This window comes from Phyllostomus hastatus, unplaced genomic scaffold (assembly GCF_019186645.2).
Source record: "Phyllostomus hastatus isolate PE091 unplaced genomic scaffold, TTU_PhHast_1.1 phas_contig_159, whole genome shotgun sequence".
NCBI classification, from domain to species: domain Eukaryota; kingdom Metazoa; phylum Chordata; class Mammalia; order Chiroptera; family Phyllostomidae; genus Phyllostomus; species Phyllostomus hastatus.
Window position 1 is genome coordinate 39,938,553 of NW_025333640.1, and position 116,935 is coordinate 40,055,487.

Below are 116,935 nucleotides of genomic sequence, written 5' to 3' on the forward strand. Positions count from 1 at the left end.
TGATGGTTAAGCATCTGAATTCCCGATAAAAATTATTCACACGTCATTTTGAACAGGATGAAACTGAAATCCTTCATCTTTCAGATAAAAAGGATAAAGTGTTCTCCAGAAGCCTCAGGCCCAGCTAGCATGCGGGCTGGCCCGCGACAGGTAATAAACGTGGTGCGGTGGGCGGTCCAGCCTGAACTGTCTCCGGTTCATTGCAGTTTGGGGTGACTCCCTCAATGCTCTCGTCGTGGCGCCGTTAGGAAGTGAAAAAGGGACTGCAATCCAATATTCTGTTTTTGTTCTCATTTGTACCTGTGTGTGTGTGTAGCTCAGCAAACAAACCCCTTTGAATTCTGACTTTAATGATACCTACGGGGTCTTCTCTGACTAAGGCCTGTACCTAACTGCCCTCCTTCTGGTTGTCACGAAGGGTTTTCTGCCCCGTGGCAGTCTGTGGGTCTGATGAGGCTGAGGGAAGTAACTCTCCATCGGGGGATGGTGGTCGGTGCAGGAGAAATAACACGGCGACACCGCGGCTGGAAGGCGAGTTTTCCGAATGCCTGTCTCTACCGACTCCGTGTCGACCCGTCTGACCCGCAGATCCCAGCTCTGGAACGAGCGGTAAGAAAAGCAGCCACAGGGCGTGGAACACGGACGGGATGCGCTGAGGCCGCGAGGGACATTTCAGGAACAGAGGACAGCGATCTCCAAGGGCCTAAACAACATCTGTCCTCCACTACGGCTTGTCAGCCGCGCGCGCCTTGAATTAAACACTGGAGACGGCATTTGATTCAGAGACGAGCGTGCAGGTTAAAGAGCAGAGTCAAAGTTCCCCACAACTCATACCCATGTAGAAACTTCACTTTCTCTCCTCCCCTCCGGACCTCCAACCCCACGGGAGAGGGTTGACTTCCACTGCTTATCGGTGCAGACAGAGAAGGCACACGTCGCTGTGGAGGTTGACCTTCCGGGGCAAGGAGCCGTCCGGGCAACCCCACGGCGCTCACGAGCCCTTGGTCGCCGCCCCGACAGTGTCCCACCGGTCTGCTTCTCGCAGCTCCTGGGTCTCCGAGTCGTGCCCACCGGTGCGAACAGAGGGGCTTTCTCCCCGCTCCCAGGGCCGCCGGCCAGGTAGCCACTGCAGACACAAGAGGCTGGGGGCTCGGTGATGTGGTTCAATTACAGTCTGATCGTCGGAGCCGGGCTTGCGCGAGAGTTCAGGGAGCTGCGCTTCTCTTCCCCGCCCGGAACGGTATGCTTCTGCAGCTGAGATGCTGCATGTTGAGTTTCACGGGGACTTAACGTTGACCGTATGTTTACGTGTGTGCAGCTGGATGTTTCCCAACATCCTGAGAGGCTGCTGAAACACACACACACACTCACACACACACACACTCACACTCACACACACACACATTCCAGAAAGGCCAATTCAGTCGCATAGCAAAGCTTAGTTTAAGCTTCAAACTAGGGAGAGGGCGTCACCAGCCATTAAAAATACCTTGAGAGAGAGCCGGCCTGAGAGCTCACCCCAACCCGGGTTTGCACCCGGGCCGCCTGGGGGGTCAGCAGGGGGAGAGTCCCTCAGACACTCCGGCTGCTTAGCTCCGAGTTTCAACAGGGACAGCGATGGGAAGAGTTAGCTGCCCCCCCGCCCCGTGCCTCACCCTCACCTGCCACCGCACACACGCCCACACACACACACACGCACGCACACACACGCATGCATGCACTCGTGAAGAGGAGCTGGGAGCTCTTTCTCCCCACCCCAGCCCTGCACACCCCCGTGCCGAGGTCGGCGGGCCTGCACTCACTGGCCCTCCCCCGCCCGGTCCTCCGACCAGAGTGTCCGGCCTGGAGCGCAGGAACGCACACACACACATAGGCAATCCCCTAAACATTCGTTTGGCCAGCAGTCCGGCAAATTCCAGCCCTCTAAGGATTAAACCAGTCCCTCTGTTTCTCTTGGAAGGCTCTGCCCGAGCCGAAGCCCGACGTTCTGTTTATCTTCCACTGTTTACCCTCCGAGGGACACGCCGCAGGGCGCCCGCCCAGACGGAGTACCTGCCGTGGCAGTGCTCACTCGCAGGGAGACAGGGAGACAGGCAGGCTCTCTCGGGGCCGGAGCGACTGACGTGCAACTTAAATAACTCTCGGTCCTTGGTGGCTGTGGACACCGCGTAAGATTCAAAAGGTTTCAAACAACTGTATGGAGAGTTTCCGGCCCCTCTCCGTGTAGAAAGCGAAGCAGATCAACTTTGTTACGTGGACTTTTGAAACCTATTGCTACAAGCAGATTTAATTTGCTAATTGTTTTGCCCTCCCCGCCCCCACCCCAACAGCAGTTTCCGGAGGACGGCTGAGAAGAGTGGAGGGGAGGGTTGCGTGTCAGAGTCCTTTCTTTCCGGCCCAGAATGCAAAGATCCTCTGGCGGCAAGCCAAAAGGAGGGTAAAGAAAGCGAAGTCGGAGATTACAAACAGCTCCGCCAGCTATCCCACGAACCCTTGAATGGCCGAGGATTAATTATCAGCGAGCTCATTTTTTTGTCCCTTTGTTCCAGTCGTTGACCCGAGGGGGCGGGTTGGCAGAGAACCGGGAAGCGTGGTTGAATAGAGACAGGCTCCCTCAAAAGGCTCAGGTCCCCACTTGCCCCCTGAATGACGGCGAAACTAGAGCTGCTTGAAGTAATGTTCTGTTAAGAAAAGGAATGAAGATTTTAGTGTCTTTTCTAAGTATATTTTTTATGAAAATAAACTGGAACCAAGGGAAGCCAGGGACTTTACTGTTTGTCTCAATGGCTGGAATTTTAGCATCTTTCTGCAAACAAGTAACTCAAATACGACGCGAGTGCTACATTTAAAACACAGACGTTACATCCAATGCAATGAAGATATATATTCTCAACCTTTTTTTGACCCAGATCTTATTCAATTAGCATGTGACATCCAACAAATATTTATTGGGCACAGACACGCCAGATATTTCCATCCTAACAATGCCAACTATTACTTCAAATCCTCTTTTAAAACAAAGATTATGAAACACGTGAGGATGAATGGAGAGGGCCCGGGATCGGCCTTGGGAAGGGACCTGACGGGGAGACAGAATCCTGGGGCCCGGCCAGCCCCAGGGGCGTGCTGGTAAATGTTTAACAGCTGGCTCTCCGGGGTTGGAGGGAAAAGAAAAAAAAACAAGCAGGCCTGATTTCCAGCACATGCTAAATTACTGCGGCGTAAACACGCCTCGGCGTTGAACTCCATCACGGAGGGGGGAGGGGGGAGGGGCGCACACCCGTTCTCCTGACCCGTGCGGGCCCACCCGAGCGCGTCGCGGGCGGGGACAGCGGCTCTCTGGCACCCAGGGGCCTGTCCCTGACACACAGCAGGCAGGGCCAGAGGCGGGGAGCTCTGCAGGGTGACTCACAAACGCCCACGGACACATGTCTGTGCGGCCGCTGTCTTTCTCTCTCTCTCCTGCTCTGGATCTGGGAGCGCCCTCTCCCCTGCGCCCTCCCTCCCTCTGCAGCCCTCTGCCGCCCTCGGGGCGGGTGAGCTCTGCCGCTGCAAAGCCAAGTGCGGCTCCTGCTACGGGTCGCCGGCAATGACCTCGAGCCCCCTGGGCTGCAGGCCGCGCCAGTCGGTCCCAGGGTCTTACAACGACGTGCACTACAGGAGGTGCTGTCACAGCGTTAGTCCACGGCTCCACTTCGGCAAGGAAAGTCTCAGGTAGAGGTTTTCGGAGACTATGTTGAGATGACACACCTAACGACTATAAACCTCAGAGCTGCATTTCCAGAAGCTCACCCAGCTCTCTAAACCAGGTAAAGGGCAAACGACATTTCCGTGTTACTGTGAAAAGAGTGTTACCTGGCAAGTCCCATGGAAGCACCTCTGGGCCTTGCGGGGTGCGAGGACAACGCCTTGGGAACCGCCGCCCCAGCCTACGGTCACGGGTGTCTCTGGGTTTGCCTGGCGCGACAGGCCCCGTCCAGCCACGGGCAGCCACTCTGGACCTGTGATGAGGCCACTGCGACCACGGCACTCCCCGCTCGCGTTGGGACTTCCCGTGACTCTCAAGATGAAATCAGCGTGGCTGGCAGGGCCCTCTGCGGTCCAAAACCTGCCCCCCTCTGTCCCCGCCCGCCCACTGGGGACGGCCACACCGGCTTCCTCCTGTGCTTTGGACACGGCAGGTCCACTCTTGCCCCGGGGCCTTGGCCCACACTGTTCTTCGTGCCCGTCCTGCCCTCCCATGCCCCGTTCGCCTGGCGAACTTGACCCACCAGGCAGGCGGCTGTCTACTCAACCCTCCCTCTAAGAGGTTTTCCTTCCCTGCGCCCCCCCCCTTGGATTAGGTCCCCATCGTGAGTTTGAACCGTCTCTTAGTGACATCATTCGTGTCCTCACCGTTGCCAGGGGAGAGACTGCCGATCTGGTCTGCTGCGTTGACCGTGAGCGGCGCTGACCCCGCGGGCCCAGTGAAGGGACGACGCAGCACCCTCGCCCACCAACGACATCACAAAGACGCTCCGCACGCAAAGAGAAAGCGCGATCAGGTGTGCAGAGAACACGTCTCTTGTTCCCACGAAAACGAGCTGGAGCCAGACCGGCGGGGCCGCGCACGAAAGCGGAAGTCAGCTCCAGGAATGTGGGTTCCATTACGGGGGGGACTCTGTCCCACCTGGACCCCTCTTTCCTCTGCAACAGCGTCTTTCCCGGGAGGCTCCGAACTCAGCCCCCACGGCCGGCTCCCACTACACTCTGTCCACGGCCGAGTTGTCTCACCCACCCCTGCCTTTCAGGAAAAACACTGGAGTGCATAGTAGCTCCGAGTCCGGTCTGTAACCTCTTAACTTTCTGGGACAATTACCACATTCCCAAGCTCAGCGTCACAGTAAATCTTACCTCTAGAAAATACTGTGGCTCTTCTTCTATTAAAAAAAAAGTGTGCGGCCCTGACTGGTGTGGCTCAGTGGATTGAGCACGGACCTGTGAACCAAAGGGTAGCCAGTTCGATTCCCAGTCAGGACACGTGCCTGGGTTGTGAGCCAGGTCCCCAGTAGGGGGTGCTCAAGAGGCAACCACACTTTGATGTTTCTCTCTCTCTCTTCCTCCCTTCCCCCTAAAAATAAATAAAATCTTTAAGAATAATGTGTAGGAAGTTAGGTAACTCCTGGAGGCTCAAATCCCTTTGGAGTTTGCCCGATATGACTTATCTGTGTCTTATGCCAGGGGGAAAACCAGCAGGATACTGGACCCAGAGCCTAAGAAGAAACCATTAGAAATTATAATTTCAAATATTTATTGTTTTGCTCAGTGCAGAGAAAGTCACCAAAATGTTTTAAGATTTCCTGAAATGCTCCAGTAACATTTGCCATTAATTCCACTCCAGATGAGACTCGGGCACCTTGCACAGTGCGGTGTATGAAGGATTTACAGTAAGCCACACCGCTCGAGGCTGGTTGGGGACGGAAAGTGCAAGTGTGCAGTCAAACGGTTAAAGCTTTGGTTTAACAGATCTCAGCTGCATCTGGAAGTGTCTGAGAGGTTGTCTCCTTTCTCCAGTTCCTGCTGTACCCCTCTCAAAGCTAGAGTTTGTTTTAAAAAGACACAGATTAAGCACTGCAGTGAATTATGTCTGCGTTCATGCGCAAACACCTTTTTATTTTTGCTTGTCTTCGTGGATTTTGGGAAATGTAATGTTTATTTCATTGTGTTTGAAAAAAGGACTGGTTCGAATGCAGCTCGAAAAAGAGAAGAGGGGAACCATGAGAGACCTAATTACAGTGACCTGTGGTAACTGGGTCAGCAAGTAGGGGGAGGGTTGTGTCTGTATTGGGAATAGGAACTTTCTGGAACATTCAAATAGCTGACCCTGTGCCATCACCTTGGAAACCCACTTGGACATAACCAGTCACTTTGGATCAGATCTGAGACAGGAGTTCCAGGTGGAAGGGTTTGAAGTAGGCAGTCAGCGTCTGGAGAGGAGCTGGTGCCTCTGTTTGGGACCCTGGACGTGGGGAGACCCCCGGCAGGGCTGACGGGCCAGAGACAAAGCTGCCGGGGTCCTGGTCCTGTGAGCGTGGGCGCAGCGAGGACAAACGCCGTTCTCCGCAGTGGGCAGGGGACACTGTTATTGAATGGTTGGACGTTGACTGAGGTCCCTTCACATTGGCCATTTCTCATTTCTTTTTCTAGTTACACTATTTCATTTCAGGCTAACCCCCAGCTGGTGAACCCCGTGGCGCTCCGTGGTTCTACGATGCCTCCTCTAAGGGAGCGCTCCTTCCCCGAAGCTGGAAGGCTGACCCACTGGTCTGCGGTGTCCCGCGGTCACCTTCCCTGCCGTGCTGAGCTGTGGCTCCACTCACGCATCCCGCCGCCCCTTGCCACTCCCTCCACCCACGCTCCTCCTGCAGGGGTGCCTTCTTGGAGCTCGGGGCGGGGGAAGGCCAGGCCTCCGACTCGGGCCAGACGTGTTCGTAGAGCAACGTTCATGGTCTCAAAGTTGGAGAACTTGGAGAACGTTACGGAAAACAAGAAACCACCAGCAAACGTGAGGTCTGTAAACCACCCGGGAACACAGTTGATTCACGTCACAAATTCCCTCTTTCTGTAGAGCAGCAGCGTCGGGCCGAGCTCCCTGTGACGGGGGAACGGTTCCGGTCTGGGCCGCATGGCGGCCACCCGTGCGGCCGAGCGGCAGAAGTGTCCTGAGTCTCACTGTGACCCTTGTACGATCATCTCAACAGACACAGACAAAACATAAGCATTCCACAAAAAATCACTCAACAAATGAGGAACTGAAGGGAAGGTTCCCCGCCTAATAAAGGACATCTTACAAAGCGCTGCTCTCACGACCCCTGCACCACGTTGAAGGGGAGGTGCTGGCCGGGGCAGCGAGACAAGGGGAAGAAACATGAGCGTCCCCATCGGAAGGGAAGAAACAAAACCATCTGCTTGCAGGTGGCATAATTTTCATGTCAAACACACACACTCCCACACACAGTCAGGCTCATGAATGAGTTCGGCACGGCTGCAGGACGGGAAATCAACAGAGCAAAGTCCGCTGCATTGCTCTACACTAGCAGTGCACACACTGGACGTGAACTTCAGGAAACAAGCCCGTCAATAACAGCAGCGGAAAGAGTGAAATGCTCAGGAGTGTGTCTCGCAAAGGTGGCCGGTGTCAGCGCACTGACAGCGGCCAAGCGTCACTGAGGGACGTGGACGAAGCTGTCAATGAGGAATGGGAAACGCACGCTCTCAGACGGGAGACTCGGTGTCGTCGAGGTGGCGACACTCCCCAGGCCGATCAGAGACTTGGCACAGCTTTCATTAAGAGTTGACATCTTTCTCAGGAATTGACAAGCTGACCCTAGAATTTGTACAAAGATTCAAGGGACCCAAAATAGTGCGGACAGTCTGGAAAAAGAGCAAATCTAGAAAACGCACGCTTCCCAGTCTCCACACCTCAGAGCCGCAGCAGCCACCATGGTGTGGGGCTGGCAGGACAGACGTAGGTTAAAGGAAACGGGATGAGACTTTTCACAGCGAATTAACGGTGGGGCTGCGATTCCAGCCCAGATCAGACATGAAGCCCCGCGACTTCCCACTCCCACACGGGGGTTTTGGGGTGGTGGTTGTTCTCCGTATTCTTCTGCACTGTAAGCACCCTGGGAACGTGCGCCTCAGAAACAGCCAGCAAGCAACCAGTGGGTGAGTGAGCAACGCCTCTGGTGGTGACAGCTGTGCAATAAGCCAGTGCGTGGTGTGTGAAGTGGGTCATTCTATTTCTAGGTACAACACACCAAAGAAAGAAGTTAAAAGCTACTTATCTATGTGCTGAATAAAACACAGATGGAGTTTCTACCCTCTGACATCCTCGACCCTTAAGGATGGATTGGCAATAATATGAACATTAAAAACTATGGGTCTAAAATATAAGACACTCCCACACTTCAGACCAAAACAGAAATTAGAGTAGCCAGGAGGCGTCCACCCGGGTTCTCACTTTCCCCCACCGCTGTCACCACTCTGAGCGAGACAAAGGTGGGTGAGCGACACCGAGGGGGCTTCTCCACGGACCGTCAGCCATTCACAGGAATCCTCCCAGGGAGTCCCGGGAGGCACTAGTCTCAGAATGGATTCACGGAACAAAGCAGCCCTAAGGAGTTCAAGGTCATCAGCGACGCATGGGCACCGTCTCAGAGCGCCTCCTTCCACACCGAGGGTCGAGCTCCCAGGTGATGGCGCTGGAGAACTGGGCGGCTTTCTGACGACCTGAGATGTGACCGTTGCTTTGCCTCTCGTGTCTCTGTGGACCGGTGCACCAGGACGCTGCGTGTTCTCAGCCCCCGAGGGAGCACGCCCTGGCCACTCCGCCCGCAGGCGGCCAGCAGGACGGAGGCCCCCGGAGCGTCCGTGCGTGTGCTGGTGACGGGGTCTGACCACACGGGTAGGGAAGGACCTGGGGAGGAGATGGGGGGCGAGGGCTGGGCCGGCCTTCGCCAGGGCTCTGCAGTCTCCTCCTACACCCGGGGAGCCGACCAGGAGCAGCGGCGTGCGGGACGCAAGTGGGTGGCGCAGCTGGAAGGAAGGGCCACATCGGGCCCACAGTCGGGCCCGTTCCTTCGGACAGCTGAAGGTTAGCAATTGTCTTCGTGGGGTAATAACTAGTGTCTATCAGGTACTTTAAAGGATTTATATTTCATCTAATAACATCATGTAAAGTAAGGCTTTTCTAGGTGAAACAGACAGCACATTGGTATTGCATTGTGTCTGACCTGTAAAATCATCGAGAATAATTGGCTTCGCTTTTAGAGCCTAAATCCTCCTGCTTATGAAAATAGCAACAATGACAGTTGTCCCTCTGTTGCTGCTGTCACCGGGAGAGCTGCTGTGCGGGCAGTGGAAGGACCCCTGTGGGGTGAGTTGACTTGGAAGGGGTGCAGGGGCCCACGCTGAGAGAGTTGGGGGCCTTAGAGGGGTGTCCTCTCAGGAGCCTGGGCCACACGGCTCCTTCCTCTTCCCACCTGAGTTTATTCTGCCCCCTGGTTCTATTGTTTAAAGAACTTGTAAGAACTATCCATCTATCTACATACCTATCTATCAACGTATCTTACCAGATGTGCGGTAAGGTAGCTGCCCAAACCCTTTTGGAGTAAAGTGAGGGTGTAGATAACTACATGCCAGTGAAACAGTACGATCATTAGTTGGCTTTCTTGAGCCCCACCGGGGGACCATGGGGAACAGCAGGACACCTCGTGCAGTGTTCAGGGACGCCAATAAACGCTGAAAGGTGCACATCACTTACGAATTCGTAAGGCCCTTCTCAACATTCGGGAGAAATTTTATAGTGGCAAAAACGCTAGAATATTAAACGATAGTGAACATTAAATATCTACTTCCAGCATTTCGGCCATTTATACTGCGTACTCCGGGCTGGGCACCGGTGTGGCCGCCCTGCCCGTGGGACGTCTGTCCCACTGTTACCACGGCCCCTTTTCCCGGCGAGGAGGCTGAGGACCGGAGCGGCCGCGCGCCCTGCCCTGCCCTGCCTGCACTCACAACGGCCCACAGTGGCTCTCCACGACCTGGGGCCCGGCGGGCCGGCCGCGGGTGGGGTCTGCGGGGCCGTCGGTGGTGGCGGGGCTCCGCCCGGCACAGCCGGGGTGCACGGAGCTTCGTGATCCTCACCCCGAAGGCGAGGCAGCAGCATCTGGGGGTCAGGAGAGGTGGGATTAAAAACACACAGGCTGGTTGGAGTCTCACCCAGAAACCGTCATGCACACTTACTTCCTCAGAGCCCCTGGGTTCAGAAGTGTGGAAACAGGCGAACCAGTGATGTCAGCTCACGCATCAAAGAGCAGCAGGGACTTTGAAGGGATGGACCCTCTGCACCCTGAGCCGGCCCCTCAGACTCTTTGGAGCGGAGGAGCCACGGACATGAGTGCGGCGTCGCAGCTGCACAACAGGGAGGGGCAGGACCGGGCCCAAGGAGCCCAGCCACAGACAGGCCCAGGGCGGCCCTCTCCTGCCGACAGAAGGCCCCACAGCCGGGGCAGCCCGCGGTGATGCTCAAGTTCAAGAGGACAGACGCATGAGCCCCGAGGTGGCGGAGGTGGGCGGGGCTGCACCCCCTCCCCAGCACGTGTGGGGTCCCCTCCCCATCGGTAGAAATGGACGGAAGTCCCACTGCGGGGCGGCCACCCGCTCAGCCCCCGGAGCAGCTGCAGACTCCGTCCTCGCCGCCCGACAAAGAGTGTCCCTCCCACCCCTGCTTCCCGGTCGGAACGCCGCAGAACATCTTCAACCGCGGGAACCTGCGATGGAAGCTCACACGGCCGGGAGGTCCGTTCCCTGAGCTGATGTACCTGCACTCCAGAACACGGCTATTTGACGGACGGGGAGGGCCGGAGGAAGGAGGGCCAGTGGGAAAGGCTGAGCCAGGCCCCACCAGGGGCTGCATCGGCTGGAGCGCGTGTCTCCCCGCGAGCCGCTGCGTCCCTGCGGAGACGGGAGGTGGGGTCGTCTCCTGTGAGCCCCCAACCCTCTCCGCCACTCTAGCTCCTGGAGCTTTCCGGGTGCCCAGAGGGCTTAGCAGGTCACGGCGACCCCACCCGTGACTTGTTCACGGAGCCCCTTGTGTGCACGCCACCCGCGTGTCCCCGGCTGCGTGTCGTTGTGCTGGGGGCCGGATTCCTGGGAGAAACCCCCCCACCACATTGTTCTGTTCTCAGTCGTGGCTTGGATGCCGCGGACCTTTGGCAGGATGACGGGGCTGTAAAGAAGTAAACCATTGCATGTCCCCGAAGGCTGCGCCTGGTTATGCCGATGCCGGCATCAGGCCGGTGTGCTCATGAGGTGGCGCGGGGAAGTGGCAGCCACAGCTCCCTGCGTGTACCTCACTCCGAGGCTCCAGCTTTGGGGGGTAAACTGCTGTCTGTGACCAGAAATGGACACAGGCACCTCATTTTATCTTGGTGGCCACGTGCCCGTGAAACAAGTGAACGGCCCGGAGCCCGGAGCCCACCATCTCCAGAGCCCGGCGGCCGTGAATCAGAAACTCAGCTGGGGTTGCCAACTACGGCCAAGATGTGTTTTTGCCTCAGAAGGAAATGGGTAGCAAACAGGGCTTTATCTTCGGAATGTGTCGATGTGCTAAATATTACAGCAGAGACATCCTTGTCACCGACACCCTCGCAGCGGTTTTATGACGGCCACGCTCTTCTCCCCGTGTTTATGGAGAAGCCGCTGGAAGTTCAGGGGATTGAACGTGACAGGCTCAGTAGCGCACCGCTGGCGAGATCTGGGTGGCGACCCCGAGCCCAGGCCTTCCTGTCCCCAGCAGTCCCGGCCCTGCTGCCGTGGCCTCGCGGGGCAGGGGCGGGGAAGGTGCGAAGCACTGGTGACAGGTGGCTTTGCACCCCCGACGGGATAACCCCCCGCGCACTCCCGTCATCGGCACCCTGGTCAGCCGCAGCCTGGCACCCACGGGAGTCGGGGCCCCATCGCGCTCACAGGGCTGCCGTGTCCCTTGAACGTTCCGTGTGGCGAGGTCGCGCATCGGGCCCTCGGAGGCTGGTCTGCGTTTCCTGCATGACAACGCGTTCGCCTTCGGGTCCGGCGGGATTGTTACCAGACGCGAAAGGCAAGCAGAAAAGTGACGAATCGCAGAATTGGGTCAGAATTCAGAAAAAAAAAAAAAGAAAAGTAAAAGAAAACCCAGAATGGATTTGATGTAGGACAAAAAAGCAGTAATAAAAATGTATTTCACAAGTGCCATAAAAAAATTTGTCTAAAAATGGACTTCGTGAAAATTCTTACTCCTTTGCTGCAGAGAAAAACGAGTAACAGTTAAACACAGAGGGAGTTTAAGTAATCTTGCTCCGTCACATATTTTATATTTTCTCAAAAACGTCACATCCGCACGGGAAAGCATACGCACCGGCCCACAGATACGGAAGCATGCGGGTGAGTTCTCATGAAGTGGACGCCCCGAGGTAACTCCCCCGTCCAAGTACGTCTCCTCACCAGCAATTTGTTGTCGTTTGCGTGTCCGACAAAACCACACTCCGTTTCCCCCCGGGGGAGCTCTGAGGACGGGCCACAGAAGGCCATAGCCTCTCCCTGCGCCCCCAAAAACATCGCGCCTCTCGAACAGAGCCCTTGGGCAGATGACTCCCCTCAGACGCGGGGAGAGAACTGGACCACGGCAATGACAGAGGTGGAGCGTGGCTCACACCCCAGCCGCACCCGGTCTGTACCCCGAGGGGCCAGTCCCAGCTGGGAGCGGCACCTGCGCCCGTGAGGTCTGGGACTCACACGTGCGTCTGTCAGCGGGAGGCTGCACGCAGAGCCCCCAGGGGCACGGCACCATGTGTGCCCTTGGCGGTGTGACCCATGTCACACGGCCCACGAGAGTGCACGGCACCAGGCGCGGAGGCCAGGGCCTCCTGGCCCCGGACACCCTCCACTCTCCCCGGCTTGCCCTGTGCCGCCTGGTCCTCCGACCCCCACACGTCCAGGGAGCTTTCTCTTTCGGTGCCGGCTGCATTCTCTCTCTCTGGGGACGAGGAGGCATCCTGATGCCCAAGGAATAAAGTCAGTGAGTCCCCGGGGAGACTGTCCTGTCTCTGTGTCCTACTACTACTGCTCTCAGCAGCAGTGGAAGTCGAGGACTTGCCTCTGAGCGCGTGCAAGAATAAAATGCTGGGAACGTCTGAACACAGGAGGTGGCTGGGTTTTACATACCAAACAGCACGGAAGCGGTCACGCGGGAAGCGATGTACAGCGACGTTGAACACAACTGGACCATCTCTGGGTCGCTCGGCTGGCCCACACTAAACAGGAAGCCATCAGGAGCAACATTTACTTTAGGAATACACAACCAAGTCAAACAAGCTCGGAGCGGTGCATTTCCTTGCAAAATAAACAGAAAATAAATGGCCTAATAGCTGCCTTTCCAGCAATAGTGTATTTTCATAAAACCCTCTTCAATGACTATAATTTATTTTACACAGAGGCATTCAAAAATCTTTTTGTCACTGAGGGTGTGACTGGCTGAGTAAACCTGGGGGACCCCAACGGCCTCTCTGGCCCCTGTGAGTAGCCGGATTATCCTTCCACAGACACATCACTGCCCCTCCAGAGCACTGCTTATGTGGGTCCTGAGGCAAAAAAAATCTGTATAAGTATATTTTATATATTCATAAAAATATATATTATATAATCATTAGAATATGAATAATATATTCCATATAATTCATAATATTCATAATATATACTTATGGATTATTGTGTGTAATACATATTTCATAATATAATATTCATAATATATAAAACAGACATTATATAATTGTTAGGATATATATTCTATAATATTCATAATATTAGAATACATACTCTAAAGCAACTAGCTTTCGTAGAGAAGGAATATGAGAGATGCATTTACCTGGGAAGAAGTCTTGAGCAGGCCAGGTGACAGGGATTTCAGAGGGCACTGGAAGATACTCGTGTATTTTCTAAACTCAATGCTCGGTGGAAGGTGGACATGACCACCCACACTGTCCAAGTTTCTGCCCACTTGTCCCGCAACGAGAGTTTCCTTGCAGCTACTGGTTGGGTTTGCTTGACTGTAAATCAGGCACTTGGGACACCGTCACCACCTTAGGAGGTGATGATGTGGCTGAAACAACCTGAATTTGTGTGTCCCACAGGGAAAATAATAACATTTAAATATGGCACTTTGCAAATAGTGATATTCAATAAATAGCCGTTAATTGGGTCTAAAGATTACAGCTACTTCACATGAAATAATCACTGTTTAACATCATACACTATCGGTCCAAGAACAAGTTGGAAAAGTTACTCTAAGATCAGTTGGGAACAGCATTGTGGTTCTGTATGAGCAGATTCTGACTATAAGAATAGATATACAGTACTTATTCAATTCTTAAAAAACAATAGAATTGCCCTGGCTGGTGTAGCTCAGTGGATTGAGCACGGGCTGCAAACCAAAGCGTCGCAGGTTCGATTCCCAGTCAGGGCACATGCCTGGGTTGCAGGCCATGACCCCCAGCAACTGCACATTGATGTTTCTCTCTCTCCCTCTCTCTCTTTCTCCCTCCCTTTCCTCTCTAAAAATAAATAAAATAAAATCTTTAAAAAAACAATAGAATTTTTCTTTTTTGCACGCCACAAAGAAGAAACTTCTCCGAAACTCCCACAGGCAATTCTGCAGCCCACGTAGGAGCGAGCAGCATTGGCCTGTACCCCTCTCCTCCAAATAAATGGGCCAGAAATGCTTGTTTTTGAGAAGGAAAAAGAAGAAAACTTGAGAAATAATGTTTCTTTATATAAAAAGCAGATGCTTTTTTAAGAAAGCAGTTCATAATGTGATTATAGACCATATGTAGTCACTTAACAAATACAACGATTTAAATTTTTCACATAAATGTTGGTCCTATTTTATACTTGAGAGCATAATTTATTTAAGTCACGAACATACTTTTGGAATTTGAATGTTAAGACAGTGATTCATGAATTGCTAATTTTTCTCCCCTGCTAAATCTTGAAGCAAAATGGGCATATTATTTTACATTAATTGCCTGAGATAGTCTCAATTTGAACCCCCCTGTGGGTAGTTCTGTATCATTTCAATCCAGAACGCTTTCTGAAAGTCATGTACACTCTTTGTTCTTGGGAGGGGGAACGGAAGAAGCCTCGGGTCAGGGGGGGTGGGCCGTAGGGGGCCTGGAAACGTGAGTTTCCCGACGCACCTGGGCCCTGAGTTAAACCCAGAGGCAATGGCCGGACTTCACTGGAAGCTGGAGGAGGAGAGCGAACCTCAGCCCACACCAAGTGCTGGACGGGCACGGTCCGTCCACGGGTGGGCGGCGTCCACGGCCCTGCAGCGCACCGGGTTCTGGCCCGCAGCGCCTGCCGAGATGACCCTCTGCCCAGGGGACAGCAGGGAGCCAGCTGAGGGCTCCCGGAGGGAAGTGGCCGCACCAGGCTTCTGAGAGGTCACTGCCGGCGACATGGACAGCGCCTGGGTCCGTGGGTGAGCAAGGGAGGGGGGTGGACCGAGGAGTCGGGGTGTGGGTCGAGCTGCAGGACTTCCTGACCCGTGGGAAGGAGAGAGAGAGTTCCACTGTGAAGTGAGTGAGTTACACCAAGAGGAAGAGCTGGCTTCAGAGAACGGCCGTGGCCTTGGCCTTGAGTGGGTGCTGGGTCTGAACGGATGGGGAAAGGAGTTCGGCAGGAAGGAGGGGCTGGGGGTCCCTCACACAGCTGCTCTCTGGGCAAGGGCGAGAGTCCCCCGCTCCCGCTGGGGGCTGGCACCCGGTCTCCACTGCACAGCCGCCCCATCGCCGGGGCAGCCTCACCAAGCCGGGGGGCCGGCGCACCCCGGTGCAGGGAAGGAAGCTGAGCCCTCGGAAGCCGAGTGCGTGCCCACGGGCACACAGCCGGCGAGTGGAAAGGGTGACACACACCTCCAGTCCGGGGAACGAAGACCTGTCCCGTTGCTTTGTAACCATTGCTCCTTTTACAACAAACAGACAAGCGAGGCCAAAGTGCTGGCACTGCCGGAGACAGGCAGACCGACACGGAAGACACCCAAGAGGATTTCCCCAAGAGTTTCCGCAATGGCCACGTGGATCACGAAAATACATGGCCCTCCCAGGTGCCCAGGGCCGTGAGAAAATCGCTGGCATCAACGAACTCGGTGTTCTCCAGACGCTGTTGAGACGTTTTCGGATCCCCAGCTCTGAGACACACGCCCGACTTGCAGGCCTTCCTCGCGGGCGGGCGCCGCGGTTCCCGGGAGAAGAAGGAAGACCCGGGAGCCGCAGGGCTGGGGGCCGGGGGCACGGATGCCCCTCCCTCTGCCCGCTGATGTGCCCACTCCTCTTCTGGGAGGAGCGGCCGTCAAAGACGACCTTCCTGTGAGCCTGGCGGACGTGCTGGCCTGGGACCGCCCCGTCGGGCGGCCACAATGCCCCCTGCAGGGGGCGGTCCGTCTCCCTGTCGGAAGGCAGCGGACACGCGGAGTCACCGCGACTGTGCCTGTGAAGAATGAGCTTGGCCCGCGTGTCCCTACAGCCCTCGCTGACGTAAAAGGGCAGCATTTCCCAAGCGTGTGTCACAGTCGAGTGACAATGTTTGCACACCTTACAGTGTCTCTACTTCGGGGGTGTTGCTTGAGTTTTCATTGTTCTGATTAAATCGTAAAGTGTTAGTTTTTGTGTTAAAAGAATAGGCTGTTCCAAGGCCATTCCAGGTCTTGAAGAAGTCTGTTCCAAGGCTACTTTCGAGAGATGAGTGTTGTCCCCAGTCATGCGGCTCTGTCTTCCTCTGCGGCGTGACAAGTAAACCCCGCGTCCCCGCCCGTGTTTGCGGGGAGGCGGGCTTCCCGGGGCTGCGCGCCGCCACCTGAGACTTTAAAAACCAGTCTCTACACGTCAGCTAGAAAAAATGTATTCCTAACGTCTCAAGGAAAGGCGAGTGACTCTCTAGAGGACAAAGGAAGATTAATCAGCCTCCGTTTCTCTCGGATTTCTTTTAAAAATTCGCATTTCTGTTCCTTCGGTCTTTAGAGAGTCTATTTTAAATGACCTACTTTTAAGCCGGCTTTCCGTTCGGCGTGTCGCGCTGGGATCCAGCCGACTTAGAAGGGTCCCATGGCCCAGGACGTCCTCCTGAATGCACCCCTTCATTCCCGGTGGCTCCGACTGGCGCAGGCTGCGGTCTCCAGAGACCGGACTCTCTGCGCTGGGAGGACTGTGGTGGAGAAGAGCACACGCGTGTTCCAGGCCTGAGCGTTCTCTGTTTCTGCGGTGGCTACTGCTGGGTGTCACAGTCCCTGCGTGTAGGAGAGGGGCCACAGCCCCCGAGCTGACCGGCTCCTGGGACGGGTCTCCAAAGCAGTAGCCGCAGGCGGTCGTCCGCCGGCTGCGGAGTGCTCTGGGCAGAACCCTCCCCCACCCGGCCCCCCGTCTGTCACCGTGGGTCCGGGCGCACTGCTCCCTCTCTCAGGAAGCTGCGTGCGTGGATCTGGGCGCGGCTGCCCCCCTCCCCAGGGAACTGCCCCCTCACACGGACCAGCCTTCCTCTGTCAGACCGAATTCTGGGGTGCAGGAGCCCTTGTCCCATCTGGGGGCGGAGAGGCTCCTTGGGGTCACGGTGGCTGACTCAGTCCTGTCACCCAGAAGCCGGCCCCGACTTTGACATCGAGAGTTGGGGTGAGATTCCAGCCCGCCTGTTTAGAAGACCGCGCCGGCCCCGATGGCGCGGACGCTGAAGGGGCACTCGGACTCAGTGCTCAGACAAGGGTGCTCCCCAGGGGCCTCGGAGGCAGAGGCGGGCTTCCTGGGGCCATGGCCGCTGAAGGCCGTGACAGCTGCAAGACATCGCTGGGAGGAATTTTAAAAGACTGAAGCAGACGGACAGGCCCGGGAGGTGGATAACAGGCGGATCGCAGGACTCCGTGTTGTTCGGATGTCCGTTATGAAGCTGACAGGTGCCATTCCCGCTTAGCCTCTCACAGGGTGCCGTGGACTCCCTGGCTGGGGTCGGGTCCCGTCTGAGGCTTGGCTGCGGGCACGCCTACCTCCGAACTCTCCCAGGGTGTCGGCAGTGCTCGGCTCCTTGAGGTTACAAGACTGGGGGATTCGTTTTCTTGCCGGTTCGAGCTCCTCGGGGGCTGTCTGCTGGGGGCTGGCCGCAGCTCTTAGGAACTGCCTGCATTTTCTTGTCATCTGGGGTTCTTCCATCTCTCTCTCTCTCTCTCTCTCACACACACACACACACACACACACACACACTGAGTTTTTAACCTCCACTTCCATTTCAGCTCCACGGTGTACCTTCCAGTCTTCCCTCTTCCACACTGAGAAACACGGGTCCCCTTTTCTGTGCAAACGCACACGCCGTCCGCTCCGTGTCCCCAGGCCCAGCACATACAGGCTCGCTACGGGGAACGGGAGACACCGTGCGGTGTTTGGAAAACGAAACGGCCAGGCAGGAAAGACGCCGCGCCTCCATGACTCACGATTCGCATTGCCCTTTCTGGAAAAGCGGGGGTGGTGACCCTCCGTGGTTCCGCTCATGTCTCTCTCCACCTGTGCAACTGAAACCTTCGGCAGCGGAGGCGGAGAGCGGCGGAAGGCCCCGCAGAGTCCGAAAGCCGGGCTGGAGGGCGGGGCTCTCGCTCTCGCTCCCCAGGGTCACGCTGGGGGCCGGCCGCACGTCTCGGCTCGCCGGCGTGTTGTGGACAGCACTAACAGCATTTTCCACGTCATCTCCGGGCAACATTTATTATTTTCTCACGCGTGCAATCGTTCTACAAGAAGAGTTGGGGTGACCGCGGCAGCCCACGGCAGTCGGCTGTGACGGGAGGCAGTGAGCAGGTGGAGCTAAGGGACGAAGCGGAGTTGGGAGGCGCGAGGGGCCGGTCTGCAGGAGGCTTACCTGCCGGCGCTCTGGAGTCACGGGGGGTGCCGTTACCCCTGGGGGCTGAGGTTCGAGAGACGGCAGCGTGAAGCTCCTCAGCCCTCGGCCCTTGGTGGTGTGCTCCTCGGGGTCCCAGGCCTCACCGCTGGCGCCCAAGTCACCACGCGCAGGCTCAGCTCTGAGACGCCCTGCGGACGGAGCCCGGGGCCTCTTTCCTTTGCGGTCACTGTTCGGAACCCTTCCTGGCCTCTGGTCGCTAAAAATCTGGTACCGCTGACCACGCAGTGCTTCCCACCCTGCTCCCTCGCCTGCTGGCTTCGGGCTGTGGCGACGACGCGTCTGCCACCAGACAGTTTCAGAGAGACCGAAGTCACGGGAGGACAGTTGTTTAATGCAGGAAGCATCACCCATGGTGTTGAGGAACTGGAAGACACTTTAAAAGTTCTCATGTTATCTAGCCCTGGCTGGCGTAGCTCAGTGGATGGAGCGCAGGCTGCGAACCAAAGCATCACAGGTTCGATTCCCAGTCAGGGCACATTCCTGGGTTGCAGGCCACGGCCCCCAGCAACCGAACATTGATGTTTCTCTCTATCTCTTTCTCCCTCCCTTCCCTCTCTAAAATAAATAAATACATCTTTTTAAAAAGTTCTCATGTTATCAACTTAATTATGTGTTTCCTGCGTAGTGGTAATTTCTTACAGTGTTGCCAAGACCATCATGAAAGGAGTTCGTTAAAGTGGGCAGCAAAATGCTGTCGGTGCGCACCACTGCTAATAGTGCCCTCCACGGGCTGTGGGGCCTGCGAGGCCGGGTTTAATTCTGCCACAAAAAGAAAATAGTTCACTGAGAAAACACCTGACTGAAAGAGCAGGTGTGGTGCAGGGGTAAGAGGACAAAGCAAAGGGAGACACCAGCTCCTTTTTGTGTCCTTTCGAAGGGATACATTTGAAGGGGGGGGGTGAATTGCAGTGAAGGACAATGGACGAAATACTTTAAAATCGGTGGGGCTGCCTGCTCTGCCCTGGCCGGTGGGCGTGACCCCCAGGTCAGCGGGCTGTACAAAGAGGGGTCTTCCTTCCCGCCGTGGTTACCCCACTTCGCTCCTTTCTTTCCCAGAAAATCTTTCTCCAGCTCACGAAAAGGGGGTGTTTGATGCAAAGGCACTTAGTTTATATTTACTATTATTGTCGTTATTATTAACATGGGACACAGGGAAGGCCATGTTGGAAGTCACCCGCGAGCCCGTCCTGGTGCCCCCACTCCGCCCCCGGGCGTGCCGGGTGGCTGGGGCGCCGTGAACCGCCGCGCCCGCGGGGCTCCGGGGTGGTGTCCCCGCTGCTCCCAGACCCCAGTGCCGGCTGCAGCACCTGGGCGCACGGCCCTTCTTCGCCCAGGCCCCCGGAAAAGCGCCCGGGGTGGCAGCCCCTCCCCGTCTCGGGGGAACGTCCCCCGGCCACCGCTCTCGTGGATGAGTCTCCGCGTCGCGACCGCCCCTTTCCTAGAGGGGGACACTCGCGCACACACCCGTCACCTCCGCGCGACCCGCAGTCCCTCCGCTCGGCGCGCAGCGCACCCCAGCGGTCGCGAGCCGCCGCCCGGCCCCGGCCCCGGCCACCGGGCTTCCGGAGAGCTCGCCAGTCGCCGCCGCGGCCGCCTCGGAACCGGCACTTGTGAGGCCGCGGGAGCCGGGCCGGGCGGGACCCCTGGAGGCGCGGCTGCGGCTCCGGCCTCGCTCCCCGCACCTGGAGCCGGACCCGGAGAGGCGGGGCGGGGCTGCAGCCCGGCCGAGCGCCGGTGCAGCTCGCCGAAGCCGGCCGGACCCGAGCGAGGCGCGGGGGAGGGTCTCGAGGCCGAGTCCGCGGCTCCGGGGTGGGGGGTACCCCAGCAGGGGTGGACCCGGCCCCCCCGCGAGGCGCTGAGGCGCGCGGCGCGGGCATGGAGCGGGCCGGCCCGGGCTCCGCGCGGCCGCGGGACCACAACTCGGTGGAAGCGTGGCTGGACGATCACTGGGACTTCACCTTCTCTTACTTTGTTAGGAAAGCCACCAGGTAAGAGGAGGACACGCGGCCGCGCGGGCCGTGCGTGGAGCCCGACCTGGGCCGGTCCTTCCTGGCATTGTCCCCTGCCTTCACCATTAGCGGCCTCGGATCCCGGGCCTCCGTTTTAAAGTAGGTCCCCGGTCCGGTGACGGCGCGGAGATCGCGGCTCGAGGGCGCGCGCAGCGTTAAAACCCAGGCGTGGGCTTGGATCCAACTTGCTCTCAAAGTTCAAATACAGAAATAACCCAGCGCCCGGCCCCCGCTGCTCGCCTCCCGCGGGAGCCGTCCCCGCGCGCCCGTGTGCGCGGCCTCCTGCAGCCGCGTCCACCTCCCGGAGCCCCAAACCTCCGCGGCGAAACCAAAACAGCCCGAGCCCCTTCCCCGCAGCTCCGGAAGCACCGTTCCCGGCCCGGTCCCGGCGGCTGCGCTCCTCCCCCGTCCCCCTCGCCGGGGCCTGGCGGGGCGGGGACCCGGGGTGGGGGCGAGACGGCGGGGCAGCCCCGGGCAGCAGCGTGCGAGAGCCTTCCCGGAGTGAGTGCTGGTGCCCCGCACCCGCCCAGTCCCCCGCGTCCCGCCCGCCTCTTTTGACTCGCTCCTGCGCCTGAGGCGGCGCCGCGGACCGGGATCCGGGAGGGGTGGCGGCGTGGCGTGCAGCGGACCCCGGGGCTGGCGGGTCCCGAGCGGCCGAAGCGACCCCAGGGCCAGCTCTGCCTGGTCCGGAGCCAAGGCCGGCGGCCGCGGTGGAGGGCGGGGGCGAACTCTCCTCTGGGAGGCGGCCGCGGGCCTTGGGGCGCGCGTGGGAAACACTAGCGGAGGCTGGGGAGGAACAGAGGCTGGAGCCCAGGGACCCGGAGGGGAGCGGCGAGTGCGTGGCGCGCGGGTCCCCGAAGCCTGCGCGCTCAGTGCCGAGCCGGACGCCAACAGGGCTCCCGCGCGCGCTCGGGCCGACTTCCAGACGCCCCTTCGGGAAGGGTCGGAGCCAGCCCTGGACGCCGGGCCGGGGGCGATGGTGGGGGAGCTGGCCGGGGCTCCGTGCCGGGCTCCCACCCGCCGGCGCGCAGCCGCCGCTGTGCCGGGCGCTCCCCGCCAGGGGGCGGCGCGGCGCGGGGCGAGCGGGCGGCGGGGTCGCTAGGGGAGCCGGCTCCAGGCACCCGCCGCACCTGGGCGCGGCGTCGCCCCCCGCGCCTGCTGGAGTTCGGGGTCCACCGGGGCCGCACGGCCCGCACCTCGCCTCCCCACGTCTGCTATGCTGCCCTTTGGAGACAGAACGAGGTACCACCCGGCACCCCCTTCCCACTGCTCGGGGCGCGGCAGGCCGGGGCTGGGCGGCGAGGGTTGGGGGGGCGATGCTTCACTGGCAGTGGACCCTGGGACCCTCGGACCTCCTTGCCTCTTGCGGACTGTCACTTCGCAGCCTTGGATGGGGCCCTCTGCACCCCGTTACCCCTAAGGAGCGTCCAGTGCTGGGGTCCACCGAACCACTTTCGGGGTTTCTGGCAGAGGCCAGGGCTTGGGACAGATCTCCTGTCTCCGGATTCATTACTGTCCCCTCTGAAAGTCAGTCTCCGTCCCTGCTTTCGCCTGCGCCCCTGGAGACCCGCCCCACATCCGGGGCGCCTGAGGGGTGAGCCCGGCACGGAATGCGGGTTCGGGGTGAGCTCGGAGCCCCGAGGGGCCTGGAACCGCCCACTGCTGCGGGCGGCAGCACTCAGAGGCCCCCTGCTGCTCCCCGGCCACCTCCTGTCCCCTTTCCTGGCACTTGTGCGCCCGTCCCCCGGGGCCTGCCTCCGTGGAGTCCTGCGCGGGGCAGGGGACGGGGAGCGGGCAGGGGACCCGGCTGATGGTTTAAGTGTGTATGTGTGGGGGGGGGATGTGTCTTTCAGTCAGATGATCAACAGTTGAAAGAAAGGAGTCCTCTGTCTCAGGGAGCGGCCGAGATGCCCTTTTCTCTCCCTCCTGCCCATGTGAAGGCAGGAGCCGGGCACCCGTTTGGTGGTGGGTTTTACCTCATCGCGCCCAACCCCGCTGAGCTTCCTCCTGGAGCCTGCCGGAACCTGCCGGAACTTGGGAAGTAGTATCTTAGTGCAAAACAAACGGAAAATGTTGCCGCCTTTCTCTTCACGTTATGTATTCTCCCAAGCAGCACAGGATGAAAATCCTGATTCCCAAATTGGCGTTTGTCAGAGCAAAATGTAGGTCGTCCGAGACGCTCGGTGCGTTTCTCGGGCCAGGCTGTCCCAGCACGGCTGGTGTGGCCGGCCGGCCGCGCCCTTCTGAGGCCTGTGCGTCTGTCTCTGTGTGCACGCTCTCGGGAGAGGCGTCTGTGCTGAGGTCCAGGCGGAAAACGAAAGTATGAAGCAGCCCCGAGCACCGCGGGCCCTCGGTCTGGGGGGTTACAACGTGCTGCCGGGGTCGGCGTGCAGCCGGGGCGCTTCAGGACGCGGCGGGGGGGGGGGGGGTCCGGTTCGGGGTTGCACTGGGTGGTGCTCACTTACATGAGATGCCTGCAGGAAAAGAGAAAACGGAGAGGTGGGGAGTAGGTGCTTATGCAACTGCCGGGCTGCTGGGCCCGGGGACTCGCTCGGCTGCGGTCAGGGCTTAGCTGCAGGCGCCTTCGCTTCCCCGGCAAGATCTTGTTTTCCAACCAGGAGCCCACGCTCCTGGGCCTGGTCCCCTCTGTCCCCAGGCTGTGAGTGTCAGTGCACACCACAGGTGACTCGGGAAACCCACGAAACGACAGACTCCCAGCTCCCGAGGGTGCCCTCAGCTCAGCCCTCTGGGCCTGTGACCGGGCGCGATGGCCGGGGTGTCGCCACAGCCCTGGACGTGATCATGGTCCTTTCCCTGGTGGCGAGATCGGTGCCCGGGAGCAGACACCCAGCGGAACACAAGTTCCAACCTCCCCCCCGCCCATCCTCCTTGGGACGCCCGGGAATGTGGGCTGCCCTTGAGAGCCCTTGTTTGTGCTTTACACTGTGACTGCTCTCAATGACAGAGTTGAGCACCTCACTGAAAGCTGTGCAGTTTGCAGCACAGAAATAGATGCGGTTTGGCCCTGGCAGGGTAGCTCAGTGGCTTAGAGCGTCGCCGGGATATGCCAGGGTTGTGGGTTCGATCCCCAGTCGGGGCACGTACAAGAAGCAACCAACGAATGCTGGGATAAGTGGAACAAGTTGATGTTTCTCCCTCTCCCTCTCCCTCTCTGTCTCCTTCTCTCTCTAAAATAAAAGGCATAGGTGCTGTCTAGCAACTACAATCTATCTGTATATGTGAAGTTGAGGGTTAGTTCGACAATTGATAACATCGTCTATTGGCATAATAGATAATCCGAGACTTGCCACCAGAGCTTGTGGGAAGGCCCCGCCCTCCCTGTGGGAGACAGTGTTGCAGCCGCCCCACCGGCCGGCCCGGCGGGGGAGACTGGTAATGAGGGGCCCTGAGGCCCACCCAGCCTTCTCAAATGACACCTTCCCGGCTGCAGCCGCCACCCTCACGGCCGCTGCCCCCCTGGACAGCCGGTGACAGCGCGGCTGCCTGTCGTGAGCTGCAACCAACCCTGGGACCCCGCCGGCGCGGGGTTCGGTCAGGGGAGCAGCACTTTTTATTGCTTTATTTTGTGCGAGGGAGACACTTGAGAGTATTTGGCCTCTCCTGGAGAGAGGAGATACCACGTGAGGACGAGGTTTTTATGGCCGCGGGGTCCAAGTCCAGAAACAGAACTCCCGCGCCCCGAGGCCGACTTCCCGTCTGAGCGGCCGCGCTGGCCCGCTTGCTCACGCTCCTCCGGCCCTGCGCTCGGGGTCGGCTCTCCTCGTCCCCTTTCCCTCGTTCTTCTGTCATTGTCTCACCTCTGGAAGCTGTAGCATCTCCACGTTTAAGGCATTGATGTTAACACAGACGACGGACAGAATGTAAACGTTGCTCCCCACTCTTAAACCTGACGGTTGCTGTAAGGACGCAGGGATGGAAGCGGCATGATTTTCAGGCATTGCTGTGCTGGCACATTGCGTTAAACTGGTCCCCGGCAGGAAGAAGGATCGAACTCCGTGGGCGCGCACTCCGCCGGCCTGGATGCGATTTAGAACGCAGGGCGGGCAGGAGCAGGCGTGCGGTGGTGCGTGTGGGGAATCGTGCACTAACTAGTAGTACAAGAACACACTCAGGTGCTCACGGCTGGAAGCCTGCTCCTGCCCCACCCTGTGCTTTTATGGTGGTAATTCTGGGGCAGCAACGGCCTTTTTGCTGTATGGTTTACAGCCAGGGCGCAGCCAGCCAGCTACAAGCTGCCTGCCGGCAACCTCAGCGCGCCTGCACAGATCGCCTGGGAGACCACCAGAGCCCCCGCCCCGCCCCCGCCATGTGACGCAGTCTCTTCGCCCTTCCACCTCGGGGGGGTCCCCGTTTCAGATCCTCAGAGAGCCCGAGAAACTGGGCCGAGGCCCCTAAAAACGTGGTCGAATGTGCAGTGGCCGTGGGCCAGAGAGGGATCTGTGGAAATCAGACTCTCTGCTCAGCATTGCCCACGGGTAAATAGGTGTGCGGTACCTACCGTTCAGGAGTTCCCCCCGCCCCGCCCCACCCTGCCCCGCCCCAGTGAGTGACCTGAGGATGTGTAGAAATCGCCGATGTTTGCACAAGATCGTGTTTTCAGCACATCAAGGTGAGCAGTTGTTTGCATTTTAATTATATTGTGCAACAAAATTTCCTTTTTAAATAATTCTACCTAACTATATGATCTGGCTCTGGTCTCTTACGTTATTTCTTTTGAAGTCCTTGAAACTACGTCCCCGCCGTGAGGGTGGAAGTTGTGCCTTCTCCCCTCTCCGATGACAGAGAGCACGTCTCACCACCACATTCCCCTCGCCCCGGCTCTGAAAACACAGGTCATCTGGGAACTGTGGCTGACCTTTCTGGTGTGTTTTAAAATAGCTGGGAAAGAGTCCTCTCGTAACTGAAAAGGCTAAAAAGCACTGCTTGGTATTTTCTCGTTTACCCCCCAGCATGTTCCAGCCTAGTGATTTGCGAACCCCCGAGACCGCTGGGACGAGTTAGACGTGCTGTCTGTTCTCGGCGCCGACCGTGGGAGGCAAGCCCCTTCCCGGGACTCGGGCCTTGCGTCGGGGCTGCTGGACAATTGAATGAACGCCGCGCTGATGGATAATGGAGGCTTGGAACGTGGCTAATTTCTGACTTTAGGACGCAGACCAGCTGCTGACGAGGCAGGGCGTCCTAGGGAATCAGTTTGCGGGACAGACGTGGGCCCCACCGGCCCCGCGGCGGCCGACCCATGGGCCTGGTTACAGTGCGGCAGCGTGAGGTTACAGTGAGGTCACATTCCTGCTCCAGCGTGAGTGAGGCTCTCGGCGCGCAGAGCCTGCGGGCTGGGAAGGGAAGGGAAGGCGGCCTTTGACGGTTAGCTCTGCGATCCTGGGAACCAGCGGGCATGCTCACTTTGCTGCATATCCATCTGTAGTTTATGATGGACGTGTTTTGTTCATTCTCTCTGAACGGTGGGAAGTTACGCTTGTTGCCAAACAAATGCTGAGAGCAGGCCCGGCAGTCCGAGTGTTCAGTGCGTAAGACCCCTCCTGTGAGGCAGCCGGACAGGCTGGTAAACACAAGTATTCCTCGGGGTTTCAGCTCGAAGGGAACGTGCTTTCTAAAGACTTCCCTGCCGTCGCACTGCCCGAGCCTTCCCCTGGGAATCCGGACCGTGAAGGAGGGTGAGCTTTTTGCAAACCGTTTTCTCTGCGTAATTCCATCACGCCCGCACTTGAGAGGCCGCAGCACCCCTTCTGATGTCCTACCCTTCGTGATCATGACGAACAGTCAAGAATGATCGTTTCCGCTCTCTGTGGAGCAGCTGAGGTCACGGGAACAGGAAAGACCCCGATCTGCTGAGCCGATGACATCACCGGAGGGCGCACGCGCAGGCCGGACCAGTGCCTCTTCGCCGTGGAGGGGACCGCGTGACCCAGGACTTCTCAAACTTCAGTGGCGCGCCCCTGCGACAGGAAGACATTCTTCCCCGTCTCCGTGACAGCGGCTAGGAAGCGCTCGGTCCCACGTGACGGAAGCACAGCTGGGGCTCGTGCGGAGTGATTCACATGACGGGCGTCCCTGGGGGCCGGCGTGGCTCGGAAATGCAGCTGCTCAGAGGGTCTCGTCAAGACCCTGCCTGTCCCTCTGCAGATCTGTCTGACGCATCTGCTCCTCCTTCGGTCCATCCGTCCCTCGGCCGTGCGTCCATCCGTCCTCAGGCCCTGCGCTGTGCGGGCTCTATCATTCCGTGTGTTTTCTTCACGTGCTGGAAACATCTTTTCTTGGCGAGATTCTGCGGTCTTGAACTTCTGATGTTAGAGAAGTGCCTTGAATCACTCAGAATTACTGAGAATTACCCAGAATTACTGAGGCCTCCTTGCGCCGCCCGTCCGCGCTGGGCCCGTGGCCGTGCCCAGGACCGGTGTGGTCGGACCACTCCCCTGAGGCAGCCGGCCCACTGGGCGACATGTCCTCGGGGGCGGGGATGGGTCCAAAAGGAAGTGACGAGGGCACACCCAGAATCTCCCGGTTAACACCGTTCCTAGTGTCGCCTTCCTTTTACTTGAACACCATTTAAACGTGGGTTTTCAAGAGCAGGTGTAATTTAATCATGGTTACAGCCTGCATGCAACTGTAAAACCAGAGTAAGTATGTAAGTTAATTATGAACAAAATGAAAAAACTCCAACCAAATGCCCGTGGACAGCGTTCGTTCAATCCACCCGAGGAGTGACCGCGGCCAGGCCTGCCGGACGGACGGTCTGGGGCCAGCTGGCCCCTGCCGCAGCCGCCCTGTGCGGGCTCCCCCCACCTCCCCCCACCCCGGGCCGTTCCGTAGCCACGAAGGGCGCAGCCACGAAGCTTTCATTCCCAGAACACAGCAGCCAGCCCCCCAGTCGTACTCGGTTTGAAAGCGTCTCTGCACATCATGTCTTCCTCTCCCGCGTCCTCTCTGCCCCGCTGGGCCGCCGTGCGGCCGGCTGCCCTGCGGACAGACGCCGGGGCTTTACAGCTGCAGGGTGGGACCTGGGGACAGGGTGGCCGTCCCGGGCTCGAGCTGCGAGCTCCTTCCGCCTCATTTCGGCTTTGTCGCCCAGGACAGGAGTGAAATGTTTTCATGGAAACCGAACAGGGCTGCGTGGCGTCCCCGGCTTGCTCTCTCGGGCCGCCCAGGGCGGTCTCGCCGCGTCTGAGCGGCAGAGCCCGTCTCGGGGCAGAGTCACGGCCTGGATCCCAGTGGCTGTGTCCCTGCCGACGCCACCAGGTTGCCCTTTGAGGGGCGCCTTTCCCGCGTGTGACCGTGAGTGCCTGGAGGGCCACAGAGCGTGTCTCCCCCGGGTCTCGGTCTCCCTCGGATGTGGAACCCTACCTACGACGTGGTTCTGCGTTTCATGTCCTCTGGTTCCCGCGAGCGTCTCCGGTGTTTTCGTGGCCGGAGGAACCCGGGAGCCACGGAACCACCGCGGGCAGAGCACCCCTGGGCTTCCCGCGGCGGACCCCAGCGGACGCCTCGCTCCCACCCCAGCTAGGTGTCGGTGGGGGTGTCCCGAGCCGCCCCTGCTCCTCCCAGCACCACACACCTGCACATCCGTGTCTCCTCCCCCCGAACCAGCGCGTCCCGGAAGGCAAGGCCCCCCCACCCCGTCTGCGGCAGGCCCCGTGTTTGCCGTGGGGGACTGCTGAGCATGTGGCGGAGGTTCGCCGGCCCCTGGCCCAGGCACCGAATGCCAGGACCGCCCCCCCACACTTTGTGATCCACATTTCCAAATGCCCCCCGGGGGCTGACGCCAGTACCGGGCTGCGAGCTACTGTCCCAAACCTTTAGCGTCTCTTTCCGTCTGTGGTGGTTCAGGGCCCTGGGCAGATTCCAGCTGGGACCCCCTCCCCCACCTCCTCCCGAGGGTGTGACCTTGGGGGCCTCTTTGGCTCTCTCCGTGAAATGGAAACAGTAGCAGGTGCTCCCTGGGGCTCTTAAGAACCCTGGAGAAAGTGCCGTGCGCTTCCTTGTCGTTCTGAGTGGCAGTTTTCAGGCATCCGCTGGTTTGCCCTGAGAACCACTGGCGCCTGAACTAGAACCTCAGACTCGGAGAGTGGTTCCCTCAGTGCAGAAGGCGGGGTTAGAGCAACAGGCCGGCGATTTTATAGGCTTCATGTGCCTTTCTCGTTTTTCAGAGGACTTTTTCCTGACAGTGTGAGCAGAACCTCTGTGGGTCCTGTGAGGGGCCGGGCAGGGGCTCAGCGCCGCCGGCCGAGCCGGAGCGGGTGCCCAGCGCTGCCGTGGGCTGGCTCTGCGGCCGGCCCCGGGGAAGACCCCGGGCGCTACAGCGGAGGAGGGCGGAGGGGAGTGGGGACGCGGGGCAGAGAGGTTCGTAAACGGGCCGAAAATGCCCTCAGCTCCCAGAACTTCTGAGCCTCTCTCTCCTCCTTTGAGTGTTCCCCAAACGTGAGCAGGGCACCCGAGTCGAATTACGCACATCATGCAACCACAATGGTCTAAAACTAGAGTCCGAGAGCAGGACGACTATCTGAGAAACGCTCTATCTTATGTGAGTTGCTGCTGTGTGTTTCCTACCGATAACTTTAGCAGAGGTCCGTGTCAGCTCCCAACCGTCCCCTCTCCGGCAGGATATCTGCAGCCTTTGTCACTCTGGTCTGCGGTGGCGGGTTCACGGGAGTGACGACGGAGAAACCCGCAGAGAGAAGGGGAGGGGGAGGGGATGGGGCGTCGACAGCAGGCAGACAGGTGAGCGCGCACCGTGTGTTTGGGTCCTTCGGGGCCTGCAGCTTCCACTCTGCTCTGAGGTGTCCCCCAAGTCTCCCCACCTGCTCCCGCTCCAGGGGGTCTCTCCATGGGCTCCTCCAGGCCCAGACGTCTGCCCGCGTGTAAGAGGCCCCCAGCTGACCCCCTCCCCGTGGGCAGGAGCAGCCAGGCCACCGGTCGCCCCCGGGCAGACCTCCCGTGGCAGAGCGAGCGTCAAAGCCGTCGAGTGGCGTGACCGCCCTCCAGGCTGGAGCCGGGGTTGTTGTGAGACAGCATTAGGGTTTAACTGCAGGTGACTAGTTGTCCATTTTCTCACAGTTGCCGTCAGTTTGGCTGTATCTTTCACAGTTTGAGAAAAGAAATTGTCCTCCGAGTCTCTAAATTACTTCGGAGAAACATTGAATTTGAAGTAGTGATGGGAAAAAAAGCGAGTTACATTCTTGCACTTCCTGTTCCCCGCCAACCGTGAGGGTCTGAGTCCCCGCGTGTCACTCCGGAAGTGATGTTACACGGGACTGTCGCCGTCGGTCTGGGGAGTCTGCGTGTTTCCCCTCTGTTGTGAGAAAATACACTAAAACAATGTGTTTTTTAAAGATGAGTGTTTCTGTAGAGACATTTGTGCATTTAAATTGGGAGCTTAAGAAGAAACACAATGGCTAGCATCTAGTCTTTCTCTAGAAGCCTATTTATTGAATAAGTTCACTTTATACTTTAAAAAATAAAAAACCCTTTTTAGACGCATCACCGCTGAACGCTCAGCTCACTTGAAAACAGTGCGGCTTGTGCACTCAGCGCTGGGGACCTGACGCCACAGCCCCTTTCTCTGTGGGCACCGTCGTCTCCGGCTGCCAGGGGGCCTGTGGGGGCTGCACCGCCGTCCCTGTGGGGGGGGGAGAACAGATCGAGCCCCTCAGGCCTCCCCTTCCAGAGAGGGGGCTCTGGGCCGAAGCCCCGCCTCCCCACCCGGGGCCCTGACGGCCGGGATCTGCGAGAGCCCAGCTGCCGGTCAGTGGGAGCAAAGCCCGGGCTCACGGGCCGACCTCCCCCCGAACCGAGCTCAGGCCAAAGTCTGTCCCGGGCTCCGACGCGCAAGCCCCCCCCCCCCCCCGGGAGCGCCGGAGACTGTGCCCACGTGGGGTTATTTCCATATATAGTTTTAGATTCTGAAAAGTGGGAACTCTCCAATGACATTTTAAAATAGAGTGGCTGAACGTTTAGGTACTAGGCCATTACGGCGATATTTTTAGTATTAGAACATAAATACCCTAAGTACAGTATATTTTCAAAGAATTTCCATTCCTTTGCTACATGATTTTAGGCAAGAGGGCAAAACACGTCAAACTCGTTTTACAAGTAGGTTTCGTCTCACACTTCCAACTTAGAAGAGATATGTTTACATCACACTTCTACGTCGCCTTGTAAATGTTTTCTCCCCATTCTGCTAGATGCCAAGAAATATTATATAAAACCTAGGCAAAGTCTTTGCATTGGTTTCTTTTTCCAGACGGCCGGAATGTCGAGTATGCGTTTTGAGGCACTTCTGTCTTTTTCAAGGTTCCTTCTGTAAGGTGCATGAGCTGTTCTGCTTCGGTGGCAAGAGCACGTGCGGCCGTGTGCAGTCCTCCGCACAGGCGTGTGCGTGTACCTGGGCGTCGTGTGCACGCGTGTGTTTGGCTGATCCGGGCTGACACTCCCGTGCCCCGTGCCCCGTCGGCACGCGCCGCCCCTCCCGTGTGTCCCCGCTGGAGAGCAGGCCCGTGGGGAGGCTGTGACTCGTCCACATCCGCGGGGAATTTTTGGAACACAAACCGCATTGTGCTTTTCCTCCCTGCGGTCAGTCTCTGCTAATCTTCAGTGAAAACGAGAAGTTGGGGGAGGGAGGAAGTGTTGGTTCTTCGCAGCATGGCGCCTTAGACTGGCTCTTTCACTTTTCCAGTGAATAGTACCAATTTACCAAGTTTCTAGAAAGTGGGCAATGGAGTGTACCCAATGCACAATACAAAACTTTCACCTGTTTAAATATCCATAAAAAGGAGTTACTATTTTGGCACCATTAAATGTAATCATTAACTTAATGGAGCCTCCCATTTTAAGAATGATATACTTTTTAAAAAAATATTTTATTTGTTTATTTTTAGACAGAGGGGAAGGGAGAAAGAGGGAGAGAAACATCGATGTGTGGTTGCCCCTCATGCGCCCCCTACTGGGAACCTGGCCCACAACCCAGGCATGTGCCCTGACTGGGAATCGAACCTGGGACCCCTTGGTTCAGCGACTGGCACTCAATCCACTGAGCCACAGGGCAAGAATGATACACTTTGTATCTACTTAAAACAATAAGCACGCAGGGTGTGTGGAATGAAACGCAGAGCACTTTGTCTCCTCCATGTGCGTAGTTTCGATGAACTGAACTTTCTGTTACAACGGTCGTTCGACAGTGGCAGCCCACTGTCTGACCCTGCTAGCCCCCAGAATTCCTTTGATCTTTTCCACTCGCAAATGCAGTGACCCTCCCCTCCGGGCATCGCTGAGGATGCCGAACGTTGGACACCGGAAAGGTCAGGTCTGGCCTTCTCCCTGCAGCAGCTGCCGCGACCTGGCGGCCCAGCCGCCTGCGCGGTGAGCTCGTTTAGTGTCATAGGGCGTTCTGCGGCCTGGCGACAGCAGCGTGGGCCGAGTGGGGCTGCCGGTTCCCTAGGAGGCCCCGTGGACTGAAAACGTGGCTTTCATGTCACCGACCTCCGTGCCCAGTTGTCACTGGGGGACCAGACTGAGCTGCGAGGGTCTCCCCTGAAGCAGTCCCTGTGACCCCTAACGATTCCGACATTCCCCAGAGCAGGACAGCAGGACGGTGCACTCCTCATCTGAGTCATCCTTCAAGCAGATTTGAGGTTTAAAATTCAAGTCACATTTACGGAAACTTATGGCAAGTTTTTGGCACTTGCCAGTGGGTGCGTTTCCTGCCGTGTAATTAATTCCCGTCCTCGATTCCGCTCTTGCTCGGGGTAGGAGGGGATGCTCAGGGAGGGGGCGCCGAGGGAGGGGGCACAGGCGGGCGGGGAGCCAAGAGGAGGCTCACCTGAGAGGGACGCTCCCAGCGTCGACTACAGCACCTTCCGGGCTTTCTCCGGCTGCTGTAAGACGTGCTGTCAGAGTCTGAAACCAAAACTGGATCCACTTACCCAACTGCAAAAGCTGTGACACCAGTCAGTCCTGTGTGAGGCAGGACATGTTTTGTGGAGTAAGGTCAGGAGGGCGAGGAGTGGCTGGAGGACAGCAGAGAAAGTCAAGTGCACCCGAGACCAGGCGAGGGAACCTGCTCTCGCAGGGTCCAGGCTCCAGGGAGCTCCTCGAGGAAGCATCGGGGTGGGGGGCAGGACTGTCTCTGAGTGGCTAGTGCTGTGGCCCGGACTGCGACACCTCCCTGGACTGTGCGTCCCTTGCTTTTCTTGCTCCGATGCTACACTGTAACTTGCATAGAGTCACGATGTGACTCTCACGTATCGGCTGGGCCACAGGCTCCGAGAGGCCACTCGGCCTGTGGTCCTGTACCCTCCGGGGGAGGCCTCTCCCCTCACCCTCTCCCTGGTCCTCCAGGCAAAGCTCCGTGGGAAAGAGCAGCCACTCTGGCTCCCGGGGCTGCACCCCGATGGGCCGGGCCCAGGGCCCAGGGAGAGCAGCCCCTCGCTCTTGGGAGGGACCCCCCCGCCCCCGCCCCCGCCCCCGCCCTGCACTGCGTTCTCGAATCGCACTCCGCCCCCCCCCCAGGCCAGGAGCCTGCAGTGAGGAGCGCTTTCTCCGACTTCAACACGAGGGGGGGCCGGGGGCGGAAGGAGCCTGAGGGTGCCCACGGCCCTTCCTGCCGGTGTGGCTGGCGTCAGCCGCCGTGGGGGCTTCTCCGTCCCCTTGGCCGGCGGCCACAGCTGCCCATTTTCACGACGGGAGCCCCAGCTTTGAACCCCCGAGAGGCCGCGGCCGGTCCACCCTCCCAGCGGTCTTGGTCTTGCAGCCGGTCCCGCGTCGGGCCGGACCTGCTAGAGGTCTTCCCCGTGCAGCCTGAGTCACTCGGGGAGAAAAGGACACTCGGAACTGAATCCAGTTAAAGTGGGAAGGCATTCGGGGAAAGGTTTCGATCAGAAGTCTTTCTTGAAAGATGGAACCGCAGCGTACGAAAGTACGCCCGTTGTAGACTTGGTAAAGTCTGGGTTGTCGTGAGCGCTCAGCGCTCATTTTGGGGCGGACGCTCAGCCGACAAACCCGTGCCGTCCTCAGTGTCCTCCCCGCACGTCTGGCTCTTGCCGCGGGCCCAGAGCGTGTCCCCCGCCCCCCACCCCCCAGACAGTGTTTCCGAGTCAATGCTCAGAGACTCGGTCCGTTTCTCCCAGGGCTTCTCCGGACCCGGAGGGTGAGTGTTGGAACAGAATTCTCCTGTCAGGTCTCTGCTGTCTCCCGACCCTTCCCTTGGGGGTGGTCTGGAACGGGGCCGCGCCCGCCCCTCACGGCCGTGGCTGGGTGGAACGCCGGAACGGTGCTCCGATGCTGCCCCTTCTGCCGACTTCCAGCAACCCCGCGTCCGGAGTGACAGTCCCCGCGCCCGCATGTCCGCAGGCGATCTGCCCTCGTGTGCAGACTGCTCGGGAGCGGGGACGTGGGTCTGAAGAGACGCCGCCCTCCACGCAGATGCGCGGTGGTGGGCCGCCTGCCGAGTCTCCAGGCGGCCCGGGCAACAGAGGCTCGTGCGGCGACTTCCCTGCGTTCGTGGCCGATTCCTGAGTGATTGTTCTGATGTTATCCTCGCGCGTGTGAGCACAGGGACTCGGGGGATCGGTAACGCGGTCGTGAGAAACCCGGAGCCCCCCCTCGGTGCGGTAGGCGCGCCCCTGCGGTCTGTGCCCAGCCACGGGTATTGGAGAGACCTTAAAAGGCTTCTTTCATAACTGTATCCATCCGTTACAACCCTGAGGCGTCTTGCGGTACCTGTCACCTTCTTTGCCATTCCATCCCAGACTGGGAGCACTTGAGACTAATATATATTCACTCACCAAATACTTCACTTTGCTCAGAATAAAAATAAGCAATGGGACGTCCCAGCAACGGAAGACTCAGCAGAGACTCGGGGGTCAGGAAGCCGCGTGCCCCCTTTATCCGTGCCCTCCTCTTCCCGCCCACTGATGGGGGGGTGGGGGCCGTTGGCATCGGCCCACCCGGCCGTCCTTCAGGGCCGGCCTCGCATCCCCCGGGTAGAGGCGCCGTGTCCCGTGGGTAGACGCGCCCTGGTGTGGGTTACATGGCCGGCCCCCCGCGGGTGGGGCGAGGCTGCCGGCTGACTTCGCTCCGGCGGGCCGTGCCACCCACAGCAACCCCCCCGGGTCCCCCTTTGCCTCGTGTGAGAGGCCCCTGGGACGGAGGGCGGACGCATCCTACAGTCTGTTAGGTGTCGCCCGTCTGCCCACCGGAGGGGGTGACGCCAGCGTTCCCTGCAGCCGAGCAGATCGGGGAGGGGCTGCGTCTCCGCGCTCCCCAAACAGAGCACGGCCGAACGTTTTCTGTCCTGCTGTTTAGACACGTGCCCACGGCGTGGAGACGGCGTCGCTCTCACTGAAGGGAAGTTCTTGTATAAGTGTCCGCAGTGGGAGCAAGTGTTTTTCTTCTGGAGGCGAACTTCGGTTTGGGAAAGAGTCAGGCCTCAGGCATGATGGCGTAGACTTTAGGTTAGCTGCTAATGCTAGTTTCTTCTTGAAGTTTGCTTTATTTGTTCGTTTTGAGAGGAAGGCTTAGGGAAAAACAAGTCTAACTTTTAGATAAAACTAATATTCTTTTTTAAAAAATATTTATTTATTTATTTTTAGAGAGGGAAGGGAGGGAGAAAGAGAGAGAGAAACATCAATGTGCGGTTGCTGGGGGCCATGGCCTGCAACCCTGGCATGTACCCTGGCTGGGAATTGAACCTGCGACACTTTGGTTTGCAGCCTGTGCTCAATCCACTGAGCTATGCCAGCCGGGGCAGATAAAACTAATATTCGTAAGGGACTTTTAAATTTTCTTAGAAGTTAGTCTCAGAAGAAGGGTTTTAAACATGTCTGAGGTCATGGCGCTGGCCAGTCCGGTAAGATTGCAGCCTTCCGGGCCACCGTGCGACCTGACCGGTGCTCGGCCGTATGAGATCTGGCATGCTTGTTCATAAACAGCAAGGTCACTGCAAAGCCTCCAGCTCCTGCAGGGTTCTCCCACAGGGCAGGGCACTCAAAACAGACCATTTGAATTGGGGGGACGGAACCTTTAAAATGCCGTATTGCCTACTGTAAGATTTCCGTCCCTCACACCAGACGAGCTCATTTTTACCGCTACCAGCCAGGGATCACCAGAGCCTTCCGTTCACAGAGGTCTCCAGCCTTTCCACACGCCAGATTGCACCGTCCATCTTCTCTGCGTCCTCTCCGGGTCTGCGTGGGGCGACAGAGGGGCAGCTATGTGAAATCAAGGGTGTGAGCGAGCCAGATCTAGTTACACACGTGTTTTCTTCGGCGTCCGTGCATTTATTTAGCTTCCGAACAAGCTTCGTTGCAGACGACAGCCTCGTCTCCCTGCCTGTGTTTTCCTGAGACTCGTCCCGGGCCGTGCCCTGCGCCGTAGTGCAAACAGACTCGGGGAGGAGCAGGCGTGGCGCTGCCCATGGTGTGGGGGTCAGACATCCCCCAGCCTGCTCCCTGAGAACCCCCGCCGCCGGACCAGTCGTCCGCCGTCGCCACTGTCCAGGTCCCCAACGTCCTAAATGAGCCGCCTTGTCTCTGTTCCCGGTGGCCCATCGGGTGACGACCCCGTGCGGCCAAGAGCTGTCCGGGGGCTGGCCGGGGGCTGGCCACGAGGAGCCCCCGGCCCCGGCCCCAGGTAACCCGCCGCCCCCTGTGTTCCACAGAGAGATGGTCAACGCCTGGTTCGCGGAGCGCGTGCACACCATCCCTGCCTGCAAGGAGGACGCCCGAGGCCGCTCTGAGTCCTGCCCGTGCCCCACGCAGCCCTCGGGCGCCCGCCCGGACGGCAGCGCCCCGGCCGCACCGGCCAGGAAAATCTCCGCCTCCGAGTTCGACCGGCCCCTGCGGCCCATCGTGGTCAAGGACTCCGAGGGGACTGTGCGCTTCCTCCCGGACTCGGACCAGAAGGAGCAGATGCCGCTGACCGCCCCGCGGCTCGACAAGGACGACGACGGGGACCAGTGCTCGAGGCTCCTGGAGCTGGTGAAGGACATCTCCAGCCACCTGGATGTCACCGCCCTGTGCCACAAGATCTTCCTGCACATCCACCAGCTCATCTCCGCCGACCGCTACTCCCTGTTCCTGGTCTGCGAGGACAGCTCCAACGACAAGTTCCTGGTCAGCCGCCTCTTCGACGTGGCCGAAGGCTCCACCCTGGAGCAGGCGTCCAGCAGCTGCATCCGCCTGCAGTGGAACACGGGCATCGTGGGCCACGTGGCGGCGCGCGGGGAGCCCCTGAACATCAAGGACGCCTATGAGGTGAGGGCGCACGGGGCACGCAGGGCGCGCAGGGTGGGGGCCTGGGAAACCCAGGTGGCACTGTCTGCAGCCGTATTCAGAGGTAGAGTCCACAGTAGTAACTCTTCCATCTCTTAGACGCCAGTCTCCTGACTGGTGGCTGTGGCCAGGACATGGCCCTGGGCGGGGCCTCAGCCCACCCCACCCCACCCCCCGCCGTGAGATTGCGTCATCGTCCCTCTCTCAGCCCAGTGCCCATCTTCCCACTGGGTCTTCCTGCACGCCCCTGTCTCTGTGATCTCTGCTCGAACTTCTGAAGTTTCCACGGAGATTCCAGAACAGGTGCCAAACCATCCAAAAACAAAAAACCCTGTTAACTTATTTATTCATCTACCCACCCACCCATCCACCCACCCATCCATCCACCATCCACCCACCACCCATCCACCCATCCACCCACCACCCATCCACCCACCACCCATCCACCCATCCACCCACCACCCATCCACCCATCCATCCATCCATCCACCCACCCATCCACCATCCACCATGCACCCATCCATCCACCATCCATCCATCCAAAATCATACTCGCTCACTCCAAGTCTCCCTGACACCAAGAACGGATTCTCTTCCTTTCTATTCTTTCTTTCACTTTTATTAAGCAAATAAAGTCATGGGGGTCTTTAAAAACTGGAAATCTTTAAACTATTTTAATGGAAAGATTTCCCATTTCTCCCACTTCTGCTCCAGTTGTATACGGATCTTTAATTACAGACTTATAGTTTACACTATATGAGGTTTCAAATTTCATGCTTAAAGTGATCCTTCTCATTAACAAAACCGCGGGGCTCGCACCAAGCCCCTGAGTTGAGTGACGCGTCATCTGTGGGTGACGCGAAGGCCAGCTGTTGCCGCTCCCACCCTCCAGCGCGGAGGGCTGCTCTGAGAAGCGCCCACGGGCCCCCCCCACCTGCAGCTCCTGGGTGGGATCCCGGGTGGCAGGTCTCATTCAGCCCGGGACCCCCAGTGCCTGATACGGCGCCTGGTGCCCAGTCATCTCTGTAGACGCCGACTCAGCAAAGCCACAGCAGGTCAGGGGGACAAGCAGATGGGAAAGCAGCCCCTGACGGGAGTTCAGCGGACGTGGGACGGAGGGCGGAGATCGGGGGAGCGATGCGGGGGGTGGGCCCCGGAGGGCAGACAGGGCGTGAGTGGGTGGGGGGAGTCGTGAGCGTGGTGGGACCCGCACAGGCAGAGGCAGTTAGAGCAGGGCGGGGACCGGGGTCCGGGGTGCACGTCTGGAAACGGGGGGGGGGTCATAGTCCAGACACCGAGGATCTGGAGGGGCAGGGCCTGGACACGGGGGGAGGGGACTCGAGTGCCTGGCTGAGGCGCGTGGCCGGGCCCAGGCCCCGGGGAGCGTTACGGCAGGTTCAAAGGGGGCCGGCAGGGAGGCCGCGCTTGAGAAGGACGGGTTTTATGGCGGCTGTAAAGTGAGGCTGAGGGGAAAGTACTGGGGCGTGGGAGAGGGGAGGATTTTAGCAGTCCGAGGAAGCGAGGCCTCCGAGGCGGGGCACCGAGGGGGCTGCCTTTCCGGCGCGGAGAGGGGTCTGCTGGCCTCGGCGGCAGGGAGGGGCTGGGCCCGGGAGAGAGGAGTCCCGGGGACTCGGGTGTCGGAGGCGGGCGAACACTAGCCAGCGGGAAATACCGAGGGCAGGAGTCCGGGGAGAGGTGTGGCAGGTCAGGCCGGCTACACCCTGGAGTGTTTTTCCGAATCCATCCTGTGCACGGGATCCAGCCCCCTTCGACCTGTTGTAACACCCCACCGCGGCTGACCCCAGCAGGGCGCTCCAGGCACAGCTGGAGGACTCCCTTCTGTGACAGGTGACAGGTGACAGGTGTCAGGTGACAGCTGGGTTTCCCCTCTTCAGTGGCAGCGGGGGCCCGGGCGTCTCCTGCCTGGAGGGTCTCCTCACTGACCTGCGTTTCGCTGAGTCTGCTCACCCTCCTCGAACGCGGACGACGCAGTTTTTGTTTCCGGTTGGCGATGATCTGATGCCCGCACGGCCGTCTGGAAGGGCCCGCGCCCCCCACCCGTCCTCGGTCAGGGAGACGGCTCTCCGCCCTGGGTTCCTGCATTACCACCCGACCCTCGGGGTCCTGGCCTGGGTGTGGGGTGGCCCCGCAGAAGGGACTGTGTCCCCGGAACTCCGCTGCAGGTGGTGGGGCTGACCGTTGACGTGTAGTTGAGGTTGTTGGTGCAACCCTGGGAGTCAGCCCCACCGATGCAGTGACTCACCCAGGGGCTGCCCGGAGCCCTCTGGGACAGGAGTCAGCGCGTGAGAACGCATTCGAGTGTTCCCCGGGCCCCGAAACCCGCCCCTGTGCCAGCAGCACTGTGCCGCCGCGGGGTCTCTCGGGCGCGTGCGACTGCGGGACACTGTGAAGGAGGTGGCGTCACCCTGGGAAACCTGGAGGCGGCCGTGACGTGTGAGCATGCTCAGGGGGAAGCTCAGAATAAAAAAAAAAAATGGTCTCACGGATCAAGGAGTGGTGAGAAAAATCTACATTTCACGCACTATTTGAAACGTTGTAACAGAACAACGTCAATTGGAGGATTCCGCTACTTAATTGCTAACGAAAGGAGCGCACTCACACACTCAGGACGTGAGACGGGACCCACAGCTGGGACCAGCAGGCCCCGGTCGGACCTCAGGGGCCCGTGAGAGGCCGGGGGCTGGCGCTGCCCCCCTGTCAACGGCCGGACACTCGTCGCCTTCTGCGTCACCCCGCCAGCGTTCGCGCAGCTTTCTGGACCGCAGCCCCGGAGCTGTTGGCGATAAGACGTTAACACGGAGTAATCAAAGCTGCAGTGGGGATCTGTCGGGCGCTTCTCTCGCCTGTGAAAACTAGACGTCCCCCAGTGTCTGGGTTGGACCGGGAGCTAGTGGGGGCTCTTCAGAGAAACGGAGCCCACGGCGGAGGGGGCCCATGCGCCACCCCCCCCCCCCGCCTGTCTGCCGGAGCAGGCCCCAGCAGGCTGGACGGCCCACCGCGGCGCGACGATCTGCACCCCGCCCGCTGAGGCCAACGCTGGCCCTTCTGGGGACCCCCGGAAATGACGTTGTGCCGGCTGCCCGGGCGTCCCTGAGCCCAGCCAGGTGGGCAGGGGGAGTCGGCCGGCTCAGACGGCCCGAGCCCCAGCCCCGCACCCCGTGGCCGCCCAGGCCGCCCTAGGACCCGCCCCCGTGTCCGCGGATTCACGGTGTGGAGCGCCCCTCCTCTCCAAGGTCCACTGTGACGCCGGCCCCAGCCTCTTCTCCCGCCTCCACAGGGCGGCCACGCCCCGTGCGCCCCGACTTCAGGGCACGCCTGGGGGTCTGAGGGAGGGGTCCTCACCGTGCAGCTGCCCTTCCCCCCACCCCACTCCCTTTCCCCCTTTTCCCGCTTCCTCCGGAAGGCTGGTGGCTGTCTCCCCCGCAGGTCTCACTTTCTGCGTTATTGGGACTCACGGGTTCTCTCAAACGAGTTTCTGCTGCTCACAGTTACTTCCAAAACGGGTTCTGGAAGGACGAAATAACCCCGCCACCGTTTTGTTGTTGAGGAACCCAGCCGTCTGCCACCGCCCAGCACGGCCCAGGGAGCACGGCTGGGGAAGCGCGGGGTCGGCCTCGTGGCGGGGGTGGGGGGGCTCATCACCGTTGCCTTACTGGCCTCTTTGCGGAAGAAAACCTTTGACGCGTCTGTCGTGCTATTTATTTCCTTTCGGGTTTTCCGTTCTTTTCAGTCTCACTCCAGCTCGCAGAGAAGTCGCGAGGCCCGTGGGAGAAGCTTCCACGTGCCCACTCCCCGGTTACGTGGCGCCGTGTTTCCTCCACCCTTGTTCTTCCTCCCCCTGTCTGTAATGCACGCAAGTCACGGGTGCGGGCCACTCCTTCTGAACCACTTAGTAAGTCGGACACATGGCCACTGAACATTCCAGTGCGTTTCGGTAGATCTTTCAGCAAGAACATTCCCTTCCACCACTGCGATGCATCAGAATCAGGACGTTTCACGGTGCAGCGCCGTCACCTAAGAGGTTACAGTCGTGTCGCTGAGCTGTCCCGCTGGAGCCACGCTTCCCCTCTGACCACGGGCCTCGTCCGGGACCGCAGCTGCACGCCCGTGTCCGGCCGCCTTGGTCTCCCCCACGCCCGGCGCCATCTCTCCCTGTGTCTCCGTCCTCCTTGACACGCATTCGAGAAGAGCACCGGGCAGCCCTTCTGCGGAACGTCCCTCCAGAACAGACGCGGCCCGGGGCGCGGGCCTCGCTGCTGGGGACCCAGCTTCCCCCCGCAGGGCGTGTGAGGTGCGCACCGCCCCCGCCGGGCTGCGCAGAGTGACGCCCAGGCTGCGGCCGGCTCCAATTCCCCGCCCGCCCCGGCCGGACCCGAGAGAGGGCTGCTCGTCTCCGAACGCCCGCCTGCCCGCCCCTGTTGGGCTTTAGCTGGGCACCGGGGCCCAGTCCTCTTCTCCGTGAACCGGCCTTGGGATCAGAGTATTCCTTAGCCGCGTAGCCGCTGACGACGCGGTCCTCTCCGTGTCTGGACGTCAGGCTGTGGAGTGATTCTCCGTGACGCGATCGCTTCCTTCTTCATACGCCTCCGCGTGGCCGTGTCGGGTGTCACCTGAGGACTGTTTCCTGGAAATACCCAGCCACACGTCCCCCCCCCCCCGTGTCCCCGCAGGACTGGGCGCACACCGGCGGGCGAAGCGACGACGCAGCGGCGTCCACGTGGACCACGACACGCTCGTGCCGGTCCCCCCCGCGGTCATGGCCACTTTCCTTTCGAAGTCGCCTTTAGTGCCCTGTCTGGCCCCCGAGGGGAGGACTGGCCTCGTTTCTGACCCCGATCGAGTGCCTCTGAGTAACCGTTTCCTCCGTGCGCAGCTTGGGCTTTGCGTGACTTCCGGCTAATTAAAGAAAAAAAATAGACGTGACCTTCAGAGACGAGGATTTTCCGGCGTGGCTGTTCCACGCTCTCTGAAGGGAGTTCCGAGAGCAGGCTCCTGAGGGCAGAGGGCTATTATTAGGCTGAGCCCGTGGCTTCCCAGGGCTGCTGCGGCCCCCAACGCCCATCCCAGCGTCTCTGTGCTGGCGCGTGGTTTCCATGGTAGTCGTGCCCCCCCCCGGGGGTGCCAAGCCGCCTGCAACTTCCTCCCGCAGGCCCCCCGCCCGCCGACCAGATCGGCTTTGAACGATAATAGGCCGAAGATGACCACACTTGATAATGTCGACGCCTGTTACTCATGCACCCCTTCCTTAATGTCGCAAACGCTTGGGATTCCTGTGCGCCTCCCAGGAGTACACCGCCGGGCCACAAGCAGCCCGGCCTGGAGCCCACGGCCCACCTCCTCCCCGCCCCCGGGTCCGCAGGGCGAGGGGGCGGCCCTCTCTCCGTGCCCACCTCCCGGGCCGTGCGCCCTCCAGCCCTTCCTGGCCACTGGGTGTGCATGGCGTGCCCCCTTAGAGGGGCCGGGCCTCCGGGGGGGCGAAGGGACTGTTTGTGGTCTGAGTGCGGCCACAGAGGGTCTTTCCAGGCGTTACAACAGGGGGCGATGGCAAGGTTTAAATTCCTGTGACCCCTGGGACAGAGGAAACGGGGACCAGTGCTCCCAAGGGGGGGGGGCAGGCACTGGAGAGGAGGCAGCGGCGGGTTTGGTGGGGAGTGTCAGAGCAGGGACAGCGCCGGGGGGGGGGCAAGCGGGGGGCGCAGGAGGGTGGGCCGAGAGCTGAAACTGGACTGCACGGGGGGCGGGGGTGGGGGGGCTCATGGCCTCGAGTCCCTGATTTTTTTTAAATGCCTGCCAGAATTTTATTTCTTTAACACGGCTTTTTTTCCCACAGTTTAATTTTTTTATTTTTATTTATTTTTAAATCTATTTTATTGATTATGCTATTACAGTTGTCCCATTTTCCCACTTCACTCCCCTCCACCCTGCCCACCCCCTCCCACCCACATCCCCCCCTTTAGTGCATGTCCCTGTGTCATAAGTCCTTTAGCTTCTACATTTCCCGTACTAGTCCTGCCCTCCCCCGTCTATTTTCTCCCTACCGTCCATGCTACTTATTCTCTGTACCTTTCCCCCCTCTCTCCTCCTCCCCCTCCCCTGTGGCTATCCCTCCATGTGTCCCTGATTTTAAGTGAGGCTGTCAAAATCGACTCCTGTTTTGAGTTCCCTTAATTTCTGAACATTTTGGTTGAGTCTTTATTTCTCGACTTCTCGTAAACATCAGCTTCTCAGAAAAACTTAAATTTGTCTTGGTGAAAAATGTTCTGGACTTACGTGGTCTGCTGCCTTTTACAGCAATAGCATTGCCGTTCAGGGCAAAAAGGTAAGTCGAAGGGTAGGTTTCTCTAATCTTATAAGTCGGAAAAATCAAATCAGTCTTTGAACAGGTCAGCCACTAAATTGAATTTCTCTTTCCTTGCGAGGACCCTCGATTCAATGCAGAAGTGGACCGCATTACCGGCTACAGGACACAGAGTGTCCTCTGCATGCCAATTAAGAACCACAGGGAAGAGGTAAGCCAATTTTCCGTTTCGTGAAAGGTCATTTGAAAGCATTTTTCTTTTTGAAAAAAAAAAAAAAACTTGCATACTTACGAATAAGTCCAGAGTGACGAGTTAACTCTACAGTGCTTACATGTCCTGCTTGTTGTTTCCGACGTAGACTTCAGTGTTAGGGTTGAATCCTCATGGAGACTGTGCTGGGACTTAGAAACAGACTTCAGACCTTTCGTGTCTTTACCAACCGCCCACCCACCGGGTCCCCCCGCCCCCCGCTGCCTCCCTCAGGACTGAATTCTGCCCGAGGTACACTGTCCAGGGGGTGGTCGTAATCCATCCATCTCACACATGTTGAGTGATTGAGTAACGCTCTTCCCCAAACGGTTGCCCAGTTACAATGATCATCAGAAAATGTGAAGGTTCATCTGCAAGTTTTTTCTAATTGTGGCCCATCTTCTCCTTGTGTGTACTGAAACTACTCTGCGTGTGAGAGGACCTGGGTGGTTCAGCCCGTGTTGCTCCAGAAGGGGGCCGCTGGTCGCCCGGTGGGCGTGCGTGTGACTGTGCGAGAGACCCCCAAGCTCTCCCCGGAAGCCGCTGAGCCACGTGCGTTCCTACTCGCCGTGTCTGCTTGCCCCACGTCCGTGGCCGTCCGGGGCATTGTCAGTGTGTGTGACATTTTAGCCGCTCTCTCGCGGGGACGACTTAAATTCGGTTGTGTGGACACACGACCCCACCCTCAGCCGCCGCGGGCCATCTGGGCCCTGCAGATCGGGCGAGAGTGGGTGCAGCCCGGGGCCCGAGGCTCCGGTTTCCCTGGGGTTCCAGCTGGACCCCGAGTGTCCTCCCCACCCCTACCCACCCCACGCTCAGTGTCCTGTCTGCGTCTCCATCTCACCTGTGACGGCCTCCCCGGCGGTCACGGTTCCCTGGCACCAAGCACTGCACGAGATGAGCCACGCCAGGGCCTTCCCTGGAGGAGGCTGGAGAACTGGACTGAAGGGAGGGATTCCACACCGGGTTTTAACCCTCTCGCCGCCCCCTTTCCAGACCCGCTGCCGCTGCCCCCCCCCCGGGCCCGGCCCACAGCACGCCCTGTGAGAACCGTCCTCACGGGAGAGGGCGGTGGGAAACAGGAGGCCAGCACACTCTCAGCCAGGCCGCGGTCGTCCGAAGAGCGGACTTGGCTGCGGGGGGAGCGAGGCGGCCAAGCGGATGCGGCGGATGGCTTCCAGATTTGTCTTCCCGAGTAAACAAACTGGGGGCAGGGTCAGCCTCCGTCCACTCACGGAAGCCCTCCTTCTCCCACGCAGCTTTGGAAACCAGAAGGGAGGGTCCCAGCGAGGGTCTGGGGAGCGGCGTTAAGACGGCTGCTCTGGGGCAGAAGCCCGCCCTCGCCACTCACCTGCCGAGACACCGGGCGGAGCAGGGCCCACCCGGGAGTGTCCTGCAAACCGGGGCTCCCAAGAGGCCTGCCCCCCGGGGTCGCGTGCGAGGGGCACCGCACGGTCCCTGGCCCACGGAGGCATCGGCGCAGGCTGGCCGTTCGTTCTGGAAACAGACAGAGCTGGCGGGGCTTTTGGGACAGACAGGGAGCGACAGACAAAGCTGTCCGAACAGGTCGCCGGCCACAGACCGACCGGCCGGCCGGGGTCGCGTGATAGTGGGTACAGTCCCCCGAGGAACCAGCGCCAGGCCTCCGAGGAGAAGGCTTTCGCCGGGTGTCCTCACACATGAGCCCAGCGGGTCTGGAGTCTCCTCCGTGCCCAATGCCAGTGCCAGTGCTGGCGGCCCGGGACCTGCGGGGAGAAGGGAGCATCGACTGTGGATTCGTTGTCTGCAGACTGCCCCGGTGGCTGTCAGAGACCCCGACCCTCGGGGCGTAGGTGTCAGTGCGGCGAGCCGCCCGGACGGGCCGGTGAGATGCCGACCACGAGACCTGTGGGCGCGCAGCCCTGTGACGGCGGAGGCCGAGCTGCGACAGCGCAGAGAGCCCAGGAAGACGCCCAGGTCTCGGGAAAACGCACGGTCGCATCGTCTCTCCTTCCGCGCTCCGGGAGCTCTTCCCCTTCCTGCCCCAGTCGTGAGGGCGGTGGGCGCAGGACCCCTTTGTGGACGTCTGGGTCACAGGCTTCTGAAACATTCCCGAACGTCTGTGGCAAGTGTTTTTTTAAACACAGAGCAGAGCTTTTTACAGCCTCCCCCCTCAGCTCCCTTCTCGGAGGAGAGGGTTAAACTGGGGTGAGGGGGCGGACTGGAGAAGCTTGAGAAAGCTCAAACAATTTGCTTGGAAAGGTCAAAGAGCAGCCGGCTGGAGAAAACGGAGACGGAGAGGCTCAGGGCCCAGGGAGAGGGGAGCCGGCCGGGCTGGGCTGCGGGGTGAGGGCCGGGGGCTGGGGCTCTGGCGGCAACTGCCCACCCCGCGGACACTCGCTTGACCTTCGTCCCAGCCGCAGGAGGCAGTCGTCACCGCTCCCATATAACAGACGAGGGGACACGCAGCACGCCGGGGAGCTCACCCAGAGCCACGCCACTCGGCTGCGGCGGCGCTGGGGTCCAGACCGGGCGGTCTGTCTCCGGGGCCGCGACGTGGGGAGGAGGCTGGGCCCCACGGGGCTCCATGCCGCTCGGGCCCTGAAGGTGGGGTGGGGAGGCCCGTGGCGCCCCGAGGGCTCTGCGAGGGACGGGCTCGAGCCGCTGCGCACAGGGCTCTTCTTCAGGCGGAGGGAGAGGGAAGAGGGCTCAGGGTCACCTCCTCGGCGGTGTCCCGGGAGGACACCCCCCCGGGGAGAAGGGCGTTCCGGGAGTGCGCGTCCTGTCCATCTGGGCCAGGTGCTCCGAGAGCAGCTTCGACGGACCCACGGGGGCAGAGAAATCCATTCGCTGGGTGCGCGTGTGTGTGGATCTGGGGGCAGCTGTCCCGTGGCCTCCGTACGTGATGCTGGATTTGGGGGACCTGGTCACTCCCGTTAGTCACTTCTACACCAGACGGTCTCTTTCCTGTTCAGGAAAGGAGGGCAGGGAAAGGCGGCTCTTCCTCTGTGGCTCGGGCGACCCACTTCTGCACAGCGGCCCTCCCGCGGCGCCGCCGCTGGGACGCGGCGCGGACGTGCGTGCTTTATTTTTAGGGCTGCGCCGACCAGGGGGAGGGAACGGTCCTCGCCGCCCTGAGCTGGTCGTGCTGCCCGGCGGGGGGGGGGGGGGGAGGTGGTTTCCAGGCTGAGACCCCACTTCCTCTGGGCTGAATGTCCACTCTGGTCACCGAGGAGAAATCTAACTGGGAACCAGACCTCTTCTGGTCCTTCCCTGTTTGCATCTGCGCCGCGACTGTGTGTCGTCACACACGATGCCGCACTCATCAGTCCCCGATGCGAATATGACAGGAGTGCGACAAACAACTTGAACAACTCGATAAAGGGAGCATTTTAGTTAAATATCTAATTACTTGTATCTCCCTCTGAAAAAAAGCCTACACGTTTAAAAAGTATATACATCAGCTAGTTTTTGTGAGCGTTTTATACGATGGATACGCTGGTGAACCAAGAGATTTCATGCCGGCCAAAAATCCCAGAGTGAGGCCTTGATGGAATTAGATGTGTAATCCCAGCCGTGACACACAGAAGGCAATGTCTGCAGTGCACGGAAGTAGCTCTGAGCCACGCTGACTTGGCTGGCTTTGAAAATCCTCATTCTGCCCCCGCACGGTCCTGTCCGGGCAGGTAGTGAGTGAGCGGCTGTGACGTGCAGGTGCTTGGTCTCGGCCGCGAGGGTTTGAAACGCACATAGCGAGGAAGACTCTTGCTGTAAAACCGTTTTCAGTGGTGGGTGGAGAACTTGGACACCAGGAGTTAGAGGTCAGCTCGAGGTCACAGAACACGGTGCATGGGTTCACTGTTCAACACACAAGTTCAAGGGTCAGGCTGTGGGACCGGGGGTGGGGAGGCTCGGGCGGTGGACGCCGGCCTGCGATGTCCGGCTCCCAGAGCCACTGGGGCCTCCTTCCGCTTGACACGTCAGCTTGGAGCGGGTTGCGTCGTGGCTGTACGCATGGTCCTCCCGTCTGCGGTCAGACTGCATGCAAATGTGGCGACAGAAGGAGGCAGGGCTGCGTTACAGGGTGCTGGTCGACCTGGACCTGTTTCAGTCCTAAAGAACCAGCTGGTCCTGTGTGTCTTCAAGACTTATAAATCGTTCACTGCACTCATTCCCCCGAGATAGTCTTTCTTGTGGCTGTGTTTCAGACACAAAGCCAGAGTGCTCGCAGAGTGTCTGTTTGTTCTGGGCGGAATGTCACGACGATGCCCATGAGCTTGGCCGCCTCCTTTCCCGCTGGACCCTCTGACCACACACAGGTGTGTTTCCCGAAGAAGAAGAAGACGGCGGCCCCGGCCCTGAGGCTCAGCAGAGCCGGCAGGTTCCACCCCCAGGCTTCCCGTGCGGCCCGGGGCAGGAGAGCGGTGAGGGCAAGGGGAGCATGGGTGAGGGTAGGCTGTGCTTGCTGAGTCTCACCGAGACGCCCGGCAGGGGCTCCGGCTGCAGCCTGAGTGCCGTGTCACGCAGGACACGGTGCGTGTCTCGCTCGGCCCTGCAGGGCCACCCCTGCAGACCTGCTGGCTGCATGACATCTGTTGTAGTGTGACAGGTCATTTACACGCTGAACTTGGAGGACTCGTAGGCGGGCCCTGCATAGCGACGGCAGTGCTCTGCGACCAGCTGCAGGTCAGTGTAGACCGTTTCCGGGGGTAACGTCTGACCCGGAGTCGCATAACTAGACCGTGGTGGGGTGGAGTGTGCGTGGTGGGTAATTTTCACTTTGTCTCAGAGAGTGAGGGGGTTGCCGGGGGAACGGCTGCTCTCTGCGGACATGCGTGCGAACGTCCACACTCATCTGCTGAGAGCTGAGATTACACAGGTGCAGGGCCATGTGAGCTGCTGAGCACTCTGTTTCTTCTCATTAACCCTCATCTAAACATCCTGCTTGCTTCTCCTCCCACAGAGTGGAAGGGAACATTCCAGGGTTCAATCAGGCGAAAGAGCAAGAGGGGATGATCTGATACAATTACTGAGTCACATTGGTTTTTCATCACCCCCCGAGCAGTGACATAAGGTGACAGTGACTGGACTTAGCGTCCAGGTCTGTTTGATGATGGCAGATGACTGGACAATCGTGAGGACTGTGCTAGTGATCTCTTGCAACAGGACAAAGTGCCCGCAGCCCGGGGGTGGTGAACGGACCCCGGGGGGCAGGGCAGGCCCGTGGCTCAGCCCGGGCCCCCTTCTCTCAGGCCAGCAGCGGTGTTTGAGGGTGAGGCCCTCGCCCCCAAGGGCTCCCTCCAAGGCCACTGGGCAGGAGGCCTCAGTTCCTCGCCACCTGGGCCTCTCCCCTCAGGGTCCTCACCCGACAGCAGAGGCAAGCAGGGTGGAGGGGGGGTGCAGACTGGTCTCCAGAGCTGTGTGCCGCCCCCTCTGGGTGCCCTGTTCCTTAGGGGCCAGGCGGCAGGTGCAGCCCCAGGTCAGGGGAGGGGTGTCAGGCTCCGCCCCTGAAGGGTGGAGGCTTGGAGAGTTTGTGGTGACGTCTGGAAACTGCTAAGGACTAAATGTATTTTGTGGCTTCATTCCCTTTCCTTAAAACCGGCCCAGGGATACAGGAGGACGCTGCTGGCTGATTAAAATAATTCTCAAAGCGTCTTTCTCCATCTCTCGTGTGCTTCCCTACCCCCGGACCACCCGAGGCAGCATGGCCTGGGCCGACGGAAGGTGCCGGGCTGGCCTGTGTCCCGGGGACAGCAGAGGGGGCACTCCGGAGGAGCAGTGAGGACGACAGGAAGGGGCCTGCCTCCCGGGCTGTGGCAAAGGGTGGAGGCATTATCATCCTTCCAGAATGTTCTGTCCCAAAGGCCGCTCTGCAGGCGGTTGCAGCTGGCATGGGGCTGATGTCCTTTGCTCCTTAACCTCCACGGGAAGTGCTCACCGCGGTGACCCCATAGTCTGCTGCCCTGGTGTTCCCTGCGCCCACCCTGGATCCAGGGCGCAGGGGGCGCCCGGCGTTTGCTGGAGTTTACGCTGAAGGAGGGAAGGGTCCGGGGACACAACCGTTCCTGCTGGGCACGGGACGGGCCGGGCTTTATTTCAAGCCAGGGGACGGTTGGTGCCACTTACAGATCGCTGTTAAGGGCCGACAGCTTTCTTTGCTTCGGAGCGAACCCAGAGCCCCACAGGCCAACACCTGAGGGGTCTGGGCAGTCGGCACTCGGCACGTGTGCCCGTACGTGGAGGATGGCCCAGGTCCCAGTGCAGGGACACTGGTGAGGAGGCTTTTGCCGGGATCCGGAGCAGGCAGAGAGCCAGCTGCCGCCGGGGGCCAGCAGGGCGGGCTTGCCCCTCCGGTGGGAGGCTGGGGACTGGCCTGGTACAGGAACACGGAAGGAGGAATCTGGAGTGCGTCCCAGGGTGCTTAGATAGACGTATGGGGGAGAGAGTGCAGCCATCCCTAAAACAAAGCATGCCGTGGAGAGAATCCGTTCGTGGGGATCAAGACCATTAGCTCCTTTTTTGGACATGTTGCTTTACTGCCTAATACTCTCCCCTCCCTCCTCCAATGTCAAGGCGGCCTCCCCGCCCCCACGCCCAGCGGACGGCCTGGCCTGTTAGCTCCGTGGAGACAAAGCCGCTAGAAGAACGCTCCCGCCCCCACTCCCACCTCCTTCCCCCGCTCATCAGCGTTTCCCTCCGCACGCGGCGGGCTCAGCCCACAGGCGTGCCTCAGCTGTCCCTCCAAAACCTGGGACCGCACCGGCCCTGCGGGGGCCACCGCGTCTCCGCTGGCCTCTCCGCTGGCCTCTCTGCTGGCCACTCTCGTCCCTGGTGCATGGCCATTGCCTCCCACCCTCCCCAGACAGACCCCCCACCCAGCCCCCACCCTCGCCACTCTGTGGAAACCACCCTGGGTGAGAACCCGCGACTCCCGCGGGCAAGAGCTGTGACCCTTTCTCTGGCCGCACCTCGTCCGGCCGGCCAGCAGCACGTGGCAGCGGTCACTCATTCCTCCGGGACAGACTTGTCCGAGTGCTCTCCGGGACCTCCGCCTGCCCGGCTGTCCTGCCTCCCCCACGGCCTTTCTGAGTCCGCCCGTCACACCTCAGTGGCTCTTATTTGACCATACAAAGTCAAATTCAAGCCCTGGCTGGCGTAGCTCAGCGGATTGAGCGCGGGCTGCGAACCAAAGTGTCACAGGTTTGATTCCCAGTTAGGGCACATGCCTGGGTTGCAGGCCATGGCCCCCGGCAACCGCACATTGATGTTTCTCTCTCTCTCTCTCTCTTTCTCCCTCCCTTCCCTCTCTAAAAATAAATAAATAAAACCTTTAAAAAGAAGACTTGTTTCCAAAAGTCAAATTCACGTGAAACGTGACTGCCTGTGATGGCTCTCACCGTGCCAGGCGAGCTCGCAGGACCCAGTACGGTCCGGGACCCAGGAAGTCAAACACTCGCGAGCCCCTCCAGGAGCCGGGCTGCAGAGCGAGCTGCAGGGCCCGCTCCTTCCGTCCCCGGCGGGCGTGTGCCGGGGCCGTGGCCCGCTGCTGCCTCCACGCCGCGAGGAGCCGCTTCTGTAAACACGGTCTGGTGAATTCACGCCAGTGACCTTTGCTCAGCGGAGTGACCGCCCTTCTCCCCTCAACCAGGTTGTCGGCGTGGCCCAGGCCATCAACAAGAAGTCGGGAAATGGCGGGACCTTCACGGAAAAGGACGAGAAGGTACGAAACGTGCGTCCGGTGTGACGTCTGTCCGGGAAGGTGTGTTCTCTTTAGCCCCCAGGCGGCAAACGCAAGGCCCCAGGGCCGCATCCGGCCCTCCGCCTTGTGTTATCCGGCCGGGCACCTTGTTTCTACCCAACAGCACCGAACTCCCTGCCCCTAGTTAAGGGTAGTCACACTGACACAGTCCTCAAATTACACTCGGCCCTTGGAAGGCCACGGTGAGGCCCATGTGGCCCCCGGTGAAGATGAGTCTGACGCCCCTGCTCCAGAGTGTGCAGACCTCCGGAAGGGGCTCTGGCTGAACCTGTCGGTCACTGAAAGCCCTGTGGTTAAAGGCGGCTCGGAATGGCCGCGCTGCCTTTCCCGCGGCAGACGCAGGGCCGGCCGGACTGCGGGCCACCTGTGCCCTGCGCTCTGATCCGGTCCGCAGGACCCCGCCCTCCTCTCCGTGCGGCCACGCCCCCCCCCCCCCGGGGCCGTCTGCGCACGCGCACTCTGGGGCCTGCCCGCCCAGGGTGCCGGGGACCTCTAATCCGCTCCTGCACCTTTCACCCCTGCCATTAAGGAGTTCACCCTCGAGTGAAACCCGGTAAAGCGGAGCTCCAGGCTGGCGCCGCAGGTCCGCCACAGATCGGAACCGCCTCCGGGGCGCAGCCACCCGCAGCAAATGTTCTCTAAGCTTCGCCCGCGGGCAGACGGCGGGGCGCCGGCGCGGGCGTTCGGGCTGGAGGGGGGGGCGCGTGGCTCCCGCAAGAGCCTCAGAGAGGCCAGCAGCGCCTCTGCGTAATCGGGGCGGCAGGTGCCTGCGCTCCTGCCCCGAGAGCGACCCCTGCAAGAATTTGGTGGGGAGCGCGGCTCTGCGTGCCCCCGTCTGTCTGTGGCCCCTTAACGTGAGCCCCCCCCTACCCCACCCCCGGAAAGAGTCGCATCCCAAAGCTGTGGCGTCTCCCGGCAAAGGGAGCCCGTGGCTGTGCATTAAAGGGTGTCGTGTAAAGACGTGGTTTGATGGACAAGTGATACCATCGTGAGCCCACCGCCTTCGCGTGGTGCAGGGAGGGTGACCGCTGCGCGTTACAGAGAACGAGGTTCGGCTCCTATGTAAGACTTCACAAGCGCGGGAGCTCCGAGTCTCCCTGCCACGCAGAGGCCGCACCGCCTCCGGCACGGGCGGGTTCCGCGTCAAAGGATGCAAAGAGCCCCGCGTGTCCATCCCACTCGCTCCCTTCTCCTTGCTCCTTAGCGGAGAGCGACCGAGCAGACCGTGCGAACCCGTGGCATCCCCCGGGGGGCGCCACTGAGCGCGCACCTGCTCTGCTTGCCTTCCGAATTCTCCGCAGGACAGACACACGTCTCCACTTGGGGCTCTCTAACGTTTACTGCTTCAGCTCCGGACAACTTCGGACGCCTCCAGGTAACGTAACAGGACACTTGTAACAGGTCGTTCTCATCTGGCCACGTGTCCCGTTCCCTAGGACTTCGCTGCCTACCTGGCCTTCTGTGGGATCGTGCTGCACAACGCCCAGCTCTACGAGACGTCACTGCTGGAGAACAAGAGAAACCAGGCAAGTCGGGGGCCTGGAGGGCGCAGACACTCTTCTGAGGTCGTCGTTAGCCTTGTGTCCAACACGCGTGCATGGTGTTTGTCCGTGTGTGTACGTGTGCGTGTGACTGAAACCCCACAGAGTACGGATTCCCTTTCTACATTCTTTAGCTGCTTCTTCTGACGGTCATTCCCGTTCCCAACAGTCTGTGCGTCGTCACTGACCGGTCGGCGGTGCCGGCTGACGTTACGGGCGCGGGTGCACCGGGCTCGCACCCCCGCGGCTGGCGCGGCCCCCAGCCTGCCAGCACCTCGAAGCCCCAGGGCTGGCTATCGGATGGGCTGCATCTGTGATGTAAATGAGGCTCCTGGGTCTCGCTGTCCGCGCGGGAGACACCACCTCTTGGTTTTCCTCTTCCCCAGACCTCGTGTCCCCTTCCTGACCACCGCTCCTGACCTCTGCGCTCCCAGCCAACTTGTTCTCCCAGGCTGCCCGCGTGGGTAACCCACGTACTGTCCACAGCCAGAGTTAAATCCTCTTACCTTCTGTCCAGGTTAATTCTGACGCTGCAATTCCAAATAAGGGGTTTTTATAAGTACTGTGACTGTGTAAATGTTGTTCATCTGCGTGTTTCTGGATGTTTCTGACGTCCTTTCTTTCCTCCTGGAACTGTTTGCCCTGGTATAACCGCACGCCAGCTCCCACCCGCCGAGACCGTCCGTTATTTAGGCATCTGCTGAGTTCTTTACCTTGGAGATCTCCTAATCAACGTCCTCCTCCCTCCTCCATCTGTCCTCCTCCACGGCACGCATCCTCACCCACGGCCTCGGCACGGGCGGCCGTGGGGAACCTCCGTCACGGCCTCCTTAGGGGGGCTCCTCTGCTCTCCGCCGGGTCCCTAACCCCTCTCGGTCCCCCGCCCCGTGCCCCCGCAGCCCATCCCCAGCGAACTCCGGGAGGGGGTCCGTGGCGAGGCAGGCTCTCGGAGTCCGCACATGCATGCAGGCGTCCTCTGTGCCGCCCTGCTGGCTTGGCTGGGTACGACATCCCCAAACAACAAAAACGACCAGCGTCTCAGGTTGTAAAGGCAGCGCTTTGTGTTCCAACTAGCATCCGTGTCGCTCTGACTCTCGGCTCTCTGTAGGTTCTTATTCCGTCTGTGAGCTCTTGGGTCCTTTCTTCATCTTTGCCTTGGTAACCTAGTCTCACAACACGACTTTTTTTTTAACTCATTACGCTGCTACCTGGTCGTCCCTTTCAGCCTAGAGCCTTACGTCCTTGGGTTTTAGGTGACTCCTTCTCAGCGTTTCTCTGACGCTCCATCTCCCCCGCTCTTCATTTTCTTCTGTTTCAAACTTGCGTTAATAAGATAAACTTGTGTTTACAAGTGTCTTATAAATGCTAAAATGTTTTATTCTTACAATATTACTGTGACTTCGGAACCACTGTTACCCTCATTTTTAAGAATCTGGCCCTAGACCACAAACCTGAGGGGAAGGCAAGTTGGGGTTCAAGTTCGGTAGCTCTAGACTCAGAGGCTGCGATTCAACCGGGGCCCTAACTGTAACGACAGTGGGCAGGGGGCTGTTGCCAGGGAGCAGAGACGTACATGGGTAATACTCAAACCCCAACCTGGTCCTAGCTTGTTACATTGAAGGCATACAAACAGCACAAAGCCCGTGTTTGTCATTATATGGCTTTCATGATCACAAGCGACTACTAAATAATAAGCCCCTGACGTTTCCTGGTCTAGGTGCTGCTCGACCTCGCCAGCCTGATCTTCGAGGAGCAGCAGTCGCTGGAGGTGATCCTGAAGAAGATCGCCGCCACCATCATCTCCTTCATGCAGGTGCAGAAGTGCACCATCTTCATAGTGGACGAAGACTGCCCCGTGAGTGCGGGCGCTGCCCCTCCCTTCCAGAAGGACGGGCACGGTCCTCAGAGCGCCGCCTTTCAACCGCATGCCCGCCCCCGGGCCCTCTCCCAGACTCCACCCCTCCCCCGGCTGCTCACGCACAGCCGATGACAGACAGGCGGTGGGAGCTGTCCCGGCGGAACTCGGTGGCGGCGGTGGGGGGGCAGGGTCCCTTCAGGGTCCCTCCTCTAAGCAGTTGCCACGGCCGTGCCCGGGCAGCTGTGGTCCGTGGCCCCACAGCCGTGATGGGGAGTCACGTTGGCGGTACTCCCTGTGGTCAGGAATGGGGGGTCCCAGCTTCGAGGGCCAGGCAGACCCCCATTCTGAATCCTGGGGTATACACTTTTCTTTTGTCTGGAAATTGCTCGAAAACCAGCCGGCAGGGCGCCCTAGCGGAAGTGCTTTTCAAGCGGCCCCCGCATCCCCAGCCGCTGTAGCGTTCGGGCTGGTGGCGCTGCACCCGCCGGTCGGTAATGCGGAGCAGCAGACGCGTGTGCGGGGGGACTGTTCTTCATTCGGCAGAGGGCTGGCCACCTCTAGTCCCGGCCGCGTCTGCAGGCGTGCAGGCGTGCAGGCGTGCAGTCGTGCAGTCATTGCAGTCGGCACCGGCCCGGCCGAGGGCAGGTTCCCTCGTGCACCTTCCTTCCCGGCCCCGCCCACGCACCGCGGCCTCCGGCGTGTTGCTGTTTGAGGGGGTCGTTCCTGTTCTTCCTCCTGCAGACCCGGCGGGTGGGCTCCTCTCTGGTGGGTGGGTGGGCAGGAGGGCGGGGCTCCCGCTGGTATTGGTGGGCCGCAATCCGTGTACGACATCTGAGTTGATGTTTTTGGGGGGAAAGTAGAATAAAAGACGCTTACTATTTAAATCAAACCTAAACACGTTAATTGTGAGGTGGTCAGACTGCACCGCACGGCCCACCGTTACCGGGACCGCCGTGTGCACGAGTCCCTCTCGCCACCACGGCATCAGGTAGGGTGCCCCCGGCTGTCAGGGAGTCCGTGTTCCCAGAAAGCCTGCTTCGCCGTCTAAACCAGCCGTGAAATCTCCCTATGGAGATGGCTGCAAGATGGTAGCTGCCCTCTCGAAGTTCGGGCCGGCACTCATTAACGCAGCCCGTCAGCCCGCTGAGTTCGCCCGGGGCCCGCTCGCTCTTCAGCGTCTGATCTGCGGACGTTGTGTGTGAGGCCCCCTTCCCAGACAGCTGCATGTGCTCTCATTAGCATTGAGCCCGTGCCTCCCCGCCCCGCCCCGCCCCTGCCGCGACCGCCTCTGACCCGGTTCGGCGGTGCTTCGGAGTAAGGTCCCCGTTGAGCAACTTCAGTGCTTGGGCTCCAAATTTACATTGCAATTATTTATTGATTCAGAGTATGTCAACAGCGTGAGCCAAAATCAAAATGTAAGCAAGGAAAAAAAAAACTAATGTCTTTGTTTTATTTTTCTGTTTCCTTCTAAATCTTTATTCAGGTGTAAGGGTGGCCTCATTGCAAACATGTCCTTTGCTTTTTTTTTAAGGGAAAAAAAAAGTATTTTTCTATGTGGCTAATTATTGTAAGATCTCATAAAATATTACTGAAAGGCACGTCTTTTAAAAAAAGACACTTCTCACCCAGGGTCCAATGGCAGCAATAAGTAGATGCCTAAAAGCAAGAACTGGGGGACTCGGAGTAAATACAGAGCAGTTCTGAAGCCAACATTGGTTCACACCTGGTGGGGGAAAATAATAAGCCAGTCACGAGGGGAGCGCGGCGGGGACAGGAGCACGGCCTCCGTCCCACGCGGTCGTGAAGCGAGGGCTCGGGCCCGTGTCCTCGGAAAACAGCTGAAAAAAAACCCCGACCCCAGGGCTCCGCGTGCCAGTCCTGCCCTGGCCGTGTGAGTCTGTGTGTGCGTGTGCATGCATGTGCATGTGTGTGTCTGTGTGTATGTGTACATGTCTGTGTGTGTGCGTGTGTCTGTGCGTGTCCGCGAGCAGCTGCGGGGGGCGCCTGGCCGGGCACACCTCTCAGTGCCGCCGCTGCCGCCCTCTCCCCCCAGGACTCCTTCTCCAGCGTGTTCCACATGGAGTGCGAGGAGCTGGAGCGGTGCCCCGCCGCGGGAGCCAGGTAAGGCCGCGTCCCCGCCCACGCCCGAGGGGGTGGCACTGGCTGAAAGGTGGTCGCTCGCGCGCCCCGTTAAATTTAAGACCCAGACGCTCCAGGCTGTCCCTTCCCACACTTTAAAACGGCCCGGTCCACGGTGAATAGGGGAATGCACCTCAACTGAGTGCCAAACATCCGTGTGTAGGGAAGCACATGTGGTGGCACATGCATGTTAATAAAAAGTGGTTGAATCTGGGGTAGGACATCCATTGTGCTTCCAGCTGTTTTGCATATTTCAAAATATGCATCTCACGGAGTTAGAAGGAAACGCTTGTGGTGGAAAACCACACAAGACCAGTGGAGGGCAAGTCACCTCTGCGGGTCCCGTCAAGTGGGCTGCAGGGCGGTGCACCCTCGCACGACTGACCCGCCCCCCCTCCCCCCTCCCCCCTCGCCCCGTCACCACAGGGTCGCAGGCACCGCCCTCCGCCCTCGAACCCCCCTCCTCTCCTCCCCTCTCCCCCTCTCGTCTGCGCTCTCCTCTCCTGGCCTCCCAGGTCTCCCCCCACCCCGACGGAAAGCTGCTCCACAGCCACTGCAGCCCTTAGTTGGTTAGGGGCTGTGTGTCTAAATCAAAACTCGCTGTGTCTAGGCTATTATTTTTACAAGGAACGCCAGTGAAAGGCCTTTCTCCTGTTAGAAGAATTCTGGGAGGCGGCTGAGGGGCAGGAGGCAGCTGGGGGCGGGTGGGATTCCAGGGACGGGTGCAGTGGGTGCCCCTGGCTTGGACCTCGGCTGCCGACCTGGGCGTGGGGCGGCCGTGCAGGTGGGTGGGCCGGGGGGCTCTCCCCAGAGGCTCTGCCGCCCCGGAGTTTCTCGCTCACGGAGTCACAGCTGAACAGCTGACCTGCATTTCCCCCTCAGCATCGCTGGTCTGGACTGCAGTTGGTCCCTTCTCCGCGTGCTTTCTGATTCTTTGACTCTGTGGAGTGGGTATCGAGTCCTCTCTGGAGGCGCAGTGACGCGGCCACATCCTGGGGAGGGGTGGCTCTCCGGCTCACGTGCGGGCCCCAGGCTCCCCCGCCCAGGTCAGCTGTGGAGTCTCTCATCCTCAGGACAGGCGTGGATCCATGCTGTTGTGATGTTACGAGGCTACGGCACTGTCGTTGCTTTTTATCAAGAACATGCTAGAAAGCTTCTACATGAGACATGCAAATATTTGACTGTTTTTCTTTTCGGCTTGCACAAACAGTGAATTTCTATACATGTACAGATATAAACATACATGTATGTTCATGAATTTACACACGTCTCTGGGATGGTAGGAAATGGGCGTGATAATGCACACTAAGTGTGCACCGTTGTGAATGATCTGCATGTGCCTTTGGATGTCTGTGCAGCAGCGTGTCTGTGCAATTACATTTCGTGCATTTTCATTTTGATTTGATTACGAACTCAGCCAAGTCCTCTGATTCCTCACGGTCACAGCGGAAGGAGCCCAGTGAGTTGGTGTGAGGGTGACCCCTACTGGTCAATGTGCATTTTTTTAAAAAGCACGTCTTTCTGCGGATTTAATTTCTTACTATATAGTCAATCTGTGTCTGGGGAGCACCCTATCCCTTCCTGTGAGCCAAACAGAGGTATCTTTTCGCGTATGTTTTTAATCATTTCAAAACTGTCGTAGGAGGAAGATATTCTTTACGAAGGATAACTAGGGGAGTGTGGCTGATCTGCACGGGTCATTTTCACCGATCATTAGCTCGTTCTGCAGTAATGGACATGATCGGACACTCCTGCCTTATGTCCACTCAACACTTTAAACTTGGCCGTTAGTCTAAGGATGCAATTAAAGATCTCTCAGTGACATGAATATGTTTTTAAGTAAAACTTAGATAAGGGGCTGAAGTTTGCAGAAACTCTGCACTGGACTGGCGTTTATTAAGCCCTGCGCCCCGAGCAGGGCCTGAGCTGCCCCTCACACAGCAGCAGCAGCAGCAGCAGCAGCAGGCCCCCCTGACCTCCCGAGGCCGCCCGGTGAAGGTCCCACCCAGGCCTCTGCCATTCCGTCTCCCAGACGTCTGTCCGTCCAAACACTCTTCTGAGAGCGGGAGGCGTCAGTGGTGAGGAAATCGGCCTTTCGGGCAGTGCTGTGTCACTTTAAAAGCTCGGTCCGTTTGGTGTGTTTCCAACCAGCCCACTTATCTTCTATAAACTCAGATGTTACGTTGCAGACGGCCTGGAAATGTTGAGTGCGGAATGGAAACACACCCGGGGTGCCCTCGAGCGTCATCGCTGGCCCCCTCCGTTCCCCCCATCTCCCCGAGTTCCCACCCGTGACTCTCACCTGCCACCCAGCCTCCAACAGCACCTCGCCCACCCGCTCCAGGCAGCAGCGAGCTGTCCCCCGCCCCCCAGCGCCCGTGGGGTGGCGCTGGGACCAGCTGCGTTAGTCGGCGTGGGGCCTGAGCGTGACCCTGAGACCCCGGCACGGAAGGGGCCTAGGCAGGGGTGCAGCGCTGTTGCTCCGTCCTGGGGACGCCCGAGGTGGCCCAGGCCCCTTGGGGTTTCTCCCCGAGAGTCCAGGGTGGGCCCTTCCCGGGGGTTCGGGGTGCAGCTCCGGCCGCCCCCGCCCTGTTCCTGAGGGTGGCATGGAGACAGCGAGGACAGGCAGAGAAATGTGCCCGCAGCCCCTCAGCTGGGGTTTCTGGAAGCCCCACATCTCCTGGGCTGCCCTGCTGGCTTGGACCGACTCGGGCGGCGACCCCCAGCCACAGGGCGGCTGAGGTCCGTGGTCTTTGTCCCCGGCCGGGGGCCCAGACCGGAGGGAGGTGGGGGCCGGACGCTGGCAGCCTGGGCCCTGGACGGGGCACTACACTGACCATGGGTGCAGATGGCCACTGCACCACCCCTCCGCCACAGCCCCGCCTGGACCATCAGCACCCGGGGCGGCACTGCCCCGCGCCCCCTGGTGCCCTCCCCGCCGCCCCCCACCCCGTGCTGCCGGCGGCGCCTCTCTGCCAGCCGGCGCTCGCTCTGCGTTAACCGAGCGTGGGAACGGAGGGTTTGTCGGCATTTCTCCTCGCGTCAGGGGAAACGGTGCCCGAGACTTAGTCAACCACGCACTCCCCGTTCACCGGAGTGGCCGCTAGGAAAACTGGGCAGTGCCGGGGAGTTAACAGGAGAGCTTTGAACCGATGCCTCTGGCAGCGCACCGGTCCCTGTGCCCCACCCGTGCGGCAGAGACTGGGGGGGCATCCCCAGTTCCAGGGAACTGTTGGAAGAAGATACAGTGTTAATCCAAAAAGTATCATGAAAGATCTCAGAGGAAAAGGGGAGGGGAGCGCTTCCTCAGTGAGACCCGCCCAGGCCGGCCTGACCTGCCCCTGGTCTGGGGTGCGGGCGGACAGGAGGTTGGGGAGCAGGGGCCCGCGGTGGGCGGGCCGCCCCTCGGCCTCCGTGATCTGGTGAGACACACGCCCTGGGAGGAAGTCCGTGTGGTTTTACACTAAACGGCCCCCAGTCAGTGTGCCGCTAACAATGGCAGTTCGGTCACTGAGGACGTGGGAAAACTTGTCATAAGACACACGAAAGGTCGTGGGCCTTTGTCTTTTCGAGACGTGTCAGTGACAGTGACTCCCGAGGGCCGTGCGTCATCACACACGTGTGAAACGGCCTTTTCCGAGTCAGACACACGCTTTGCCCTGTACCCTGCGGCCGGCCCGTGTCTCGCGCACTCGGCCCTGCCCTGCCCTGCCTGGGGAGGACTCACACGCGTGGTCCCGCCCGCAGGGAGCGGGCCGCGGGCCGGACGAACTACATGTACGCCCGCTACGTGCAGAGCACCATGGAGGTCCTCAACGTCGCCGACGTCGCCCAGGACAGGCGCTTCCCCTGGACGGTGAGTGCCCTGCAGACCGGGGGGGGACCCCGCAGCTGCAGGGAGGGCTGGCAGGCGGGCGGGGACAGGTCCGGAGTGGCCTCCATGCTGTCCCTGGCCCCACAAAGGGGCACCGAGCAGCTCTCAGCGCCTGTGGGCACCGGCGGCCACCCCGACTGTTCTGCCGTGCCCGTCCGTCAGGGGGTTCAGGCACTCTGAGGAACCCCACGGGCACCGGGTCTGGGGGACTCATCTACGGCGTGCTCCCCGTCGGTGGCCTTCTTTAGATGCTCGCCAGGATTCTCGCGTCTGCCCTGAAGACGAAGCTCCGTGGGGCCCGAAGGCCCGTGGCCGGAGATCCGGCCCGCGGAGCAGCCCTGCGGGAAACGGAGTCTGTTTCTCCTGACGGCAAAGCCACAGAGACCAGTGTGTCGGCCATTGAAGGCCTTGGGTTCTGGCATTTTCCCTCAGGAAAGCGCCGCCCATTGCGGCCACTGTCTCGCTGTTACTTCAGGCCCAGGGGGCGTCTCAGAGGCCGGCAGGGTGGGCGTCGGAAACAGCGGCAGTCTGTCCGCGGAGGGGCCGGCGTGTGACCGTGGGCCCGGGGTTGGGGGGGCCCCTGGCTCTGCCCCGTCACTGTGTCACCCGACACGCCTCCCACCCGGGGCGCGTGCGTGCCAGCCGCCGGGCCGTTTACAGCGGACAGGGAAGAAACGCGGGGCGTTCGTTATGTCAGTGACACAAAGACTGACCGCTTCAGGCTGCAGTTTGAGAGCCCTGCTCTCGCCGGTGCACCTTCTGCCACTCCGGCTGGTACGAGACGCCTCTGTTCTTGGACCCCGGTGTCCGGCACCGTGTCCGTGGTAGCGTCTCGTGGGCAAATCGGTCTTCTTGTAACTTGTCGCTGGTCTTCTTGTCTTTGTTCAGAACGAAAACGCAGGGGACATCAGCCAGCAGGGCATCAGAAGTCTGCTTTGTACGCCCATAAAAAACGGAAAGAAGAACAAAGTGATAGGTAAGCCTTTCCTTAGCCTCCACGCTGCCCTTACTAGAGAAAAAAATGAATCTTCTCCCAAAGGATATCTCCCCAGAAACGTCTCTCCCGAGTGCAGATTTAAAGAGTAACGTGTGTATGAGATACAAACTGAAATGCAGGAAGACTTCTGAAGTAGCCACAGACGTGGGTCACGTGTCTCACCGACGAGGATGCACTTTGGTGACTGTTCTAACCCCGTCTGGGCGGACGCCGTGTCTGAGGGGGCCCTGCCGGGAGCCGGCAGACGGAGGGACGGCGGGCCGACCACGCGCATCCTTTCAGAGCCTCTCGCTTCTCGGTTTCCCACTCTGCTCTCACGAGTGCGCGGTCGGGACTGCAGGCTGTACCCCTCCATTCATGGAAAATGCTTAGCGAGCCCCCCGTCTGCTGCCGTCGGCACGGGGGGCACACCAGTGACCCAGGCAGAGCGAGGCCCCGGCCCACGGCCCACGGGGAGCTCAGGCCCCGGTCCGCGCTCTCGGAGAAACACTTCTGGTGGGGGGGGGGGGTGTGCCGCCTCACTGTGTGTGTGCCCCGCAGGCGCCGCCTGCCACCTCCTCCCCGACCCGTTCTGGGCTGCGGTCGGATTCCAGAGCCGTGGGCGTGGGCGGCTGCCCCGCTGTCAGAGGCAGGAAGACCCCCACAGACACACACACACACACACACACACACACACGCACACACGGGAGGGCAAACCTGAGCGCACTGCAGACCGCCTGTGGTGTGGGAACCGGCGTGGGCGCCACGGTGACAAAGGGGCGGGGCCCATGGCCTCGCGTCCTCGTGGCCCGTGAAATCCTCTGGGGGAAAGGGGAGAGAGCGGACGGCAGTCCTCACGGGGCGGGGGGGGGAGCGGGGACCGAAGCCGCAGCCCGGCCTTGCCCCACCGGCTCGGTGGCCAGTTTCCGTGCCCCCCGCCGCAGGCCGGGCCTCCCGCTTGCTGAGGAAGCGGAACCAAGGAAGCGAAGTCTCTGGGCCCAGGGACGCAGGGTCTAGAAGAGGGACGAATACAGTCCCCCATGATACACCGGGTGGGGACGCGGAGGGCGCAGAGAAGAGTCGCCGCCTCCCCGAGAGGTGGGGGGCCCCAGGGCTCACCGGGCCGGGCTCCAGGAGCGGGAGCGTGGGGGCGGGCAGGCCGGCGGACACGCACAGGCCAGGTGCAGAGGGGAGCTGCTGGCGGCAGCGGGGTGCGGGAGCAGCAAGCAGCCCCATGTGGCGGAGAGTGGTCGTGGGGGCCGGGCTGAGCTGGGGCGTGAGCTGGGCATCCAAGCGCACCAGCTCGGTGGTCTTGAGCCAATGAGCTCCCCTTTCCGAGACTCGGTTTCTCCATCTGTGAGATGGGGTGGTCGCACCCACCTCACTGTACATCGTGAGGCCATCAGCACCCTGGAGCGTCGGGCCCAGGCCTGCCCCCTGGGGCGCAGCTGGTGGAGTCCGTTATCATCGATTCAGAGAGGGAGGAGGGGAGGGCTCACAGGACACAGTGTTACCCGGAGGTGGGAGGCCCCCAGACGGACCGCAGGCTTGGGGTCCCACAGAACAGCTGGCTCTGGGGAGACCCGTCACGGCGTCGACCTCGCCTTCCTCTCCTGTGGGTGACTCGCTTGACTCGTGAGGAAGAGAGGCTGGACGGAGGCGGCGAGGGTTTCCTTCAGAGATCAGCTCTGCTTTGATCTCTACGTAAAGCGCCGTCTTGTATTTGCGGCGGCATTAGAAGTCGTCTGCAGGCGTGATTGTCCCAGATGCGGGGGTGGGGGGGGGGCCGTGTCTGGAGTCTGAGGTCCCATCGTGAGTTGCCCGTGTTCTGTGTTCCGTGTGGCACGGCACCGTGTTTGTAACTCCGGGCTTCTCAGTAAGGAGACGCAGTCCGCGTGACCCCAAGTTCTGATGTGCGCCAAGTCCTCTTGGCCAGGGCGCAAAAATCCAAATAGTCTCCGAAGGACAGACTGTCTTTGGGGACTCCGGTGACCTCAGATCCACGATCGAGTTTGGAGGGAAACAGCGCTCCAGGGTTGTCTGGAACACGCAACCTGCGCTTGGGGCTCCGAGGAATGAGCTCTCGTGTAAACAAACTCCACCGACTCTTCTGTCTTGCCCTGCATGGGGGCAGGTTTGTTTGCTTGTGCTCAGATGCCGGGCATTCCTCGGAGGAAAGTACAAGTCGGTTTTCAGGGGGTGGGGCGGGGGGGGCAGAGTCGACAGGAACCGTGACCGACGCCGGTAACCCGTGCCCCCTCCCCCCCCGTTGGGCCGTTGCAGGCGTGTGCCAACTGGCCAACAAGATGGAGGAGGGCACGGGCCAGGTCAAGCCTTTCAACCGCAACGACGAGCAGTTCCTGGAGGCGTTCGTGATCTTCTGCGGCCTGGGCATCCGGAACACGCAGATGTACGAGGCCGTGGAGAGGGCCATGGCCAAGCAGATGGTCACGCTGGAGGTGAGCGCAGCCGCGGGGGCGTCCCGGCGTCCACGGCGCACACGCGGGTCCCCGTGCCGTCCCCACGACACGCGGGTCTCTCCTGTCACCCACCCTCGCGGGGTCGGGGGACCCGCAGGACCGAGGCCCTCCGCCCCCATGCAGACAGCTGAGGAAGCACAGCCCCAGAGTGCGCGTCACAGGTCAGGGAGCCAAACCACAACCCGGCCCCCGGCGGGCCCCGCCTGTCCTCTGCCTTCTCGGCGGGACGCGATCCTTGACCCGAGTCACCCGTGCGCACAGACGGCACTGCCCGCCTGTCCCCACGCCACCTCGCCGACAGCTGCGGTCACACAGACAGCACCCCGAGTGCTCCCGGGGAGTCGGAAGGAGGGAAAGGAAAGCCAAGTCCACACGAGTCAGGCACAGTGTGAACCCCCAGACTGGCTGCCCCACTGTCTCTCAGAGACTCACCGCACAGACGGGCGGGCCGGCTCCCGAAGAGTCTGACTGGGCGGAGGCTGGGGCTCTGCTGCTCCCGAGACTCCCCTCCCCGAGATTCCCACCAGCAGGGAGCCACCGGTGGGGAAACGCCGCCCCCCCCACAGGACCCAGGTGGGGCAGCCCCCTCCAGGGGCCCCGTTTAGGGAAACAGACTCCAGAAGTGCAGGTGCCTCTCTGTCGTTCACGCGTCGGCGGGAAATGCATGTGAGTGTCTGCCCGCTCAAACCCAGCTGAGACGCGCTGGAGTCAGTGTGCGGGGCACGGCTTTTCCTCGAACCCCTAGTAAACAAACACCCGGCCTGAAGAGCTAGAAAGGGTGCACGACACGCCGAGATTCACCAGGACCCAGGACGGGTCACTTTACGCCCCAAAGGGAACACATGACACTGTTGGCCGTGGCGTTCGGTACGATCGAGAACCAGGGGCGTCTCAGGGGCGTCTCAGTTCCAGATACGCGCGTGCATGTGTGCGCACACACTTACCCACGCAGATACACTCTCGTATGTGTGCGGAGAGTCCCAAACATCTAGAACGGAAGTACCTTCCTACCAACGATGCCGAAACTCTGGGGGGCGATTCTGTCACTCTGCGTTGCCCCTGACAAAAAGGAACTTTCCGGAATGAGCTCTGAAAGCATGCCCCATGTTGGGATCCCAGCCACCGCCCTGGTTACCGAGAGCGTCTGGAACGCTCTCCCAGCGCCGGGCGGCTGTCACTCTCCTAAACGGGGACGGCGACCCTCTCGTCCGATCCGGCCGTGACAGCCGGTGAGCCCGACCCTCCGGCCCCGCGAGGGTGATGGGCCGTGCTCCGGAGCAGGGGGCGGGAAGCTGGGTCCGCACCCCCCCCACACACACACACACCCACTGGGCGTGAGCTCCCTGCGCCTGGGTGTCCTCAGCCGGCGGTGGGCGGACCCTGGGCCCGTGCCTCTCTGCTCACTCGGGGTCCCGTGCGTGGGAAGGGGTCCCTGAGCCCGTGGCGTTTCTGTCCCACCCGCAGGTTCGCGTCAGGGGCTCTGCACAGGGGGCACGGGCCCCCGTCTGAGAGCTGCCTCTGCTCGCCCCCCCACCCCCTGTAACAGCAGCACCGAAACGCCAGCTTGTGCGAGCGCGGTTGTCCTAAGTGTGTCCACGAGCACAATCAACTAACGTCGGTGTTTTTTAAGGGAAAAAACAAAACAACCAAAACTACATGTTTCGCCAAGTTTGAGCCAATAGCGTGGCTCATAAACGTGTTTGTTTCTCCAACGGCATCGGGCTTCTCTGAACGCGGGGCCCACAGCGCCGTCGTCCACGACAAACAGCGGACAGGGAGTCGGGGCTCTCCCTCTGGGGACGAAGCAAGCCCTGGCGGTCTGGGGGGTCCCGCCCCCCTTCCGGGGAGCTGTTTCGGCAGGGACCCCCGCCCACGCAGGTGGGCCCTCCCGGTGACCGTGCCGTCTCTCCGCAGGTCCTGTCCTACCACGCCTCGGCGGCCGAGGAGGAGACCCGGGAGCTGCAGTCCCTGGCGGTAATGCCCGCTTCCCCTGTGGGAGCGACCGACCCCCTCACGCACAGACATGCCTTCCCACGGTGTCTGCCTCCCCTGCCACGGCCCCCGCGACCCGTGGCCCCACGGGGCCGAGATGCAGACGGACACGCACAGACACGCTTAGCCAGCCCCCATTTCCCACAGGGCCGCAGGCCCGGGCGATGCACAGACAATGGCTGACATTGACCTGTCACACGTCAGACGGTGCTGGGCTTTTTCCCAACGGTTGCTCTCGTCTTTACATCTGTCTCAGGCCGGAATTAAGTTTAGTTTCCAGTCTCTGCAGGGACGGGCCCGGCGGTTGTCTGGCCAGGGTCACGGCCGCAGGAGCGCGCCGTTGCGATGCTGACAGCTACTCCGTCTCAGTGAGGACCGGGCGTGGTTTCCAGACGAGTCTGAGCGCACGGCTGGCGGAGCGTGTGTGAAGGGGGGTCCCGTCGGGCCAGGCCCCGAGTTCTCGCTGCATTCCCGCGTGTGGGCTGAGAGAGACAGGCGTGCCGGTGTGGAGCGGCGTGTCCCCGCTGTATGTAGCTCCCCACAGAGACGGCCGGGGTCGATGCCGTGGACACCTGAGGCGTTGTGGACACTGGACGGCCAGGGTGGGCCTCCTGAGTGTGAGTCTGAGGCGGCGGTGCAGTTAGGTCCCTGTGGCACGGGACAAGAGTCCTGCACGGGACGGTGGGCGGGGCCGGGTCGTTGTCACCGCTGAGAGCACCGTCACACTGGCGCCCACGGAGCTCTCCCCACGTCTTCTCGTGCGCACTGTGAGCTGTGGAGGCCACGGGAGCCGGTGGCCGTGGCGGGAAGCGGGGGTCCACGCGCACAGGCCCCCCCCCGGGGCCCACGCACGGCCCCGCGGCCCCACCTGTCAGGGACCGAGGAGGAGGGAGGTGCGCCGGACGAGGAGGACAGAGGCTCGACAACCAGAGGGGGGGTGTCAGGGAGGAGGGCCAGCTGGTCTGCTGTATGTGGGACGTGGTGGGTGGGAGGCGCTGCCGGGCCGACCAGATGGACACTGGCCATCAGAGGGACAGGCTGGCGCAGGGAGGGTGGGCGCTCAGACCTGGAGGCGGTGCTCTGGGAGGCCGTCCTGGGGTGTGGGGGTGCGGGGGTCCCCGTGGCCAGGAAGTCACAGCAGGGGGCGCTGGGAGAGAGCGCAGAGACAGCAGGGAAGACGGCGGAGCAGGGCCGGGAAGAGCTGAGAGGCCGGGCAAGAAAGCAAGGGCGGGGCGGTTGGGGGGGCCCCGCGGAGGGTCGCAGCAGAGGCGGCTCCGAGGGGAGGGCGTCCCCAAGGGGCAGGACGGGTGACGGACACGAGGACTGAGCCGAGGCTGTGGACGTGGTGGCGGCGACAGCGTCTCAGCTGGGCACTGAGAAGGCAGCTGTGGACAGGCACGCGGGAGGAGGAGACGAGGGGACGGAGGGGATGAGGACAGCCTGTTTCTCAGAAACAGGTCTTGTGTGAAAGAGGGAGGAGCAGGAGCTACGAAGGGTGTCGGCTGAATCCGGGAGGTTTTTCCTGTTTGTGCTCCCGAGTGTCCTGCTCGCAAGCACGTGCAGCCAACGTGCTCTGGGGCCGAGGCGGGGAGCCCAGTGCAGGGCGGGAAGGGGCCCGAGCGGCCGGGAGGGCCGTCCCCGCGGCCAGGACGCGGGTTCAGGGGTCACGAGGAGAACAGCTGCGTGCACGGAGCCCGGGCGAGGTTCGCCGTGTGTGTCAACAAAGCACGTTTAATCCACAACAACTCTGTACGTCGGTGACCCTAGCACTCTGAAATGTGCTCGAGGTAGACAGCGTTTCCGTTGTCCTTCTCACGGTCTCACAGCTCCGGGGGGCGGGGCGGGGGGCTGGGAAGGCAGGGAGGGAGGGAGGAAGGGAGGGAGGGAGGGAGGGAGGAAGGGAGGGAGGACTGCGTATCCTCAGCCACCCCCCGAGCAGCCAGCCGAGCCCTCTGCTGAGGGGAGTTCCAGGAACTTGAGACGGTTTGTCTCCCCCCGCACCCCCGAAGTCAGGCTCCTTTGGAGGTCAGCCTCATTTGGAATGGGCCGCATTTGTTTTGTTCTGGATGGTGTTTGAGGAAGGGAGCCTTTTCCCAATTATGTACGTAGGTCGAGAGGTTCAAAGTGTCTTTCCCTTCAGGCTTCACTGGCCCCTTTGTCCGACCCTCCCGGGGTGCTCACGTCGGGGACTGAGTCCCGCTGTGGGTGGGAAGTGACCGCGTGGGAGGAAGCACTTCTCAGTGCGGTGGGCGCTGTGGGGTCACTCAGTCCTGAAACAACGTCCAGTCTGCTCCCTGCTGTGTGTTGTTTTGTATAAATAAAAGTCAGCACAGAGAGCACGCCCTACAGATAATACCCCCTCCCCATCACTGGGCTCCTAAACTTTGCTTTTCACTTTGAAAATAGCACCGTCGTTCAGAAAACTCTGACAGTTATTTTCTCAATTATGAGTATAATTTTGGCAAGGGAAAAACACCCTGGAATAACTGAAAATGGCTGTGCTGCACTATTGTTCAAAACCATCTGTTGTTCCGTTTGCAAAATAGATTTCTGGCAGCTGCGTGGAGACATGTAGGGTTGCGTAGCTCGTAGGTCAAATAATTCATGTAAATTGGTTTCAGTCCAGCGGCCGATTGCACCTCCGATTTTCCATCTGCCGAACAAAACCCCGGGACCGCCCAGCGGCCTGGAGAGCGGCACCGTGGGCCGTGACCGAGACCGCCGCCTCAGTCCCGGGTGTGGTTGTTGGTCCCGACTGAAAACCTAAAATAAATGGGAAAGCCACCAAATGTCTTCTTAACATTTATCTTAAAAAACTGGTTCTTAAGAGAATAAAAAAGTATGCTAAATATGTATGCCTGAGCCCAGAAAATTTCTCCAGTTACACAAAAGCAATTTTTGTTGATAGGAAATTCAGAATCCTTATTTTCCCCCCCTTGAGTTTATGGAGCTTCCTGTTGTAAATCTGGTCGAGTCTCGGCTTCACCCTGGGTGCCGCACACGCAGGGCCCGGAGCTGGGCACTCTGCCACGGGTGTTCCAACAGTCCTCGGTCACGAGTCATTGGGACAGAGATAAAGCACCCAGCTGACCTGGCCATCGTTCTTGGGAAGCTATCAGAACGTAATAAACGTTTATGTAGTATAGGTGACCACGTCACTGATGGGCTCCTTGCCTCCCCCGCCTTCCTCTCTCGTTGGAAGCGCAGCCCATAAAAACGTGCTAGAGTGCAGCTTTGTCACGGGGTCGGGCTGACTCAGTTCCGTCCCTGCGGCTTCTGCCTGGACCCCTTTAATCTTGTCTGGAAGCCCATCAAGACGCTGAGGTGGAAGGGCTTTGTCTCAGCCGAGTGAGAGAGGGAGAAGCTGGCCGCGCAGGCGGTGGGGTTCCTGGGGCGTCCTGCCCCCCCCCCCCGGTGTCGGGCCCGGGTGGGGTGGGCAGAGGCCTCGGATGCCCCGGCTGGCGCTGGCGTGGGGCCCCTGGCGTGTGTCCCGGTGAGCACAGCCCCTCGCTTGCGGGGAAGATCTCTACCGACCACCACACTGTCCGCGCAGAAGGCTGAGCAGGAATAAGGAGGAAGAGCCGACCCTCTGATCTGCGTACCCAGCGCCCCCGGACTGCGGACTCGTCCCCGGGAGAGAGCGCCGTGTGGGCGAGAACCACGCACACCTTCTATGCACACCACGGGGACTCGGCCGCGCCCACCTGTGCACCGTAGAGGCCGAGGGAGTCTGAGACGGAGCTCGGGCCCTGTCCCGGAAGGTCGCCGGAAGGTCGCCGGCCCGGTGGCATCTGGAGCCAGACCGGGAAGGCCGTGAGCGAGCCCGGGGCCCTGTGGACACGGAGGTGACTGGGCCCCAAGCTCAGGGCACTGCACCTTAGAGCCCATCTCACCCCGCCTCCTGGCCTTCCAGGGGCGGGGAAGGGCAGAGAGGCGGCGGCGTTGCCCGGCAACAGAGTCAGTGGACGTGGGGGTGGGGGTGACGAGACCCCAAGAGCAGACATTCCCTCGCCTCACTCCCAGACCCTCCTTCTGCGACGACAGACGTCGCCGAGACGCAGGTGCGGGAGCCGATCAGGGTTTGGCGGCTCTAGCGCTCCCAGCCGGCTGCCGCTGGGGACAGCTGGTCTGGGTGAGGATCGCTGGGAGATGGAGGAGTTTGTATAACTCTGAGCACACCTCCCGTCACCCACCCGCCGCCCCGCCCACGGATGGCCGCGGCCCCTCGGCGGGTCTCGCCTGCAGAGCTGCGGCTGCTGTCTGAGTGTCTGCAGGGACGGACGCTGGAGGGGGCCAGGCGTCAGGACAGAGTCACGGCCGGACAGGCGCCTTCAACGGGGAATCTCCTCCAGAGACGCGGGGGCGGCCGGCGCGCTCCCGTGTTGGCCGGGAACTGGGAAACCAGACGAGGCCGCGCACGCCCAGCTTCCGTCTGGACCACACCCTCCGCCCAGGGCGCGTGGTGCGCGTCTGGCGTTCCACGTCGGGTTACCGGACCCAGACCCCGACAACCAGCTCCAGACCAGGGCGTCCTCACTCAGCGCTGCCGTCCGCGGGCCGCAGCCCCCTCGGCCTCGGCGTCGGGGCGGTCGGCCACTGACCAGACGCGGTGGTCACAGCCCCTTACGGCCTCGCGGGGTCGCTGAAGCCCGCTGTTCCTGCTCCCCGTCAGCACCACGCACAGCGGGTCACAGGGTCCCCCGAAGGAAAACGGACTCGGACTCTCCCTCTGCGAGCTCTGACACATCGAGCCGCCGTCCTGGGGAGCAGCAGAGCAAACCCACAGCCGTGTGCACAGGCCGAGCCCGGGCGCGCCGTAGCCCCCGCCGTCGGTGGAACGCAGACTCTCGTGTTGTTCGCCGGCGTTCAGAGCCGCCTCCCCACGCCCGTTCCAGGCGGACGGAAATCGGACCCCTGGTGATGGTCAGCCAGCTTTAAGTGACGTGTGACTTTCTCCCGGTCTGTGAGCCAGGGGTCCCCGCAATGCTGGACCTCTGCGTCCCCAACCACAGGGCTCTGGATGGACACGTTTGCGGTCCCCACGGGGTCAGCTCAGGAAGGCCGGGCCCTGGCATGCCAGGCCGTGGCGTGGCCCAGCCTGCAGAAGGAGAGAGGTCCTGGCGCTCGGGAGAGCGGGGCTGGAACCGGCGTGGGTGCGGACAGGCCCCAGCCGCACCAGCCTCGGTCCCCAGCCGCGCCGGGCACGCCCCCTGCGGAGGGGAGGAAGGAAGACTCCCGCTGAGTGAACGCCGACGCCCCAGGGGAGGACCACGTGCTCGCTGCCCAGTGCGGCGCGTGGGACGGGGACGGGGATGGCTGTGCTCCACTGTGAGGCCAAGGGCGCTGCCCCGCCTCCTCACGTCCGCGCTGACCCCCTCTCTGATGGGGGGAAGCGGGGGGCTGCTGTACACAAGGAGGCCCTTTATCTAAGCACCCAGATCCGCCTCCCCACGGCGGCCTGCGCGTCAGCCCGCAGAACGGGCTTAACACAGGCCCGTGTCCTCGGGAAGGCTGGGCCGGGGACGGCCCGAGTTCGGAGCGGGGCGAGGGCGGCTCTCCCGGGGAGTTCGAGCACCAGGGTCTGTGCGGGAGTGGGGGGGCTCCAGGCCGCTCCGCAAGACTTTGTTGTCCGACCTTTCACCCCCCGAGTAAAGAGGGAGGCAGAGCGGAGCAGTGAGGCCCCGATGCGCACAGCACACCCAAGGATGGGGGGTCGGCGCTGGGGGCAGCTGGCCCTCCGGTGGAAGGCAGCCGCGCCTCACAGGGGCCCCTCTCTCGGAGAGCAGGTGCTTCACGGGAGGGGCAGGCGGTGCGCAGGGACACGAGTGCAGAAGGACAAGGTGTGTTCGGCGAAGCGCTGGTATGGACTGCAGTGTAGTAACTAGCAAATCTGCACCGAGGACGGCCATTAAAAGCAGGTTCCCAGCCCTGGCTGGCGTAGCTCAGTGGATTGAGCAGGGGCTGTGAACCAAAGCATCGCAGGTTCGATTCCCTGTCAGGGCACATGCCTGGGTTGCAGGCCAGGTCCCCCAGCAACCACACATTGATGTCTCTCTCTCTCTCTCTCTCTCTCTCTCTCTCTCTCTCTCTCCCCCCCTCCCTTACCTTCCCTCTCTAAAGAAATAAATAAATAAAATCTTAAAAAAAAAAAGCAGATTCCCCTCCGAGAAGCAAAGCAGGCTTCCCAAGACCCCTCTGGGGCCTCCCGAAGGGGGCGCCCTGGGTGAGCGCCGGGAGCGGCGGGCCCGCCTCTGCTGCGCCCCCAGGAGGAGGAGGAGCGAACCCCTGTGCTCAGGGGTGAGCGCCCGAAAACGGCTGCCTGAGAACTAAACGTGAAAGGCTAGTGTCGTCGCTGTCCTGCTCCCCACGGGACGCGCAGCCCCCGCGCTGGGACCGTCCTGGGCGACGAGGCGGCAGTAGTTACATCTGCGTGAGGCCGCGGTCCCGCGCCCTGCTCTAGGTTCAGCTCCGGGCAGCCGCTGCTCTCCCCCCCCCGACCCCACCCCCCGCCTCCGGGGCAGAAGGGCCCAGCCCGGGTGTGGCGTTGGAGAGCAGAGCGCACCCCACGTGCTGTCCCCCAGAGCGCGCGCCAGGGGGCGCTGTGACCCCGCGGCCGGCGGGCCGGCAGCGTCCTCACTGTCTGCTCCCCTCCCCCCAGGCCGCCGTGGTGCCCTCCGCCCGGACCCTGAGGATCACCGACTTCGGCTTCAGCGACTTCGAGCTGTCCGACCTGGAGACGGCGCTGTGCACCATCCGCATGTTCACCGACCTCGGCCTGGTGCAGAGCTTCCAGATGAAGCACGAGGTGGGGCCGCGGCGAAGTCCTTCCGGCCTGTGCGTGTGCGTGTGTCATGTGTGGACATGTGTGTGCACGCGTGGGGTCTCTGTGTGCCACGTACCACGCATATGCAAGTAGGTCGTGGGCACTCGTGTGCCTTGTGCAGGGGTGTGTGTCGTGTGCCACCATGTATGGGCAAGTGTGTCATGTACACGTGTGTTGTGTGTGCACACGTGTGTAAGCGAATCGGTCTCGGATGGCAGCGTGAAACACGGAGAGAAGTCTCAGGGTTGCCAGCGGCGGGGGCGGGGCGCGCGAGGGCAGGAAGGCAGGAGGGGGTGGGGGAGGGGCACCGTGCGGGGGAGGGGCCGGCGGGGAAGCCAGGCATAGGGACCCTGAGCTGCTCGAGGGGCCCGGGTTCCGTCCGCGGAACATTGGTGCCGGCAGGGAGCTGCAGCAGGAAGGGGACCAGGTCACGATGCCCCCGAGCAGGGGGGACCGGAGCTGAGCGAGCTCTAGCACCGACTTGAACGCCGTCGACGACGAGTCGACGACCCCACCGGCCTCCGGGAGGCGGCGGGGCCGGAGCACAGCCTGTGCGGACGGCCCCCGCGGGCGCGGGAGAGGGGCAGGCGCCCTCTGGAGGACGGAGGCCGCTCGCTCACCTTCGACGCTGGGTGTTCTGGTCTGGTCCCGACTGTCGGGTCCAGCGGTTTTCAGGCGGGGGGCTGCAGAAGGTTCTAAACCACGCAAGGCCTGGCTGCTGAGTGGGGCCGTGCCCTCTTTTGCCGAGCAGACTGTCAAATAAAAGACGACCACAGCCACCACCACAACGGCTGGCTGGTGTGAACCAGTCCCAGCTGTACCGATTTCAGTCAGACCGGCAGAAAGCAATCCACGTTTGGTGTGCCGCGGAATGGTGTGTGTGTGTGTGCGCGTGCGCGTGTGCCCTGAGACGGGGAGGCCAAAGACCGCTGGCGTGTCTCTTGCACAGATTCCTCTCCGGAGCTTAAAAGGCGTGAGGGCCTCCCCCGTTGAGCTGTCTGCTAATTCATGAAATGCAAGTTCACTGACGTGGCCAGTGCCAGCGTCCCCTGGGACGCGCCTCACAGCGGGGGCACAGAGAGGCCTGGAGGGAGGAGGGCGGGCACCCAGGCACCCACTCGCCGCTGGAACCCCCACGAGCAGTTTCCGTCCCCGCAGGGAACCTGCAGCTTCCCGGACTGAGGTCTGCAGCTGGTGCGCGGCGGGAGCTAGTGACTCGACGTGGCGCCCGCCCCCTCCCCCGAGCACTCCCTCCGGTCCCCGGGGCCTGCCCTCTGGGTCTGGAGCGTCTCCAGAGACGTGTGAAGGGACAGGCACCTGCCTGTGGCACAGACCCCCGGAGTGCAGGGCGTGCGGGGTGGGGAGGAGGCAGCTTGGAGGCGGACACGCCCGCAGAGCCGCACTGAGGGACCACGGTTCCTGGGGTTCCCGGGAACACGCACCCCACTCGGAAGGGGACTCCGCCCCAGCGTCTGAGACTTCCTCCGAAGTCTGTCCTTCTTTCGTTCCATCTTTAAAGCATGTTTTCTCCCCATGGACCTCGGGGCTTTGTTCTGCATATAGTGTTTGTTAAGTTACTTCTTGGTACCCGAGCAGTGGCCCTGCCTGACGTTTAAGCACAGTTCGAAGGGCACGGGGAGCCCGCTCGTGCGTCAGGGCTGGGAGCCCCCCTTCGGACCGGCGCTCTCCCCCTTGTCCCCCCGCCCCCCCCCCGCTAGGCCCTGAGCCCTCCCCAAACACCTTCACAGACAAACAGCTGGAGCCCGAGGGGGCGTGCCGGCGGCTGCTTGCACGGCTCTTTCTCTGAGAGGGAGTCCGTGCACGTGGGGTTCCCCACGTGGACTCTCCCCACGGTGACACTCGGACGTCGATTCTTTCAAAAGGCTCGCAGGTGCTCCCCAACACCCCCAACACCTTTCTTAGAGCCGTCTGGCGTTTCACCTCCAGCTCAGCCAGTGTAGGGGGTGGGGGCGCAGGCCGTGCCCAGAGTCGGGCTGTCCAAGGGGGATCTCGGCCCGACCCTGTAGGAGGAGCCCCAGGCCCCCGAGTGCGTTCCTTCCCCGCGTGCCAGCGTCCTCGTCCGTGAACGGGTCTAGTCGGTGGAATCTGGTGCCCGCCCCAGAGGCGGGAGTCGGGAGGGCTCGACGTGCACCAGCGCGACTCGGTTCTGCGGCGGCGGCGGCCGTGAGCGGCCCTCGTGACCCCGTGTGCTCCCCCCGCCCCCCCGCAGGTCCTCTGCAGGTGGATTCTAAGCGTCAAGAAGAACTACCGGAAGAATGTCGCCTACCACAACTGGAGACACGCCTTCAACACGGCGCAGTGCATGTTCGCCGCCCTGACGGCGGGCAGAATCCAGGTACTCCGGGGGCCGCGTACGCGTCCGGGGCTCTCTGTGGCTTCGCCGGTGAAACGCACAGCACATCGCCCCCCGCCCCCCAGTTTGTCTGACGTGCCCCCAGGGACGGTGGAGGGTGACACTGACGGCCAGTCACAGAACCAGTGACACTTCGGGGAAAGGAGGCAGGACGGCAGGACACTTAGTGGCTACCTTTCTTTCAGCTCTAGTGCACACGGCGTGTTCGAATGGTCTGTAAACAACTTCACGTGCAATTTAAATGGTACTTGGGCAAATAAGTATTTCCTCTGGGGTAAGATGCCACAGTGTAACAAAAAGTATCCCATGCCTCAGGGTCACGTCCAACCCGCTCCACAGGAGAACCCCTCAGAACCCCGCAGGCCCTGGGCCCGGCCCCCTGGGCACGCCAGGGCTCTGGGCTGTGGTGTCTCTCCGGCGGCAGCCCGCTGGTTTCACAAGTGCAGGGGCCGGACCCTGCTCACGGCAAGACTGCAGCAGAACACGTTCGGGTGGTTCGCCCCCTCCCAGGCCACACTGTACGCACAGCCCTGGCCTTGGGTTTGAGCTTCAGTGGGGACCCACAGGTCATTCTAAGTGAACGATGCCAGGCATCCATCACATCATTTTTTTTAATTTTTATTTATTTTTTAGAGAGGAAGGGAGAGAGAAACATCAATGTGTGGTTGCCTCTCGCACGCCCCCTACTGGGGACCTAGCCCACAACCTGGGCCTGTGCCCTGACTGGGAATTGAACCAGCAACCCTGATCACATACTTTTTTAAAATTCGGAGCTTCCATGATTTTTTAAATTACTGAATTCTAAAACTCTCCTCCTCTGCCTCTGCCTCCATCGGGGGCTCAGCTAGCAGCGGGGGCCAGAGCCGACATCTATAAGACACAGGCTGCCCTCATGTCGGGGCCTGGCGAAGTCACGCGGACCAAACCCCAGAAAGCCGTCCTGGCTTCTGTGCAGACAACACACGCTGGTTCCGAGTGTGTTGCGAACACGCTATTCAGAGCCTGAGAACTCCCGCAGGGTGGAGCTGAGAACTCCCACGTGCGTTTTCTCTCTCGGAAGAACAGGAGGGTAGACCACACAAATGGCAGCCACCCTTCTGCCAGAACGACTCTGTGACTGGCTCTGGCTCTGGCTCTGGCCTGGACTGCGCAGTTTTAGAGCCAGAGGCTCACCCCGGCTCCCTCCGGTGTGCCGTTTGCTGGGCAGCCGCACTGTGGGCCAGCCTCCGGGCTCAGCCCCGGGGCGGGGGGAGAGCCCTAGGGGCCGCAGGGAGCACGAGGTCAGAGAGGGCACGGCCACCCCCAGTTCACCCCGACTGCTCCGGTACGCGCGTGGGTCATCAGGAATGAGGGGCGTTCTCTGGGGTGGGCAGGTGAGCGGCAGAGGCCTCGCAGCCTTTCCTGTCAATACGTGACGTTTGCGGTCACCCCGTTCTGAAGACACGCAGCGCAGCTGCTTCCCGCAGGGCAGGGCGTCCGCACGCTCCCCCCCACGCCCCCCCCTCCGCCGTGGCGGGGAACTGGCCCGTGTGTGCGGCCCGGAGAAAAACCCAGGAGACCAGGCAGAGGCGGCCCGGCCCCTGACCAGCCCCCTCTGTCTCTCCTGGCCCGCGTCGGCCGCGCAGAGCAAGCTGTCGGACCTGGAGGTGCTCGCCCTGCTGATCGCCGCGCTCAGCCACGACCTGGACCACCGCGGCGTGAACAACGCCTACATCCAGCGGTGAGGCGGCCGGGCCGGCACAGGCTGGGCTGCTGCCCTGCGGGGGGGGCGGGGGGGGGCTCTTCAGAGCAGAGGCCACACCTGTGACGCCCGGTGCCAGCTCTCAGCGGGCCAGGCCCCGCCACACGCTCTGGCTGTGTTTAAGGCAAAGAGAAAAAATCGTGTGGGTCCAGCACGGGGTCGGTAACACTTCTGGCCTGAAGTTAAACACATGTACATTGAGAATCTGATTTCATGGGGCAATTGCCAGGAGTTTCACATGAGGCCGAACTTCACGGCTTCCCGGAAAAGAGCGCAGGCCGGCTCGGAGGGGCAGTGCTTTTCCTGACGGGACAGGCGGGGCTTGGCTGGACGCTGGAGCCCGGCCAGCACTCGGCGGGAGGCGGGGTTTCGTTCGGTCGTGGTGCAGGGGCCGTGCGTCCCGCAGGGCTGGGGACTCCGGGCTCTGCGTCCGACCTGGGTTCACACCCTCCCTCTCCCGGGCTCTGGTGCGGCCTCGGCTGGGGTGCCAGTCTCTCTGCACCTCGTCTCCCCGATCTGTCGGTGGAACTGAGGCGGCAGTGCGCCTGCCCTGCAGGGCCGATGCGGGCTGCAAGGGCCAGTGCCCGTCCGTGCCCCGTGAAGCGGCCAGTACCTGCTTAAGTGTCGAGGAAGTCTCAGCAGCAGAGGCTGCGACGCTCCCACCTGCAGCAGCCTGCCCTGGGGCGTGCCCCTGCCTGGGATCCCGGGGGGTGGGGGGCAGGAACCGCCCCCACCTCGCCCCAGAGTGTGGGGCCAAGCGCTGCACCCCACACAGGCCGCGGTGCTCTGGAGAAACCATATGAAGTAGACAGCGAGGCTGCTGTCCACCAGCCCCCAGACTCCTGTGGCCACGGGTGACCGCCACACTCCAGGCTGCAGGGGCACGAGCAGGGACCCCGTGAGCAGCAGCTGGGAGGGCAGACCCTGTGGGCAGAGCAGTGCCCGGTGCCTTCTGAGGGCCCCTGTGGGGCGGTCGGCCCACGGGGCAGTGCCCGGGGCCAGGGGTGGGACTGAGGGACGCCGTGTGCCTCTGGGCGGGGACGGTGGGCGCCATCGGGACACAGCCGGAGCCGAGTGGGGAGGCTCACAAGCCCACCCACTGTGGTGACGGGCTAGGAGACAGCCGCACCTGGCGGGATGAGACGGCACTAAACGGACACCTCAGGTCTGGGAGCCCCTCATGCGCACAGAGGGACGGGCTCCGGCAGGGTGTCCTTGTGCCGGGGAAGGGGAGGGCCGGGCGGCAGGGGGCACGCTGGAGCTCACATTAGCCCCTGAGGTCTGCGTGGTGCGAAGATGCTGTCAGGGGGCCGGATGACCGGTCCTGCTGTCCTCGGCCGTCCCCCTGGGCCCCCTCCCCTCCCTGCCGGCCTGGATGCCATCTGCAGGTCGGCGGGTCCTGAGCTCAGACATTCACGTGCACCTCCACCCAGCCGGGCGCCCCTCCCGTTCCCCCCGGTTCCGGCCGGAGAGCTCCACGGGCGGAGATGCCTGGGTCCCCCGTGGGGACCTGCCCCCCCGCCCTGCCTCCTGCCACCGCCTCCCGGTGGAGTCCACCTCAGGCTCAAGGGCCGCCTGCCCTTCAGCCCTATTCCACAGGGAGGGCCCGCGTGGGTGTTTCGGATTCTAAACTAGTTACAGTCTGCAGTCGAACAGTGTCCCTGGCACAACTATCTCAGAGGCGTTCTCCCGCCTGGAGAAGTCCGTGCTTTGTCCGCACTCCCGCTGACAGAGCCCACGGGAGAGTCCCTGCTTGGAGCCGGCGTCTGGAGCCAGCTCGGCTCTGCGTGCTCAGTCCCTGGAGGTCACCCCTCTCTCTCTTCCCAGCAAAAGAGGGGCCAGGGCAAGCGGTTGGCTCCCTGCGTCTGTGAAGTAGCCTCTTGTTTGGCTGACCGGCGAGGAGGAGGAGTCAGGGGGCTGGCCCGTGGAGGGGCGCGGTCCTGTCCTCTGAGCCCCTGTCTCCCGGCCCCGGTCCCCCCAGGAGCGAGCACCCGCTGGCCCAGCTGTACTGCCACTCGACCCTGGAGCACCACCACTTCGACCAGTGCCTGATGGTCCTCAACAGCCCGGTGAGCGCCGGCCGCCAGGGGGCGCCCGAGGTTCCCTTGTCCTGTTCAGTCCTGGGTCTGGGCCCAGGGTCATCGTCCTGAGCTTGACTCCCTTGACTCCCGGGGTGGGCGAGGAAGGTGGCGCCGACCCCTGGCGGGTGTGGTGCCTTTCGGTGTTACCTGCGGGCCCTGCCCCACCCTCCTGTGCCAGCCGGAGCCTGCGGAGCGCACCCGGCTGGCCACGTGAAGTCAGCACTGCAAACAGGTGTGCCCAGACGTTGCTGGACGTGTCACAAAAGCCACAGAGAAAGGATTTTTTAGCACTCAATCGTTTAAAAGTTTCACAGCTCCGTTCTTTATGAATGGGGCCTTGATTTTTCCAAGTTCCACCTTCGGTCAGCATGCAGGCATGACCACGCCCCAGGCTCCGGGGTCAGGGCGCAGGCCCGGACCGCGGCCGGAGGAGCGGCCGGCTGGCGAGCAGGCCTGAGCCGGCAGCCGCGCCCTGCGAAGCCGCTTCTCTCCCGGGGGACGGCAGTGGGGGCAGGGCGGGCGGCTCGCTGTGTGCGGCGGTGGAGGCCGGCGGGTGCCCCCGCCCGCAGAGCCCGGAGCGCGGGGCCTGCGTCTGTCCGAGTCGGCAGCTCCCCCGCGGGGCAGGCGCGCACCGACGCCGGTTGTCTGTCCCCCCGAAGGGCAACCAGATCCTCAGCGGCCTGTCCATCGAGGAGTACAAGACCGCGCTGAGAATAATCAAGCAGGCGATCTTAGCCACGGACCTGGCGCTCTACATCAAGTGAGTGCCGGGCAACAGCCACAGCCGGCGGCGAGTGGGTGTCGGAGCCGCCGCGTCTCAGGCTGCGCGAGTGTCCGCGCCGAGACCGCAGGGCACGCGTCCGGGCAAAGCTGCCCGCGGACGGCGGACGGCGGACGGCGGACGGCGGACAGCTCCGCGGAGGGGAAACGTGGGCCTTCGGGGTGGCTGGCCCGGGACTCGGCATGTGCGTCCGCGTGTGACGCGTGTGCCCGTCCGGGGTGCACGTGGGCCTGGGGTCCCTGCGGCGGGTGGGGCGCGGGGCGGAACACTGACGGCTGGGGGGGGTTCCCCGGAACCCGTGGCCCCACACCCCCCAGTCCCCAGGGTCACTCATCGGAAGGTACGGGCCTTCAAAGCCCCCGCTTCTCTGAACACGGGCGGGGGGGTACTTTAAAGTCGGGGAGGATCGCAGAAAAGTCAGTAAACTTCGGCTGATTCAAAACGATCGCCGAATACAGATGATCAAATCAGCGAGCCCTTGACAAGCACCCGGAACCCCAAAGCCTTCCCAACCTTTCCCGGGCGGGGTGGGGCCTCTCCTCCGAACCCCCCCCCCCGCAGGCCCGCGTTTCCGTCTGGGGGCTCCGTCACCTGCGGCCCGTTCCATTCCGTTTCCCCATGTCTCCGGTGGGTCCAGCGCCTCTGACCCCCGGCGCCGCCTGCGGACAGTGCTGGGCCCGCGGGCGGTCGGCAGGGGGCGCCCGAGGAGCGCTGTCCCCGGTGCTCTGAGTCTGTCTGTGCTTCCGCAGCAGGGCGCAGCGCTGGACAGACACGGCGCAAGTGTCACGACCTCTCTCTCTACCCGTGTCATAACCCACCGGAGTTATCTGAAATCCGGCTGTAACCACACAGAGTTTCTTAGGCCGTGCACTTAAAATGTCTTGCGTCGGTCTCAGCACCACATTCCTAATTCGCGCTGTTTCATTTACTTGGAATCTCGGGCGAGAGCTGAGATGTCCGTTGTTGGGGCGTGGTACTAGGTGACCCCCAACGTGCCACCCACAGGAAGGGGTGGGAGGAGGAGCCGTGAGCTGCTCACGGTTTTGAAGGACGACCTCTGTGTCGGCCTCTAAGGCGAGTAAAAACCGTTAGAGATTCCCCCCCCCCAAAGTGAGTCCATGATTCTTTGTAGGACAAGGGGTAAGGTAAGTACCTAGGGACGCCTGCCTCCTAACCACCAGCTACTTCTCTTTGTTTTCAAGGCGGCGAGGAGAGTTTTTTGAACTTATAAGAAAAAACCAGTTCAGTTTCGAAGACCCTCACCAAAAGGAGCTGTTTTTGTGAGTAGCGTGGCCCTGTGGGCGGCTGCCGCTCTGCTCCCTGATGGGCCGTGTCCCTGCGGGTTTCACCGCGGCCACTGGCCCCAGCGCAGTGACCCTAGAGGCCGCCAGGATGTTCCAGGGTCGCACCAAGGGCCGGCCACGAACGGGCAATAGACATGCCGTTGCAAGTTCAAGTGCATAAGCCACTCCTTTGTGCTAGAAGCAACGTTCCAATGTGGTAGAGCATCGGTAACCAGCTCTAGGGTTCCCGTGTTTGGGTCCCCAAATCTTTGGAGCCAAAGAGCAGCGGGGGCATCCCGAGGGCCTGGGTGTGGGGGGCTGGTGGCGAGGGCTTCCTGCCCTGGAGCTGGGATGGCTGAGTCGGATGGTCAGGGCAGGGCCCTCCCAGGCGGGCTCCTGCTCCGCCCACCCCTGCTGTCCCGCCCACTGTGAGCATCATCCTGCCCTGCGCTGTTACCATGGCTACCTTCGCGGGGCCAGACCTGCATCCCTAGGAAAGAGCAAAGAGGCCGAGGCAGGACGTGGCGATGCTGGGACCGTGCGCTCCCTGACGCACTGTCCCTGCTTGGCGTGCAGCTGCACTCGGCAGCGAGGCAGCGATGCCCAGGCCCCCGCGGTCGGCTCCAAGGCCGCGCCGCAGACCACAGCCTCCGCGCGGTCCCCAGAGCGGGCCCCGGAGAAGTGTGGGCACGCGCTGTGCCGGGTGGGCTCCAGCCGGCCCTGCTCACCAACCCAAGGGAAACCGGACCCAGCACCAAGGCCGGGCGTGGCCCTCGGGCTCTCCCCCTGTGGCCGCGCAGTCTCGGGGTCACTTGCCGTCACCTCCCGAGTGCCTCACTTTGCGGGCGGCGGGGGTCCGGCGCACAGAGTGCAGTGTGCCCTGCGTGGGGGCGGCCGGTGCGGGGAGAACTCCCGAGACCCCTGGTGACGGTGGGTCCACACCGTGACGGCGCTGCCTGGGGCCCAGGGTGCTCGCCAGAGGTGGGGCAGAGGGTGCCAGAGGCGCAGAGCGGCAGGCGGCCGTCGTCTCTGTGGCCGTCCGTCCTTGGGGAACCAGGGCTCCCGGCTGGGCCTCCCTGCGGGGACCGGGGGCGCAGCCCTCCCCCCGAGTGTCCCCGTAGCACCACAAGGGCCTTCCTGCCGCTCCTCCCAATGAACTGAGAGGACAAGGTGGCAGGTGCTTGTGTCGGACATGGAAAACTCCACACTCAGGAGGGCACCGTGTGCACGCCGTGGTCTCGGTGCTGCGTCCCGGAGAGCGCGGTCCTCCCGGCTGCTCTTGCAGACACCGGCCCATGATTTCGGGTCCCCGAGTGTGGGAGGGAGTCGCACGGCCCCCTCCTGCCCGCTGGGCCAGGACCTCGGGCAATGGGACACGTTGCCATTTCATGGTCAGTCACTAGCGATGTGTGTTCTCATCTCTCCTTCACCATCCGGCTGCAGGAGGCGGCGTGCGGGCAGCGGCTCCCTGCTTAACCTGGCCTCGGCCCCTGGCTCTCACGGGTCAGCCGCGTGTCTGCGCCTGTCCTGTCCCTGTGTCTGTTGTCTTCACAGACGTCCATCCCCGGGGGTCGAGGGCTGGAATTCGGCTTCTCCCCTCGCAACGGTTTCCTGGGGGCGGTGCTCCCACCAGAGTAACGGGGCCGTGGGGCCGCTCTCTCCCCGACAGGGCGATGCTGATGACCGCCTGCGACCTCTCCGCCATCACGAAGCCCTGGCCCATCCAGCAGCGGGTAGGTGGCTCTCTCGGCGAACACGCTCACTGCGCAGTTACCACGGGAGAGGTCTGTGCTCTGGGGGGCAGCCCCGGAAGTGCTGGTGGAACTCGCTGTCTGATTTTCCAGTAGTACCAAAAGCAGATAAGGGGACACACAAATTTCCTCCTGGAGACCCGCTAGCACCCTGTAGTATTTGTGACGTGCACTGAGAAAGAGAACACCCCTGTTAACGCAGCAAACCCCTAGCGGCGGGTGAGTTCTGCGCGGGGAAGTCTGGCTTCTGGCCCCCTCAGGGGTGTTTTCAGCACCCCCTTTAATAATGGGACGGGGGAGAGCCTGGGTTTCCACCTTTCCTTCCCGTCTCCCCGTCCGGGCCCCGCCGTGAACACCCGCACTGAGGTCAGCACCGCGGGGCAGCAGCGGTCAGCAGAGCTGGTGTGGGGGACGGGCCAGCGGAGGGTAACAGGACGCTGGACGCGCCGTAGAACACTGAGTGGCGTTCAAAACAAGCGGGCGAAGGCAGGCGTCTCACTAGGCCACGTTAGGACGATCTCCCTCCCTGCGGACAGACAGCGGAAGGCGGAGCCGGGCCTGCCCTGCGAGCCGGAATCCCAAGCGGGGCCGAGGGCGCCGTGCAAAGAGTCAAACCGTCCGAGCACCAAGCGGACACAGGTGTGTGCGTTCCTCTGCGACCCAGGACTGAGAGAACCTCCTGACTATGGCTCAGCACGCAAACACGGAAGAGGAAAAGCCCAATACGTTCGATTCCATAACAAGGAAAAAATCAGGAAAACTGTTGCATGACAAAGACATGAGAAGCAAAAAGTACAAGGCCACGGTGAACTGGTGAAAGGAATCGCAACTTCTGTCTGATAGTTAATCCCCCTAATGTCACAGAACCAAAAACTGGAGAAGAAAAAGGCCAATAACTCTACAGAAAAGTGGGCCAAAGGCTCCAACAAAAATTCACAGAAAAATACGAACGACTGCTGCTCATTTGAAGAGCTCTCAGAACCTCAATCCCCAGAAAAAATACAAGTTAAAATGACACCCACACACACACAAAGCTTGTACCAAATCCTGTGACAGCTTTGCTCCCGACAGTCAGAAACTGGGCACCTCCCTCCTGGGGAGGGAGGGGCGGGGCCGAGGCGCAGAGGCGGGGGCGGGAGCTGCCTGGAGGGCCTTGCTCTGCAGATGCGGCTTCGGGGCGTGGAAGCGGCGCTCACGATCCCGGAAGAACGCTGGGTGTTCCCAACAGCGCTGAGCCCGGGGAGCAGGGGAAGCAGGGGAAGCAGACCCGGCCGTGGCTGAGAGACCACCCCGAGAAGGGCGGGTGCACCCCAGGGGACATCAGCACGACGACGAGACCACGTATCTGCAGGGGGACGCGCCTTAAAAACAGAAAGAACCGTCAAGAAAAGCCCTCAGTGCTGTTTCCAGGGATCGCACCGTCCGCGGTGATGCGGCCTGGGCATCGGGCCCCTGTCGCGTGTGACGTGGGGTGAGAGCACCCGAGAGGTGCCGCTGGGGCCGGTGGGGGCTGGGACTCTGCACGCGAGCGCAGACCAGGCCCGGGGGGTCAGCGTCAGGTGGGACCCCAGGGTGTCCTGGTGGGAATGGAAACACCGCACAAGTGTGTGCCGTGTCCCGGCCCCAGCCCTGGGGAGGCCCCCCGGAACCACCGGCGTGGTGCGCGAACGCACCTGGTGCCCGGCCGCGCGGAGGGGCGGGCAGGCGCCGGCAGGAGACGCTGGTGCCGGTCCCAGGCGAGTAGCACGCAGGTGGGCCCAGAGCAGCTGGTGCCGCAGCAGGTGCGGAGGTGCGCCCCCCCCCCACCCCCACGGGCTGGGACGGAACAGCGTGAGCACCCGCGGGGGTCGCAACGCACTGCACACGTTCTAGTGTGCGAGTTCGAGGTAACACTGAAGACAACCAAACAAAGCCTTCCCTGGTCGTCTTGGGAGGGCGCTCTGGCGGAGACCCACGTCATGTCTTTTAAATGTTAGTTAATGTGGAGAAGATCACGAGTTTCTCTTGCTTTTTTTTTAACCAGTTGTACTGTAGGGCACTAAATACGTAACTTTCGATTTATTGCATTTCAACTAACAACGGGAAAAGGAATGACTGGTTTGTCCCGAATCTCCGCGTCTGCAGCCCCCGAGTCACCGGGTCTAGACAGAGATCATTCACGGTGGCTAAGGCCCCAAACAGCGTCAGCCAGGCCTTGCGGAGCCCCCACCGGCGGCAGCGGCACTGCCCGTGCGGTAGTCGGTAGTCGTGGCGCAAACACAAACGAAAACAAGCCCAGTCTCCACCCAGCCCAGCTCCCCACCCCAGTGCCGGTGCCGCGTGGAGAACCGCCCAGAGACTCTCCCTGAGGGCAGAGAGAGAGAAGGGGCCAACCCAGACGGGGAGATGGGGGTGGGGACCACAGGGCGGGCGACCCAGCTTATGCAGCCGGATCGGGGCAGAGCGTAAAGGAAGGTGTTCGGAGAGAGGAGAGAGGGCCCCGGAGATGGAGAGGCACAAGGCCTGCGAGTCCCTTGCAGCGCAGGCGCCGAGTTGAGCTTTCTCAGGGCTCCAGGTGTGACCGGGGCTCAGGTGCTGTCTCCCTGGATGATGGATGCGTGCGGGGGGCGCCGGAGGGGGAACGCTCTGCCGCCTTCTGCCGTGCACACAGACCACAGACTCTGGCCTTCGTAGGGAGTTAGGCCCACGCCCCGGTCCCCGTTCTGCTCCGGTTTGCCGGAGGTGCAGGGAAGCTACAGATGCGATGGGTTTCACCGTCTCCGGTCACAGCCCCCTCGCAGGGCGATGCGCTTCCCGGCACCAGCCCGCCACCTGTTGTGTTGCAGATAGCCGAGCTGGTGGCGGCCGAGTTCTTCGACCAAGGGGACAAGGAGAGGAGGGAGCTCCACATCGAGCCTGACGTGAGTGTGAGCCAGTGGGCGGGGCTCACTCAGGCGATCGCGCAAACGCGTCGGGGGGTGCACTGCTTCACGGGTGTCACCGAGGACACTCCTCAGAAACACAGCTTCTTCTCACTGTGCTTCTCATCACATTGTGCCTACTCTCCTGTGACTGCTCCTTCCATTTAAGTATCACATGCTGCTTCTCGTGCCGACAGATGTCCCGCTGCGTGTCCGTGATTCCGCACACTCACGCAAACGTGTCCCTGTAACCCCCCCACCCCGCTGCCTTTCCTGTAGCACTGGCCCTGCTCGCTCTTCGCAGCGGCACTGCGATAAACCGCGCGTTGCTGACGTGTCCGTCACCTCCTCGGGGTGAACGCCCAGGACTGCCGGGGACGGGCACGCGGGTGCTGAGGGGCTCCCTCACGCGACCTGCCCCCTGTATGCCCTCTGTGTGGGGACCGAGCCGCGGTGGCCTGTGGCCTCGGCGCCCTCTTCTGAGGGTGTTCGGTTCCGCGAGGGCGGACGGGTTGGAGCCTGTGTGGCGTCCAGGGACAGGTCAGTGGCTGGCTCTGCGTCGGCCGTGGACTTGAGGTCAGAGGTTGACTGCGGGTGAGGGGTGGAGTTTAGGCAAGGTCGCCGATGGACTCTCGGTCAGTGGTCAGCTCTGGCCGGTGGTCAGCTCCCGGCGATGTGGGGGGCGCCCCAGCCAGGACAGCCGAGACAACAGGGGCTCGCAGTGCCGGCGGCAGTGCGGGAGGCCGGGGCAGGTGAGCGGGTTGCAGGCTCCCCCGGCCGGCCCGGCGACCGGCCTTCCTGGGGCCGGCGAGCCCCGCGCTCTGTCCCTGACCGCCGGTGTGTGAGCGTGGGCTCCCGCGCTTGTGTTCCAGGACCTCATGAACAGGGAGAAGAAGAACAAGATCCCGAGCATGCAAGTGGGCTTCATCGACGCCATCTGCCTGCAGCTGTACGAGGTATCTCCACGGCAGCCGCGGGTGTGCCGCGCTCGGGCGGGCAGTTACGGAGCGAAACCGCGAGTGAAGCGAAGTGACTGGCGTTAGGCGCTGGTGTTTATCGTTTCTTCTGCCGGTGCACAGGCTGTGTGCAGGGAACAGGGGACTTGTTCTGTGTTTACTCACACACGGTCACGCCTCAAAGCGTAGCCGCCTGCTGTGCGCGCTGGGCCTGCACGGGCGCGGGGACCGTCCCTGGCGGGTGGGGGGGCGCTGGGCACAGGCGAGTCAGCACCCGCTTTTCAAGTGGAAGCTTTGGACCAAAGAAAGGAAACTGTCCAGCCCCCTCCCACTGAGGACCGCAGCTTTGATGTTGCTAACAAAGCTTCCCACGGGGATGAAAGGGAGCGGCCAGGAGCGTCCTGCACGTCCGGTCTCCACACACCTGCTGGCCCGGGGTTTGTGTCCCCGAGTTGCAGCTCTGTCCCAGAGACACCCAGTCCGCTCGTTCAGATGTTGGTGCTCTGAGCACGGGGGAGAGGTGCTGTCCTTGTCTTTAGAAGGTCAGACGGGAAACTGTCTAGGTTTCGTTTGGAAAAGGGCATTTCTCCTGGTGCCATCACAGAAGGTCAAGGCCAAAAGCAGCCCCCAGCCTCGGACCTGGGTCTGTGAGGCTCACCTCCCGGGACGTGGGGCTCTGCCCCAGTCGGGCAGGCGCATGGACCGCCCTTCTCACCCCAGGAATTTCTCAACAAAGCTGGGGCCACTGAGCGGGAGGGGAGGGGAGGGCAGGAAGGGGAGGAGGGAGGAGCACGGGTGTGCCGCAGGGACAGCGAGAGTCCCGCTGTGTCAGGTCCATTGTCCCCCCCCTCGCACAGCAGGGCCCAGAGCGCTGCCTCCCGCACCCCCAAGTTTCTGCTCGTCCACGCAGGCTCGCTCTCCAGGCTAAGAACTCCTCGGTTCCAGGTGCTGGCGAGTCCCCTGATTTCCCCCCGAGCCAGGAGAGCGCAGTCAAAACCGCAGACCCCGTGCCGGGGCCCCTCCCCCACGTGCACCTGTGCGCAGACCCCCGTGCCGGGGCCCCTCCCCCACGTGCACCTGTGCGCAGACCCCCGTGCCGGGGCCCCTCTCCTCCCCCACGTGCACCTGTGCGCAGACCCCCGTGCCGGGGCCCCTCTCCTCCCCCCAGGTGCACCTGTGCGCAGACCCCCGTGCCGGGGCCCCTCTCCTCCCCCAGGTGCACCTCTGCGCAGACCCCCGTGCGGGGGCCCCTCTCCTCCCCCCACGTGCACCTGTGCGCAGACCCCCGTGCCGGGGCCCCTCTCCTCCCCCAGGTGCACCTGTGTGCAGACCCCCGTGCCGGGAACCCTCTCCTCCCCCAGGTGCACCTGTGCGCAGACCCCCGTGCCGGGGCCCCTCTCCTCCCCCAGGTGCACCTGTGCGCAGACCCCCGTGCCGGGGCCCCTCTCCTCCCCCCACGTGCACCTGTGCGCAGACCCCCGTGCCGGGGCCCCTCTCCTCCCCCAGGTGCACCTGTGCGCAGACCCCCGTGCCGGGGCCCCCTCTCCCCCCCCCCACGTGCACCTGTGCGCAGACCCCCGTGCCGGGGCCCCTCTCCTCCCCCCCACGTGCACCTGTGCGCAGACCCCCGTGCCGGGGCCCCTCTCCTCCTCCAGGTGCACCTGTGCGCAGGGCTCCACTCCTCGGCCCCGCTCCTAAATGCTATGCGTCCAGGTGCATACGCTTACTGTTATCCGTTACAGAATAATATTCTCACCGAGTGAGAATGAGGAGAAGCGAAAGGCAGATAGAACGACCTATGATTCCACTGCTGTTAACCTAAAAGACCAGAGTGAACTTCTGGAGGGGGCCCCTTGTAGGACAGCCCCCCCCCCGCACCCGGGGGAATGTTCTAGGAAGCCATCTGTGTCAGAGCGTCAGCAGGCGTTGCTGTGAGACGCTGCGTGGGTCTCTGGGATGGTGGTGAACTGTTTTTGAAGACTCTTGATGCTTCACGATGAGTGATTTATGGGCGCCCCCGCCCACACTGAGTGAGCGTTCAGCAGCTTTTGACCAAAACAGCGTGAGCCCATGCCCCACCCTCCTGTTCACCCGACTCGCCCCAAGTGACTTTTTGTTTGTTTCCCCGGATGAAAAAGTCCTCAGAGGGAAACATTTTGCCCATGTGTAAGAAGTGAAACAAAAATGGCAGAAGCACTAAAAGGCATCAAAATTAATGAGCTCAGAAACTGTTTTGAGCAGTGGAAAAAACACCTGGGCAGGTGTATTGCATCGGATGGAGAGTACTTTTAAGGTGACTGAAGTGTAAACACGTAAGAATAGATACACAATTTTTCATAGTTCCAGTTTGGGAGGCCCCCCAGCACACACTCTGACATTTTCATATTTTTCATTTTATGGGCATTGCTTGCTGCAGCCCAGAAGGCCTCGCAGCGCACACCTTTCTGTGCAAACCGTGCCCGCAGCAAAGACTGCAGACCAGCTCCGCAGACCACCACCCCCCCAGTCCCCCCCCACCCCGGTGTGGGGCCTGTAACTCAGTGTTTCTCTGTTACAAAGGAAGCCGCAGTGAACTTCCTTCATCTCAGTATGTACAGCACTACAGTTGCTAAATAGTAACGCCACGAAGCGTTATGAATTGATCTGTACTGGGATCTTGGATTAAAAAAATCGATTCCAGCGCATGGCACGAACCCCTTTTACGGAAAAGCGCGAAAGCCACGGCGGCGGGTCCAGTGGCGCGGAGGGAGACACGTCTGCGCCGGTAGAAGGCGGAACGTGCGGTCCCCCCGCCGAGCGGCTCTCGCAGGCCTGGCGCCCCCTTTCTGCGGGGCGGCTGCGTGGCCTGGGCGGCGGGGGCGGCCCCAGCCTCCCAGCAGCTCCCTCTGTCTCGCGCCCTCCCCGCAGGCCCTGACCCACGTGTCCCAGGACTGCTTCCCGCTGCTGGACGGCTGCAGGAAGAACCGGCAGAAGTGGCAGGCCCTGGCCGAGCAGCAGGAGAAGAACCGGGGGAACGGGGCCGGCGGCCGGGCCCCGCAGAGTTGACGCCCGCGGGCCGCGCGCCCTGCCCCGCCGGACGCTGCACGGCTGGGTGGGTCCCCTCCGGCGCGGTACGGGTGTTTTTTGCACAGCTTTTGAGCGCACAGCGGCAACTGCTGTTCTCCGGGCGGTTCCTCCTCTCCGCTGTCTGGGTTTGGCGCCACCGAGCGGAGGGCGCAGGTGGCCCGCAGTCCGCAGGGGTCTGCGCGCTGGCAGTGCGGGCTGCGTTCTTGCCCTCGGGAATTTTCAGAAATGAGTTTTGTGGGTTTGGAACTGCCCGTCTTTCATGAATGTCTAGAATCTCTTCTTTAAAATAGGTTAGGAGAACACTGAATGTATTCTGGGACGTTTGAAACCTTCGTAGGACAGGGGAAATTGAAGGCGGAGGGGATTTAAGGGGAAGAAGGATCTTTGTCCACAACGTATTGTGTTGACAAAGCAGCTAAAACTCGAAGCAAACGGGAAGCACTACGAGGCGGTACTCTAAAGCAAAGCTGTTTCATCGGTCGCCGCTGACTCGTCAAGGGGCAGGGGTGACCCTGAGATGCAGGCAGTGGTCAGTGGCTCTGCCCCCCTTCACCCAGTTCCCTCCAGTGCAGGAGTGGGCGTGCGTGCGCCCCTGCACCCAGGCCGCCCGGGGCGGGGAAGCAGAGGAGGCAGCAGGCGGCTGCTTCTGGACAGGGAAACCCGCCCCAGATGCATGGACATGTGGGGCTGGAGCAGGGACACGGGCGTTTGCTCAATTTGTTAACCAACCCCCCCCCCCGCCAAAAAAAGTTTCTGAGCTTCTGTCACGGGCCGGACAGAGCAACTCGGGGGGGTGTGGAGATGCAGTGTCAGAAAAGGCCTTCCACTAAAACACGTTTCCATTTGTATCTTTTTTTTTTCCCTAAACTTCCTGAAATCCAACGTGCTTCTTAAGTGTTTGAGATTCTGGGTGTGTATGTGTATCTTGAGATACTGTGTCTTTGTTCTTGCCATTCAGGTAAAAAAAAAAAAAAAAGGCAGAACCACGTGTGTGGCCCTCACTGTGCGGTGAGCGCGGCCAGCCCCGGAAGTCACCGCCCGCGAAGGCTGCGTGGGATTGTCACAGGCTCCGGTTTCCGGGGACGTCCTTGTTTCTGCTGCCTGTCACACAGATGCGATCTGTCAGGGCGCCTCCCGGTGGCACCGAGTGCCAGCTGCCGGCTGTCACTGGGATTGCCAGGTGTGCGCACCTGCCGCGCTCCTGGGCCCCCTGGGAACAGAACACTGCGCGGGAGGAGCGGCAGCCGCTAAGCACTGCCCACGCGCCCTGCACGGAGACTCGCGCCGAGGCTGTGGGCATCCGCTTCCGCGGCTGTTCCGACCTCCCCAGCACACGTCACTGCGGCTCCACACCACAGAGTGGACTCTGCCCTGGGAATTCCTGCGTGTGTCTTGTTCACAAGCACAAAGAAACACTCAGATGAGAGGGACATCGTGTGGCTTGCCCTTAGGTTGCGGTTGACTTTTCTTCACTAGTTTAGAGATGAGAAGCCAGGCGAGGCCACGCCTGGGCGTTTTAGCTCGTGCAGAAGGAGAGGAGTCCTTTAGGGCGGGTCAGCTGGTTCCCATGATGCTGACTTTTAGGAAAATCGTTCCAGTACACGGATTATTAATGTCTGGTGTGTGGGCACACATCGGAGTTTCTGCTCTCACATGGATATTTTCTGTCCAGTGTCTTTGTGAGTTGGAAACACACACACACACACACACACGGCAGGCCACAGTAGGCTGCAGCCATCTGCACAGAAAACAAGGGTGACAAGTGACAGCGTAAGACTGAGCTCCGCCCCAGGCACTCGGCCCCGCGGGGCTGCCCGGGCCTCCCCCTCTGAATGCCCCTCTCTGCCTAGGCCTGTGCCTCTGTTGTCCCAGTAGTCCGTTCTCGTTTTAACTGAGAAATGCGATGCCGTGTCCCTTCGAGTTGGAGCCCCCATGGCCCCCACTCCTCACTGAGCTCCCCGTGGAGCCACCCGGCCCTCTGCTCTTCCGAGCGCCGCCGCGGCCCCCCGGGTCCTGTGTGGGCGGGCGCGGGTCACAGGCTCTGGGCGTCGGGACCAGCCCGAGGAGTCAGGTGTGGGTGAAGTTGCTGTGTTCACGGAGGGCGTCCCAGAAGGCCGCCCCTCCGTCAGCCCTGGCGGGCCCTGGACCCCGCCGTCAGGACGGGACCTCAGCCCACGTGTCACCTCTCACACGGAGTGTCCGGGGCTGAGAAAGCAGAGCCAGCACCTTCGCGCGGCCTCTCCCGCACCCACGCCGCCGTGAGTGCGGGAGGCAGAGGCCCGTGGGCCATGGCCCCGGAGAAAAGCCCTGCAGACCACAAGCTCCCTGCGGCGAGCCCCCCGCTCTGAAGACGGCCCTTCCTTCGCCGTGACGGCCGCAGGAGGGGCAGGAAAGGGGACCGGAACGCGGGGCTCCGGGGGAAGCTGGCGCGGGCAGACCCCTGCCTCACAGCGGGCACCTCTGGGTCCAGCACAGAGCGTGGACTGCAGGCCACCCCAGGCTGACCGAGGGTTTCCCCGTGTCTCTCCCCGACTGTCGTCCCCTGGCCCGGTACGGCCGTCATGAGCAGCGCTGCTTTGCTTTCACAGAATCAGTTTCCCATGGGGGGGGGGAGGACTGTGCTCGCCACGCTGTCCTGTGACGGCTGCAGGCCAGCAGGGCGCTGGACTCAGTGCTCTCTGGACGCCCGCCGGTCCACTTCCAGGGGTGCCCCCTGGTGCGGGGCGGCCGGCTCAGCTGCAGAGATGGGCGCCGCCCTGGGCGCACAGTCTCTGCCCGCGGCCCCGCACCGGGCCGGCCGCCTTGCCGTGGAAGCCGAGGGAACGATACGTCACTCTGCTTTCGTCGGTGGCGGTTTCCCAGGGACCCCTGTCCCTGGAACTCAGTGAGACTCCGGTAGTGACCACCCTGTCCCCTCGCCAGTGGAGCGCGCAGAGCCTGCGGACACCCGCGGTGGGGAGTCACCTGTGGCACGGTCTCGGGGCCCGAGGACGGGGGGGTTGAATCTCACTCCGCCCACCCATGTCCTCCTCAAAAAAAAAAAAAGCCTGTGTAAGCGTGTCTGAACAACGCTGTCGAAACCCATGTAAATAGTTGAAAATACAGGTTTCTATCACAGGTTCGGGAGAGAGAACCTCCTGAGCCGTCACTAGCCACTGTTGATACCTATTTGTATTCCGATGCCTTTTCAATACATTTGAACAAACATAGAGTTTACGGCACTATTTTTGTACTAGGACAAAGGGGTTCCTGTGTGTACCATGTGTAGCGCTCAGGTCGCTGGGAGCCGTGGGGACCGCGGGTGTCTGGCCGTCCCGCTGCCCACGTGGGCGGCGTGTCAGAGACAGATCACTTCGGAGGACACTCACGGGGCGGCCCTGCGCTGTGCGGACCCTCCCCGGCCCGCCGCTCCCTCGCGTCTCCGTGCTGTGTGGAAATAAAGAGAGTGGACACCAGGTGTGACTGCGGCGTGATTCTTGCGGGCGTGGACTCTGGGGCGGGGGGGCGGGCCCGCGGAGCTCGGCGTGCGCTGCCGGCCCGACACGCGAGCCCGGAGCCGGCTGGCTTGGGAGCCCGTGCGCAGTGCACGTGGCGCTCTCGTTAAGCTTTAATTGCAAGGGGCCCCGAGTCCGTTCTCACGGGTGCAGGTGGGCCCCCCGGAAGCTCGGGAGACAGGCAGCTTTGGCGAGCTTGGGTTTCAACGGGTTGCAGCGCCCTCCGGGGCTGCGCAGCTGGGGGCAGCAGGTGGGCTTCAGCGCAGGGCTCCTCCCTCTTCGTTTGGTTTCCCGCCGGACACGCCCCCTCGTGTGGGCGGAGCCTCCAGGCCCCGCCCAGCCCACGAAGCCAAGGGCCCGCACCACGGCGGCCCCACAGAGCCATGCTGTAGGTTCCCCGACCGCCAGAGGGCAGCAGATGTTCGAAGACGTGACCCTCCAGGTCGGGGGTCAAACAACGCCCAAGGACTGCTTTTCAAAGGGCTTTACTAGCCACCGAAAAATGATCAATGGGGAATTAAGACCGGCTCGCTGCCCGGCGTCCAGCGGCCGTTTCCCCGTGGTTTTCTGCAGGAGCGCTGGCTGACCACCCGAGTGTCTCTGACCGGCTGCCGCTACTCCGCCCACGGGGCCTCGTGCCCCCCGGGGCAGACACGCCCCCTCCCCCCCGCCCCGTCCTTGCACTCCGTGGTGCTGCCTCCTCGTCCCGCGCCCGTGTGCGGCGTGTGCGGGTGTCGGGCGCGGCTTTCGGGTGTTAACCTACGACGTGAATGGAAACCCCCCCCAAGTGCGGAGGTCACGCCCTGACTCCAAGCCACAGTTGGCCTTGGGAGGGATGGCTGTGTGTTTCCAGTTTGCAGACCATCTGTTCGAAATAGAAATCCACAAGACACTTAATGAGTGGGGTCGAACCACGGATCATTTTCACCAGAAGCAGCCCGCCTCACTGAAAGGCGAGTGTGACTCCCCTCTCTGCCGTGTGTGTGTGTGCACGCACACGCGTGTGTGAGGCCGGCAGCAACCCCGCTGGCACACGCCGGACCCCTCTCTCTGCACCACAGGCAGAGGCCGAGGGGCGGGGGAGGGGCGAGCGCCCACGGCCGGCCTGGGCCCCCCCCCCAGCTCCCGCACAGACAGACGGGCCTTGAAGCCCGGTTTCACTTCCCGGCGGCGTCCTCTGGGCCCGTGGGAGTGTTCGTAGCCTTCAGATGACCCCAGTCCAGCACATTCTTACAAGAAACAAGCTTCCCCTTTCCCAGCCAGCTCTGTGCACGGCAGGAACTCCCTGGCCCGGCTCACCGCCCCACGGAGGAGGACAGGCCCAAGACGCGGCCAACCCCGGCCCGGCCGGCCCAGCTCTGCCCTCTCCAGCAAGGACGGCAGAGGCCGTGGCCAAGGCTGCTTCCGAGCCCTGGGGGAGTAAGGAGCACGCTTCTTGGGCCGTGAGGGCAGGCCTGGGAGCGAGTGTTACTCCTCTGTCTCTCGAAGCCGCCGCTGCTCTTGGGAGCCCCTGGCTCCCCCGCACGCGTCCTGGAGAGCGTGGCTGGCCCTCCTGCTCTAAGAGCTCCCCGAGCCCACGGGCTGCCCCGCCCCCCCCCCAGCCTCCCGGCCTGTGTTCCTGCACTTCGAAGGCACTCGGCGAACACTGAGTGGAAGAAGACACTTCCATCCTTTCCCGCTGGACACAAAATGCAGTTTCCTATACAGAAGGGAGGAGGGAACCGCAGTGAAGGGCAGTGGAAAAACCAATCCGGCCTATTTAGAGACTCGGTTGGACGAGAGCCAGAATTTCAGGTGAAATAACCACCTGAACTAAACAAGTTTTCAGAAAAAAATACTCGTCCCCTGCCACGAGAATTGCGCCGGCCACCTGGCCTCTGCTAACGACTGGTGGGCATCGGTGGGGCTCTCGGGGCGGGGGTTGGACCGCGTTGGTGGGGGCCAGGGACCGTTCCCAGCATCTAGAGGCCAAGGATCTGGTGGCGAAAACAAGATTTACATTTTAAATAAACAAGCAAACAAACGCTGACATTCATTCACAAAACAGCGGGTTCCCTGCCAGGGCCAGGCCCGGCGAACGCCGCCGCGGGCAGGTCTCAGGAGCTTCTCGGCCCCCGCCAGGGCAAGGACAGGAGTGGACGGCACTTAACTCAGACTTGCGGGTCGCAGGCGGCTCCCCGAAGGGCGTGGCGCCTGGTTGAACCCGGCGATCGACCGGGAGACGGCGCGCCAGGCGGGGAAACAGCGGGGAAAGCCCGGGCCGCGGACAGCGCCGCCCAGGGAAAAGCCCGGTTCGGTTCTCGCCGCAGCCCGACGTCCAGGCGGGGCGGAGGGACGCGGGCTCAGGGTCGGGAGCGCGGATCTGAGGCGGCGCTCTCTCCTCCGCACGCCCCACGGGGACAGAGCCGCGGGGAGCCCGGCGGCGACGCCTCCGCCACCAGAGTGACACTTCTGTTGGGAGACCCCAGCAGGTTGGACCCGCGGACTCACGGGAGACCCGGTTCTCGTCCAGTTCGGTGGGCTTCCCATCTCCACAAGAGCATGCGCAGTCCCGCTGCGCCCGGCGAGCCCCCAGGGGCCGGGCAACCCCAGGGCTCGGAAGCCTCAGCTGTGGCGGTGAGGCCGGCCGCCCCAGGAGGCTTAGCCGTTTGTCCCGCTGACCGTCCCCTTCTCCCCAGAGAGAGAGAGAGGACCTCCAGCCGCCACCCGGAGGGGCTGTGCCCGGCCAGGAGGGGCCCAGGGTGGTCTGGGCCGCGCAGGAGGCAGGTGCCAGCGGGCACTGTGGCTCCGTCCTGCGGGGTCCACCACCCACCCCGGCACCCGCCCGCCCACCCCTACAGGGACAGACCCCTGCGCTCCCGGCCCCCGGGGGGCTGCAGACTGGTGACCCTTCACCCACAGCTGCGACCCTCCCAGCACCGCCCTGACCTGGAGGGCCCCCCCACCCCGAATCTGGCTCAGTTGGGGGGCGGGGCAACACCCAACCTAAGTGAGGGGCAGAGCTGAAGGCTAGTCCAGGCCCCGACCTCCAAACTCTGCAAAGCACAGGGCAGGTGTGCCCCCGCCCCTTCCCCCCCCCCACCCCCCACCCCCCCCCCACCCCCCCCCCCCCCCCCCGCAGTCCGGGCCGGGCCCTGCCGCCCTGGCCCACCCCCAGGTGTCTCCCAGGGCGCACCCTCCTACAGCCCCGTTCCACGGGTTGAACGAGGCATCGCTGAGAGGGGATTTATGTGGTTACTCTTCCTGCCGTAAGTGTGAAATGGACTTGCATGTCAATGTGCATGCTAATAAGAGTGCTAATAAAGGTACTAATAAAAGTGTGCATGTTTCTTGAACTTCTGTCTTATCCTTTGCACAAAGTTTGCCACAAACGTGGACTTCACGACATGCACTCATTTTCACCCGCAGCCCCGGGGCCGCAGACCCCTGCGCCCCCGGGGGGGCGTGCTCAGGCCCAACGCCCCCGCCGGTGCGGGGGCTGCGCTTCCGCTCACCGCGCCGTCACCAGGGCAGCCGCGCAGCGGCCCCGCCGGCGGTCTCTGGAGCGTTTTAGGAGAGCGGCGTGGTGTCGCACGCAATTCCACTTCTGTGTCTGCGTCTGTGTCTGCGTCTGCGTCGCGCGGGTCACTCTGGCAGAGCAGTGTCTGGGGTCTCCGGGGCCCTGTGCCACGGGCTAAGACGACCCTTTGGATGAGAACTCGTTCAAACCCCGGTCACGCCGCCCCACGCCAGCCGGGTCCCAGGGACCGCCCCTGCCTGTGGCCAGCACGCTGCGGCTGAGTGTACGGGGCCCGACGCTGTGCGGGCTGGGCACAGGGAGCAGGGTCACTGGGGTGACCAGAGCCGACCGCTGACCGCTGACCATGGGGCACGCCACAGAACCGCACGCTGCGTGGACTCAGGAGGGGGCACGCCCGTGCGCACCTGGTGCCACAAATCGGCCAAAGGTCCCTTCCCTGGTTTCAGAGAGGCATCTTTGACCGTTGGCACCAGTAATAATTCTGTATGGTGTAAACTACATAGATAACAAAAAGTTATTGAGTGGATTGCCCCTTGAAAACACTAGCTAAGGAAAAAATGTGAAAATAAGTTTCACAAAACGTTCAGGGCCTGCCAGGATGTGCCTGTGTCCTCCACTGGAGTCTGATTCGCTCCTCCCCTGACCGCTGCCCCCCCAGGCCCCGCCCCCCCGTCCGGGGACACGCCCCTCTCAGAGGGGCTGACAGCTGCCTGGTGGGAAAGCCCTTCCTTTTTCCCTGAAGGAGACAGGCGTGGTCGCCTCCCTGCGGGGACGGCCAACCCGGCAGAGATGGGGGGGTGGGGGGAGCCGACCCCAGGGCGAGGCCTGCGGAGTGGAGGTGGAGTGGGGGGGGCCTGCAGAGGAGGCTGACGTGACCCGCTTTCTGGGGCGTCTCTAACAGGAGAACAAGTGCTGTGACGCCCTCCTACGACGGACCCCCATGCGGGGCCGATGAGGGGCGGCGGGCGGCCTGGGCGGCCGTCCATTCCCTCTGCACCCGGCGCGTTCCCAGTTCCCAGTTCCCAGTTCCCAGAGAAGCTGGTGGAGCAGCGGCCTTCGGAGACCGTCTCCCCCCACCTCATGTGCAGCCCAGCACATGGGGGGGGGGGGCAGGGAGTGCTGGGGAACCGTAACTGAAACCGGAGACGGCGACTGCTCCGGCAGCGGCAGCGGGACGAACTCGGAGGCCGGCGGGCGGCACAGGCACCCACGGCCGTGGGGACTGGGAGCGTGGCCCCGAGGGCTGCTCCAGTGGACGCGGGGACGCGCCCCGGGGACCGAGGACGCGGGCTGCTCACGACCAGCCTCCGGACAGCCCAGGACGCAGACGGCAGGTGCGCCCCGCACTTGACCGTCTGCGTGTGACCTCGGCCCCTCACTCACCACGCTTTTCGAGTTCACGTTCACTTTGAACCAGTGTTTCACTAAAACGCTGTTTATCTTGGGAGCTGAGTTTTGCAGGCCCCCCCCCCACACACACACAGTTCTGCACTCAAGGTGAGGGCCTCCCCAGCTGCCCCCAGCCCCAGACCTGACCGAGGGGCACAGGTAACGAAGTGTGAGCCCCCCTGTGCCCGCGGAAGTCCGGGCAGCGCGCAGAGGCGGTGACTGCGCAGGGCCTCTGACCGCGGGTCAAAACACGGAAGGCAAGAGACGAGATGGGAACTACAGGCAGGAACGTCAGCCTGGGGTCATTCAGCCAGCATCCTGCGTGGGAGGAGGGTGGAGGGCTGCCTGGAGGCGGTGGCTCCAGGACACACTGCCGGGGTACGGGAGCTCAGGAGCACCGGCAGTGACCACGGGCAGGGAGGGCCTGCTCGTGCGGGGTGGGAGATGAGGACCAGAGCAAGCAGAGGGGCCACCCCGGCCCTCCGACCCCCCAGCCCTCCGACCCCCCAGCCCTCCGGGGTGAGGCAGACAGGATCACCATGCGTGCTCTTGCCGGGCCCCCGGCAGCCAGACCCCCGCACGGGGCAGGGGGGACAAGCAGTCCTGACTGAGGGAAGTCAGAGTTCCGTGACACAGCAGACAGACCACTTGTAGAGGCTGAACTGAAACCAGGACCTCAACGTTGAAGAGGCCTTGGGCCTCAGGCCCTGCTGGGGAGCTTGCCTGTTACAGCCCCCGGGAGGAGGGGCCTCGGGGAAGCCTGGCGCAGTGTGCTGATCCCCCCCCCACCACCACCCAGCCACACCCCGCCCCGCCCAGGCCCTGGGAAGACACCCACGGGGCTGCTGCATTTTCCTGGGGCCCAGGGATAAAGCCCCCCCAGTGACAGACGCAGGCGAGGACGGGTTTGCAGTGTCCCTAAACTCCCTGCCTGGGCTTGCTCCCCCCGGGCCGAGGCGGGTGGCTGGGGAGACGAAGGGATAAGCAGAGAGATAGGGAGGGCCAATCAAGTCATCAGAGGGAGCGAGTCCACTCACAGCGACCTCTGCCCCGGGCAGGTGGCGAGGCCAGGAGTGGCTGCTGTCGCGGAGGAGGAGAGCCACACGCCACTTGGGGGCAAACGTCAGCGTCCCCTGAGGCGGCCCAGGGGCCTTATCTGCGTTCCAAAGGTCCCCGAGGCCCCCGCCCGTGCGGAAGAGCTGGCCGCAGCGAGAACGCTGCACCCCGGTGCCCGCGCCCGGCCGGCCCGCCCGCACCCCGGCGTCCTCAGCCGCTCCGCCGCCCTCCGATTCACGAGCGCACGCGCCCTGAGCTCTCGGCAGGGCTGCGGGGGGGCTCTCGGGCCCCTCCCTTAGGTGGTGCCGAAGGGAGGCGTGTGTGCGGCGAATGTCGCTGTGTGCACACACACGTACATAGGAACACGTGTGCATGAGTGTGCACACACACCCACAGGCCTCACCCTGGAAGAACCCTGCACAAATGTCACCGTCATGGCGGCCAGTTGGTAGGACTAGGGGCCCTCGATTTTTTCTTTATGCCTTTTAATATTGTCTGACTTACGTACACTCACTGCTCCTTAACTTGTAATGCTGAATTTTCCTTAACGATGTAAAGGAGCATTCAACACAGTGAGCAAGTGTGCAGACAGCTGGCCACCTTCCCCGTGTTTACAGAACAATGCCTGTGCTGAGTCCCCCGCGGTGCTCTGCCGGCCGGGCGGCCCTGGGGCCAGCGGTCTGCGTTGGACGTCCTCCTGGGGAGCCTGTGATGGGGCACCTCGATTCACGGCACAGCAGGCAGGGCCCCGGCGTCACACCGGGGGCCCCGGGAGCCAGAGTGGACAGCTGGGGCCCGTTCGCTGCTACGCGGCCAGTTAGCTCCTCGTGGGCTGAGCCTGGAGCAGAGACGCAGGCACGAGGGCGGTCATTGGGGAGCACACGCCTGCCTGGCCCGTGCCTGTACGCCCCGTGTGGCCTCCGCCCTCGGCTCTGGCCTGTCTCGGAAGGGCCAGCAGGGTGGCCGGCCGCCCCCCATCGGCGGAGCGCGGCGTGTGCAGGGAGGGTAGCGTGTCACGAGCCCGGGCCGTGGGCAGGGGGCGGGCGAGGCTGGCTTTTGGGAAGTGGCGTTCAGCTGCTTCTGGAAGGCCGCATGGGTGTCCTGCGGCGGGGAGGGGTTTCCCGGCGGAGGAGGACCGGGGAAGGGACGCAGACAGAGAAGTGGTCGGGCGGGCGGGAGGGGGAGCAGGGCTTCGGCGCAGGGAGAGGCGGGGAGTCTCCTCGCTGGGGCAGCGTCTGCATAGGACCCAGAGTGGAGTGGCCGGGCCCCAGGCTGGGAGGAGGGTCAGCAGCTGACGGCAGTTCTCTCAGCGCCGGGGGGCCGACTCGGGGCACTCAGTGAAGGATGTGGGTGGGGGGGGGGCCGGGGGCCCAGGGGCAGCCTGTGGTCTGGCACAGAAGGCAGGATGGTGGGGATGACGGGCCGCAGGCCACAGCCCTGAATGCAAGCAGACGAGACGTGGAGGTGACGAGGGTCGGCGACCGAGAGGCCAGCGTGACAGGCAGCCGTCCACGTGGACTCCGAGGTCGCCAGGGCGACGGCAGGGCGCGGGCTGGCAGCGGGCCAGGCCGTCAGTGATGGGCGGCGGCGGCGAGCCGGACCGCAGGGATGGGGACAGTGACCTGCGGGGCGGGCGGGGGCCAGGCCACGTGAGGGCACAGGCCGGAAGGCGGCGCCCGAGTGGAAGTGGGCGCAGGTGAAAGGTTCTCTTGAAAAGAAGCAAAAGGCAGGACACAAGGTGTAAACACGGGCTGTGGCCGTGGGGAGGGAGCGAGCGAGACCACCATGCACACCCCGGCCCTCCGTGTGGCCCAGGAGCAGAGCGCCCTCCCGCACACGGCCTGCCTGGGGGCCTGGGCCCGTGGGGCCAGACCTGGGTCACAAAGGCCAGGAGGTGACCCACGCGGCTGTGAGCCGGCCCTCTCCTTGTCCGTGAATGAGTGGGGCAACGGCCCCCACCCCCACCCCACCCCGACAGCTCTGTGGTCCGAGGGGAGGAGACCTGACCTGCCTCCCATGTGCGGGCCCTGAGACATAGCAGGGCTCCATTCCTAAACGCGGCGGCTGGGAAAACCAGAGGGGGGGGGCCGCGGTGCCCCCCTGCGCCCCTGCTGTGCTGGGCCCTCCCGGCACCCCTCCCCTGCCCCACCCGCGCCCCTCCCAAGCGAGCGCACGCCCCTGCGCCTGGAGAAGCCAGTCGGCCTGGGCCTGGAAGGCAGCTTCAGGAACTCTGTCCAAGGCCTGAAAACCCGGTTTCCCGCAAACGACAGCTCAGAAACGGCTCTAGAACCTCTTTCCCTCCCCCAGACGGACCAGGGGGCAGATGGGCGGCCACCGTCTCCGGAACCTGTCCCTCTGGGACGAGCTTGGGACGCAGGTCTCCGGCTCCACGACGACACTGGAGTCTCCCTGGAGCCACGACTCGGCCGTTTCTGTCTCTTAGGGGCGACCCTGAGACCCTCGGGAGGTCGCCGCACCGAAGGCGGCTCGCCCGGCTTCTGGGTGGGGAGACGCAGGGCAGGCGGCTGGGCCTGAGCACCAAAGCTCAGCACGCTGGGAGCGCGAGATGGCGAGATGGGGCCGCAGGACGGTTAGTAGGTGCACGCCCAGGGGACACACACGGTGGGAACGGCGAGAGGCTGCAGGTGCGAGCAGGAGCGCCGACAGCCGCGTCCCTGGAGAGACGGGATGGGTTGAGGGCCAGCGAGGTGGGTGCTGGCCACCCCCCACCCCCGGGGCTGACGCCCACCGCCCTGCCGCCCGCCCCCTCCAGGAGACAAAAGGCGGGGCAGCTGCACGGAAAGGGGGTGCCCAGAGTGCGCAGTCGAGCGGAACCGGTGCTCCCTTCAGATGAGTCGGGGTCCTATCTCTGGGCCCGAGTGCGCTGGTGGGCGGGCTGGGGGGCTGCTACACCGATGTAACAGTGGCAACGACAGCAACAGGCTCTCGAGTCGCCCGCACTGGCAACCATCGTCGCTTTTCGTTCAGGCTGGTTGATAAGCACACTCCGCTCTGCACACCAGGCACACGGCTCTCCCCCGGCCACGGGGCCTGCGCTGGGGAGAGAGACGCTGAGCTCCTCCCCGGGCCCCTCGGGCCCCTCGCACTGCCGCCGCCCCCCGCCCCACACACGGAGTCCCCGAATCTGTCTGCGCCAGGGCTGCTTGCGGGTGGCAGGCCGCACGTGCAGAACCCACGAGCGGGGCTGGGGAACCGCACGGCTGACGCCGGGCGTCCGCGTCCTTTGCGCACGGCAGCGGAGTGAGGCTCACGCTCCCTCGTGGGAGGCTGCACGCCCCCGGCCTCACTGCCACCTCTCCAGAGTTTCCCCAGCGGCCGCCCCCTCCAAGAGCACAGACAGCCCGACTGGGTCTGGCCCGCGTGCCGCGCTCTGCCCGGGGCTGTCCCCCGGCTCCCGGCAACGCCACCGCACGAGGCCGCGCCGCCTGCGCACAGCGAGCGCCTCTCCATCTCCATCTGCGCGGACTCTGGACTCCAGCCTCACGGCTGTGTTTGGCCAGAAAGCCCCGCCGGCTGGCGAGGTGGCTGCCCTTGTAAAAAGTGAGAGGCTGCGAGCACTCTCGCTTCCCAGATGTTATCTGGTGAGCGCTCCGAATCACGTTATCTCCCCTGAAGTGTGCCCCCTGAACTCGTGAGCAATAAAAAAAGTCTATCTTCAGGTGGTGTACACTCTGAAACGGATGTGTCCACAAACGAGTCGTAGTTCGAGGAGGCATATGCTTAGCACGGCGCAAGTCAGTTGACTTTCAGAAGGGGAACCACGGAGTCTGTCGGAAGGGAAGCCGGCTGGGCCTTCTGTGAACTCAGGCGACCTCCTGAACTTTGAACTTCCACATCACAGCACCCAGTCGGGTCTGAGATAAGGAGCGGGATAAATTCCCCCCGAGGGCCGGCCCTGGGTCTCAGGCTTCCTGGAGGCTGACCCCGCTGCTGCACACTCACACCATGGCCTTCGACGGGACCTGGAAGATCGACCAGAATGAGAACTACGACAAGTTCATGGAGAAAATGGGTGAGCGCTTCTTCTTTCATGGTTCCTGCTTCTGCTTCTCCTGGGCATCTCCGCCACCCGGCTCCGCCCCGGGGCTGCCGCCTGGAAACCCAGGCCGAGTGCCGGGGTGGAGGGGGGAAGCCGCCTCCTCCCTGCGCCCCACCAGGGAAAGCCGGCGGGTGTTTCTGGTTAGAAAGCAACAGAGGGCGGTGTGGAGCGGGAACTCCAGGCCGTGGGAGGCTGGGTTCGAGGGGCTGGGAACACAAGGAGCGTGTGGTGCGGGGGGGCGGGGGCAGGGGGGCAGGGGGGGCACCCCATCGGACGCCACAGCGCTGAGTGACGAGACTGGGCTCTCTCCCCTCTGACGTGAAGGCCTTCTGGGACAGTCTCATGACCGCATGTAGTTCCAAATGTAACTGATCTTAATTTCATACCAATTCTCTGGCAGCGCATGCGCTGCACAAGACGGGCAAAACATGCTGTGTCGTTGCCACAGAGTAAAAACCTGCCTCCACTGTCACCTGCAGTTCAGAGTTCCTACGTGCAAACGTGTGGAACTGGCACACGCTACGAGGATGAACTTGACTGTAAAGGTTTCGAACTGTCGAACTTTTGTGACAGAAGTGCCACAGAAGGCAAAGAGAATCATGAAGTTCGAAATCTAGAATGTTATGGAAGCAAAGGTGCAGCAAAATAAGAACACTGCTCATGCAGAATTAAAGCCGAACACCCTCATGAACAAATGGATAGTTTTAACCCTTCACTTGCCCTATGTGGAATTCGGCTTACTTCACTCTGAAACAAAAGGTTTGATAACTGGAACAAAATTACTTAGTTCTAACATTCTATAATTTTATGCTTCCTTTAATTTTTCTTAAATTTTGGAAAAAGTGCTCTTTCTGTGTTGGAGCTTGAACTTTTTCTAGAGAAGCGATCTGGATGCTCTTGCACAAAGCCCATGCTCCCAGCCCCGCCCCCCCCCCCCATATTAACACAGAGTCCAATGGGGCAGTGGTGGTCCTGACTCCGCGGCACCCGCTGTCGCCCCCCTGCAGGCATCAACTTGGTGAAGAGGAAGCTGGCGGCCCACGACAACCTCAAACTGATCATCACACAAGAAGGGAACAAGTTCACAGTCAAAGAATCCAGCAACTTTCGGACCACCGAAATCGTGTTTGACCTTGGCGTTGCTTTTAACTACAGCCTGGCCGACGGAACTGAACTCAGTGTGAGCACTTTTTATACGCATTGCGTCCCTGGCTTTTCTGCGCAGCGCCGTTAAAGCGGTCTCTGCTTTCTGTCGCTGGGTGGTTGAGTCGAGGTAGGTCTGCTCCGTTCATGAGTTTATCCGCAGCAGAGGTCGCACAAGCTGGCGGAGCGTGTAAGTGTTTTTATTTTCATCCACACCTGTAAGGAGCCTGGACTGCACCGTAAGAATTAGAAAAAACCCTTCCAGTGACCGAGTGCAGGCCTGTTCATAGAGGGGAGCTTGGTGTTTTCAAGGTCACGTAGCCGACAGCAACTAAAACGTGCAGTTCTCCCAATTAAACCTGACAGGCGTTATCGAAATGATAACATAACGGGCGGAATTAGTGGATGAGTGGGTGCCCAGTCGGGAGGGTCTAATGCCACAGGTAGGTCACGCCTTCTAAGGCCGACGACACTAAATTTTAGGGGACCATGTGTCTCAACGGAATTTTTTTTTTAAACTTTTCTGTGCTCAGAATTTTTCTAGTTAAATTCTATGTTTGCAGTGCCATTTAAATTGTTAAATATTTGACCAACTATGACCTTTTAAAAGTCGCTGTAACAATTACCTAAGTGTAAGCCAGCACGTAGCCCACGGGCACTTGGGGTGCCCCTGAGCCCCACGCTCACGGGCAGAGCCGGAGCCTGCGTAGGTCCCGGCCCCGCCCCCGGCCGCACCCCCACCCCGGCCTGCACGTGACTCCCAGGCTTGCATCCTCAAGGGAACCCCCCCCTCCCAGGGGCCCCTGTGGGTGGGAGGGCCTGCCCATGCACAGCTCAGCGCTGTCGCTGACACGGTCAGACCCTAAAAACGCTCTTTTTTGACTTGGTTATTTTCGCGCAGGGGACCTGGACCCTAGAGGGAGGTAAACTCGTCGGAAAATTCAAGCGGGTGGACAACGGAAAGGAGCTGAACGCGGTCCGGGAGGTGGTCGGCGACCAGATGGTGCAGGTGAGCCGCGCGGCGACCCCGGCTTCGCGCCTCGCCCAGCATAGCCTCATAACACGGTTTTACTCCCGTGGGTGCCGAGTTCTGCCCTCCGTAAATAGACCGCTACTTTTCTCGTAAAGCCTCTGGGGGAACGACTAGACGTCTTTGCAGATGCGGGTCCACTGAAGAGGACTTCCGTGCACATCGATGCGCGGGTCCTACTTCACCTGGAAGTCCGGTTCAGACCAGGACGGGCGTTAGTGGGTGTGCCCTGCACCTGTCCGAAAGGTCACTATCGAGTGCAAGCAAAAATACTGTGAACGCGTTTCACACGAATCTACTCTGGTCTCTCAGTTCCGCCTTGAGTCTGACCGCTGAACTCTCCTGTCTGTCCACCCTTCCAGACTTACGTGTACGAGGGCGTCGAGGCCAAGAGGGTCTTCAAGAAGGAGTGAGCGCGGCCCCGGCCCCGGGGGGCTCAGCCCAGAGCCGCTGGTCTCTCCCCACCCCCCATGGTGCTGCTGACCGACCCGTCCCCTCGTCAGCAGCGGCCACGGGCTGACACTCCCAGTCTCGCCGAAGCAGAAGAACTGAAAGCTGATTAGGACTGTACCTGGTTTCCATGCTCTAAGATGTACGTCCGTCGGTGGTCTAAAGAATTTGTGACCTATTTTAAAACAGATAAATAAATACTGTCCCTCCACTGCTGTGTAAGTAGTCTCTCCTTTAAAAAAAAAAAAAAAGCTACGTGGCACAACCATGTGTATCAATAGACTGTTTGGGGGTTTTCCACACATTTGGGAAACTAAAAATGTAGACCATTTTGGGGGGCTTTTAAAGTCTTGCACTGGTTTTAAAATAATCATCAGTCAAGTACACTATTACAAAAACCACATGTCCAACCAGAACACGCAGAGATAAGGAAAGCGAACGGAAAATTATCCCCGAATGATCCCCGACCCGGAGCTGGTCGGCACTCAGACTCAGCACACCCCACTCCAGTCACTGTCCCAGGTGGGAGCGTGTGCCCCACACACACAGCGCTGTGGCCGCACGAGAGGACCCAAAGGACGTGCACCTGGGGGACCCGCAGCCCGCCCCCCGCCCCTCCCCCGTCCCCGACTCCCAGGCCTGGCCGAGCGACCCCACGTGAACGTTCTGCTCCCCTGCCCCCCTCCCGCTGTCCTCCGAGGTCAGAGTCTCCGGGTGGAGCCCCGGGGACCGAGCGCCCTGGCCCTCGGGCACCAACTGTGTCCCCTCCAGGCCAGCCCCTCCTCAGGGGCGCGGCCGGGAGCCGGGCGCCAACCTCCTCCTCTGCCCAGAGCCTCACGTGAGGCTGCGTGACAGCAGGGGGTGCAATGGCGGGGGGGGGCACTTTTTACAACTCTGTCTCTGTGAACTTTTGCTCCGGGCGCCTCTTCCCACGGACGAAGATCACAGCGTCCGCCCAGCTCCCGCCGTGACCGGGCGCTGTCCCGAGTGCCCGTGTGTGGGGCGGACGCGCCAGAACGTGGGAGCGAGAGATCTGAGTGGGAGGCGTGAGAGAGCAGATCAGAGAATCTCTCGCACAAGCAAGAACCGAAGCCCCCTGTTCATCTGTAAGGCCACTGGAAACGTCACACAGGACACGGCCATCACTCAGGTCTTCGCACGCTCTGTCTGGAAGTGACGGTTCACAGCGAGCCCACCTCTCCGGCCCCCCCTGCCTGCCCCCACCTCTCCGGCCCCCCCTGCCTGCCCCCACCTCTCCGGCCCCGCCTGCCTGCCCCCACCTCTCCAGCCTCGCCCTCCTGCGTGTTTGGAACGGGGAAGCGCAGGCGCCGGCCGCACCTGGCCGTGGGGGAGCGGTGCACGCCGGTCTGCCGGCTTGTGGACGCTGTCGGGGCCCGGCTGAGCACGGGAGCAGAGGCCTGGACGTCCAGTCCGGGACATCAGGGTCAACGCTGTTGCCCAGACCGCCATAAGTAAAACACCTTAAGAGAAAGCGCCCCCTCACTCCCCCGTGGTGCCCCAGAGCAGCGCTGCACACCCTGCCAGGGTCAGGCCCGTCTCCGGTCTGGCCGTACGGTGGGCCACCGTCTCCACCACAACCTGCACCCGCTCCAGGGTGGCGCTCCCTCCCGCTCTGCGCGAGGGCTGGAGAGCAGCCTGTCACTTGCCAAGTGGCTGCCGCTGCTGCGGCCCCTCCTTAGGAAGCGGACCTGGGCATCAGGCCAACCCAGCTGACCCGTGGGGGGCGCCGACCAGGGCAGCCGGCCTCACGCAGTGGGGCCAGTTCGTGGGCGCTGGCGAAGGGGCACCCCCAGTGCCCGAACCCAGGAGCACCGCCCCTTGGAGAGTTTGCACAGTCGTCGGAAGGGAGGAAAGAGGTTTGGAGGGGCCAGAGCGGGCAGGCGGCGCGGGGAGGTCACGAGTGTGACACCGTGCGCAGGCAGACGACAGCAGTTAGGAGCCGCCGGGGCAGCAAGCGCTGACACGCTTACATGCGGAACGTGGTGTCTGGGGCGAGCTTTAAAATGCTCCCCCACCCGCCGGGGGGCACTGAGGGAGGGACAGATGAGGCAAGACTGGCCACAGCTGGCGACTGTCGCGGCCCCTGGGGAGTGCCGACGCCCAACGGGTCCCCTGGGTGCTGAGCAGGGGTGTGACAACTCATTAACTTGTCTCCCTGCATTCCCACTTGAGATTTTTCCATAACAAAAACCTGAAAATACAGTTCAGACATATATAACTGCAGAAGCCAAGTGCGCCCCGTCCCTTCCTCGCCGTGACCTTGTCTGAGTCCCCACCGTCTGTCCCCCGATTCCTGGGGTGACCGAAAAGACCTCCCACCCTCTGCGCCCCCTACCCCAGCCTCAGCCTCTTTGCAACGCAGCAGCCAGGGAGACCTTCAGACACCGGCCGGAGACCACGCCCCCTCCGCTCGGAGCACCGCCCCCCCCCAGTCCACGCGGGCGGGGGACAGCGAGGGCCCTCGCGGGGGCGGCAGACCCTCGCGCGGACGCAGGCCCCCCAGCCCCCGTCTGACGGTCGGGGGGCGGTGTCTGGGGGAGGAGTGCCCCGAGGAGAGAGCAGCCTGGAGCCGAGCCCGAGGGCAGGAGCAGGGGGAGAAGTGTGGCGCGCAAGGAGCGCGCAAGGGGCGGCTGGTCAGAGTCCCCCAGACCCCCGGACCTGACCGGAAATGAGCACGAAGTCCGGGAAACGCAGGCGGACTCAGCCCTCGGGGCCCGTGGGGACGGTGTGGGAAACAGACGGGGCGTGGGGTCGCACATCCCCCCCCATCCTGAACTCCAGGGCCGTCCTCCCTCAGCAGACGGGGACAGTGGGACGACCCCCTGCGGCGGCCGTTCGGGGCGGGGGGGGGGGTTGTTGCGGACCGAGCACCCGCACGAGGGGGCCCTGCGTGAAGCCCTCCCCCAGCGCACCCGTGCTCCGCCCCGCGCCCTTCTCTGGCAGAGAAAGCCGGGCGCGGTCTCTCTGGACGCCAGGGAGCCTTCTGTGAAACTGCCCGGCCACCCACCCAGCCACTCGGGGGCCGCCCCTGCCCCGCGGGGGCCACCTGCTCTCTGCAGCGCCGGTGGGAGACTGCCACCTGCTGGTCGGGCCCGGGAGCGCGGCGGCGGCCTCGGGCGGCAGGTGCAGCTCCGCGGGCGGTGCTCCCGGAAGGTCGGCCACACTGCGCGCTGCAGGTTGCTCAGGCAGTGCTCAGCCCCAGCCCCAAGGCCTGCTCAGCCCCAGCTCCCCAGCTCCCCAGCAGCGACACAAAGCTCCCTTCCGTCTCCCACACAGCCCCCCACGGCGGCGCCCCTTTATTCGCTCACACAGCGCCGTGCACCGGGCATCAAGGAGCCCCTGCCGGACGCCCCTGGGAAGGGGCACCAGGCCACTAAGAAAGTCACCACACAGATTCAGGTCCTCGGGTTCACCCGGGGTCTGACGGGAACACCAACAGCAGCAGCAGCACCCCCTTCCGCACCCCCCTCCGCATGCGCTAACACACAGGGTGGCGTCCGCCCAGGGCAGCAGGCCCAGGGACCGCCCTCAGACCGCCGGCTGGAAGAGCCATCCCTGGGGAGTGGACAGCCAGTGACACAGGCCGAGGCAGGAGAGGAGGCATGTGGGGGTGCGGGGTGAGTCGTCCCGAGAGCATTCTCTCCACCTCCTGCTCGCCCGCTGAGAGCTCCCTTGGACTGAAGGGTCCCCGGAGGCCCCTTCGGTGACATCTGCACCCCCGGGGAGAGAAGAGGGGACCTGACTGCTCCGGCCTCTCGGAGCAGACGGGGAAGCCGAGCCAGAGAGGTCGTGCACCTTGGCCAGGGTCGGCAGCCAGGAAGCGGCTGGGCCAGGATTTGAACCCCAGCTACCTGGTTCTAGACTGTGTGTTCTAGAGTCCGGATTTGATTTTTATGGTCATGCGTTTTGAAATGTTCTTCCAAACACTCATCAGCCAACTTTAATTGAACAGTTGTTACGTGTGGGTGCTGGTCCACGTGGCAGAGATGCAAGAGTGGACCAGACGGCAGCCCCCGGCCTCAAGGGGGGCCCAGGGGCAGCACAGGACAGGGGTGGGAGCACCTGCAGGGCGGTGCTGCGGAGAAAACAGAGCCAGGGAGGGGGGTGTGCTGTGCTGGGGGGACGGCGCAACAAGGCCCCACCGGGCGCTTGGGGGAGAAGCCGGGCAGGTGACGTGGGAGCAGCAGGAAGCGGGAGGAGTGGGGGCGTGAGCCGTCCTGAGCACGTTTCACCTGATCCGGGAAGAGAGGAGCCCGGGGCGGCCACTCCACACAGGGTGGGCGGAGAGGGCCCCGCAGCCACCCTGGGGAGCCGCACTCCGCCAGCAGGCTCACGGGGCCGGGCGGGTGGGCCCACGAGCATGGCCCCCTGCCTACCGCACACGGGAACTTGTGTAGGGCTGGTTTGGGAGGTGGCTATGATGCTGAAAACGTCATAGACTTACTCCTCCCGGTTTCTAAAGTCAGTACCCTAACCGTTTGCCACCCCCCTGCCCCCTACCCCTCCACTGGCAGTCACTGCGCTCTGCAGCTGGTGGGCAGAGCGCCCCCGCGGCAGGCAGGTCTGCCGCTTCATGGTGCCGTCCCAGTCCCCTGTTTTCTGTCCAGCCCCCCACGCGGACGGGGGTGTCGGGATTTTCTGCTCTCGCTGCAGAACTGTTTCTCTGGTTAGTTCTACCCACGTCTCCTTCACAGACTCTGACTCTGGGTGCTGGAGGCCTCTGACCACCTCACTGGGCAGCTCCGGCTCGTTTCTCGATGTTTCTGTGGAGGGACAAGGCGTGCAGCTGCCCAGCGGCCTCGGTGAACAGGGGTCTCCTCCGGACACGGCGCCCCCTGCGTGTCAGCAGGACGCCCACAGGCGAAGGGGAAGGGGGGCCTCCCGGGGACCGCAGGGCCCTGAGACTCAGACCCAAGGCACCCTCGGCGACCACCGCAACCCCACCGCGTGAGCCTGGGCCTGGGCGCTCGGGCGGAGCCAGGCCAGCACCGATGTCGCCCAGCCTGCCTCCTGTACTTCCTACCCTGTTCCCAAAACCCTTCCTTCCCAGCTCCCCAGTCTCATGTTTTCGATGAGGAAATCTGGAAAATGTGGAAAAGCACAGAGGCCAGGCTGAAAGGGTCTGCGGCCCCCTCTCCTGGGGGCGGCCACGGCCGGCCTTCCCCACATGCCCGCGGAGTCCGGTTCGGGCGTTTTGTCCGTGGCAGCTGCCGCCTGCCACCCTCTCATGGCGCACTGTTACTCCGGGGCGCGCCTACCTGAGTACCTGCACGTCCGCCCTGGACGCCTCTTGGGTGATTTCAGGCCACGTGCTGACTCACCCGCAGTCTCCACCCTCCGGGACTGTCCCTCCCACGCCCTTCCTCCAGACGGAAACCGGCCGTTTGCTCCGCTGGTGAGCGTGATGACGTTTCAGGGTCGTGGGTTCCCCACCTTTGTCACCGACGCCTGCCTTCCGATTCAGTGACCTCTGCCCTACCGAGTGGCTTTAAGCCTTAGGAAGCAGCGAAATGCCTTATTTTAAAGGTAATATCTCCCATGACACCCTTAAACGTGAAGGAAACGAGACCGAGCTCTCCCAGGGGCTGAGGTCCGTGTGGTGGTGCGGGGGATGGGGGGTGGGCGGGCAGCAGCTTGTGCACAGCCCGTCCCGGGTGGCCTTCCCACCCCCCGCACTGCGGTGCCGGCCCGCGGGGCGCCGGGGCGTGCCTCACGGTCGTCGGGAGGACGCACACGCCACCTCGCCGAGAAGGCCCTGGTGAGATGCCCCCACCGACACTGCCATGGAAATCAAGAAGGAACTACTTTGGATTCAGGCGCACCACCCCAGGTGACACCCAGGTCGCCACTCCCAGGACTCGGGCAGGCCGTCCCAGAGGCGACCTGAGTGAGGACCCCGGGCCACTCCCCAGGCCCCGGGGGTGGGCACACTGACGAAGCAGGCAGCTTTCCCGAGACCACAGGCAAGAAACTTCGCTTCCACCTACCCGCTCCCCCTGTGGGTCTCCCTGCTCCCTGAGGGAAATGAAAAGGGGAAAGACCCTCCCCTCAACAAAGCCTCCCCTTCCTTCAGCCATTTCTGACAGGGCTGCCTGGGGCCTGCTTGCCCGTCTCCCCCACTGCCCTCTGCCCCCCCTCACCGTGGGCTGTCCCCCAAGCAGCGCCCCACCCTCGGGCACTGGGTCCTCGCACTGCCTTCTCAGCGGGGCGGGCATGGCCCGGACACCCCCCTCCACCCACCAGCTCCCCACGCCCGGGCCACGCGAGCTGACCGCTCTGACCGCCGGCCGTGTCACTTCTGGACCGCCGGCCGGGACGAGCACACCTAAGTTCTGCTGCTGCCGCCAGTGGGGCGCCGGGTGGAGCGCCTGCGGAAAGCGGATCTGCGACCGAGGACACACCGTCGCTCTCCTCCTCTTGGTGAGTTAACTGGGCCCAGAAGCTCGAGGGCCGGGCCCGCCTCGCCGTACGGACGTCAGACGGGAGCTTTCCCTGCGCACTGGAGACAGGCGTGGCGCCGGGCCCGGCCAGGGGGCGAGCCGGGGCAGTAAGGGGGCCCCACCCCGTGGTTCGACTCCACAGGGAGCACCCTCCTGCCTCTCGTGGGGCCACAGGTGGGATCAGCACGGGCTCTCAGGGAGGGGACACTCGCCCTGTCACGAGATGTTACGCGTGGCTCCCAAGCCGCCCCTGTGGCTCCACTAGTTAGCTGCTACAGACCAGGCCTCACCTGCGGGTAGACCAGACACCCGGACCGAGCTGGCCAGGCAGCAAAACCAAGCCTTACAGCCACCAAGGCCTGCCTCGGGCCTCGTTGACGTCAGGGTCCCACAGCCTGTTCTGCTCCCGCAGGCCGACAGCAGGGCCCGGAGGGCGGGGACCTGCAGAGGCCCGCACGCCAGGTGACGAGACTCACCACCCCCGACCCGCCGGGTCACACGCGAGTGCCTTTCTGATCTTATCCACGAACAACACCGGTCTTTTCATCGCCCGGGATAACAAGGCACGCACGGCATTCCAGCCTGCATAGCTCGCGAGGGCTCCGATTCCTGACCCCCGCTGTCACCAGGCGCTCCGCCTCACCCGTCAGCCGGATGACACGCCTGGGCTCCTGTGTTCTTACAGTGGAGCCACACACACACACACACACACACACACACACACACACACGCAGCTGAGACGTCACAGAAAACCGACGTGCGCATCGCCACCCTCGCTCGGTTCTTTTCCGGATGGAGAGCCTGTTCCCAGGCTCCGGAGTGTGCCGGTTGGGAAAGCAGTTCCGCCTCTTCCCAGAGTGACACACAGAGGGTCTGCCATCACTGCGATCGCTGGCTCGGAAGGGCGCAGTGCAGCCCACGCCCCTCACCTGGACCAGGGACCCCACAGGCAGGCGCCCCACATCCTTGGGACCAAGAGCCGCTCGCCGGCACCCTGTGACGGACAAGATCAACGCTACCCGACAAAGGAGCCTCAGCCATTTGCTGGCGCCGACCTGCTCCTGGGTGGGAGACGGATTCGACGCAACACACGGAAACGCGCCCGGATCCGTGGGGTTCTGTGGACTCACCCTCGGGGTGTACTCTGCGTCGTTGCGGATCCGCCTCTGCAGACCCCTTGCCGCCGGGCTGCCGGCCAGTTCCGCTGTAACGGGAAGCATCCTGTCCCCGGGAGCTTCGGACAGGGGAAATGGAGCTCAGAGCATTTCAGCCCAAACCGTGCCTCTCTGGCAGGTGGACTGTTCTGCATTCAGTGCAAGCTGAGAAACAGCAGGTGCACGGAGGGCCCTCTGACCTCTGTTTCTCTTCCTCTGACCTCTCCTCTCCCTCCTGACACGAGGAGCTAAGGTGCCCTCCCGGACCAGGCGGAACAGAACCATTTCCATCAGCGGGGACGAGGCATCAGATGAGAAATCGTCCCGAACCAGCCTCGTGAGACACGCCCTTATCTCCCTCCACAATTTGTCATGGCGGGAAGCCCTGGGGCTCGTCGGCTCATCATGGAAAAGGTGTAAAAACTCCCTGCCCTGGTCACCTGTCCAGGTCTCGGGGCTCCTGTGCACGGAAAAGGTGAATAAACTCGTATGCTCTTCAGTTAAACTGTCTAATGCTGCTTTCGTTCTGGGGACCCAAGCAGGGAAGAGGAGTTTTTGCTCGCCACTCATTGCCTTTCCGGATGCACTCTGACCTTGCTGGGTGGGGTCACACTGCAGACCCCGGGATTACTCTCAGATTCATGCCCACGAGGAACGTGCAGAATTCTGTCCTCTGCTCCTTAGAAGCTCGAGCCGACCAGGGTGATTGGCACCTCATTATTAAATCCCCAAACAAGCGTAACATGCCAGGGAAGGCACAAAACCCAACCCTCTGACACCCTGGCACGACATCCAAGGGGAACGCGGGACACGGAAGGAGAGGCGCCCGGGGGCGCGCCAGGGTGGAGCCGTCACCCGCCGGCATGGGAGTGATGGTGACTTCCGGTCCCGCCAGAGTGCTTCTTCCAGGGAAACCTGAGCAGCCAGCTCTGCGCCCCGAGGCCGCAGGCGAAGGGGCGGGCCCGCTTCTGCAGCTGCGGGGGCCGGCCGCCCCGCCCGCGGAGCTGCCTGCCGGCCTGCACGGACGCCGCGGGCCGGAGGCGGGGTCTGCGCGCTGGGGGGCGGGGCCGCCCACTCCGGGGCGGGGCCGGCCGCCGCGCATGCGTAGGCGGTGGCTCCGGGCCGCTTTCTGGCTGCGGGAGGGCGGAAGTGCACGGCCCGCCAGGTTTCCGGCTGCCGGGGCTGCGGCGGCGCTGCGGTTGCGGGATGGCGGGGCGCGCGGCGGCGGGGGGCGACCCGGACGGGCCCCGGGAGCGGCGAGGCCCCGGCGAGGCGGCGAGGCCGCAGCAGAACCACCAGGCGCGGCCTGAGCCCGCGGCGGGCCGGCTGCCCAAGCACTCGTACTGGCTGGACCTCTGGCTGTTCGTGCTGGTGGACCTGGTGCTCTTCCTGCTCGTGTACCTGTGGCCGTGGTGAGAGCTGCGAGGCGGGGCGGCGGGGGCCGGCGGCGGGGGGCAGGGGCTTCCCGGGCCCCCGGGCGCGGCTCTGGGGACCGGTGTGCGGGAAGCGGGCTCACGGCCTCCTCGCTGCCCCGAGACGCGGCAGGTGCCTAGCTTCGTGGAGCTTTTGTCGTTACCACGGGGGCCCCGGGTGGCCAGGTAGTGAGGACTGCAGTGACGTATCTGCAGGCGTCTCAGGCTCCAGCAGCAGTTTCCCGGGGTTGCCATTTCAGTGGACGTAGCTTCAGCCTGGGGCGCCCACCCCCCGTTTGCACCCTCCCACCCACCCGTCCCGAACACCAGCGGACTCATCGCGCAGCTCTGTAGGTTCCACTCGCAAATCCATGCTCCCTGTTCCCATCGTCACGTACTCGGGAACAGTTCTGGCAGCAGGAAAGGGCCGGGGGCTCAAGAGGCAGCCCGAGGGACACCGGGCCCAGACGCACTTGGGGGGGCGGGTGGGGACAAGTGTGGAGAGAAGCAGGGAGCCAAGGAGGCGCCTGGGGAAGAAAAGCTACTGCTCATCAGACAGGAAAAGGCTCCTTGGGCCTTGGAATGGATCACGCCTGGGAATTGGCACTCTTTTTTTTTTTTTAAGATTTTATTTATTTATTTTTAGAGAGGGAAGGGAGGGAGAAAGAGAGAGAGAAACATCAATGTGCGGTTGCTGGGGGCTGTGGCCTGCAGCCCAGGCATGTGCCCTGACTGGGAATCGAACCTGCAACACTTTGGTTCACAACCTGAGCTCAATCCACTGAGCTACGCCAGCCAGGGAAGGAATTGGCACTCTTGATAGGCAATTGCGTCTTCTTTCCCCACCTTCACCCAAGTCTCAGCACAGAGTTGAGCATAAGCTCCTATCTGACCTTTGTCACCTTTGTCTGACTTCTTGGGTCTGTGTTAGGTGAGGAGGGAGAGGGGTGAGTGGGGTGAGTGGGAGAGGCGGGTGTTTGTAAAGGCAGTTTCCACACTTCTCTACCTCCCCGCTTTTTTGTAGAGATACCTCAAATATAGTGGGGGTTTTTTTAATTACCTGGATTTTCAGCTCTGGGGAGAAAACACAAGGCTTTCGATGAATAGTTCAGGCTACTTTTTGCTCTTATCAATATGTCCATCATTAGGAATGGGCAAGTGACCAAGACAGGTGACTTCAGCAGTTGGTATCAAGTATTATTATGGGAAGAAAGGAAACACTGTTGACAAATACTCATTTTTTACAGACGGGTGGCCTGACACCCACATTGAGATGTCGGCTCCGGGACCGGGTTCTGAAAATGACGCGCTGCTGGAACGAAGAGGACAGACAGGGTTGTCCAACAGAGGTTCAAACTCTGACGGACCTTCCTCTCGTCTTGCACGTTTGTTACTCATTCGGGGACTCGATTCGATGGGTAATGAATGATGCATAGCTAAGCTCTTAAAACTAGACTCTGATTCATGTTTTAAAACTTTTTCAAGCATCTGATGGCTTTATAGAAGCTGAATTAAAATATTTATATGGAAAGGTTTAGTGTATTCATTAAGAACTACAGTAATGTCTTCTAACATTTTAAGGGTTGGCCAGGGTTTAGCGTGATGCAGATGATCTGGTGAAGATGATAAGGTGAAGTCCCTCAAGACAAGTAACTCAGCAGGGCGGGAAGGATTCTGAGACAAGTGGGAAGCCGCACGGAAGATGCAGGTCCAGGAAGCACCGGCTCTGCCTGGGCCTCGGGCGTGGCTGCCAGATGGACACCTTTTCCGGGAAGGTGGGCGGGGCCCGACGGCAGAAGGCTGGGGCGCAGGTCTTCCCACCCCACTCCCCTCTCCGCCTTTCAAGCTCTGGAACTCCCTAAAATAGGACGGTGTGTTTCAAAGCCGTTTTTTATAATTAGGGTTGCATTAAGAATGCTTGTGACCAAAACTTTTTTTTTTTATAATGTCTGTAACTTAACTAACTAGGGTATTTCAGCAAAGTCAGCGTATTTTACTCATTCAGTACATATTTGAGCTTTTAGTGT

At 61.9% G+C, this 116,935-nt stretch overlaps 2 protein-coding genes across 4 annotated transcripts; both read left to right on the forward strand.

The window, feature by feature from the left end:
- Nucleotides 1-20,085: 20,085 nt before the first annotated feature.
- On the forward strand, nucleotides 20,086-92,764 carry PDE5A (phosphodiesterase 5A). Of its 3 annotated transcripts, none has more exons than XM_045831289.1 (22): nucleotides 20,086-20,495; nucleotides 36,205-36,799; nucleotides 43,257-43,346; nucleotides 51,013-51,084; nucleotides 52,560-52,649; nucleotides 54,382-54,519; nucleotides 56,576-56,643; nucleotides 60,409-60,517; nucleotides 61,424-61,511; nucleotides 63,795-63,970; nucleotides 65,906-65,965; nucleotides 72,642-72,788; nucleotides 75,037-75,162; nucleotides 76,806-76,900; nucleotides 78,903-78,990; nucleotides 79,662-79,762; nucleotides 80,986-81,063; nucleotides 82,736-82,799; nucleotides 85,643-85,717; nucleotides 86,590-86,673; nucleotides 89,581-89,764; nucleotides 90,698-92,764. In XM_045831289.1, the coding sequence occupies exons 1-21, from the start codon at nucleotides 20,383-20,385 to the stop codon at nucleotides 89,716-89,718; spliced, it is 2,595 nt and encodes an 864-aa protein (XP_045687245.1). In that variant the 5' UTR covers nucleotides 20,086-20,382; the 3' UTR covers nucleotides 89,719-89,764; nucleotides 90,698-92,764. The 3 variants fall into 3 exon arrangements, with proteins under 3 accessions (XP_045687245.1, XP_045687248.1, XP_045687247.1); XM_045831292.1 differs by lacking the exon at nucleotides 20,086-20,495 and adding an exon at nucleotides 20,769-21,017; XM_045831291.1 differs by lacking the exon at nucleotides 20,086-20,495 and adding an exon at nucleotides 21,044-21,758.
- A 10,157-nt stretch (nucleotides 92,765-102,921) lies between these two features.
- On the forward strand, nucleotides 102,922-106,092 carry FABP2 (fatty acid binding protein 2). The gene is made up of 4 exons (XM_045831304.1): nucleotides 102,922-103,231; nucleotides 104,266-104,438; nucleotides 105,303-105,410; nucleotides 105,794-106,092. The coding sequence occupies exons 1-4, from the start codon at nucleotides 103,165-103,167 to the stop codon at nucleotides 105,842-105,844; spliced, it is 399 nt and encodes a 132-aa protein (XP_045687260.1). The 5' UTR covers nucleotides 102,922-103,164; the 3' UTR covers nucleotides 105,845-106,092.
- Nucleotides 106,093-116,935: the final 10,843 nt, after the last annotated feature.

Bases quoted from the DNA above. Each gene is read 5' to 3' on its own strand.
- PDE5A (XM_045831289.1), top strand. From the start codon at position 20,383: ATGGAGCGGGCCGGCCCGGGCTCCGCGCGGCCGCGGGACCACAACTCG. The intron at 36,800-43,256 runs GTGAGGGCGCAC...TTTCCTTGCGAG, and splicing joins ACATCAAGGACGCCTATGAG to GACCCTCGATTCAATGCAGA. The intron at 52,650-54,381 runs GCAAGTCGGGGG...TTCCTGGTCTAG, and splicing joins TGGAGAACAAGAGAAACCAG to GTGCTGCTCGACCTCGCCAG.
- FABP2 (XM_045831304.1), top strand. From the start codon at position 103,165: ATGGCCTTCGACGGGACCTGGAAGATCGACCAGAATGAGAACTACGAC. The intron at 104,439-105,302 runs GTGAGCACTTTT...ATTTTCGCGCAG, and splicing joins CCGACGGAACTGAACTCAGT to GGGACCTGGACCCTAGAGGG. The intron at 105,411-105,793 runs GTGAGCCGCGCG...CCACCCTTCCAG, and splicing joins TCGGCGACCAGATGGTGCAG to ACTTACGTGTACGAGGGCGT.